The sequence below is a fragment of the Notechis scutatus genome, chromosome 1 (genome assembly GCF_049901735.1).
Source record: "Notechis scutatus isolate UNSWTSFEM ecotype Mainland chromosome 1, rNotScu1.2, whole genome shotgun sequence".
Classification (NCBI taxonomy): domain Eukaryota; kingdom Metazoa; phylum Chordata; class Lepidosauria; order Squamata; family Elapidae; genus Notechis; species Notechis scutatus.
This window is the reverse complement of record NC_142009.1, coordinates 311,396,946-311,541,124: the sequence shown is the minus strand read 5'-3', so window position 1 is coordinate 311,541,124 and position 144,179 is coordinate 311,396,946. Positions and strand designations below refer to the sequence as shown.

At 39.1% G+C, this 144,179-nt stretch overlaps 1 protein-coding gene across 2 annotated transcripts; it reads left to right on the top strand.

The window, feature by feature from the left end:
- The first annotated feature begins 42,770 nt into the window (after positions 1–42,770).
- On the top strand, positions 42,771–142,020 carry JAG2 (jagged canonical Notch ligand 2). Of its 2 annotated transcripts, XM_026670123.2 has the most exons (26): positions 42,771–43,241; positions 44,014–44,334; positions 98,903–98,957; positions 100,187–100,441; positions 101,577–101,637; positions 104,689–104,819; positions 105,187–105,306; positions 107,408–107,521; positions 108,674–108,787; positions 110,069–110,182; positions 110,594–110,640; positions 112,097–112,270; positions 114,861–115,011; positions 115,792–115,956; positions 116,966–117,079; positions 118,260–118,373; positions 118,967–119,080; positions 119,764–119,880; positions 121,551–121,578; positions 124,420–124,505; positions 130,113–130,226; positions 130,392–130,507; positions 132,350–132,598; positions 135,296–135,427; positions 138,320–138,479; positions 139,682–142,020. In XM_026670123.2, exons 1-26 carry the CDS (start codon positions 43,161–43,163, stop codon positions 140,167–140,169), a joined length of 3,735 nt encoding a protein of 1,244 aa, XP_026525908.1. In that variant the 5' UTR covers positions 42,771–43,160; the 3' UTR covers positions 140,170–142,020. The 2 variants fall into 2 exon arrangements, with proteins under 2 accessions (XP_026525908.1, XP_026525909.1); XM_026670124.2 differs by lacking the exon at positions 110,069–110,182 and having other exon boundaries at positions 42,793–43,241.
- The last annotated feature ends 2,159 nt before the right edge of the window (positions 142,021–144,179 follow it).

Genomic DNA, 144,179 nt, shown 5'->3' with positions numbered 1-144,179 from the left:
CTGCATTGATCTACCCTGATGATCCATTTATCTATTTTCTTAGCTGTACACAGCAATCTTCAACCACAAAGTCCAAATGCACCAATACTCTTTCTATCCTGAATATCACATTCACCTTCCCTTGGAATCCGCAAAGTGTAGAAATTCCTCAAATGATGGTAAACTGGGGCTGGTGAAGTATTGCGTTGTAGAGTGAAGCACTACTTCAGGCATTCCAAGGTGGTTGCTTATAAAAGGCAAGTCAGTGCTAATTATTTCATTATGGTTAAACATTTATCGCCAGAAAAGTATCATTCTGGGATGGACTGCCTCAGATGTCAAAATAACTATTCTGGTACTGATGCATTGTGACTTGTGGTGGCTAGGTAGAGAGACCATTTCTTCCTTCAACTGTCGTGGCCCCACCCTCTAGAACAGCATTAACCTTAAAGATAAGGACTGCACCCTCCCTGCTAAGATTCCAGAAAACTCTTAAAACCTGGCTTAGTCACAGGCCTGGGCAGGGGTGGGATTCTACCAGTTCTCCGCTATTCGCTAGAACTGGTTGTTAACATTCTAAGCAGTTCAGAGAACCGGTTGTTAGAAGAAATTACTGGCCTAATCCTGTAAGGAAGGCAGAAAGGAAACATTCTGGTATTGCTTACAGAAACTGCCTCTCCATTAACCCTTATTACATTCTTGGCAGGACTAGACTTCCTGGCCCTGGAATGTCTCTGGAATTTTTTCCCCTCCTTTGCTGGTACTTTGCTTGTGTGGAGTGACCATTAAAAGTTACAATGGCACTGAAAAAAGTGATTTATGACCATTTTTCACACTTACGACTGTTGCGGCATCCCCAGTCATGAGAGGCCAGGTGAGGAGATGCATGCCTCGATGTGAGTGCTATTGAGTTGGCCATGCCGAGCCAATAACATGACCATCAAGCCATGCCCACCAACTAAGCCACGCCCACAGAACCGGTTGTTAAAAAATTTGAATCCCACCCCTGGGCCTGGGGCTGGTGTTGCATTGTTTTCTTTGTTTTATATTGTTTCTAAGATTATTTTAGTCTGGGCTATCAGTATACTGTTTGTAGTCTACCCAGAGTCCATTGCAGTTGTGCACCTATAATAAAAAATAAAATACATACATACATACATACACAAACATATATATATCTACATACATAACGGAGTACACCTTAGCTCTGACTATTCTTACTTAATCTGAAGGAGGCAAAATGATTTTCCCTTTCCGCTCCCCCCAAAAGAATAAATTTGTAGTGAAACACTAAGATTCTTCCATTAACTTAAAATATGGGATGCTCTAGAGAAGTGTGTCTCAACCCTGGCATCTTTAAGATGGGAGGACTTGAACTCCCAGAATTTCCCAGCCAGTTACTCCCTTCACTAGAGAATTCTGGGAGATGAAGTCCATACATTTTAAAGTTGTCAAGGTTGAGAAACACTGCTGCAGGGTATGTATGAATCTGCTCTTTTTTGTATTGCACAATCATTTCTCCACTGGGCACAGCTTCTCCGGGAACATTATGGCATAGTATTAAATGTGCCAATAAAAGCGGGCAAGCTACCAACTTCCTGGCACAGATCTACAGCAATAGCTTCACCTGTTACATTCCTGTCTACTTTACAATCAACAAAAAGCTTGTGGCATTGCCAGAAAGTGGCTAGAGTTCTTTATTTAGACGCCAGTCTCCTTTGCTCAACAATCACTTTGTTTTACCAGGACTCATTACAACTTTTGCACCATAAAGTAGGCTAATGAGGAGCTCTTTGTTTATCTAACTTAACGGCCAGTTTCTAGGAAGAAAAAGAATTCAGTTCATCTTTCGCACACATAAGCACACACAATATACAATCTGTGAACCTCTGTGCACCTGCTGTATTGGACAGCCTACATTTGTTTAAAACCAAGGTCATGAAATGAATTAGTTCTTTATAGCCAGTTTCTCAGAAAGTGTTTTGGAAGAAATACTCTGCCCAAAAAACCCCTACGAAGAATATATATACACAAGATTCTTTCTTGGGAACAGAAAGGGAAGCAGTATTATACAGCCATTGTGACTCACTGTGGTTTATAATTATATATTTTTTATGTAATATCTTTTTTTAAGCCATCCAAATTGCTGACCATAGTTAGGTCTTGTGGGACTTATCTAGCTTGACAGAGATTGAATTAAACACTTTATTTATTGTAAATAAACAATAAATGAGTAAACTTTATATGTTTTATCTAAAGGGTAGGAATTTTGTCTGACAACATGCTGAAGTAGTCGGAGGAGCACGGCGTGGTAGCCTAAGCTGGTGGTATTAGGCCGCATATATACAGAAGGTATGTTGTTCATGTACATTAGCTGTTGTCAGTGTGAGACAAACGCTGAAGAAAAAGAAGAAGAAGAAGAAGCTTTTGTCAATATGACAAATATGACAAAATTATTAGGATACTGCAGATGCTGCTCATACAATGTCCTTTCTAACATGTGCATGCATCTGCATAACACACATAGAAAGACACCATCTGGAGGTGATGTTCAAGAAAGACAAAATGGCAGCTGATGTAGCAAGTGAAACTCTGCCTCTTTTTATATGTAGCACATTAAAAAATGGGTGACACTTCAATCACACTGTCATGGTTGCCATCTGGACTTTTTTCACCATCCTCTGGACACCCCTCTGTACTGAACACACTAGCCAACTACTCGTTGTTTGCCAAGAGTCTTGTGTGAATTTAGCCTATGCACTTTGCCAATGATTTGTGCTTGTGGTTCAATCTGACAGGGTTGGTGCATTCTGGATCCTTTTGATTAAGCAATCTGCTGCTCGCCTTCTCTGTTATGGTACCTGCCCTCTAGAATGAGCTTCCCTGAAACATCCAGATGACTCTGGCTTCTTTCCCAAGACTTTAGATGAGGTTGGTCGAACGTCTGTTTTGGTTGATACACATGATATGTATGCCGTTGACTAGATTCTCTGTCTATTTAAAGAGGTGAGAGAGAGAAAGAGAAAGATTGAAAACAAAAAGGAGGGATAGCATTTGGTTATTTTGTTTTTAATGTTATAAGCTTTCCAGAGTTGATTGGAGCTGCATGGCATTTAAGTTGTATAAGTAAATAAACCACAACATTGGGTTATTTGAATAAATGATGACTAATAGCCATTCTTTCATTCATTCTATTTATATCCTGCTAAACCAAAAGACATGAAGTAAGAATGTTTTCCTCAATGTGCAAACATTTCCTACATCTGTCACTATAATACCCATCGGAGGGAATCCTTTTGGAATTTAGCCCATTTTTATTCTAATCATCTTCACTAATCTAAAGTCAAACTTGACCACTATATTTCTCATTCCTGACTTCGGGTCTATTATGAACAAGTTAAAGAACAATAATCAATATATTCTACACTGTTCTTCTTAATCTTATAACCAGTTCCTGTTTCATAGAAAAGTCAGAATTCTATCCGCTACATTCATTCAGAAGACTTGGTTGAAGTTGCATGTCAGCAATCTTTTGAAAATCTTGTCTCTGTTCACACCATATGATGAGGCATACAAATATGGTTTGTTTGGCTTTGACCTATTCCATAACTCAGCCACTGTGACTTGCAAACCTCGACTAATGACTCAGCATGCCGGGTGAACTCAGTTGCTCATTCAATAAACTATGATTACACAAACTATGGCTCATTGCAATACGTGAAAGCAGGTTTCAAGTTGAAAATAATTCTTATCTACATGCTAATTGAAAACTATCCTAATCAAAAAAGTATTTCCTACTGCATAGATCCTTCTTAGCACAGTTTGTACCTTGAGATCAGAAATGGCTAATCTGCATTTCATGAGCTGCATATACTCCCCATGGCTATCAAGTTGGCCAGCTTCTATTAGTTCTATTAGGTGCTTCCTAAATCCCTTTTCAGGAAATTCTTTCCCCCCGCCCCCAGCCTTATTGGCAGCATTGCATTGATTAAGGACAGAACTTGAGTCTAGGTGGCTCTATCGAGACAGCAATTATTGCACTATGTATCCATTATACAGTATTTCGATTTCAAAGGGCTTTCAAGAATATTTGATCTGCACATTATGCTGGCGGTGCTTTATATTTCTGTTCTGCTTTTTTAATGCATTTAAACATTACAAAAACCAAAGCCAGTACCAAGAAAGGGGTTGCATTTTTCAGAGAGCGCACTGCAGAACTGACATTGCATGCCGTGAGAAACTGTGTGTAACAGAGCCTCAGGCAAGAATGCTTAGCTGTACTATTTTAGTTTCCTCATCTGTTGCATCACACCTGACCAAGTATTTTATTTCATAGCTGCCATTGTTCATCAGCAACTGAAAGTTACACTGTAAATTTGTTTTTCTCTCATTTCTATTCTCTGGAAAACTCGTACAAAAGGCATGTTTCGGCATCTCTCTATCTCTCATTTTAAACAAAAAAACATTTCATTGAGTGAACTGAAATTCTGGAGAATCTCGAGCCTTCAAAGTTGCCAACCTTAAGCTAGGCAGGACAAGCCAAGTACGACCCACAACCTGTTTCATACAAACTTCACCCCAAGAAGTTCTTAGCGGTTTGTATTTTGTGGAACCAACCCAACATGAATGAAATTAATGATGGGAGGTATAAGGTAAGCAGTAAATATTCTGCTTATTTTTAATAAATATATTTTAATTTATACATCACAGAAGTTGTCAAATTTTGTGATAAAATAATTACCTACTGTCAGTTGTGTCGGCAAAGTGCAGCGCAGAGCCAGAGTGAATTTGATGGTGTTTCTGCTTTGCCTGTGCTGGCCTGATCAAGTTTTCTTTTTAAAAAATGCAACTCCATCTCCCATTTGTTCAGAATCCCTTGAGTGTCCTACTCCACAATTTAAGAACTTCAGGTTTGCTCAATTATGGTTTATTAAATGAATCATGTTTGGCTGGCTCCAAACTAAAGTCATGATTTATAAGCCCCAAAGGCTGGGTTCACAGGTTGTGTTTAAGCTGCAAAAGGGTATCTTCACTTTGCAGCTTAACATGTTTATGTTCTTAGCATAAAGAAACTGCCTAGATTCCTATTTCCATTTTCATAGACTTCTTATCTAACCAGAATCCAAAGACCTGAATTTTAGATGCTTTTAAATGTAAAATCATTTATATGCAGACTTTTAAACCCATGGTACTGTATTCGTTCTTCAAAGACAGTTTTGATGAGAAGAGCTTTTATCTGAAGCTCAGTCTGGAGGTCTACTTGCACTTCCTTGCACCAATGTTTTCAAAGGTCAATATATTTGTTTTGTAGAATTTAACATTCAAATGGCTTGGTAATTTAATTTGCACTGCAAATGAGATACAGTTTGGGAATGCTTTAAAAACTGAAAATACATTAAATGTCACCAATTTACATATTGTTTTTGTAAGGGGAGGTAGTCACTAAATAGAACTAACGCCTTTAACTTACGTAGAACTTTTGCAGCTCCATCAGACTTCTGTTTTTAGGTACCCCTCTTTCTTATCTTCCAGAGAGAGGAAACCCCTCCCACACTAATCTCTGCCATCACATTTTGAGGTTTCTATGCATGATTTTTTCCCCCCTGACCTGAGCCTGTATTTGGGACTCTATTCATAGGCAACATCCATTCAAAATCCTGGCAAAATTATTATCAAAACCTAAATAAAAAATAAAAAAGTACACCATTTTAAAAACTTCAACAATAATCACAATCTAGTCTTTTTTTAAAACTTTTAAAAGGACATGAAAGAAACGTCTAAGGAAACGGTCAGCAATACAATGGGATTTTCTACTTAGCCACAGTAAGAAGCAAAGAATAATAGAGATTTCATTGATTTCCTTCTCTCCACCACCACCCCTCCATTTACTGTAAGGTAAATTGGAGGAAGGCTGTGTAACAGGAAACTTAATGCTCTTCATAGGAGCTATATTTAGGCAGACTCACTGACCTGATACTGCAGAGTAAAATAAACATGCTGATGGAGATGGTTACTCTTTTGGGACTCTCAGCTTCATCATCATCATGGCCCTCAACGGCTAAACAAATTATTCTGCAGCATCCATATAATTGTTGTTATAAAAAGAGAGTCATGAAGCACATAGTGCAGCTATATCAACAGACACTTTAGACATCAGAAAACCCTTGTAATGAATGCTAAATTTAATTAATATATTATTATCTAAGAAAGATAGCACACTGCAAGATCAAGCCACTCATAATTATAATTTAAGGTGCATTCTTCTAAAGTTATATTTGATGCATAAACAAACTTCAGGTACTTTTGACACGGCTTCCTATTTAGAAACTGTAAATTATAAACTATTTACAAACTGTAAAATGTAAATGGTCATTTTCTTGAAATATCTAAACACTGAACACTAAGAAACATTTCAGTTGTTATCTGCGGAAACCTATCAATGTTAAAGCTAGCTATTGAGTAATCTAATGTGTGATATACTGTATATTATGTGTATGTGAGAACATAAATGTAATAAAATGTGCAGATATGGGTCAATACCAAGTCTGTTCTAAACACATAACTGAATTGAAATGGAGCACACATTTTATTTTAGCAGTTTGACTCACAGGCCTTACCTATTCAGATCCTGTATATTTTTACCCAAGCATAGGAACTTGGGGTGTGGAAATGAACAACAGAGTCTATAGCATTCCAGGCTTTAATGAAATACTTAACCGTGTGTAGTCTCTCATATTTCCAACAGCCATCCAGAGAAAGACTTTTACACACCAGTCAGAATAATTAGTTACCCTTTCATCAGATTCAACATTTGCCTCCTGAGCGACCATGATACCTTTTATCCTGTTAGAACTGTTGGTGTTCATGGAGAAGGTAAGATGGGATGACTTTAACGTGTGAGTCGAATTGCCTATTCCAGGCGTCCATACCTAAAGTAAAATTCACAGAAGGCTGGTGAGCTAACTCAACAGGGCTCACAAAAAAAATGAAAATTCTATTGAGTCTGTGTGTACCTATAGAATCCTGGAACACTGCTGATTTGAAAGCCATTCAGAGAACAGTTTCCTTAGTTGCTTTTAACAGAAAGATACATACATGTGTCACTTCAGCATGTACCTTGTCTTTTCCCAAGGATGCCTGCAGATTGTGGCTGTACCCAAAAAATCAAGCTGGCCCACAATTATGGCACCTTTTTACATGTGTCCTAATGCATGATTGTAGTGGACATCTTTATTTTTGTAAGCCCCAAGGATACCCCTCCCCCCTACTGTGGGAAAGTTTTACCGGTAGATAGAAGAAAATTGGGCTTTCTTTGTTTTGCTATCTTATCTCACTTAGCTCTTATAGTGCTATACTTATTTCCCAATTTCCTATAGTTCTATTCCAATTTCTATTGTAATCTACTTCACTTTTACACTTATTGTCTGTTATCAGTTTTTATCTTTCACTTCTCCTATTATCTTTCTCTTTGTCATTTTCCCTTCCATTTTTGCAGTCAACTCGTTCCTGCAACCACCAACTGGCCTTTATCAGTAGCTTAGCCTGCCTGCCTAATGTTTCAGCTATGGGGCAGAGAAGAGATCATGGCCCTTTCCTTCTCTCACCCCAATCCTAATTAATGCCAGCCTCCCCTGCCATAATTGCCTTTTGTTAATGGCAACCACTGAAATCTTACCATCCTTTGGCTTGCGTCCACTGTCTTTGATCATATGCAGGTACTTCTCCTACCTCTAATGATGGGTTTGTCGAGATGGATGTGGAATAATATCCATCTAGGAGGGTGGAGGAGACAAAAATTGCCCAAATCTGGGCTGTTGGCACTTTCTTGCTTCTCCAGTCCATCATGTGGATTGTCTCTGGCCAGCAGCTCATATTAGCTAAGGCTACTGCTCCACCATGTCTCTGCTTGCTGGCTCCACAACTGCTCCATGGCTGACAATGCTCTCTACACTGGACTCCTCTGGCTTCGCCACCACTCCCTATCCCTAAACTCTGCCACAGTGTAGTGGCACTGTGTCTCTTCTGCCATAGCTGTGCATATTTGTTCTTTGGCATCTTCACTGATACATTCTTCCCTCCCCCATCTAATAGTCACTCCCACCAAAAGCAAGATAATCATGTTCCTGTTTATAAAGGCCAGTTCCTTCCCTTCAAGAAAATGAAGGCATACATGCAATATGATTGTGCAATATGGGATGCCTGAACCCTTAGAAAAGTGTGATTGGCACATTCATTATTCTTTCCTTACCTGCTTTCAGAGCTCTAAAGCCTTCTGATGATAGGTAATCATTTTTTGTATGCTGTAGCACTCAGCACTGACCTCTCAATGATCTCTGCTGATTCCAGGAAGACTCATGCAAGAAATCCACTGGGAGAAGCAAAAGTTTTCTGCCGTTTTTCCTACAGGATTCTAACAGCAGACACAGCACCGAGATCATCGCGGCTGAAGCTAAAAGTCCATTTCCTGTGTTGTGCAGTCGGCACAGGAAGGGTCAAGCAGAGAGCTATTGTCTCTGTGTCGCCATACATGTTTGGTGCAAAAGATGACTTTCTGGAATGCAGCAAATTTTATGCATAAAGGGGAAAAAGTGGAAACTAACCTGCATAACAGCCCTCTCCCCCAAGTAAAAAGTTGGAAACTGTATACAGTGGTGATGGTATTAGCAACATTAGATTACATAGCAAGAACTCTAGGGTGTTTTTTTTTTAGGCAATTTATTTGAAATTGCTAGCGGTAGCTGTCTTTGTCCCCCCTCCCCCCCCCATAGCTTTCCTTTTCTGTCTCTCCTCCCTCCCACTGCCACTTTTTTTTCCTGAGCCATACTCTTTTTTTTCTACCCAAGCAAACCAGGAAACTATTAACAGTGAAACTATTTAACTGTCCATCTCTGAATGACAGTTGCTCCCCAGGTCTTAAAGAGCAGCTTTCCTCTGTTGCATGAAATCTCTTGAGAAGGGAGGAAGCTAATGTCAGAGATGGAAACATGGACCTGTCCAAAACTCATGCTGCTCTGCCACAGAGCTGGCCTTGTTTTCATTGTCAAGCTTCTGAATGTTATAAGCACATCGTTCACAATCTGCACACATATCTCATTTATTGCAAAATTCTGCAGATCCAATTGACATTATAGTTTGGGCTGTAGTCCTGTTTGAGCTTTGTGTTTTGTCTGAGATTTGAATCATGCTAAAATGCTTGACGTAGCTTACTGGTCAGTAAGGTTGTTTTTGCTCAGTGTTAAACAGTATGCGTGGTTGCCATGCAAGCATGGACAATAGCATAAGGTAAAGGTACCCCTCGCACATACGTGCTAGTTGTTTCCGGCTGTAAGGGGCGGTGCTCATCTCCATTACAAAGCCGAAGAGCCATCGCTATCCGAAGACATCTCCGTGGTCATGTGGCCAGCATGACTAAATGCTGAAGGTACACGGAACACTGTTACCTTCCCACCAAGTGGCCCCTATTTCTCTACTTGCATTTTTACATGCTTTTGAACTGCTAGATTGGCAGAAGCTGGGACAAGTAATGGGAGCTCACTCCATCTTAGCCACTGAGCCACTGCGTCCCTTTGGCCAATAGCATAGACACGTATTAAAATCCATAATGACACAGTAACAACAAATGTGACTTGATACCATCATACTAATGGCACCTTAATGTATTTGTGTTATGACATCTGATGCAAGTACATAAGCTGTCATTTAAGTGCACATGTATTGTTATTTCCCTCTCCTCATGGACACTCATGGCCAATAAGGATGTGGGCATCAGGCTCAGAACTTACAGGTGTGGTTCTGCTCTCCCTCTTGCATATTCAGTCACGCAGGAAGCGAGCTGGCTCTTTCTTTCAGTATCTGTTGCCTACAATCTTTTCATGCTCTAAAAGTAATCATATGTGATTTGAATTCATATATGAATTATACTCACAAGTCAAAACATAGTATATAAAAACACCTTTAACCGGTACTTAAAAAGCAGCAAGGATGTTGACTCTGGATTAAACCAAATTCATCTGCAAACTGCAGGAAACGGTGGAAAAACTGCAGCTCATGCTATGTTAATCATTTAAGAACTAAACAACTCAAGAAAGAGTTAATGTCCCATTTTCTTCTTGATGAAATGAACCAGCTTGTAGAAAAAGGGAGGTAGAAAGCATGAACCTTCTGTTTAAAATTATAGTTATAAGCAAAGGGTACATCAAGCAGGCCATATTAGGCAAACTGCAATCTTTTCTTGTAAAAAGTCTGGAGAAAAGTAGCTCTGCTGACCCCATTTGTAATCAGTCCACTCATATATTTGGGATAAGGAAAACAACTACAGATGTCAGGAGAAGAGAATACCCCATCCTTCTGGGTCCCCCAAGGGGTGTGGAGAGGGACCAGCATGGCATACCACTTTTGCTAGTTTCAAGAGATTTAAATCTTTTTTAAATCAAATGCACGAGTTGCTTTTTAGCTATAGCCTCCACATGCCCAAACTGACACTTCGGCTTTTTAGTACAAAACAATACTTTCATCATTTCTGACAGCAACAAAAAACCTAATTCAGCAATGAGCTCCTTGGTGATACACTGGAAAATAAAAACAGTTTGAACTGGGGTTGATGAACAGTCAGCAGTTCTCCCAGTAAGGGTTTTTTTAAAAAAGAAAAAAGAAAAGAAAAAAACATCTTCTTTATGGTCTTGCCATTTTTAATCATGGTGTGAAATTGTGACGGAAAATTGAATTTCAATTTCAGTTATAGAGTGATGACATAAAAGTTTTAAACATATCATTTAATTGGTGCACATTGGTTTATTTTTTAATTTATATGTATTACTTTATTTTACATCCCACTTTTCTTTCAGGAACTCAAGATGTTTCACAAAGCACCATCAAGTGAGGAAGGTTGAGTTGGAACATGATAACTTACTACCAAAGCTTGTTGCTCCATGTTTGCTCCAATTCTTAATGTAGTTTGAATGCAATGATACTAACAGCTACCAAATGACTTCAGTCATATTTTGTAGAGGTTAAATAAGGTCCCATATTTTTCCAGGCTGCTCAAGATATGGTTTAGGCATTGCCTAGAGCAAGAACATGAAATAACCCATCCTGGCCTTTATGTTAGCTCTTTTCTTCCTAAAACACTGCCTAATAATAAGCCCATCATAATCATAAAGTTTAAAGAACTAAGGATGTTGGCTTCAAGAGTTTAGGCCATTGTTGGTTGTCTTTGGCTGACAAGCTGAGCTGAAATACTCAGCATGCCAGCCCTTTGGGCTATAGCCAAGATCAAAGAAACAGCTGCCTGCTGAATCAGCATCTGTTATCTAAAACACGCTGCCTGTGTTTCATTGCTACATCTATTCAACGAGCGTCCTTCTAAGTTTTGTTCTGCTTATGGCTTGACTAGAACAGACAGCAGTGATGGTTTACACACATTACAGATTTCTAATTTGAAGGAGTGGGACACATGGGTATTTTCTTACCGCACGTATACTTTGCATTGCATGTTTCAGAAAGTTATCACCTTTCATAGATTGCCCAGCACTTGTTTACCATACAAGATACATCGTCAGTAATGACCGGCAACACAATCTAATTTCACATCAAAGCATGCTTGCTGCAGAAATTCTGCTATACGAGTAAGCAATATAATATGATTGCAAAACATTATAGTAAACTGCATTTCTGGGCCCCCTAGAAATGCTTCTAATTTTTGCCATACTAGTTAAACCACAGATCATATATCTCAAGTTCTGTATTTCGTTCTGGACAACGGATATAAAGAAATTGAATCAGAGCATAACAAATTTTATAGAAATTGATTGAGTAAATAAGGAATGTTTTTGCTTGTAAAAGAATACTTTTGTAATATTTGAAGGGCTATTGGGTTTACACATTATGCTAAGATTGTTTTGGGGCCCAAATTAAGTTAAATGTGGGATATTTGAAAAACAATTTTTAAATAAAAACGGGGTAGTGGTTAAAGCATCAGGCTAGAAACTGGAAGACCATGAGTTCACAGAGTCATAAAGCCAGTGTGTGACCTTGGGCCAGTCACTTACTCCCAAGCCTTAGGAAGGAGGCAACGACAAACCACTTCTGAAAAGCTTTGCCAAGAAAACTACAATGACTTCTTCCAGGCAGTCTTTGAGAATCAGACACAATTGAATTGAGGAAGATTGCTCACTTACATTTATAACATCAATAATCTTCTCAATAATCCCCATCAACCAACTCATGCTCTTCTTGGAAGTATTTGCCTGCCAACTTCTACAGGCCCGAGACCATCATTTTCCCATGTTTAAGAAAGAAGAATAATTGTGCTCACATGTGGGTGAGTCAACTGCGCATGTTCACTTATTGTTTAGAAAACCAGCATTTGTGTAGAGACATATTTAACTTCTTGTTTCAGCCCACCTGCTAGCAATCCTCTATGCCTCTCCTGCTATGCATTATGAATGTGTGGTTGTTTCATGGAGATAAACAATTGTCTGCTGCCTGTTCTTCATCTATCCAAAGTTCACTCTCAAGCATATCGTTCTTTAGCCAGCCCGAAATGTACAAATAGCACATTAAAAAGTGACAACATAAACAAAAAGAAAGAAGTCTTCCCCACTAAGATGTGAAAAAAACATAAATTATCAGCCCTTTAAACAAATGGTAAAGACTGTCCATATTAGGCTTTAGAGCCTAATGTATGTATGTACACGGCCCTTGTAAAACCCGGTCTATTCCACGGACTCCTGATTTGTATATTTTTACTGTTTTTGTGCAGATTCAAGAGCCTGCAGCTAGAGTTTCACTGATATGCCTGCCTTCAGGGGAAAACTCTAGCTATACTTGTATCTGTTGATGTTATAATCCAGACCGATTCCTAGAAAGACAGTTGCAAAGAGATGCTTTATATCTGGATTTCCTAGGAAACAAAAGCATTCAGCTTGCATCCATTCCTATCAATTCCCTAATTTAAAAGTGCCGTTCTTAACTGAGACTTCTCCCACAGATACAAATTTTTACTATTTTAATATTTTTCAATTACTTTTATTTCCTGCTTTCTCTCTGGAAGTTCACAGTAGTGTACAAGTCCCATCTAGATATTTGTCAGCTTTGTTTAATTTCAGGAGTCTTCTTTCTGTTTTTGGAGATCTCTCAACATCATGTTGTTAGGTGAGGATTTGGGAGTTTGTCTGGTTGAGTTTTTGTTCTTGTGAAGCCATCTTCAGAATTGGATTTGTTCACTCTATGATACCTGCTATCTGGAAAGCTTACAGTGTAGTAATTTAATAGATTCCTGTGGGTAACTATTATAATTTTTCTTCAAACATCTCATTCGGAAGAGACTACTATGGTGCTCCTTATCTTTGGTACTTCAAACAATTTTGGAAACATATAAATATATATTCAATCTATACTTGGGATAAGCAGTGGGGGCATTTTGGGGAAGAAAATTGGTTAGCAAAAGGAAATGGCTATTATATTTCATTTGGCAAGAGCATTTTTTCTGCTTTTAAATCTCTGCTACTACTCTATATTTACGGAAGAAAAGAATGTGTGCAATTCTGACATGAGATTACAGGACAGTCTTCACCTTTAAATGCAATATCTATTTTTTCTCACTGTAGTATCCTGGAAATAATAGGAATATCAAACTGGGATTTTGTTGATTATTTGCCAATTGTCTTACATTTTTCAGTTTCAATCACTTTCCCAGATTAAGCTTCCCTAGGCAGTTTCGGTTATCCAGTTCTATAGAAGGTAACTATTTGCACAATTCTGGCAGAGTCTATCTTTCTCCTCTTGGGAACTATTTCTACCTGGTGTGTGTTTGATTATACTGTCCATATTAGAATCTGTAGGGTGCTGCATGGTTAACTTGAGCTTTTTTTTTTTTTGCTAGATTGAAAAAAAATGATGCATGTTTGGCAAAATGGAATAAAGAAGATGATATCTGAAAACAGTATGTAAAATGGCAGAATGGAGGGTGAAGAGACCACTGGAATAACCTTCAATAAGCTACTGGTGATTGCTCAGAACAGGTGAAGGGAGTGAAAGTTTGTCTACATAGTTGCAAATTGTTAAGTCCAGCTCTCTGACACTAACTAACTAAAGCTGCATGAATAGAGTGGAACTTCCACTTATCGCATAAACAGCAATTGTTTGTGAAAGTGTCTTTGCCATGACAGATTTGTCTCTACAAAAGTGGCAGTGACAAATGCAAATGAGGGCTAATTAATGTTTTCCAGCAATCATACTGGCAATGATAGACTGGTATTCATGTCATTTCATTGCTGGTGACAGTACTGCTAATGGAACTAAGTACAGATGGGTGGCATGCTTCGCAGAACCAGAAGATAACCATGAAAAAGCATTTATCAGATTGAGAATCAGATTCCCAGGGTGCTGAGAAACAAATGCAAAGTACATGCTGGGGTGGGATAGTAGTGTTTGAGTTTGATTAGGGAGAAAAAAAATCAGAACAGGGAGTTCTAGCTAACAGAATTTATGACACGAGGCCACTTGGCTATGTGAAACACCTTTACTGATCAAGCAGAATTCCCGTATGAAAAGATTCTGCCAAAACAGAACACCTGCTCCAGGAGAAAGGGACATATTATTGGCTTTTCCTGTGTTCTCTTCAGTCTGTTATGTTGCTTTGTTGCCACCTAAATCATTGTATGATTGTGTCATATTGGAGAATTCACTTTAATTCATACTTAGGGATGGAAGATTCAAGCAGATTTTTCAAAAAAAAGTATTTAAAAAATCAGGTTTTTGTTTGTGAGTCTGTTACATGTATTTCCACATCATTTTATATATGTAAAAAAATGTATTTATTACACATGTAAATCTTGAGCAGATGTCTTAATTCTCAATCCCTATCAGTTTCATTGGTCTGGTCCATTCAATTTTTACATCAGTTTGTAAGCCTCTTATGTATAACTCTTGAGCAAAAAAAATGCCACCACATTTTTTAGAAGTCCAGGGTGCAAGTTGTGGGCAGTTTGCTCAAAAGATAGTTATACAGTAATTGCAACAAAACATGTACATTTGTATTCAGCAAAACACAAAATGGTGGATTATGTTTCTGTTGATCTGATAATTGTATTCATAAAATACACCTCTTCAGGATAAGTTCCCCTGGAGCTAGGGAGTGGAAGGGCTGCGTCTGGAATTAGAATAAACACCTTGCTTTCTTTTAAACTTGACAATAGAGATCATCCCTTAAGTGCTATTCAGTGATATTTGAAGGTTGTGTTTCTCAACCTTGGCAACTTAAAGATGTGTAGACTTCAACTCCCAGAATTCTTCTCCCAGCATGCCTGCCATACTTGCCAGGGTGAAAAAAAAAAAACCATTGTTCTAAGGCATTTAAAGTCATCAACAGTTATAGGATTGATTTCTATTCTCTCTAAGTCGCACACTTTCCTAAGGATATCATTATTCTACCAAGGATATAGTATGTATTTGTAATCAATAAAACTGGATAGTCTGATCTAGATTAGAAGCTTATTTTATACTTTTATTATCTACATGGACTGCCAACATTATCAGAAACAGAACCTGTGAGCATTTGTATGCCAAGCAGAGGCTGTGTTATTGCAGAACAAATACTTTCCACAATAGAAATGCCTTCCACAATATTAACAGACTCACCAAGCTAGTCCTACCAACAATATGATTCAATCAGAGAATTAACAATATGGGATCCAGCTCATTAAGCAGGTTGACTGTGACATTGATATTCCCTTACTTTATACAGTTATAGGAAGGTTCAGACTTTTCCATGCTTGGTTTTTTTTTCTAATAAGCTTCACTATCTCTCCAACAATTGTTTCTGTCACTGTACTGGATCCTTGATATTGTATGCATAGAAAATGCAAAAGGCACTTCATGAAGGAGATTGAAAGAGTACTTTTTATAGAGTTGTAATAATCACTGTAATAAGTTTTTATTGATTAGCCCTTGAGCCATATCAAAGTGCAAAGTTCCAGCAACAATTTGTTACTAAAATTTAATAAAAGCAATTCAAAATGAAATTTGATAAAATACTATTTAAAATGGAACTTGATAAAATACAATTTAAAATGGAATCTAGACAAAATACAATTTAAGATGAAATAGTCAATAAAATACAATCCAAAATAAAATTGTAATAATGTACAATAATTTAAGATATAGATAAAATATAATAACATTATACACTGCTCAAAAAAATAAAGGGAACACAAAAATAAGACATCCTAGATCTGAATGAATGAAATATTCTTATTAAATACTTTGTTCATCACATAGTTGAATGTGCTGACAACAAAATCACACAAAAATTATCAATGGAAATCAAATTTAGCAACCCATGGAGGTTTGGATTTGGAGTTACACTCAAAATTAAAGTGGAAAAAAACACTACAACTGATCCAACTTTGATGTAATGTCCTTAAAACAAGTCAAAATGAGGCTCAGTAGTGTGTGTGGCCTCCACGTGCCTGTATGACCTCCCTACAATGCCTGGGCATGCTCCTGATGAGGTGGCGGATGGTCTCCTGAGGGATCTCCTCCCACACCTGGACTAAAGCATCCCCCAACTCCTGGACAGTCTGTGGTGCAACGTGGCGTTGGTGGATGGAGCGAGACATGATGTCCCAGATGTGCTCAATTGGATTCAGGTCTGGGGAACGGGCGGGTCAGTCCATAGCATCAATGCCTTCATCTTGCAGGAACTACTGACACACTCCAGCCACATGAGGTCTAGCATTGTCATGCATTAGGAGGAACCCAGGGTCAACCACACCAACATATAGTCTCACAAGGGGTCAGAGGATCTCATCTTGGTACCTAATGGCAGTCAGGCTACCTCTGACGAGCACATGGAGGGCTGTGTGGCCCCCTAAAGAAATGCCACCCCACACCATTACTGATCCACTGCCAAACCGGTCATGCTGGAGGATGTTGCAGGCAGCAGAACATTCTTCATGGCGTCTCCAGACCCTGTCACGTCTGTCCCATGTGCTCAGTGTGAACCTGCTTTCATCTGTGAAGAGTACAGGGTGCCAGTGGTGAATTTTCCAATCTTGGTGTTCTCTGGCAAATGTCAAACGTCCTGCACAGTGTTGGGCTGTAAGCACAACCCCCACCTGTGGACGTCGGGCCCTCATACCACCCTCATGGAGTCTGTTTCTGACCATTTGAGCAGCCACATGCACATTTATGGCCCGCTGGAGGTCATTTTGCAGGGCTCTGGCAGTGCTCCTCCTGTCCCTCCTTGCACAAAGGTGGAGATAGCGGTCCTGATGCTGGGTTGTTGCCCTCCTATGGCCTCCTCCACGTCTCCTGATGTACTGGCCTGTCTCCTGGTAGCGCCTCCATGCTCTGGATACTACGCTGACAGACACAGCAAACCTTCTTGCCACAGCTCACATTGATGTGCCATCCTGGATAAGCTGCACTACCTGAGCCACTTGTGTGGGTTGTAGACTCCATCTCATGCTACCACTAGAGTGAAAGCACCACCAGCATTCAAAAGTGACCAAACCATCATCCAGAAAGCATAGGAACTGAGAAGTGGTCTGTGGTCACCACCTGCAGAACCACTCCTTTATTGGGGATGTCTTGCTAACTGCCTATGCTTTCCACCTGTTGTCTATTCCATTTGCACAACAGCATGTGAAATTGATTGTCAATCAGTGTTGCTGCCTAAGTGGACAGTTTGATTTCACAGAAGTGTGATTGACTTGGAGTTACATTGTGTTGTTTAAGTGTTCCGTTTATTTTTTTGAGCAGTGTATTTCAGAGTCGCCCTTGCAATCTACCCCAATCAATCCCACATATGCAGATCTCTACCGAATCATTTTGTTTAAATACTGTGCTACTTTAAATGTTATTTTCAAGTTCTGGCCGGACATAAGATAAGTTATTTTGATATGGGTATCCCAATGGGTCATTCGTCTAATATATAGACCAAGATACCTGTCTCTCATCCTCTTATACAGGCAACAGTCAAATAGGATGTGAGCCAGGTCCTCTACCTCTGCCGCTCCATAAATGCAGAGACGGTCATTGTACAGTATTGCATGAAATCTCCCGTGTCTAACCATTGTGTCAAGCTGTTCAAATCTCGTTCCCGTGAATATCTCCTTTTATAGAGTTATTTTTTTAGAGAATTTTTTTTCCCTGAAATAACCTGAATAGAGCATTACTCATGGCCTACGAATTATTAGCCCATGATCAAAACAAGGTTACCAAGGAGCAGAATGCTATTAAAATGGAAACTACCGCCAGTGTAATTTTGTTACAGAGGATGGTTGCAGTTAATAGCCTTTTAGAAGTAGGACTGTTTACATCCTTTCTCTTGATGAGAATATTCGCAGATATCATGTTAAATGCAAATGGCTGCTTCTAATGGGTTCGATCTTGACATCAAGCCATTTCATAAGTGCCATCTTTGAGGTGCTGAAAGGTGACAGCACTTTTTAATTGTACCTCTGTATTCATAGGCTCCTTGTGCTGGAGAACTATGGATAGAAAGAAATATGAAGGACCACATTTACTGAATATATCTAATATCAGATCAATAAACTGCATATTGAAACAAAAAAGAACCACTCAAGCAAATATGAAAGCCTGATCTTAATGCAACTTATTGCATTTGGGAAAAATAATATTAATAAAAAAGCAGCAATCTTGCCTCTTAAACAAGGTCCTCACCAATTTATCTCATTCTTCCTGAAAGATATAGTTTCTCCTTAAGCCATGCAATGTTCTCAGCCTACAAACCAAGGCAATCAAGGGGAGGGGGGGGGGCAAGATAAATCAAAATCAAGGTGTGCCCATAACCATGCATTTGAAACTTACTTCTTTTTTAACATATGTGACACAGACATTTAGTCATGTCCCCACCCCGATGTTTTTGACACCCCTCCCCCTCTTACGAACACCTCTGCACTTAAACCACTGTCTATTTCCACTCTTTCCACAGTCTCCTCCTTTCCAGGAATTTATGTGTTGAGACTTTTTGAAAAAAAATGGAATCATCCTTTGCCTGAGAATGCCTTTTGATCTTGGGACGTTTTCTTTTCCTTCAGGGAATCCTGCTGCCAGTGCTTTGTTCCTAGGAAGGTAACATTTTGATTTCAGTGCACCAGCAGTGGTGGTGTCAGGACCTGTATGGTCCAAGACTAAACAAAATTGTTGAGACAGGGTCCTTGTGTTCAGCAGCTTAAAAGAGCAGAAAGCAAAAGATTGGATCAAAGGTGAGCAGTTTACACCAGGGATCCCCAACCTTTTCGACGCCGCGGCCCGGTTCCGGCGTCAGCTGGGCGCCGCGGCCCGGTTCGGCGTCAGCTGGCGCCGCCATCTTTTTGACGAAAATCACTTCCGGTGGCGTCACGGAAGTGATTTTCGTCAAATAAGCGGCGCCAGCGCTGGTGAGCTTTTCGGGTAGAAATGGCATTCTACCCGAAAAGCTCACCAACGCTGGCGCCGCATCATCTTTTTGACGAAAAATTGCTTTTTTACCAAAAAAGATGGCAGCGCCCAGCAACCAGCGGCCCGGTAAGGCTTGTTCGCGGCCCGGTACCGGTCCGCGGACCGGCGGTTGGGGACCCCTGGTTTACACCACACAAAAGCTCTTCTTTCCTATGTGGAGACACCAAAGCTGTCTAATTTAGACTGAGCTGATTCTTACTGCTTCCTTGAGTTACCTAAACCCTCTTCTTCTACTGTAATGATAGAGGGTCTGTTGTGGTCTTGAGCAGCAAACCTTGTCAGATAGTCCTTGCCTCTTAAGCTACCTTGCAGTAGTCTTGGCTTTGCTGCTACATTGCTTGACCATTCCTTGGACAAACTAGTTTTTAAGCATAGCTTAAGGATGATAGCTATTTTGACTTTTCTCATCTGTCTGTTGCAACCTCTTTCTATGTCTTAGCAGTTGGGCTGGCTCGCTAGGCAGCAAGTCTCCCACTGCATTCTTCACCAAGCAGCCATTTGAGGTTCTACTTCAAATGACCAATTTTTCAAAGATGTGTGGAATAGTGATCAGCAGGGATATTAATTATTCTGACATCTGCTGGAAATTTAATTCTGCCAAGTGTCCGAGGTTTCAACAAATTCTTGTCTTCTCTCACTCACAACTTCTGTGGGATCTGGTATTCTGAATTTAATCCTTTCCAAGGAATATTTTGTTGAAAAAGTGAAAATAATTTATTCCTTGGGAAAAAAAGTTATTGTATTATCCTTGAATTTGTAATATCCAGAAGAGGAGAGGAACAATCAGACTTGCATACTGGACTTCAGAAGAGATTTTCATGAACTCCATGTGAAAATAAATTGGATCCAATGATTTGGAATCTTGAAGGATAGGAAAGATTATAAAGTAGGCACAACCACAAACAATTGTCATGAAAAAGGAAATCGGAAAAGTCTAATGAGACTGGTGTGTACAGATGAGCATTCATCTAAAATACTGATGTTTGAAAAAGGACATATACAGGAAATGGAAGACTATCATAACCAAAGAAGAATACAAAATAATCTTCAAAAATTTCATAGATTCCACCAGAAAAGGTAAACCTCAGGATGAATCGAAGTCTGAGACATAGTACCAAAAATAACAAAAAAAATATTGTTTTGATATATCGAAAACAAAAGGAAAGCCAAAAGAAATGTAATCCATTGTAGAAGAAGATGGTAAAACAGCAAAAGATGATGGTGAAAAGGCAGGTTATCTCCCTGTTAGCTCATATTTTACATCAGAAAGGAAATGGAAACCTGACTAATCATTGTTGTGCAACTTGGGAAAGGAGAGAAATGCCACTTACAATAAAAGAGAATTAAGAAAGAATTTAACTAATTAAATAAATCCAGATCTTCAAAGTTAGATGGATTGTATCCCAGGATACTGAAAGATCTACCACAGATGATCCCAGAACTATTCCCAGCATTCCTGAAGAATTCCTGCAGGACTGGTGAGATCCGCAAAATATTGGACACGAATAAATACTACTGGTATTTCTGTCTTCAGATTCAGGGGAAAAACAGCGTACCTGAGAAACTACTATCACCATGATGTCTATATCAGTGGTGGGATTCAAAAACTTTTACCACTGGTTCGGTGGGCATGGCTTGGTGGATGCACATACTTTGCATGCATGTGTGCACCAAATGCACACTTTCCGCAGGCACAGAGGTGTTTGCGCAGGCGTAGAGGTGTTCCAACTCACCTCCTGCAAGCCTGCACTCTCCCGGTCGTTTCTGCTGTACCATGCAAAGCAGCTGCACTACAAAAGCAGAGGATAAAGGTGAGTATGGGAGCCCAGGTGGGTGGGTGGGCCCAACAGCAAAGCAGTGGAGAGAACCAGTTCGGTCTCCGCTGTTCATCGCCGCTACCGGCTTGGCAGAACCGGGCCGAATTGGTAGAATACTACCACTGGTCTATTTTGAGAAAGATCATCAGCATGTTTGTGAATACTCAGATAGGCATGCTACAGTTAATACCGTGTTTCTCCAACAATACGGACTCCACCAATAGCATGATTTCTAGGCATGAGGTGAAATTAAGCCCCGCCCCCAAAATTTAGGCCCATTTAAACCATGCGTTTCCCCGCCATTTCTCACATCGTTCATTAGAACTACACGAGGTGAAGAGAAATGGGGGGGAAGGGTGGGGGGGATGGGGAGAAAACTTGCCTTTAGGAGTGCCCTGCAGGTAGCCTAGGCTAGAATACCCCAATAGCCGATAGAAGCTCCCTGAAGGCAGAGTCCCCAGCCGCTTCAGGACGTGGCGTGGCTATTCATGTCCCCTCACCTTTAGGGCAGTCTCTTTCGGGCGACGGAAGCTCCCCAAGTGCAGTCACCAGCCACTTCGATCGGCTGGTAGAAGCGGCCTCAGGGCGAGCACACACACACACTCCCCTCGCGCCAAGGCTGCTTCTACCGGCCAATCGAAGTGGCTGTTGACTGCATTTGGGGAGCTTCTATTGCCCGAAAGAGACTGCCTAAAGGCAAGTGGACATGGGCACCCTGAAGCGGCTGGGGACTCTGCCTTCGGGGAGCTTTCGTCGGCCGATAGAAGCGGCCTCGCGGCGAGGTACGTGCGTATGGGCTGCTCTAAGTGGGGGAAGAAATTAAGTCACCCCGAAAAGACTGCCTAGCCGTTTTTTCAGAAGTCAAAAAAAAAAAAAAAGGCCCGGCCTTATTTTGTGAGAAACACGGTAAGAGTCAACATGGATTTGTAGAAATACATTATGCTAGACTAGTTTTATTGTTTCTTTGACAGTTATTAATTTAATTAAAAGAATGCCATAGACATAGTGTATCTGGACCTCAGCAAAACTTTCAACATAATACTTCATAATATTCTCCTTCATAGAATGGTAGAATACAGCTCCAATTTAACTTGGAAGTAAATAGTTGGTGGAATGCCACATGGCTCTGTCCTAGGCCTTGTAGTGCTCAGCATATTTATAATCAATGCCTTTGATGAAGGAATATTTATGGAGTTTGCAAATTAAATGAAGTTGTCAGTCAGTGGAACAGGCTGTCACAAAATATAATGAATCCTTCTTCACTAATTGATCCATTATGTGATTTTTAACTCCTAGTGATCACAGGAATTTTCTCCATGGTGAACTATCCCTAACCTTATCCTTCAGATCTTCCAACAGTGCACTCATTGTCACTGTAAATGAGTCCATCCATCTTGCTCTTCTCTTTCATTCCACCTTCCCAGCATTAGGGACTTCACTAGGGCAGGGGTCTCCAACCTTGGCAACTTTAAGACTTGTGGACTTCAACTCCCAGAATTAACTCTGGGAGTTGAAGTCAACAAGTCTTAAAGTTGCCAAGGTTGGAGACTCCTGCACTGGAGGACTTCTTCACCAAAGGTCTCCTTCACTCCTCATCTACTCCTTCAGTAGTAGATCCTGCACATTATAGTGGATTGGACTGTAGGTGTGGCTAAAAAAAGATTGTTGTTTTGCTGTAACCCATATTCCTGTACATTCTAGTTTCTTCTTGGAATTATTTATAAAGCTACAGCCACAAAAATAGATTGCCGGCGGGGCAATGCTGCAAGAAGGAATGCTTCTATTCAGGACTCCAACATCTCTTTCATTCCACCACCTCTTTCCCAAAGCTTAGCCAAGATTCCACACACATAATGTCGGAAGTATTTTTCGTCAGATTCTCCTAAAGCATGATTGTTGCCAATCCTACCAACATCAAAATACAGTTTTTGTACTGCTTTAATTGGACTTTTCTCACTTTCACTTCTGGGAATGTTTAAAAATAGAAAATGATTTCTTCTAACTTTGCAATGATCCTATCACCTTTATTCTACCTTTTTATAAGCAATGATAATAGAAAGCCCCAGGTGAATTGTGGAAAGGGAATTTTTTTATCTCGTGCCCTTGAGTGATGCAGATCCAAATTTTTGCCATTCAGGATATATATGCCCATTTATTTCAGATTCATAATAATGTTTATTCATTAGTTGCTAAGGACTCAGGTATATGTATATGCATATGTATTAATACACACACACGTGTATAGGTGTGATACACACACACACACACACACTTTTATGTCATTAGCTGTCATTTGCTTGTGCTGCCCAGCCATTGCCTTACTTGATAGGCTGGTAATAAATCAGCACTCCTGTTGACTGCCCTTGTTCCCAGGCTTCAACCACTTCTCTGGCTGTTTTTGTACCTGCTCATCCAACAATCTTAGTCACTGCAAAGTTGAATGTGTGTGCTTGTTTATTGCAGTATGAGGCAACCAATGAGTTCAGGTCTCCTCATCTGACTGCTCATTTGTGTTCCTGCAACCTGGTGGTTAGCTTCCTTCCTGTCTGTCCTACATAGTCACAGGGGAAACCCATGCAGGGGTATGAGTTAGATTACATTGGAAGTATCTGCCATCTCCAAGCAATCTTTACAAAGCATAATTTGTCCTTGCATTGTAGCCTCTGGGTGGTGCACAGTGCTCATTTGCAGATCTGGGAAACTGTATTTTACAGCTTCCAAATTTTTTTTGACGTATGTCAGGGTGCGCCATGTGGTTGGTCTTGTACCTTGTTTCTTCCTTTCTCTCCCCACTATGTTGCACAGATGTGACAAATGATTGTGAGTACCCATTCTGCTTGTTCATGTAGGTACCTTCTGCCAGCTGTTTGGCTTGCTGGGTACTACAGAGGGTTCTCACCCTACCATATAGTGTTCTGGTGCAACTCTTTTTATGTGACAGTGGATGGTTACTGTTGAAATTCAGAATGCATGGGGTGTTGGTGGCCTTGTGATAAATTATGATTTCTAGATTTCCATCCTCTTGTCTGTTGAAAGTACATCTAAAAATGGTAATTGCCTAGCTGTTTCTTCCTCTACTGTAAACTGTATGTGGAGGAAGATGGAGTTCGATATGGTATGAATCTTTAAGTGCACTCTAGATTCTTTATCAGTAGAAAAGAAGGAAAAGGCAAAACAGTGAGCAGGCTGCTGTCAAAATAAAATGGGAAGTTTGATATTCTCTGTTCATAAGGAGTATAATTATTACAGAATGGTAAAAAGGAACAAATCAAAATTATTTCAACCTTGAAGGTGTCAGTATACTGCATCTAGCTCCTATGTGGCGAGATGCAGCCACCATTTCTAGATAGATGATCCTAACTTGCACAGATGTGTATGATTGTGGTTGAAACAAAACTGGACATTGGCTGTGCTGTCTGCACCATTGCCAAAGAATGATGCATATGGCACCAGTTTAATTAAGACTGTTAACCTAGTCTCTATCTCCTCCTCCTCCTCCTCCTCCTCCTCCTCATCATCATCATCATATTCCCGCAAGTACAGGGTCCGTTTAATTTACAACTCTCATCCCTTAAGTAATTCAGGGTAGAATCTCTACCTCCTCTGCCTTACTAAAAACATTATGCAAAAATTGTGGTTGACTAAAGCCATGATGAGTGGTGAAGGTCAGAATCTAAAGGTCCATCCAATGATAATCTAATGATAGGAAATTGTGACTTGGAATGAAACATAAGCTAAATGTAATAAGCATGATCTGACAACCGAAAGACAGAAAAATATATTATGCAGCTATTAAATTACATTAAAATAAGGATATATATGAAGGTAGGTGATCAAATCATCAAGAGTAGAAATGATGACTGCACGCAAACGTAAAAGTTTTTATATAATTATGAATTACTAATTGATGGTGTGCCATATTTACTTTTAAGAACCAAAATGCCCTTGCATCTCTAGGTGCATAAAAATAACAGAGAACGTGTTTCTCCAGTGCTCACACTATACTTGCACTGGTATCAATTTTTCTATTAGCATCAGCTAGGACAATTTTACTTCATGCTCTTGGGTTCAGATACTAAATCTGCTCCAACATACAATGTTGCCAGGTTCTCTGCAGCAGCACTCAACATTCTCAGATGATAACTTCTGGCTTGTATTTCATGGTCAACATTATAAACGAAAGTCAATGGGCACTTAATATATACTATATTAGGGTACTCTGTAACCTAATAGATATAGTCTTTCACATGCTAAAGTTTTATGATTCCCAGTATCTTTCCCACGTACCTACCACTCCAGTTTTAAAATCATGTTCATAAACAAAATTCCTTAGGTTTTTTTCCAGCTGTTTATCCATCAGTAACAAAGGGATTGTCTCTGATTTCGATTGAATATTATTGTATATTTTTAAAATCTCTTCTGAATTAATGTAAGTATTTGAATCCATTTTTAAAGCTTTTTTAATGTCTAGCAAGCATGATAAAACATCACCTCTTGTTGTTCACATTGTCAGCATATATTTGAGATACTTTTCAGACTGTTTTTCTGGTGATGAATACCAATGGTACATAATTTTATAAAACTTCTCTAAGATTGCAATCCAATGTGAATTTCAGTCCTTCCTTCTACATAGACTCCCATGTGTATATTATACCCAAAGTTGTTTGCCCATTTTATCATATTTTCACTTGTTAGACATTTGTTTCAACATTGCATTTTGAATTCCATCTTATTTTGCTCAAAACCAAAAATCCTTTTATCTAATTTGAATCTTTCTAATAGTTGCACATAGGAAAACCACTGACATGTGCTATATATCAGAGGTGGTATTCAGCAGATTCTGACCATTTCTGGAGAACCGGTAGCGGAAATTTTGAGTAGTTCAGAGAACCGGCAAATACTATCTCTGACTGGAAATTTTACAGTATCCTTCCCCTGCCACACTCACCAAGCCATGTCCACAGAACCGGTAGTAAAAAAAATTTGAATCCCACTGCTATATCCTTCTGATATCAGATCTCTTTTTATTTGATTTTAAAATTTTCTTGGAAGAATTCCAACACACCGCCATATGTTAACCTTTTATGCTTAATTATCTTCTATAATATGCTTCTTGTAGTGACAGACATAAAGGTATTTTCTGAGATATCCTACATTTATATCTATCCCATACTCTCTATATGGTATGTGTAGTAAAATTATCTTTGAAATCTACATTAATCTGAACTTTAAATAAGTAGCCATGCCAACCAAATCTTAAAGCAAGCCCTTCTAATTCTAATAACCTTCTGTTTCCCAGCATCACTCATTGCTTCATTCAAACTAAGTAAGCTGCAAAATACAATTTCAAATCAGGTAGACCCAAGCCTCCTCTTTTTTAATCTTACAATACCTTGTACAGTTGGCAACATTCTGAAATAATGCAATCCGGGCAGGAGGGATTATTTTGCTGGATGATGTGGATGAATAAATGGGAGCAAGAAGACAAAAGTGCAAAAAAGTGGGGGTCATTCAGAAATCCAAGAATGAATGAGAACAGCTTGGTGAATATTTGTTTTAGAAAATAATCTGTTGGTTCCAAATATGTGGTTTTCATAAACATAGTAAAAAATAAGTATGAATCTAAAAGCACAAATTGATTTGGGTATTTTTATGATGAAGGACTGAAGAAATTGGCAAAGGACACAAGGGTGATAAGTGCTTTGAATTTGGACAGACCATTTTTGGTAGGGCAAGGTAGAAAGAACATGTGGAATTTGTTTGGTACAAAGTGAAAAGCAATTCATTGTATAGCACCATAGAAGTGGGTGGAGTTATACTAATGGGAAGTACGAAAAACAGTGCTTGGTGGAATGAGAATGTGAAAGAGCATTTGTAAGTGAGGAAAATTACATGTAAGAAAATGATTTCTGCAAAATACTATGAGAGAAATATTACATTATGCATATAAATGGAAAATTGAAAAAGTTGTAGAATGCTCAAATAGAGTAAAGAATAGTTAAGATTAAAAGAGGCAGAGAAAATTCAGAGCAATTTCAGTGGAAAGAAAGAAACTATTTTGGAAGCATATGAAGAGAATTAATGCACCTCCAGCAGTTATGTATTCAAATTTAAAAGTGATGTGATTTAAAAGAAATGTTATCCAGAAGTAGGATTCAAGCTAGAGACTGACAGAAACCTATAGAATGTCTCTTTATTTGCAAATATACAAATATACAGTACATACTGTTGTACTGTCTGTGAAGGTCTAGCTGTAGTAGCTTTATCTTTGTTATTCTTTAGTTGGGCCTCACGCTGTTGTACTGTCTCTAAAGTTCTGGTAGCTCTCTTGTGCAGCATCACAAGTCAGAGATATCTCCCTTGTGGAGTACTGTGAAGCCATTACCATGGCAACTCCACTGTGCTGTACATTAGAAGCCGTTCTAAGGCACACACCACCACCACCCCGAGGGTATTAAGGGTATCTTACCCCTACAGTATTTTTTTCCAGAGGGTAAGTCATCTGTCTACCATGTTTGGTGGAAATTGCTCAAAGCGTTCCATAACTCTGGAATATATACACACAAACACACACACACTTTTTATATATAGATTATATTATATTAATAGAATCTTACAAAATCTGAAGGCATAAACTTCCCTGCCTGAACCATTAAAGTAGGTCCTTCCTGTTACTTTTTCTCTGACTATTAAGCTATTTTATTTATTTATTTATTTATTTGATTTGCCAATTGTTTACAAGATAATAAGTATAAGTGTATACATAGTTGTGAATACATGAAATGGGTACATATAAGAAAAATAAAAGAATAAGAGAAACAATAGGACAGGGACGGTAGGCACGATGGTGCGCTTATGCACGCCCCCTACAGACCTCTTAGGAAAGGGGTGAGGTCAATAGTAGACAGTCTAAGGTTAAAGTTTTTGGGGTTTGGGGAAGAGACTACAGAGTCGGGTAGAGTATTCCAGACATTGACCACTCTATTGCTGAAGTCGTATTTCCTGCAATCAAGTTTGGTGCGGTTTACTTTGAGTTTGTATCTATTGTGTGCTCTTGTGTTGTTATGGTTGAAGCTGAAGTATTCATTGACAGGTAGGACATTGCAATGTATGATTTTATATACCATGCTTAAGTCAGACCGAAGACGGCGTAATTCAAGGTTTTCTAGTTTTAGAATTTCAGGTCTGGTGGCATAAGGTATTCTACAACGAGTAGAAGAGTGGAGAACTCTTCTTGTGAAATATTTCTGGACTTTCTCAATTGTGCTAATATCAGATACGTAATGAGGGTTCCAGACTGATGAACTGTATTCGAGTATTGGTCTAGCAAATGTTTTGTATGCTCTGGTTAGTAGTGTGATATTACCAGAGAAAAACTACGTAGGATTAGGTTAACAACTCTTAATGCCTTTTTGGCTATGTAGTTGCAGTGGGCTCTAGCACTTAGATCATTAGAGGTGAGTATTCCAAGGTCCTTTACAGAGCTTGGGTCATCAACAAGATCTTGACTATTCAGCTTGTATTTTATTTTCTGATTTTTTTTGCCAATATATAAGACAGAGCATTTATTTGTTGAGATTTGAAGTTGCCATTTGTTTGACCATTCAGATACATAGTCAAGATCTTTTTGTAGGGTAGCAGTATTGTCTGTGGTATTGAACAGCTTTACATCATCAGCGAAGAGAACGCAATTGCTCTTAATATGATCACAGAGGTCGTTTATGTAGAGTATGAAGAGAGTTGGTCCTAGAACACTGCCCTGGGGGACACCACTATTGACAGGTACTGGATTTGATAGGACGCTCCCGATTTTGACCATTTGTTGTCTGTTTGACAGGAATGCTTCTATCCAGTTATTCAGTTGTCCAGAGATACCATAGGATTTTATTTTTAGGAGTAGTTTGTCGTGTACCACTGAATCAAAGGCTTTACAGAAGTCTATATAGATTGCGTCTATTGCTTTGCCCTGGTCGAGTTGTGTCGTCCATATGTTTTTGCAGTGTAAGAGTTGCAGATTACAGGATAGTTTTTTTCTGAAACCAAATTGTTTATTGGAGAGTAGGTTGTTTGTCTCTAAGTGGAGGATGATGGATTGGTTAATAATTGATTCCATGACTTTACAGGTGACGCAGCATAAGGAGATTGGCCTGTAATTTTCAACTAGGCTTGGGTCTCCCTTTTTGAAGATGGGGATGACTGTGGCTTGTGACCATAGGTTAGGCAAGGAGCTGGTCCTGAAAGATTTTTCAAAGATTATGCTTAGAGGTTTGGCTATGGCAGTGGATAGCTTTCTTAAGAAGTAGGCACATATTCCATCCGGTCCAATAGATAGAGATGGTTTTAGATTGCGTAGTGATTTTTTCGACATTGTCTTCTGTGAAATCGATATGTATTAGATCATTGTTGTTATCTGTGGTACGGCTAGGAAATACTGGGCATGATCCATTGCTGTTTACAAATACTGAGCCGAAGAATGTGTTAAAGATGTTGGCTTTAATGGTGTCGTCGTTGCAGTCTTTACCATCAGGTCCTATCAAGGGAGGGATGGACCTTGAGTCTTTTAGTTTGTTGTTTACAAAATTGTAAAAAGCACGGGTGGAATTGGTGCTTAGAAGGTTTTCCTCTTGTTTAATGTGATAATTGGTGCATTCGGTCTTTATCTGGTGGCATAAATTTTTGTATCAGTTTTTGAAATTGCCAACGTGACCAGATTTGTTTTTCCGCCAGAGTGATCTCTTTTTGGATTGAAGTTTCCTTATTGATATGGGTAATCTGCTTTTTTGTTTTGTTTTGGGAGTTGTTGTTGGAACATATAGTTTGATGACTCTTTTGACTTCAAGTAAAAATATGTTGTAATGGTCTTCAACGGTATTGCATCCAGTGAATAGAGATTGCCAATCAAGGGATGAGAGATCGTTGTCTATAAGATCATAGTTGCCTTTTTTGAAGTTACAATAGGGGATTACATCATTGTGGTGATTTTTGTGTGGACGTATGTTGAGACAAAAGTCAATCATATTGTGGTCACTACTGGAAAAGGGTTCTTTAGTTTGTATTCCGTAAATTAAGTTCAAACTGTTGCAGAAGATGAGATCGAGGCAGTTGTTTAGTCTAGTGTTGTTGATTACTAGTTGTTCCAGTCCCAGATTTGTAATAGCATTGTAGAAGGTTGTGTGTATGATTTCAGTTGTACAATCATTTAGGGTCCAGTCAATATGAGGTAGATTGAAATCACCAAGAAGGATAAAAGGGTATGGGCAGGATGCAGCCCATGTTAGTAATGTATTTAGCTTGTTTACATGTTCGATGTCATAATCAGGTGCTCTGTAACATAGTAAGAATCGAATTGTGATATTTGAGGATAGTTCACAGATGATGGTTTCAGGAAGGGCAAGCTCCTGGGTAACTTGGATATTTTTTAGATGTAAGGATTTTTTATAGAATATAGCAACACCACCTCCTCGACGATTTTCACGATCTGATCGGTAAACATGATAGTCTCTTACTGTGGTAATGGAGTCGGGAGAGATGCATTGAGCCATGTTTCACAGACAAATATAATGTCAAGTTAGCCATATTTAGGAGGAAGAGAAGTTCAGGTATTTTATTCACGAGGCTTCTTGCATTGAGTAGTTTGCATTTAAGGCCGGCAGTAGTTGGAATTGAGGTAGTTGGGGGCGTGCGTGCCTAGTCTTGGGTGATGGTGGATGGGTTGAGGTAGGGTTGTGGTTGAGGGTAAAAGCTGAGTATTGGGTTGCGTGGCTTACTTTTGATACAGTCAGCATGGTAGTCAATGTACAGGTCCTTCTCTCCATTGTCTAGACGGTTTTTGAGTTCGATGCGGAGTACACGGGAGCGGGCACGTTGCTGTATGGTTAGGTCAGGGTGGCAACGGAGGTTCTTATGGTTGGTGTTGGTTTTGGCGAGTGAGTTTATAGTATAAATGAATTTACGTTTGCTTGATTCATTTTTGCAAATTACCCTGCACAAGCGTGGGGCCACAGAGCCATCTCTATTTTTGAGCTCTCGGTCGATGCGGGAAATGTCAAGTATTTCATCAGCGGAGATGGTTGATGCTTGATAATCTCTGATGATGTTTCGGGCAGTTGTGATGTCATCATTGACATTGATTGATATTTTGGACATATTCTGTATGTTAGCTCATTTAAAGTATGTTGATTCAAAAGTCGTTGTTCTATGATGCACTGTTTTGTCCAATTGACGCTTACAACCATATTTGGAGACTACACACATAAACACAGGGCCACATGTGGCATTTTGTAACAGAGGATCTAACCATACCATTGAGAAAAAAAGTCAATTAAAAATGAAATAACTATTACCACCAAACAAATATTAATAAACCTTTTCTATAGTTTGTCTGATTCCTTCAAGGTCATCTAGGTCAGTGGCCATCACTGTGGCTTGTGGCTATAAATTCTGTAACATTATTTAGCAAGCACAGATTTTTCATGTGTTATGAATTTTCCTCCAATTTAATCAATGGAGTTCTTGCAGGGAGAGCACTAAGAATGCCAGGGTTTTAGGCTAAATTGGGAAATAGAAAAAAAGAGAGAACACAACAGCATATGATATATATAATATTGCTAAGAAAACACTATAGAAGTGTCTATGTACTGTAGTTACTTTGAGGTGAGAGCAATTTGAAGATCTTTACTTTTACCTTATTTTAGAAAAAGAAAATTTGCTTTCATGGGACTCTTCCTTAAAAGTTCCAAAGTAGCACTTTATCTCAGTGATATAACAACTGTTGTGAGTCTCTTTAAGCACCTATGAAAATTTATTGGAGAATGAAACATTGCAGTAAATTGCAGCTGCATACACAGAGACTGACAGATGCTTGCCATCGAGAGCAAAGTAGTTCTGTTTCTGGATGGAAGCTCAATATCCAAGTACAGCTTGCCTTTGGCAAAAACCCCGAGGCACTCTGGAAATTAACCTCATATGAATCACTGAATGGTTCCCTCTACTGCAAGTTATTATGTTTTCATCTTGGGTTTCTGCCAGAGATTTACAATGCTTTTTCAGTATACTTAGTGTTTGGCAGGTGAAGCAATCTCTTTCTTGCTATCAGCAGACTGTTTCTTCCATGGTGCTGCACACTGTTAATCATTTCTCTTACTACATGCTGACATTTCCCCAGCATTCTAGCCTTGTACAAACACTTCTGCATTGCTATCAATCTTGTGGGGATAGCTTAACATAATAGATCAGACACAGAATACCACAATTTCAGACAATTTTTCAGGTGCAAGTTCACTTAGATCAAAGCAGTTCACTCACAGGTAAAGAGTTGCATCCATACTAATAATTTCAGCTTCATATTCTATTGGTTTGCAAAATGGATATGCATCATCTTTGCATATAACCACATGCCTGCATTTCATGATTAACAGAAATTCATGTGGGAAGTTTGTAAAACTTAAGATGTTTTCTCTCTATTCCATGGTCCTTATTCATTTTTCTTTGGTTATAGGTTTTGCAGATAATTGCCGGGTTCATCTACTGTGCTATATATAAAGCCAATAACTTTAGTTTAAATGTTTTTTATTAAACCATATTTTGAACAAGCCATAATGACCTGGTTTGTATGTACTATTGAACCACAATAGGTGGAATCTTTCAACATGAAATTTAAAAAAAATAACAGCAATGTATCTGAATGAGGTCACTCTATAATTCTCAAATAAAGACTGGTATCATATATCACACTAAATCAACCAATTAATCAGTTTAACAAACCATAATAGCACAATAGATGTTAACCCAGCCAGTAGGAACTTATGTAGACAGGTAAATTAAGCATCTTGCAAAGTTAAGGCAGAAGAGACTTGAGTCATCAGCATTCTTCACAGATAAAAGGTAGCAATAATTTGAGGGCATTAGTTGTAATATGATAGTAGCACAGTTACAGCAATAGCAGCAAAACTAGTCAGTGCAAAGGTGATCTTAAAGTATAAGGCAAGCTGATGAGGGAAAAGATTTATCCCTTGGGCAGATATCTAGATTTAAAGTCATGTAAACCAGTGTAGCTAAGTAACAGCACTTGGAATTATGTTCAGAAGCAGATCAGAAGGCAATATCATCTAGAACAAGCAAAAGATTATGCCAAATGGTAATGTGATGACACCAAACACAAAAATACACAATTATGTAATATTGCCCTGACATCTGATAACAAACAAGCGTATAAATCTCATAATTTCATTGATGACTTCCCTATACACATGCTGTTGTTTGCCCCACTTGCACTTCCCTGTGGGGAACATCTCCTCATACCGTGTAATTCCTTAAGCACTAGCCAGATGTGCTACAATAACCAAAAGCACTTTAGCAATATACTGATCATACACTGAATTATTTCCAGTTTTTTAAAGTAATCTTCAAGGGTGGCCCCAAACAGAACGTGTTGTGACAGTTTAATCAAAAAGTTGAAGAAAATGTAAAACTGACTTCAAAAGAGTTCGAGCTATTCAAAGAAATTTGGTACAGCTCTACAGTCAAGCGGGCCCTCCAGTGACCAGTTAGATCAGTTCTCCAGGCTGTGAACCTAGATTTTGGCCAAGAGTGCCATAACCCTAAGAAGCTTTTTTATGGACAACATATATATATATATATATATATATATATTCATCTCTGCCATTGACCAGGGGACTGAAGGCCACTTAGTTTGCCCTTCTTTACTCTTAGAAAAAGTGAGCCATCCCAGATGGGTTTTTGATTGCAGCAGGATACAAATATGTTTAAATAAATAAATGAAGGGGGAGACCAACCCAACTTCATACAATGGCCCAAACAGCAGCAGTTGCCTGCCAGAAATTATGTGCCATCAAATCATTTTAACTTCTAGTGATGATTTTCTCCATTGCAATCTATCCCTAAGCTGATCTGTCTGATCGTCCGCACACACATCACTACTGACCTCTGTAAATGAATCTGCTATTAGTCAACCTTGCTTTCTTTCCTTTTCATCTTTCTCAACATTACAGCCTCCTCCAGAGATTTAGGTCTTGCATTTTGTGCCCAAAGGAGGATTTGAGTTTGGCCATTTGTGTCTCAAAGGTTGATTTGTTCAATTATCCATTTGTTTGGTTGCTTGGCTGTCCTAGGTATTCTCAGGAATCTTCTCCAACACCAAAGTTCAAAAACACCAGAAATACTTGGCTGTAAATGTGTATGTCCTGGATAAGTAAAATTAAGAGGCTATCCTTTGGATAATCAGGTAGATGACTAAGGTGATGCATTCAGATGTATATCAGAATGCATAGATAGAAGATGCAAGAAGGGGAAGAAAAAGGGGAGCGAAGAGAGGGAGGGAGGGAGGGAGGGAGAGAGAGAGAGAGAGAGAGAGAGAGAGAGAGAGAGAGAGCACCAAAAGGATACCATATTCTTTGATAGTTGCTTCTTTACAGGAATTGGATGTAGGCACAATCTGAACAGAAGTATTCTGACACAATAACTTGCTTTCATCCTGGATCTGTATGTTTGATGACAAAGCTGTCCAATATTTTTAGTGTGGCCATTTTCCATGGCTATGTATCTATCTTAAGTTACAGTCAATAACTAATCAAGGAATCATCAATGTTTAATTTTTTTATCTCTTTATTCTCTCCTGCACTCATCTAGTGATCTAAGGTTGCACTACTCCTTTGAACAACCACTGGAGTAATGATATTGAAAAAAGTATGCAGAGGAGATCAACAAAGATGGAGAGAAGCTGGGAAGTTAAATGCTGCGAAGAACAGTTAAGCCTAAAGAAAAGACTAAAAGGAAGAGGTGATTACAGTCCTCCAATACTTGAAATGCAGGGGGAAATATGTGGATTTATTCTCAACAGTGGCAAGAGCAGAACAAGAATCAATGGGTAGAAACTTTACCAAGAGACCCAAACTTGAAATAAGCTGTGAAACCACCTGTTTCCTGAAACTGTGGGTGCTTTAATATTGGAGGTTTTCAAACAAAGGTTGTTCAGACATTTTGTCTGAAGATGGCTGTCTTGGCCAGGGGATTGAACCAGAAAACTTCCAAGGTCCCTTCCAAGCCTACGGTTCCATGGTCTGTAGTGAAAAGGGCACGATGCAGAAAGACATACATCCCACATCTGCTACAGGAGGAAAGAGGGTATTAATGCTAGCAACCCACAGTTTATATTTGCAATCATGAACATATAGCCAAGACTGGAAATCATACATATCATTCAAGAGACTAATTGTTTTCTGTCAGTTAACTGCACTGGATTTGTAGATAATGGACCCACATAAACCCAATGAATGAAAAGGGAATAGCATGAATTTCTTGCCACAAAGCTTCTTTTGATATGAGGTTCACTGGACATGGCCGATGGACCTACTCACTGATACATTATTTCTTCATGTGAAGTACACTGCAAAGAGAAAACAGGCAACATTAAATGTCAGGACCAGTGTTTTTTTTTTCTTTTTACTCACTCAAATATTTCCCAATGGCCATAGTACAATATCTAATTATATTATTCTTCGAGACCACAGGTATAATACAGAAAGTGGTAGTGAAGCAATGACCATTCCATTATTTGAAGTCTTACATCGATGTCCATAGCACTTTCCAATTACAGAAAATCCCTTCGGTTTGTAGAATAAGAGAAATCAAGATTCAGATGTTTCCCGGGTCCCTAGAGGCATTCAGAGCCTTCTATTTTGATAGGATGGCAGTGAGGAACAGAACCTGCCAAAGTCAGTAATAAGAAGACCATGACCTCCCATCATAAATGTTAGCTCTGCATCAGGCTTAAGACTAGTGTAGAATTCCATCACTACAATTAATTACCTGGGGTGGTATCTATCCCCACTCTAATAGCATGCAGGCCAGCAAGTACGCAGCCCACCTCCAGGCCATTTATTAAGCATACTACATTTATTGAACTTCTACAACCTGTTCAACTTCTCACTGACTGGTGGTATACAGGAAACTCAACTTGATAAAACTGTTGCGGTATTCTACACATAACAGCCTCAGTTCTGAATAAAGATTTTGAGCTCTAATAGACTTTTGAACTGACCGAGAGGTTTATGAAGTATCTAATGGCATCAATCCTTGACATGTTATTTCTGGGCATATGCCAGCTAAAGCTCCTGTATGAATGGTATTTGACCTGTTGGCATCTACAAATGAGATGACAGGTCCTTAGAGAAGAGGGATGACCACGAATGATAACACCTCCAAATCTTTTTTTTTCTCCCTACCAGCCATGGATGGCATAGATGCTAGGGAATCCATTCCACCCTGGCACAAGAAGAGGCAATGAAATGATAGGATAGACAAGTACTGTACACTCCTTAGCTAAGATTTTATTAATGGGTATAAGGTGGTATTTGGAGGAACAAATGATATGCAATGTTCAGGAATTTTTGCGACATTCTTTGCTATTTGGGAAGGCTGAAAAGTAAGGCTGGGCCTGGAAGAAGATGAGGAATAAGTGTTGCAGGTAGGCAGTGTTTGGAAGACATGAACTCCTGGCTACCTGATAGTTGCAGTGAAGAAAGGGATAAAGAAAGTGTTTAATGAAACACTTTCTGCTCAATAGTAGTTAAGATGCAGTTAGTTAACTAGCAAAGAAATTTACTAAAAACACACCATCATTTCAAAGTATTGACTGCCTCCCAATTAATCACAGGAACAGAAAATGTAGCAATACTGATTACAACACAGCTTGTTATGTTAGAGAAACTAAATCATTGATTTGGTTTACAAGCTACACTACATGCAATGTATGAATGCAGCCATTGTGATTTCTAAACCAATCTAACCTATTGTTTACTGTTGTAAACCCAACTATTTTGTCTTGTGCTCTGGTTGCTCTACAGTTCTCATACCTCTTTTGCCTTTTACTTAATTAGCAAACCATGGTTAAAAGTACATCTTAGTGAACTCTGATCCTGGCTCTCCTCTCACCTTTCCCCAACCCACTTTGACAGGGATGGTTCCTAGACCATCCAAAGTGAGGATCCACAACTATACAAGTAGGCCCATCACTGCTTGAAGATAAAAGACAGGAGTCATAAGGGGTAATGGGACAGATGAAGTGCAGCAGAAGCAGCTGAAATGGGGTGAGCAGCTGGCCAGCTGGCTCCCATTTAGCAGCTGCTCTTGTGTCAGCTGAAGGAGGTACTGTAGCTCAGCTATATGCTGACCATGAATAGCAGAAGAGTGGTGTGCCGGTTGGCAGCTGAGGAATCAGGCTGGATTTCTGAAAAGGGGGGCAGGGGGCTTGCTTTATGAAATGTTTCCAAGCCCAGCAGGGTGATTACAGTCCATTGACTTCTTGGTTATTTGTTCCCAACAAGCCTCTCTAATAGAGCAGTAGGATGAAAGGGTTAATGATAAAGGGATAGTTTTTTGAGGCTTAGAAGCTGCTGAGTACACCATATAACTATGTGGATGCCCAGGCAGCTGACATCAATCAACTGATACCCTCAGCACTCACAGAACAGCTGGAAAAGAATGAATGTTTTGCTACAGGTGATTTGCAGTAATGATGTGATCATCAACTGCAAGAAGTTTGGGTTGCATTTTTTTTTCAGTGTTAGTTTTCTATTGCATCTATTATTTTTATAAATAGCTTAAGGCAGTGAACATACATAATACTCTTTCCTCCATTTTCCCACCACAACATCCCTGTGAGGTGAGATGGGCTAAGAGAGGGACTGGCCTAAAGCCAACCAGCTGGCTTTCATGGCTAAGGCAGAATGAGAATTCAGTTTCCTGGTTTCTAGCCACAAGATCAAATTGGGGTCATGCAGGTATTTGGCTTGTGGTAGCTACACAGGGGTTTACCTAGCAAAGCGTGAATTAGTGCAATTTGGGAATCCAGCCAGCCTTATACAAATAGAAATTTTCATACAACAACAAAAAAACTGAAACAAAAAGTATCAAGAATTTATAGTTTGGGAAGGCTTAAGATTTATAGAAATGCATGTTATCTCTGCCTTTTCTCCAATGTCAAAAAAATTGAGCACCCAATGGTCAGTCAGGGGAACTATTACATATTATACTGTATATTAAAGAAATATTATAGGGAAGAGGAAGGCAGGACAGGGAATAAGGTGAGTGGGAATTTATTGGCTTATAGAGCCTTTTCCAATCTGATTCCCTCCAGCTGTACTGCACAAACTCTCATAGCCCCTAGCCAACACAACTAATGGTATTTTGAAGGATATCATTGTTAGTTGGCTGGCACTCAGAACAATTTTGTTAAGATGAGATTTTTTGGTAGATCTCATTTTTCACATCAATTTAACATGGAGCATCTGTTTTATTGGTTGAGTTTATGTACCCTCCAAGCCAAAACTGAAGTATAGTAAGCATTTATGTGAAAAAGTGCCTTAAGTATCAGCCCAAACATTAGTTTAGATTCATACAAGCTAAATCATAGTTTTACAGAAGTCTGGTTCACACAAATCAGTTTATAAACAACTAATCTTGATAAGTTATAGGCTAGGTTTATACAACATGCTAGATTAAATTATGATTAAATGGCTTATGGCTCAGTATCTTGTAGTCAATGGTAATTTCCTTAGTAGCAATTTATAACATCTTCTAGAGCAGGGGCCACCAAACTCATAATTTTAAATCCCACAGACCACTAACTGGTTCTGTGGGCATGGCCTAATTTGTGGGTGTGGCTTGGTAGTCATGTGACTGGGTGGGCATGGCTTGCATGTAAATATTATAAATATTTATATAAATATTTATTTTTTAATAAAAAGAGCAACTTTTACCCAAAATCAGGCAAAGTAGGCAGGTAGATTGAGTTGCTCACAGAATCACAGATTCATTCAGAAATCTATGTGCCATCGGCTAGCTCAGTCTGTCACATAAAATTTGCATGTAAGCAAACTCATAAAATTTGCTAGCAAGCAAACTCACAAAATTAACTCACAACACACCATGTATGTAAATATTGATTTTTTTTTAAATAAAAAAGAGCAACTTTTACCCAAAATCAGGCAAAGCAGGCAGGCAGATTGAGTTGCTCACAGAATCACAGATTCATTCAGTGATCTATCTATCTGCCATCAGCTAGCTCAGTCTCTCAAATTTGCTTGCTGTGAGTTGCACTGAATAATAGAACCTTCAGTCTGAAGGGAGGCTTAAAAGCAGAGCCGAAGATCTAAAGACTAGCTAGAAAGCAAGAAATCCAACCATTTCCTGCTTCCTAGCTAATCTAAATCTCCTGGCACAGCAGAACAGCTGATGGTCGGAAAAAGGAAAAATATCATTTTAGCAGGCAAGTTTGCTGGGTAAGGAGTGGGCGGGGAGGATTCCCGTGGGCCATGTGGGCTGCGCAGCTTTGTGTTTCTGCGCAGCTTGGATTAATTGCTTTGAGGGGGTGCTCTGGGGGGTGAGATTTCTCTGTGACCCACCAAAATTTTATCACGGCCCACCGGTTGGCGACCACTGTTCTAGAGCAGGGATGTCAAACTTACGGTCCTGATGAGTTGTGCACTGGCCACGCCCACCCCCAGTTTAGCAAAGGGGGGAAGTCATGATACCTTATGATGCAAGTTTGACACCCGTCAATGAAGACAGGCATGTGTATTACTTCAGTGATAGCTATATAATGCAATGAAGAAACTTTAAGGCCCATCATGGAAATGGCCATAGTAGGACTTGGTTTTGATTTTACTTGTTAAATTGTCTCATTCTGGTGCCTCTCAAATCGGTTCAGATTGGGATACTGGAATTGGAGACCAAAACCATATGGAAGATGCCACTTGGACAAGGCTTTTATAAATGCATTCAGTAAATGGAATTTCATTTCATCTCTTTCTGACAACAGAATCATTAGCTGTGTTAAGCCTGGATTCCCCAACGGGTGTTAAGGAAAACAAACTAAACAGAACGTGCAGCGAAGTCAGATAGGAAGACAGGTAAATGTGTGAGATAAGTTTTCTAGTTAACACGCAGTAAAAATACAGATACGCTTGTGCTATCAAAAATATAGTTTATTCCATTTAAGAATTATAGCATAGTCAAAATAAACGGTCCATTAGTCATATATCATTTCAGTCAAGTCTTGTCGGGGATACTCTATTTGCAAAGTGCAAAGTCCGTGTTGAATAGCCAATGTCAGTACACTTACAATAAATCAGTCCAATCTTTATCTTCTCTCCGTTGAGAAAATCAACACTCCTTTTTCTCTCCCCGTTCCAGCAAGAACGCAATCATCAATCCATCCAGTAATTAGGGATCTTCAAGCCAGAGAGAGCGAGCTGCTATTGCCTCGCTTCTTATATAGTGCTTTTTACAACCACACCCTTAATTACATTCTTGTAGTTAAAGTTACACACACTTTAACTAACAAACCATGATACCATATTTATTATTTTTACCCAAACCAGTTAGGGTAAACAATGTTATCCCTAACAAGCTGCTTTTTATTGCTCAGTTAGCCACAAATGCAACTAATCCTACATGGTGATGCCCTTGAAAAGTATCCAGAAGCTTCAATTGGTTCAAAATGCAGCACACCTTGAAGCTCACCTGTGTTCTCTCTCCTGAAAGAGCTGCATTGGCTCCAAATTTGCCAGATCCAATACAAGGTGCTGGTTGCCACCTTTAAAGCCCTACATGGCTTTAAGGTTATTTGAAGCACTGCTTTTCCTAGTCACATTTACCCAATCCATTAGAGGAGGAGACAGGAAATGCCACAGGTGCCCTCTCCTAAGGAGATACACCTAGCATAGGAGTGTCAACCTGGCGGTCTGCAGGCTGGATGTGCCACGCACAGGCCACGGCCATCCCAGCTCCATGAAGGGAAAAAACATTGCAAAATGCCCCATGATGGCAACATGATGCTGCAAGTTTGACACCCATGATCTAGCATGACCAAGAAGAAAGGCCTTCTCCAGGGTGGCCCCTCCCTATGGAATATCATCCTCACAGATATAAGATTGGCTCCCACTTTTACATTCTTTTGCAAGGTCCCGAAGGCCTAATTTGTCAATGGGCCTTTATCTTTGTAAGCTGCCTGCAGTCACTGAGAGTGAGTTGGGGGACCATATACATTTTTAAAAAATGTACATGCTCAACAATATAACTAAGCCATAACCATAGTTCACAAATATTTGATTCACACAAATGTCAAACCCAAAGTACATTAAGACTTAATATATTTGTTGTATAAATCCAATATTATACTCTTATTAACACATGCATTTAAATTAGCTTGTGTAAACCCTGCTAATTGTGGCTTAGGTAAGAAATCCAGTCATAGACTAGATTCAGTATGCAAACCCAGTTTAGTTTGTTCACTAAACCATGATAGGCTACATTTACACATGCTGTGCTATTATAACCACTAGCAATTAACCATTAACCAAGAACTCATTATAAACTGCAGCTGCTGGCTGCTGGATGGCATTATACAACAACAAAGCAAACCATTTATGGCTTGGCATAATTTTTGAACCAATCTTGAGCTCTACAGAGAAAAGAACCAAGGCTAGAACAAGGATCTTCATGAAATGGTCAGACTGGATGAATCACATGGTAAGAACCAAAACTTGCAAAAAGTGCTAGGCTAAAATGGTATTGGTTAGTTTCTGGTTGTGTTGTACAAGTTCAAGCAGTATGGTTTATGATTTTGTAATTTCAGACTGGCTTCCATAAATCATAGCCTAGCATGTTGAGCAAAAAGTCTCATTGGCATTTATTCATTATTCCTCCTGAATGATAAGACAGATTTAACTCAACCAATCTGGTGCCTACTATAGGTGAAGGGTTAAATTTCTCAATATGTCCTCCCAGCTAACACAGGCATTGTAATTTAGACTTGTAATTTAGGAATACTGTCTTTGATTTCCATTATTTTGGTTCCTGCTCTCATAACTAACTGAAAAGAAACATCATTCTCCTTATCGATGGAACATTTATCCGTAAAGGAGCATCACAAAACTTCTTTTACGGGCCTTCATGTTTCAGTTCCAAACGCTAGCAGTAAACTGCCTGAGCATATTTTTCTCCGATTCCTTTGGATACAGTAGGATCGAAGAGTGGGGCATGGTTTCCGGGATGGGGGAAATCGAAAAAGCACTCAAAATTAGATTAATTCAGAGAAATTTATCTCCGAACGCGCACAGACAAGTATAACTGTAAGCAGCCATCCCAAGGCACACCACGCTTGCTGAGCACAAGAGATACCACTCCTTTACTGGCACCGAAGGGAAGTCTAGCACACGTTACGGGGCAAGAAGGCACACGTCCCTTCCTACCCCCACAGCGCCGCGCACGTACTGGGCAGGGCCTTGCCCACGCGCAAGAAACCGCTTGCGCAACTCCCCGCCGCAGGGCCCTCGCCGGGCGGGAGATAAATGACAGGTTGGAAAAACCTCCGACGGCTGCGCACGCTCCAGCGTTTTTCATTTCGCTTCCCCCCCCCCGCTCTTGAAGGAGTCGCGTGGCCACACCCGTCCGCTGCTGCTCTGGGCCCTTCCCCCTCATTAATATGAAGGCAGAGGCGCTGCTGACTAATGGGCGATGAAGCTGTCACTCTGGCACCTACTTGTTGGGTGTTCGCACAGCAGAGGCGCACAGAGGAACGAGCGGAGTTGCGAGGGACGGCCGCCGCCGCCGCTAGACCGTTCCCTTTTTCTGTTGCGGAGTGCTCGAATCTAGGTGGATCCCGGCTGGCGAGCGCTGCCTTGCGCCTCCCGCGGGTCCCAGGCAGTTAGGCTAAGCATCGGGGGAGGGCGGGTGATCAAGGCTCGGGAGAGTTTTCAGGTTGCACCCAGCGAAAGCCTTCCTGCCGCCGATGCGCCGAGCAGCGGCTGGTCGATGGCTTGTCGAGTCCTTGCCTGTCTTCCCTGATCCAAAGGCGTTCAGCTCGGAGCAGCAGGCATGCTGGATTGTGGCGGGCGGCACTGGGCTCTTTTTGCTTCGGCGCTCAGGCTGTGGCTGCTCCTAACTTTATGGACGCAGGTAAAAGAACTGCCTGCGGTTCGGCAGGTTTGGCTTGCGGGTGGTGGTAATTGTTCCAAAAGGGGAGAGCGGGGAGGGTAGCCTGGGGCGGAAAACGATCGGGGACGACTTTTGTGTCGTTTGGTTTACCTTGCCACTTAAACCCGGTGATGAGATTTGAGTACCTTGTCGCTCCTTCCTTTTGAAAGAAAAGGGGGACGGGGGGACGGAGATATACATTCTGTTTTGTGAAACTAACAAAAAAGAAACCCGATTTTGCTTCGGGGGGGAGATTGGAAAGCTTACGGCGTCACTGATGTCTCTCTGCAAAGCTCCCTTAACAACTCAGTGCTTCCAACTGTATTTTTGCTTTGGAAGAACGCGGAGGCAAACTTGCACGTTTGCGCGGAGCACCCTCGGCGTTGTTTTTAATCCATTTCCCCAACGCGTTGATTTTAAAAAGCAATTAACACGGTTTGCATCGCTTCCAATTACTTTTCGGCTGGCATCAAATAATTTCGAAGTGCCTATTTTAGCTGCCAATGGAGCATTTCTGCAGGTCTTTTGCGCGGCTTGCAACCAGCCTTCCTATTACTGCGATAAGCCGGAATTGCGGCACTGTGTTTCCTCTCTCCGATGCCTCTTTTAATAGGGCGTTTATAGTTTTTAATAGTTTTATCAGAAGAAGGTTGGGAACTCTGGAGTGGCCGCTTGTAAATCTCCATGCACTCCCCCCCCCTTTCCCAGACACTACAGTTAATGAGGTTCTCCCTTTTTGCTTCTTTATTTTTAGGTCTCCCAGTCCACGGGCTATTTCGAGCTGCAGATTAACTCGGTAAAGAATGTAAACGGCGAATTGTTGAATGGGGAATGTTGTGATGGCATGAAACCCCCAACGAACGTGGACTGTACTCGGGATGAGTGCGATACTTACGTAAAAGTCTGTTTGAAGGAATATCAGGCTAAAATCACGCCTATTGGGACATGCAGCTTCGGCTCCGGATCTACTCCTGTTCTTGGTGGAAATACTTTTTATCTGAACAGCCGAAATTTTCATCAGGGTAAAAACCACGACATGGGGAGGATTGTAATACCTTTTCAGTTTGCTTGGCCGGTAAGTCGTCCTTCCCCCTTCCCTGATCTATTTCTCTCTTAAGCAGTCGTGGTTCTGTAAGCTGTGTTTTTTAAGTAGCTGTTAAATGGGCCGACTTGCCGCCGCGTTTGATTCTTACTTTGTGGGTAACTGCAGAACTATAACTTGAGTTGGGTTTTTCTTACGCCCTTTCTGGTTTGTGGAGAATAGTGTGGCTAACGGGCGCCTTTCTTTTCCTTCTTGCTCTTTCCCTCAGCACGCGGAAGGAGGAGGGGGGGTAACTAAGTTGAGATTGGGGGGGAAAAGCAGCATCGCAATCTCTCCTGTTTAATTATAAAACTGCAAGTTTTCCCTCTTAATACCCACGAAATCCAGCCACACGCTTTTGTAGGGTGGATATGCGCGGGGTAGTTTCCAAGAGCCAGTTGATGGGTACAATAAAACCGTACGAGTGAAAGAGGGGATTACTTTGAAAAATGGAAAACGGCGCACCTAGAGGCATCTCATAGGGGCGTGTCTACGCTTGGTGGGAGCAGCTGCCAGGAGCGGGGGAGGCGAGAAGTAGAAGCCCGGTGGGCGATAGCGTCTTTTCGCATGTCCAGGTGCGAGTAGTTGACCTCTGCGCCAAACTTGTTAGTTATTGCTCTGGATTCCCCCATAGATGAAGATACTTAAGGCTTGCATATTCTCGGATTCTCCATCTTCTCTCTCTGGAGAAAAGTGCAGCTGCCTCCGTTAATATATATTTGTATTACATACACCTCCAGTTTCCTGAACGCTTGTTGGATTTGCAAAAGCGTCTTTCCAGCAGAGGGCGCGTGTAACTAGCTAGTTTTCCGCGTGGCTGCGCCTTGGGTTTTTTTTTTTTTAACCTTTATGTTTTTCTTTTTTTTAAAATAAATACTTAAACGTGTATCACAGGGCGTGTGCGCAAAAGAAGAGAATTGTGCCGGCGGGGCGTGGAAGGAGGCGGTGGCTGCCGCCACCGCTGCAAAGCAAGCAGCTGCTCTTAGCCCCGAGCTACGGGAAAGCGCGAGGCGCGTGCTGTTGCTCGTGAAAGGCGCGAGCGGCTTGGCTCCTGGGACTAGACCTGGCGGGGAGGGAGGAGGCGTGGCGAGAAGACTCACCCTCCTGGCGCGCGCCTCAACAGCGACCGTTGGACTAAGAGCGTTTAAGGGCGAAGCGTGTAGGAGCCTGGCTGCTTTTTTTCGTCTCCTCGGGCTTAATGGGGGAGGGAACAGCTGGAAACCCGATCCTGGTTTTCCAGAGCATTCCTCTTTCTCGCCTTCGTGATGTTTCTTAATTCCAACTCTCCTCACTATTAGGAAATCCGTAACTGGTCCAGTCGATTTTTAATGTGTACCAGAATTTAATTCGTGGTATAAAGTCTGTTGAGTACGTGTGAAGTGTGGTACATTCACTGCAAAAGGGTAAGAAACCAAAAGCTCAAGAGAGGGAGAAATTTATAATTTGTTTAGGGATTTATTTCTCACTTCAACTTCTAGTTATAAAAAAACTTTTTGCATTCCCTCTTCCTCTTCCATTTTTTTTTCTTTTTCTGTTTATCATGACATAATTGACTGGATTCACTTGTTAAGCTGAGTGGTGGCTTTAAAATTCACTTTTGACTTTCATCATGGTAGGATGGAGTAGTACAAGTTAATCTTTACCATGGTTCCAAACCACAGTGGGTGGACTTACACATATTAAAACATATATTATACATATTACACTTACACATATTTAAAAAAATTCCGTTCAGCTGAAGAATGATTTGGGCTTGCAGTGTATGTGTAGAGCACATACTGATTTTGATATAATCTCAATGGGTAGAATATAAAACTACCAATTGTGGAGTTGTCCCTGTGAGTTTTTACAGTACTTCCAAAGCATGCAAATCAAATGCACAACAACTGTTTTTACCCTCACAGCAGCTGCATTTGATTTCTGCTCATGAGTGTTTGTATGACTATATAATGTACTTTAATCTTTGGCTGTTTACCAAAGTATGGTTAGATGTATGATTGTTTGCAAAACAATACAGTATGCACCACAGGGAACAAATGGGAAGGGATGAGAAGATCCTTAGAGTGCTTAACAAAAAAAAGTCTTCAAAAGAATTAGTAGGTTGGTTAACAAAAGGTAACTGGTGGAATGGATTTCTCTAATTTTTTGTTTACTAAAAGGGAAATATATTTTCTAAACTCAGATGCTGAATTCTACCAATACAGCAGGTGTATATGAATAATTGTCATTTGTACTTTTTAAATAGTTTCTATTGGTACCTATGTAGGAATGGGTACAGTCTTGAAATAATAGATAGCAATAGAAAACAAAACAAAGATTCTAGAGGTATCAAATACAGTACAATCCATCCTGTTTTCAATTTTAAATGGAGTTTGTTTAGCAAGTTGTAGTGCCTTGTGGCGATCACTTTGATAGCTGACTACTTGTTGCATTCACTATCAAATCTATTTTGTTGCTATTAGAAGTTAGCAATTCATATTTTCATAGATTTTTAACATTAAATTGGAACAGTAAAACAGTACTTTGAGAATGCTCTCTATGGAATATACCGTAATTGTGTAATTGTCTTCATTGATGAGGTGCAACTCTTACATTCTACCATGCAAGTTGTTACGAATTTTAGAAAACTTCCTTGGTCTAAAGGCTAGGCAGTTTTTATTGGCAACTGGTCATTTTTGCAAGTAGTTTCTAATACTAAATACTTTTGGTTTTTAATGAATGGGTCTATTTTTAGCTTATCTTGATATTTAAGATCTAAATATTATACATGTTTAATTGAAAGAATAGAGACTAATCAGTCATTGCTCAGTATATTGTGCCTTTATACATATTTGGATGCCAAAACAGTCTTCTGACTAAACTGGCTTAGTTTTTAGTCACATTTTGAAAAAGTCATATTTTATCTTAAACACTTAATTTTGGCGAAAGCACTTCATGTATTCTTTAATGACAATATATGTTGCAATGTATTGCTTTGCTTCCCAGATCTGACTAAGCATCGTTTCAACCTGTTGACTTTGCAGTATTAATTATATGTAATTTTTCTTAAATAATAGCTAGGCACAACTGTTCAAGAATGAAAATTAAAATATTTCATTCTTAATCTCCATAATATATATCACTACTTACAGAAGTGTGTGACAAGGAGTCTTTATAGGATTCTTTGAAATCACTCTTCAAAAATAATGGTACAGCAGACCAAATCTGCTGACTTGGGGGTATGGTAGTAAGTGAAGAAAGATGAGAAGCATCCATACTTGTCTGAAGGGTAAAAGATATGTTTTAACAAAACCATATTAATCAAGCCACAATGCCACAGGATAAACAGTCTGCAAATTGTCAAATTAACCTGAGGAAAGGCAGTGGAAATGAAAACATGAATCTTTCACTGTGCAAAGTAAGATGAGAAAATGCTTCCTGTAGTACTGAAGATAAGACTTTTCTATGCAACTTTCCACAACTTTTCCTGATAAAATATTGTGAATTATTGTCTTTTATGGTGATTAACATAAATTTAACCTTAGATTTGTTCTTTCCTACCAATGAGTATTAAAATGTAAATGGCCTATTAATCTTTTTCATATGCATAATATTGCAATTAAGAAAATGGATCAGACACAGCATAATTATCTTGGGATTATTCAGTTAAGCATACATCTTCAATCATATGTCTGTAGTTTAAATTCTCACCTTATTTAAGAAAGTCTGACTAGACTTAAATTTCTCACTTAAGGTGATGCTGAGTTTTCATCAACTAATAGTATTTTCACATGGGTGAATATTTGCATTTGTTAGGATATGTGTAGAATGCAGTAGAGATATCTATCCTGTAATGTAATTCATCATAGTTTTTTTTAAACTCTGTTAATTGCTGCAAAAAGTGGGAAAAACACAATTATTTTGGTAGATGGGTGACTATAAATTTGTTAAATGAAACATTTTCTTGAAATCTATAATACACATGAGATATTTTACTATTACAGCTATGTATGAAGGAGTTACAATTTTTTTTGTTTTGGCATGACATTCATATGTATATAGCTTGTCATAATATATGTAATGTTTTTAGTAAGATGGAAATAAGAACTAGGATAGAAAGAATGTTGATGTTTGATGTTGGAGAAGACTGTTGAGAATAGTATGGACAACCAAGAAAACAAATGGGTTATTGAAGAAATCAATTCAGAATTCTCACTTGAGACATACATGACCACGTTCAAATTTTTCTACTTTGGACACATTGTGGAAGGAGAGTAGAGAAGAAGGCAACCTACAGCAAGGTGAATGGACTCAGTTACAATAGTGATGGGGGCATGATTGAAATACACGAAGAATCAGATGATGTACAAATTAGAATGGAAAAAAATGGTTAAAAAAGAGCAGCACCAACTTGATAGCACATTTTCAACTTTCTAGACTAATAACTTTACTTTTACTGCAACTGTGATAATGTTGCTGTAGTTTTGAAAGAAATATTTTTACCTGTATTTTGCGGATTATTTTGCAGCCATTTTTATAGAAATAAAATCTGATCAAATTGTTGCTCAATACAAGTTATTGACAAATTTGGTTTTCTCCTTGGTGGTACAACTGGAATTAGAATTTTGATTTGCACTACTAAACCAGTTATTTGCAACCAACTTTGTATATGAAGATGAAAGAATCTTAGTATTTTCAGAGTGCTATGTTTATTAGTAAGAAGACTGTGTAAGTAAGTAAGAAGAATGATAATATATTAAGTATTGTATTGGGCCATAGTTCAAATACAATTAAAACAACCTATCTGTTTACATAGTTTTAATTACTGTACTTAATTGCTTGTTTTTAAATGATGATTTCGCTTATGATTTGCTTTTCTTCCCATGTTTTTAAAAAACTATTTTTTATTAAAGCAAATTCAAGTTTCAATTCTGCATAGGACTGATAGTGTAAACTAATAGAATATTAGAATAGAATGGGTAAAAAACAAATCTTGGAAAGTGGTCAGGATGGTGAACAATTATGAAGATTAATATATAGTTAAGCAATATTTGTAAAATATTGGTCTTATTAAGACATTTGAAATGAAACATGGGTGTATGTTATGTGAAGTTTAACTATCTCTAGCAAATTAGTAATTTTTTAAAATATACCAATTAAGTTAATTTCTACATAAACTAAATATTATTTTGAAACCATTCCAGAGAATGTCTGAATGTGTCTGAAACTAACTCAATAACATATCATGGCAATGAGTCCTGTACATTTGCACTCTTAGGAGATAGCTCACCCCAGCCTCCCAAAATTGTATCTATCACTACTCACAATTAAAGAGTATGTTATATTTGTTTGGTTACATTGAAGCTCTCATCTTGCTCAAAAAGTGGTTCTTAATTGAAGTAGTAACTCTATGCACTGTTTATTTTGTGAGATGGGGAGGATATCTACCTTTACTGGGTAGATGGTGAAAGGCTGCTGTTCAGGAACTAAATATACCAACTAAACCCTAAATTCTTAAAAGGAATCATGAAGTCAGGCATGAGAGAGGATTTGTGAGTCAGGTTAAGACTTGGTCAGTTGTCTAGCTTGTTTACTGTAAATGATGTCTTCAAAACAGATTTGCTTTAAAGACTATTATTTCATATGAATTAACAAATATCCTTTTATTAGGACTGCCTTGTATCCTTGTAAAGTTTTGATAAACCAAAAAATTAAGGTCATTGAGGAAGTGGAAGTGACTATTTCTCTTAAAAGATGAAGTTGCCTGGCCTTACTATGGTTGCTACAGATATTACAGGAATACTTGTAATAACTTTTTAAGGCTTAAAAAGTATAGAGTATTGTAATCAAACTAATTTGTTAAAATGATTTTTATTTCAGTTCATGAAACAGCAAAATAGAAGCAATACTATTACTATTAATACTATTTAATACTATTTAATAGTATTAATACTATTTTTTCCTCTTACGAAAACGTTTAAGTTACATATTTGATGTAACAATTCAGCTGATAATATGGAAATTTTAAGATAGAATGGATAGTTTCTGTCTTTTAGTATCAATCTTCAACAGTAAAGGAACAAACTGTCACGAAATATGCCGCAGACTGTCGCTTCTAGCAGCCATTAAGGCTCTGGGTAAGATATTCAAATGACATGTTGTGACCGTACCAATGGAAATAAGAATCATAGAATCATGGTATTAACTATGAAACTATGGAAGTGAGACTTGGATTTTGAAAAAACAGAATTGTAAATGTGTTGATGCCTTTGAACTTTGGTGTTGGAGAAACTCATGAGGATTCATAGCCAAGAAAACAGACATTTAACAACTCCATCCAGAGTTCTCACTCTGGGAAAAATGACATGGCTCAAATTATCCTACTTTGGACACATGCCAAGATAATGGAGCTTGAATGCTGAATAAGGTAGAAGGAAAGAGAAGAGGACAACCATCAAAAACATAGATTGCTTTAGTTATAGTGGTGAAGAATGTACCATTGGAAGACCTGAAGGATCAGGTTAGAGGAGATTAACACGGAGGCTACTTGAAGTTGAAAACAACTTAATGGCACATAATAAATAATGAAAAATCTGGTTTTAATTGCCTACTTCACTCTTTCTGTTTATAAAAATGTGTTACTGTGAAAGGAAACCAGAGGTTATTTATATCCTTTTCCATTCCCATTCACTCTAGCATGGGTTCTGTAAAAGAGTAGGGAAAGTAGCAATGTTCTATTGATGTCTACAGAACATTCAATTTAACTAGGAGATATTGTGTTTAAGAAATCAATGTATATTAGTTTATGATGGTTGGGATTATTTTTTAAAAATTTTTAAAATTATGTAATCTTGGATTTTGATGTGTACTATATTATGTTTATGTTAATTCATGGGCTACTTTGCCTAATTTAGGTGCATGCTTATACACATACTTTGCCACTATAGCAAGGCTATTGTCTTAATGTAGGGGCCACGGCCATTATCAGACCATAACCTATTTGGAATTGGGCCGCACAAGTGACTAGCCAGATGCGTGTGCTCAAGTTGCACGATTGGCAGGCCAGCAGGCACTCATGCAAGTCAAGCTGTGGGCCAGTCCACTACTCATGTAAGATAGCTGCAGGTGCATCCACGAGTACGTGCCGGCCCATAGCTCATGTTCTCTTCCCCCCAGCCTGGCCACTAAACTGCAAAAGGTGGGGGCTGCTGTTTGAACCAAGGTTCAAATATTTGAACCAAAGTTAAATTAAGAGTCACTTTGTACAAATTGGGATCATTTTTGAATGCTATAAATGGTATATAAAATATTAAGTGTTCTGTAATTCTCTTTTGATTTAATAAATATTTGCAAAACAAAGCAAATTTAAAACAGGATTTTATTTTCAAGGAATTTTAAAGTACTTTGTGCCATATATTTTCTTGACCTATAGATTTTATATCTATTATGTAGAAATATATAAATACATTATACAAGCCTTTGCTAAGATTCTGAGGATTCCTGCTTAGTTTGTGTCTGCAGGCATTAGGTTGTTTTTTCTATGCAATCATTATGGTTCCTAGTTAAAAGAGGCTGTAGTCTAGATTTTGAATCACCAATGGTTCTCCCAATATGACTGCATTTATGAAAACTTTAATTGTGTTAATACTTTTTGAATAAAATACTGCTTATATCTCTTGGTCACCAGTCATTGGAGCTCCCCCCCCCCCCAAGTTATATATGGCTGAGTTATTGTTACTTTTTAAAGGTTTTTTTATTTAGATTTATATTGAATCTTTCATTCAACAACTCAAGTAGGTTTACATAGTATGCTTCCCTCCAGCAATAACTCTATGGGGTATAATGGACGAAGAGAAAGTGACTGGTGCAGTTACATAATGCTTAAAGTTGCACAGTACTGTTTTTACATGTAGAGGACTGGTATGCAAGTTGAGTTGCAGCTATAAAAGATCACTGAATGATCTGCATTCATATACAATGTATTCATATACATTTACTGTGTTTGCATTTATACCCAAACTATTGTTAATTCAGTAAAATAATAGATATATTTTAGTTCTACTTTGAAAATTTGGTAGCTTCTTCATGAAGGACACTTTGATATTGAAAGCATACCTCAGATACTTAGAATAATTCTATAGAAGTAAGTACTGATTGCAAAAATAAAATAGGAATATCTAACAATCTAGCATTTGATATATTAGTTTGCAGGATGAGGGAACTTAGATTTTGAGCCCATAACTCATCATATAAAAAGTATATGTGTGTATGTGTGTCACAGAAGACTGATCAAAATTGCAAATTTAGGTTTGCTTGATGAGGTTGCTAAGAAACTGAAGACTGGAGGAAGTGGATATATTATCTGGCCAGAAACAAAATTGTGCTCTCTGAAAGCTTTTCTTTAGATCAATTTCATGCATAAGGAAAGATATAATTTTGAACATTCTTAACTAGTTTTAAGTATCAATAGTAAATACAAAATTGTAGTCTAGTTCAGACATTGCATTACGTCATGATTTTTTAAAATGATAAACTATAAATGGCTGGGTGATACAACACAGGAAACCATAAAATATGTTTTATAAGCCAAAATTCTGGAAGCATACTAACCAAAAAACCAAAGAAACCACATTAGTAGTTGTATAGTTTTTGAATCTAATTCTTCCTTTTTACAGGTCCTAAAACTATAGCTTTTTTATATTTTAACCTCCCCTCTTATTACAGTTACATGAACTGAATCCACACGAACACACTAGTTAAAATAACAACATACATCAACCATTCTGTTTACAATAAATTTTAACATATTAACTGCTGTTAATTTCAAATTTATGTATTAAAATGTTAAAAAAACAAGTCATGACTAAAATTTCTATCAAAATACATACAATGTGTCCATCTTAATGTCTACTTAAGGCTCTTTGGAATAATTCTGTCTTCATTGTTATGTAAAGGAAGACTTTCCACAAATTGGTACCATTATAGAAAGGCATTACCTTCTTACCTCAGCCGGTCTAATCTCAGGAAAATGCCAGACGTTTAAGAACCTGTCCCTATTTGATTGCAATAGATGTGTCTGAAAAAAATGGAACCTGGAGAGGTTGATTTCAAATCACATAGAGCCTTTTTACACCTCAAAGGCCTACAAATGTAATGTTCAGTTATAACTGGAGATCCACAACTGGGGTACTTGCCAGAGCTGAATAAAAACACCTTGACCAGTTTCCACCTCCTTTCAACAAGAACCATAAAACCAGTAGGATCCCCAAATTACTGTTATGGCTTCCTGAAGAATGGTGCCTTCTGCTCAAGAAACAACGTGGAATTTTATTCCTCATTGGACAGGAAGTAATCACATCTTCCTTGAATTTAATTACAGCTTAATACTATCTAGATCTTAATAGCTTCTAGACACTGGAGCAAAACTTCCAATATCACCTGTATGCTCTGAGGTAGTAAACATGCTGATGATTCTCATTCAAATGATCAGATGAGCTTTTCCAGCGATTTAGTGCAAGGGACAGATATTAAGCTCTATGGCATTGATGGGGAACCTTTCTCCTCGAGCCGCTCGGAGCATCCAGAGACTGGGATGTGCTTCTGAGTCCTCTTCTTGCAGGCTGAGCTTTAGATGAGGAAACGCTCCGCCCCTCACGTGGTATCGCGCAGCGTCTCCCCAGTCTTTTGCTCAGCCTCGAAGAGTCAGGCTGTGTTTTTCAGAGAGCTCCTTGGCTGATCGTACCTTTCTTGCCTATTTCTTGCCTATTCCAACTTCGTCTTCATAAGGTTTGCCTTTCCTTCCTCCTCCTGCGCAAAGGGTCTGGACTTAAGGGAAAAATTCCCCGTCCTTGGGGCAAAGCTGCGGGCTCGCAGCGCGATAGCGACCCCCCCACCCCTTCAGATCGCTCGCTGCCTCCGCGTTGCCTTGTGGCACGCGTTTCCTTTACAGCTGGATTCCCCCCACCTTAAACACCGATCGGGAGGGTCATCGCCCTAGGGCCCTAGGCGCTGAGCTGACCAGCAAAGCCCTCCCTTCCGTCCCGAAGGCGTCCCGACGGTTCAGCTTATGCGGCGCCATTTTGGCTCCGCATCGTGGTCGGGCGCCATTTTGAAATTCTTAGCTGCGGTGAATTGGAGCCCCAGGCCTTGGGTCAAAGCTTAGCTGCCCATTTCTTCCACCTGGCTCGCTCTTTTATTACTTGTTGGCCTCCCGCAGCCCGCTTTTTCGGGCGAAGTTGCAGCCCCCCCCGGTTTTATTTTTCTTGTCTGAGGCCTGCTGCCAGAGGCTCTTTCTTACCATAGGCCTCAGGTGTTTATTTGACTGATTGGTCTGTACTGAGATATACGAAGTTCTCCCTGTTACGGATACTTTAAAAAAAAAAAAAAAAAAAAGAAATCTATATATATATATATATATATACTTAATACAAATACAAAAGGAATATATTAAAAAAATAATAATAATAATAATAATAATAATAATAATAATAATAATTAATAATAATAATAATAATTTTGTTTTGTACAATAATATTTTTTCGTAAATATATACGGATAACCTGTATATACATTTGGTACAAAAGCATAATAAAGATAAAAAGCTATCAAAAGGAAAAGGAAGAATTACAAATTAGAGTATCTATTTTTCTGTACATACTATATTTCTTAGATACCTTACTGTTATCTCTGTACACAAAAAATTCCAAAAGGGGAGAGGCCAGCTTCACCTTCACCCGGCCTCATCCAGGCCTGATCTGGGCGAGCCAACCGCCTTTGCTAGTATTTGTATCTAACATGGCAGACGACAATCCTTCTAAACGTCCTTCTTTGAAGGCTAAGGCAAAGTCCCACTACTTGCGCAGGCAGGACAAGGAACCTAAGGGCTCTAGACAGGACAAGGAACCTTCCAAGGCCGCCCAACGTGACGCCTTAAGGCGCCACAAAGCGCTGGAAAAGGAGTTTGACCGGCGTTCAAGGGAGTCCCGCCGAGCCGTCAATACCTCCTCCTCCAAACCCTTCTACCTCTGCTCAATCTCTCCCCTCAGACCCCTCTTCCCTACCTAGGCGCAGTTCGCTTCAGGGTCTCCCGACCCCGGACCTCCGACCAGACGGACCCCCGAAGCCACCTTTACACCCACAGCCGCGGGTCTGCGCCACGATGAACCCTCTACCTCCGAGGTTCCACCTCACATCAGGGCTTGGATGGAATCAGCCATCCGCCAGGGCATAGCAGAGGGACTACAACACATGACCAGATCAGGCTTCTCTCCGCGAGCCTCTGAGCACGACTCGATATCAATCAGATCCCTTCCACAACCGGTCCCCCAGTTGATCAGGTACTCTCTCAGAGGGACAGCCCTCCTCCGATTGGGGCCCAGGTGGAGGAGGAAGGGGACTTTGGGGACTTCAGGGAAGAGGAAGAGGATTCCCGGATGGGATCCTCCCGCTACAGTGAACCCCTCTTAGAGGCTGACATCATGGAGGGGAGATGTCGGAGGACGAGGACCCTTCCCCCGACCAACCCTCCTTTGGGGGCTGTTCAAACCGCATATGTTCAAGTCCCTCCTCCTTAAGGCCAAGAATGTCTCTGGCCTTCTTCCCCAGTCCACTGCAGAAACCCCCTATCCCAGAGGGCCCGGAAGACTCCATTTTCACCCAACCAGTGGTGGAAGCTGAGGTCATCCCATCCCCTCCCATCTTCGTAGATCTGGTAGCGAAGCAACTTACCTCCTCAGGGACCCCTCCCACTCCCTCTAGCCAAGACAAGAGATTCTTTAATCTCGATTCGGCTCTGTCTAACCTTCTGAATATTCCGGAGGTCGATGACCCCATTGTGGGTCTAGCCTCCTCCTCTACTCCCTAGTGAGGCCCTAGAGGCCTTGAAACCTGAGGACAGGCGGGCGGAGCAGGCGCTACGCAGGGCTCACCTATCTGACGCCTGGGCCATTAAATCAGCTACGGCCGCCTCTTTTTCACGAGGTCCTCTATCCGCTGGCTACGCCAGCTCAAGGACCACATCCCTGCTTCCAATCTCAGAGCTCACCAGGATATAGCGAAGTTAGTGGCTGCAGCCGAGTTCTCGGCTGACGCCACTTACCAGTCGGTAAAATTTTCTTCCAGGGCCATCACGTCGCACGTCACGGCTAGACGCATGCTATGGCTCAAACACTGGCAGGCGGACGTAAAGAATAAGGTCAAGCTGGCCACCGCTCCCATTACGGGAGATAAACTGTTTGGCCCAGCTTTGGAACCACTGCTGGTCGAGGGCCGCAGTAAGAGAAAGTATCTGCCCTCCCTTTTTCGAAGATCGGAGGCCAGGGGCCCTCAGCCCTTTCGGAGGAGCTTTCCACGCCCTTCTACCAACCCCCTTCCCGCCCAGATACCCCAGACCCCTTCCTTCCGATCCCAGGACCGCACGGACCCGGGCGACAGATCCAGACGCGGTGGCGGCTACAAGAGACCCTTTCGGGATCGGGAGGAAGGCCCTACCGCAGAAGGTAGAGCCCCTTCCTCCCCCCATTGGCGGCCGCCTCAGCCACTTCGCCGCCCAATGGGACCTATCCACATCCGATGCATGGGTTAGGGACACAATCAGGTTTGGCCTCGCCCTGGAGTTCAGGTCCGCTCCCTGATTGTTTCTTCCCATCCCCTCCTCAAGGGATCCCTCCAACGTGCACTAATGGATGCTGCCATCCATCATCTTCTTGACATCCAGGCCATTCAACCTGTCCCTCCGGATCAGAGAGGAAAGGGGTTTTACTCCCATCTCTTTGTGGTGCCCAAACACTCTGGGGGTTGGAGAGCCATCCTGGACTTGAAACGGCTCAACCGTTACCTTATCCAGCGTAGATTCAAAATGCACACTTTGCAATCAATTCTTTTAGGCACCAGGCGGGAGACTGGTTATCTTCCATAGATCTTTCGGAGGCATACCTCCATATTCCAATCAGGCCTTCCCATTACAAATTCCTCAGGTTCTGTCACAATAGCCTTCATTATCAATACGTGGCCCTTCCCTTTGACTGGCCTCGGCCCCCGGACCTTCACCAAGGTCCTGGCGGCCCTGGCGGCTCATCTCAGGAGCGCTCCCGTCCGCCTCCACTGCTACTTGGACGATATCCTTATTCTATCCCCGTCCAAATCCCAGGCAGTCAGGGATACCAGGGTCACCCTCTCCTCCTTACAGGCACACGGGTTTCTAGTCAATTGGCAAAAGAGCCAACTTACCCTTCCACCCGAATCAACCACTTGGGTGCCATAATTGATTCGGTTTCTCAAAGAGTTTTCCTCTCCCAGGAAAGGTTCCTTAGCATTCAAGCCCTGGTCAAACAGATCAGGCGTTCAAGGAGGGTGGCCTTACTGGACCTCTCTAAATTGTTGGGCAAAATGGTGTCATGCATCTCTATTATTCCCTGGGCCCGTCTTCACAGCAGATCCCTCCAGTGGTTCCTGCTCCCGCTCCAACGATCCGGAAGAAGCAACTCGAAGGCCAGAGTCAGGGTCCCTCCAAGGGTCCTCACGTCTCTTCTATGGTGGACCAATCCCGCCATCAACAGAGGCCACCTCTTCGCGGAACCTCAACGACTCACCGTCACCACGGACGCAAGCCTGTCCGGTTGGGGCGCCATCTCGACTCGCTCTCGGCACAGGGCAGATGGTCGCCGTCCGAGCAGAGGTGCAGCATCAATTGGCTAGAGCTTCACGCTGTCCATCTGGCCCTGCGCAGTTTTCCTCAGATCCGCAAACATCACGTCCTCGTTCTCACGGACAACGCCACGGCCAAGGCCCATATCAACAGGCAAGGCGGCACCCAGTCCATCCAGCTAATGAGGGAAGCCAGCGCCTTTGCCGCTGGGCAGAATCCAACCTCCTATCACTAAAAGCCGAACACATCTCCGGAGTAGACAATACTCAGGCGGACTGGCTGAGCAGGGCCACGGTGGACCAGGCAGAATGGCGCTCCATCCATCCCTATTCGAGGAAGCGTCCAGAATATTCGGCCTTCCGGTGGTGGATCTCTTCGCCTCCCCATCCAACACTCAGCTTCCACGGTTCTTCTCCCGGTATCCATCTCACCGGTCGGAGAATCACAACGCTCTGCGCTGCCCATGGCCCCCAGGGCTCCTATATGCCTTCCCTCCGCTCCCGTTAGTTCCCAGAGTAATACAGAAACTTCTTCAGGAGAGGGCAGACCTTCTCCTGGTGGCTCCCTATTGGCCCAGGCGACCGTGGTTTGCGGATCTCCGCAATTTATCGGTAGCGCCCCATGGAGGATCCCCGGACAGGGTCTCCCTCTCTCAGGGGCCCTTCTGCATCCGGAGCCTCAATGGCTCCAGTTAGCCGTCTGGAGGTTGAGCGGATCCGCCTGACTGGTGAGAATCTCTCGAGTCAAGTCATCGACACTATTTTACGCCAGGCGACCTTCCACTACACGAATTTATGATGCCACTTGGAAGGGGTTCTGCAAGTGGTGTAGCGGGTCTCAGGTTGATCCCCTCTCCCTCTGTGGCTCAGATCCTAGATTTTCTTCAGGAAGGCCTTCGTAAGGGGCTCGCTCCTAACACCCTGAGACGACAAGTTTCTGCCCTCTCAACCGTGGTCACCTGTGATAACTACGGTTCCCTTTCTCATCACCCCGAATTAGATCTTTCCTTAGGGGTGCCACCAACCTGTGCCCTCCCACTGTTCACAGGTTCCCCACATGGGACCTCAACAAGGTCCTCGCTTTCTCTCACACGCCCCTCGTTCGAACCTTTGAGGGATTCATCCCTTCAGTTTCTCACCTTTAAGGTAGTTTTTCTAGTAGCTATTACTTCTGCTCGTCGAGTTTCGGAAATAGCAGCTTTGTCAGTTAGGAGCGATCTATGTGTGTTTCACGCTGATCGGGTGGTCCTTCGTCCTGACCCCACATTCCTACCCAAAGTTAACTCTCCCTTCCATAGGTCACAGGAACTGGTTCTACCAAATTTTTGCCCTAGGCCCTCCAGGGGCAGGGAGGTCCTCTGGCACACCCTAGATGTTAGAAGGGCCTTGCGTATATATTAAGCGCACTCAATCCATGCGAAGGTCGGAATCCCTCTTCCTATCCTTTCAACCCAGGTCTTTGGGGCTTAAGGTTTCTCCTTCCACCATCAGTCGCTGGATCAGGGCTAACATTGCAAGGTGTTACCTTTCCCACTCTCTGCCCGCCTCCGGGTGGAATAACCGCCCATTCCACCAGAAGTGCAGCCACCTCGGCGGCCTGGGCCACACAAGCCCCCATCGCTGACATTTGTCGGGCAGCCACCTGGTCCTCTCCGACCCCGTTTATCAGACATTATAAAATAGATACGTACGCCTCAGCGGAGGCCTCTTTTGGCCGACGGGTCTTACAGAGGGTCATCAGTGATCCGGAGGGGCCTTCGGGCCAGACGGAGTCCCACCCGTAGGACAGCCCAGCTTTGGTATGTCCCAGTCTCTGGATGCTCCGAGCGGCTCGAGGGAGAATGGGCGTTGGTTCTTACCTGATACGCCCTTCTCGGCGAGCCGCGAGGAGCATCCAGCCCCACCCTAATTTCTCCGTCTGGTGGGGACTCTTGCTTCAGCCAAGGAGCCAATAGTAGGTTAGAAAGAATTAATAACCTCTCTTCTCGTTATCGCAAAAAACTGGGGAGACGCTGCGCGATACCACGTGAGGGGCGGAGCGTTTCCTCATCTAAAGCTCAGCCTGCAAGAAGAGGACTCAGAAGCACATCCCAGTCTCTGGATGCTCCTCGCGGCTCGCCGAGAAGGGGCGTATCAGGTAAGAACCAACGCCCATTTTGTTGTGGTGTGCTGAAAGAGCACATGCGATAGCACGTATGCGCTCGTGCCAGCACTTACAATGCAATGCACCCCACATGTGCACGCAATACCCCTGCCCCACCTCCTTACCTGCACTGCATATGTGCGCACCTCCCAGCTGATTTTCGGCCTGCTTGAGGCTGTTTTCGCCTTCCTGGGGGCTTGTGAGAAGCCTCTGCAGCCTCAGGAAGCTGAAAACGGGCCTGTTTCGGCACTTCGGGTATTTCCAGAAGGCCCATTTTTCTGCCTACCGAGGCTGCAGAGGCTTCCCTCGAGCTTCCGGGAGGGTGAAAATGGTCTCTCCTGGGCTCCAGAGGTCCTCCATAGGCTGAAAATGGGCACTTCTAGTGTATCTGTATCTGTAGTGTATTAGTATTAAACAAATGGGCAGAAAATCAGTTGTGAGGCACGCACATGTGGAGTGCAGGTAAGTTTGGCTGGGGCTCGCGTGCCCGCACAAATGGCTCTGCGTGCCATTTGTGGCACACATGTCATAGGTTTGCCATCACGGCCCTATGATATTTCATAAATTTATAGCCACAAGATTGTCTTCTATGACCACTGACTGAAACTTCCCCCTAAGGATCCAATATTATAATGCATTTCCTTCATCAATTCTTGTAGGCAGTCAAGAGAAATACCAAGGTTAGTGATTTGGAATACTGCTGAGAAGTCCAGAAGGAATTAAGAAGGGGAATAGGTTTGTAAGAAAGAGTTTCAAATTGAGAGCTATATGCATATGCTGCAAGGTAATATTGCATTGATAATACATTGTACCTCTTAAAAAGAATATTTAACTTCATTCAATACTGCCTCTATATTATTATTCTATAAAATGTTTCCCATGTTGCTAAGCTTTGGGGAGAGTGACAACTTGGAAAGTGAAATGGGTGGAAAGATTCAGTTGCTCTTTCCACCTTGTAGGTTTATTTCATGTGTTTTTGTGGAGATTGGGAAGCCTGTGGAGAATTCGAAGTACAGGCTTCAGATGAGTATAATTCATGTTTGCTCTGTATGCAGGTGGGAACTTTCTGACTTTACTGGAGTTAGTTTCAAATTAATGTAATTGCAATAGATTAGTCCTAAATGCAATATTACTCCAATTATGTCTGATTTAGTCTAGGTGAAGAAAAACTGGATCCCTTTCATGTTATTATTTGCTAGCAGTCTTCCAACAGATCTCATTTCCACTTTCTGAGAGAATGGCGTGATCTTGGCAAACTAGAGTGTGAGGACTTTGCTATCTGGATGTGGAGATGGTAGGCAGCAGTGAAAAAAAATGTTTGGTTTGAGTGTTGAAAGATAGCAACACCAAATACCTTAAAACCATTTTGAATGTTTCTTTGTATGGCAGAAGAAAACTCAGTGGGGATTATTAAAACAAATTCTCACTCCTTTTCCTTTGATCTCAGGTCCACAAAATGTATTTTAATTACAATAAGAACTAGCATAACTAAACTTAAAGAAAAGAATGGAAAGAAAGAAGCAAAAGTTCAAGAAAAGAGAAAAGGAAAATAAATATATAAAGAAGTTGTAGGAGATGATGACACTGAGCCCAAAGACAGGCTCAATCAATCTCAAGTTCCTTCATGCCCACAAGAGATCTAAGTCCAACCTATTTTGAATTCTATTGACTCTTATCTACTGCCACTTTGCTTTGACTGTTAATAGTTCAGATCCTTGTAGAGAGCATAAGCTTGCAATAAACCTTTATATTCATTTGAACTGCCTGAACTTTCCTGATTTTCCCATGCTTGACAAAAGCAACTTCCAACCTTCCAATAAGTATTGTACAAACAAATTTAATAATTCATCACCTCCTTTAAGATCCCTGTCAGGTGTGAAAGATTAGGTCCAGTCTTCTTTGTTGGGAAGATTCCTATGCGTAGGCATAATTAGGAATAAATTAATTATTTTCGAGTGTGAACTTGCTCTTTTACATCTGACACTCAGTGCCATTAAACTTAACCTGTGTACCACTTCTGTTTAGAGATATGGTAAATAAGATGTTTATATGTAGATATAAAATGCTTTGAAGCCTCCATATAGTATGACCATGTTCTTCTCTATTTCAAATCAACCAGCATAAATTTGGCATAATTCAGCATGATTCTGAAATCACACTTGTAAATGCTCTAGTTAGATTTGAAGTCCATTAGAGCAGTGGTCACCAACCAGTAGGCCGCGGCCCACTGGTGGGCCATGGAAAATTTTTGGTGGGCCGCAGAAGAAATGGCCCCCAAAAGCAATTAATCTGGGCCATGGAATTCTTGCGCCTCCCGGCTCTCCGAGGGATCCCGGAGTCAGGCCCCTGAGATGCACGCGCCAACTAGCTCCTACACCCGGCGGCGGCAACAGCAGTCCCCTCCCCCAGCGCCCACTGTCAGTTCTTCCCCATTAGTTCTCTAGCTTTGAATTGCTCTCAGCTCTCTCTTTCCTCCCCCCCCCACATGCAGGAAGGAAAGGAAAGGGAGACAGAGCCGTGCACAGCTCTCCCCTCTTCCAGCCCTTGGTGCCTCCCAACATCGAAGCCTCGGAAACGCAGGCAAAGCCGCCGCAGTGGTAGCATCCTGAGTTGCCTTAGCATGTTCAGTTAGTTAAGAATCGCGCTACCCAGAGAAGGAAGTGGTGCTGGAGGAGGAGGAGGAGGAGGCAGTAGTGGAGAAGCAAGCAATTCAGGGTTCTACCGCTGTGGCGGCTTTGCGTTTCTGAGGCTTTGATGCTGGGAGAGGCAGCAAGGGCTGGAAGAGGGGAGAGCTGTGCACGGTTCCGTCTCCCTTTCCTTTCCTGCCTGCAGGTGGGAAGGGGGGGAGGAAAGAAAGAGAGCCGGGAGCAATTCAAAGCTAGAAAACTAATGGAGAGAGCTGACAGCGGGCGCTGGGGGAGGGGACTGTTGTTGCCGCTGCCGCCGTGTATAGGAGCGTGCATCTCAGGGACCTGACCTGGGAGGTGCGAGAACTGCAAGTGGGAGCATTTGATGTTTTCAAAGAACAACTGGAATGCAGTAGATTGGCGTTTTGTAGGTCTCAATAAAAGAGTGAGCTTTGTTTTGTCTCCTTTCCTCTCTGGTAATGCGAGAGATGCTTTTTCTCTCCGCCCTACCCCCAAATAATGACTGGCTGTGGCTGGGTTTGGCAGCAAAGTGCTAAAGTGAGCGAAGTGCCCCCAGGGACACCTTTCCTTGCCTGTCTCCAGGTGACACTGGAAAAGCCCCTTCCCAGCTTTTCCTCGGCTGCAGATCTGAGCCTCTCAATCCTCCACCTGGGATCTGAAAGGAGCTCCCACTTTCTCCCCCTCCCCTCCCCCAATTAATCATTAAGAGCGGCAGTCCTTCTGCAGGCAGATGCCTGCTGAGAAGCCCTGGAGTGGCAGCCAAGGGGTGCTGCCCCCCAAGGAGAGCAAAGCCCCCTTTCTGCCTCTGCTTCTCCCAGCGGCAGTTGCCACGAGCCCCTCAGGTCAGACACACACACACACACCCCGCCCGCTCTTCTGTCTCTTTGGAAGATGCCAGGTGGGGGGAGGCTTCCAGCCCGCAACGTTTTATTTTGTTATCATTAAGTATTTACATTTTTGTTATAATTAAATAAGTGTGTGTGTATATATATGTATGTGTGTGTGTGTGTGTGTATCATGTATGTGTGTGTGTATATATATATGTATATGTTTTCTTAAGTTTTCGCGGGTACTTACATGTATGGCATTCAGCTTTGTTCGGGTATTTTCCCACATCATAGTAGTGGTGCTTTTAAAGTTGTAGCAACGTTTCAGCAGAATCTCATCTGCCATCATCAGGCTTTTGTATAGTGTTTTGTATAGTGTTTTGTACAGACGAACACTATACAAAAGCCTGATGATGGCAGATGAGATTCTGCTGAAACATTGCTACAACTTTAAAAGCACCACTACTATGACGTGGGAAAATACCCGAACAAAGCTGAATGCCATATATGTATATGTGCGTATATATATAAATAAAATTTATATTTAACATAAAAAATTATATTAAATATATTAGCTTTTTTTAAAAAACCATATTAGTGGTCCTCGGGATTTAAAAGTATGAATTTGGTGGTCCCTGAGATCCAAAAGGTTGGCGACCCCTGCATTAGATGATGTGAAATCAATTATAATAAGTCAGGATTTCTAAACAGGATTCTGAAAACAAAAGTCCTGTTTTCAATATTAGTTGTATACTTACTTCCATACATCTAATAAAAAGATTCTCCTGTACCTTACATAGACAATTTTGCCTGTAATTCATTAGTGAGGCATTACCAGATATTTTGTGGCAACCATTGAGCAAGAACCAGGGTTAGGATTTATGTGACCACTAATAGTGACCACTATTTATGAAATAGATGTCTTGTTCAGCTGCTAAAACAACAAAAAGGAGTTATTTTGATCTTGGTTCTCTTTATTAGAGATACCCGATTGTCAGATTGCTGCTTCCCTGCTCTAGTAAATCTGAAATCATTAGCTCCCTACTCAGTATTTGTAGCTGAATATCTCTGTGACCATAATCAAGGATTACTTTTGCTTAAATTGGTATAACCAAATTAATCTGAGTGATATTTGAGCGTAACCAAAGTGTTAAGGACTATGTTTTTTCTATTGAAGATTGTTTTTTGTTTTAATCTTATATATGAATTGGGAAGCACTTTATGAGTTATCCATCTCTCTTCTCAAGGCAAAAATAGAAAGTATCCTTAATATCTCCTATTTGAAAACTTCCAAAGGGAAGGGGAAAGTTTTTCTTTCTGAAAAACTTGGGGTTTTGATTTTATCTTGAATTCCTCCCAAGTTTGCTTTCCATATGACACAGAAGCTGACTGTTAAGGAGTGATCTAAACATTGTGAATAGGCTATTGTTTAAGAATTTATGATGTTGATTGGAAACTAATAGTTAACTGTATGGCTAGATAGAAGGTGATTATTTATTGCTGCTTGTCTACCAGTCTGTCTGGGAAGTTTACTGCTGTTTTTGAAAATCCACTTTGAGGAAGTTAAAGTTCATGTAGGTAAACCGTATAGATTATGTATTTATATTGTGCTATATTCTGCAAACAGGTAATAGCAATTGTTGATTTACATTCAGTAAATATAAAGATTACTAGAACCCTGACTTGTCAAGCTTTGCATTTACTATTCACATGCAGTCTGGTGTGAGATTCAAATGTGTTTAAATCATCAAAAATTGTTAACTTGAGCTTTTTTTAAAAAAAGATACATGATTTTGTGATATTTTAAATAATATTTAGGATTATAGAATTGTCAGATAATGATAAGGACAAGGCATTTTATAGCTATTGAGTTGTTTATTAAAAACAATAAAGGCAGAGATTAAATAGTGAAAGCAAAGACAGTTTGGAGAAATAGAATAGTTTGGAAAAGTATGGAAAATAAACTAAACTTTAGCTTACTACCTTACCTTTGGTTTTATAACTTGTCTCCAGTTGATTTAGCTTACTGTTTCTTCCTTTTGTGCACCCAAATAACAATAAAAACCCCAAAGGGGTTAAGATCACAGGTGTGTATATAGGAAAAAGGATAGATAGATAGATAGATAGATAGATAGATAGATAGATAGATAGATAGATAGATAGATAGATAGATCTTTGGTTATTCGGGTTTTCTCCCGCGTAAGATTGGAAGTATCTAGGCAACGTTTCGATGAAGTCTCATTCATCATCTTCAGGCTTGTGTCTTCAGCTCTGTGCTTCTCAGAGTGAAAACTATTTCACTCTGAGAAGCACAGAGCTGAAGACACAAGCCTGAAGATGATGAATGAGACTTCATCGAAACGTTGCCTAGATACTTCCAATCTTACGCGGAGAAAACCCGAATAACCAAAGATCCACATACAAATACCCGCGAGAACCTCAGAAAACAAATATATATATACACACACACACACACGCACACACACACAAAAAACAGCAAAAAGTCAGGCTCCCAGTTTCTAGGCCAGCACCTTAATCATTACTACAAACTTTTTATCTTATAAAATCATTTTATAAAATATAAAAGTCTTAATGGCTTTTTATATCAAAGCCATTAAGAGAAATCTCATAGAGAAGATATCAGTAAATTTAAGAAAAATTAGACATAAGTCATTTTTGGGGGACATTTAATCATAGCATGTCTTCCTTGAGCTAACAAAAATTCTGGGGCAGCTGAAGGTTGCATCTGCTGAAGTAGGCTTGAGTTGGCTAGATGCAATCTTTATTGGTATTTTATCAATGCAGTTATCTTTAGAAAAGAGGAACAATGGTAGTTAAATCAAAACAAATCAAATTTATAGTCTTGCAGTCAAAATTCCTGATGATAGGATGCTTGTTCAGATACAGAAAAATGTAAGTTATCAAGACCATTATTTAACTGATGGAAAGCTCTTTAATCTTTGTATTATAAGCTCTTTGGCAATTGTAACCAAATACAGTATTTATTTCTTTTGTCCTTTTGTTGGCTTCCACACTATTGGTATGTAATTAAGATGAACATAAATGTTGACAAAAAGAACCACTATGGTACACAGTCATAGGTGTTTGAAGATTTTGTTTTGTTTCTGAACATATCACTAAAATTTCATCCTGAAAATCATATGTATCTGACATACATGACTTTTGTTGATTTAATTGCAATTTTAAAATGTGGATTCTTATGATGTTGAGCTACTTAGGCCCTGATGCAGCAATGTATCCTCAAGCCATTGCATTTCCACCACTATGCTTTTCAGTTGGTATCAGGTTCTCCTGGTAATATGTTTTCTTTGTTTTTTGCTAAGCATGTATTCTGGTATTGTGGCCAGATCTTTGTCTCATATATCTAGAGCAGGGTTGTTTCTTGGAGGGCGGATCAGCATTGTAGATGTCCTCCATGGGCCGATGGGTGGGTGGAGATGGGATGGATGCCCTTCTGCAGCACCCTGCCAGCCAAAATGGGGCACAGGAGGCTACAGGTGGCTCCCACACACCCATTTTCGGCCTGGATGCCTGTAGGCCATTTTGACAGGCAGAGGCACCAGACCCAGTCCTTTGCTATTTGCAGGCCAGCCCCATGAGCCGGATTTAAGCACCTTGCGGGCCGGATTGGCTCACCAGCCTTGAGTTTGACACCCCTGAGTCAAATCCTATTTTTTAGTCTTTGCCTAGATGTTATAAGCAAACTTAGATCTTGCTTGATGTTCTTTTTGGACAGCTAAGGTCTCCATACCTTCAATATAGGAATAATTTGTGCAGATTCTTTCCAGTGTAAACACACACATTTTGAAATCAGTAGTGGTGAGTTCTACCCATAGGTTATGTGATGAAATTCTGGTTTTCTAGAGACTTCTTCCATCTTTCATTCTGCTCTTCAGTGGAACTTCTAGGAATGTCCAGACCTGTGGAGGTTGTAGTTGTTTGAAATCATGTCTAATTTTAGATGATTTTTCAGAGAGTGAAAGATGTCCAAATTGTTGGACATCTATTACCTTTATTAAGATCTCAGACAGCTCTTTTGATCTAGGTTTGAGGAGCTGACACACTTCAAAAATAGAGCAAATCAAGCTATAAATGCGAGAGATTTAAATTAAAAAGGTTCTTTCCTGATTCTCTCTAATGATATTTTAGTAATGTGCACCTGATCTGATAATTTTATGAATTTGTAGTGCTAAATGTAGGTAATGTATTTATTCTTCTTACATGCAAAATTTGCTCTTATGTTTAAGTTATATAATGGATTATAAAATGTAAACAGTGTATGATATTTGTTGTATTATGCAAGTAATCCTCAACTTACATTCACAATTAAGCCCCAAATTTATGTTAAGTTAGTAAACACGATTGTTAAATAAATGTGGTTTCCCCATTGATTTTGCTTGTCAGAAGGTTGCAAAAAGTTATCACATGACCCATACGACATTGCAAATAGCATAAATATGAGTCAGTTCCAAGTTTCTGAATTTTGATCACATGATCATAGGAATGTGGCAATGGTTGTAAGTGAAAAACTATCTTAAGTCACTTTTCATTGCCACTGTAACTTTGATCAGTCACTAAATGAACTGTTGTAAGTTGAGGACTACCTGTATATGCAAGTGAGATGGATGACATATACATTTAATCAATAATGTCCCTTTATTAATAATGTTGAAATGAAGATCATATGCACTCACACAGAGACACTCTGGGCATGCTCATATGCATGCAATTCAATTAGGTATGTACTTATCGTTTCAAATGATTATATTTGTATTGCTCTTCCTCAAATAGGAACAAATTACCATTTGATGTAATATATAAACTTCCCATTCCATACAAGATTTCTAAAAAAAAACCTTTCCTTACTGTTTTTAAATTTACTGTAGAACCCTCCATATTTTTAATTTAATGTGAACGTCAGAATGAGTCTTGTTTTGATATAATATTTCATCTCACCTCTGGTGATTAAATCATTATTTATTGGGTTATTTTAATTTATTGGTGTGCATATTTTTTATTTGACTGTTAACTGCTTTAAATATCATTTCTGGCAGAAGGTATGATGTGAAATATATAGTTAATCTTTTCATCTTTGTAAATTTTTAAAATTTGTAAAATTCTTTCAGGATTTCAACTGGTTCTGATTTAAGAGGAATAGGTAGTCCTGGTTTAGCAGTCATATTTGGGACAATGTTGGTTGATTGTCCACTGAGTCGAAGGGAGAATCCAGGATGGGTTGTCTCTAGTCTCCTAGCTCTGCAGACTGAGGTGAAAAACTGAGGATACCCCCCGGTAACGGTCCCCAGTTCTTCACTCGGTCTCAGCTCGATCAGACCACCCTTACAGGGCTCTGAATAGTTGATATTGTTGAAGGAATTGTTGGAAGTTTAGAAGAATATTTCTACTCCCTGGATATTTGGTTTTTCGTTGTCATTAGGAGAGAGGTTTGACAGCTATCCGCCTCGCCAGTTTAGCCGGTTTTTTTGTTTTTAACACCTTTTTATTTTGCTTTTATTTTTGGCTTGTTCATTTTGCTGGTTACTGTTTTTTTTTTGTTGTTGTTGTTGACTTCTGGGCAGATTGAGGGCAGAGGGTGCCCATGAGAGCCTGTGTGGCCCAGGCTTGGGCTGGAGTCAGCTCTGATAATTAGGTCTGTCTCCAAAGCTGTTTCCCCTTTTATTTTATAGCCTCGGCTGCTGCGAGGCACTTCACACTGCCTCTTGCGTGGGTGTCTATTTCCGACCGTTCGGGACAATCCTGCAGTTTGCTCTAAGTTTTTCCTGGCTGGGGGTTGTCTGCCACCTGGATATTAGATCCAGACCCCCTTAACAGTGACCAGAGCACCGCGGCAGCTGCAAGACGCTTAAGTCTGCCTGGAGTTAATTGTGGCGCAGCCAGCACTTTCATCTCACAGGTTGCTGATCAGTCAGGGCTTGTTGTAGTTTTAAAAGGTCAACTTTTTTTCTTTAATTTTTGAACTGCCTGATCAGTTAAGCCCAGGTCTGCTGGCTTAAAGGCAACAGCTAGAATTAGAGCCAGGGCCCTAGCCCCTAAAAGACCTTCTAGGGTAGAGGAAAGACAGGCGAGGCGCAGACAGAAGGCCTTGATAAAGAATTTGACAAGGCTGTGAGGGAATCCAAGATGGCTGACAGCAGGGCCATCTCTCCTCTGATTCCCCATGATAGCAGGCAGCAAGGCCCATTGGCAGATAGACAGTATTTGACTGCCTGGTCACTTGGTGGCTCAAGTATCCAAGATTTGCAGGGAAACCTCCAAATTAGGGCAGAGGTTGCTCATACTGTTTCTGAACAATCAGAAAGGATTATGGCTGCTGGACCAGGAGGCCAATCCTCCAGCAGAACCAGAGCTGCGTCTGAGGCCACTTTTACGTCTACAGCGGCGGGATTGTGACCTGAGGAAGCCCAGATGCAAGAGATGCCAGTCTTCATGAGAGCATGGATCTCCCAAGTAATTTGACAAGAATTTCAAGCAGAAGTCAACCAGCAGCGCCAGTTGCCTTGTTTGGATGTTACAGAGGCATTCCTCAAGGGCATTGGCAATCTTCAGGAGAGCAGCTGATCTACCACAGAGATCGTTCTACATCTCCATCAGGAAGGAGCCAGTCTTATGTTTCCGAAATGGACCTCCCACCGGAAAGGAACTTTTCGGAAGATGAGTCTGAGGTAGCAGGCACCCCCCCCCATTTAAGGACCTTTTCCAGACATCTCTTTTTAAGACTCTGCTGGTTAAGGCTAAGAGCACGGCCATCTAAAGAAGGACACGGTCACCTGAGATCTTCCCCCAGAGGGAGAGGATCAGGAAGATTATTTATTCACTGAGAAAACATTAGTGGTGGACATTGTGCTTGTGTCCCAGATATTTTTGGATGTGATTAAAAGACAGTGGGACTCCCCTGGGGTGTACACTCGCCCTAGTGGGTCAGAGTCGACCCTATTTAATGTGGACCAAGACCTTTTAGACATTATTGAAGTGCCAAAGGTAGATGGTCCAATGGTGGCCCTAGCATCCTCATCAGTCATCCCACCTCTTTGGTGCAGGTGGCCCCAGGGACTATTGTATGCCTTTCCCCCCTTCTCCTGATTCTGGGGACAATCAGAAAGGTACTGTTGGAGAGGGTGGAGGTTTTGTTGTTAGCCCCTTACTGGCTCTGGCAACCTTGGTTTGCCAACCTGGTAGGCTTGTTGGTCGTCAGACCTTGGAGAATTCCCCCGCACAGAGTCTCACTCAGCCAGGGTCCAATCGAGCAACTAGAGCCAGCATGGTTCCGGTTGACCGTCTGGCGCTTGAGCGGGGGCTCCTAAAACGGGAGAAGTTTTCCAGAAAGGTCATCCAGACAATCCAGGTGGCCAAATGACCTTCCATGACCAGGATATACGATGCCATGTGGAAGATTTTCTGTGGTTGGTGTACCAGCCACCAATTGGAACCCAGTGCTGTGTCTGTTGAAAATGTGTTAGAGTTCCTGCAGGATGGTTTGGACAGAGGTCTCTCCCCCAATACCTTAAAGAGACAGGTGGCCGCTTTGGCCTCGGAGCTTTCATTCAAGGACTCAACCACTCTTGCCCAACACTCCAGGGTTAGAGCCTTCCTTCGGGGAGCCACAAATTTAAAGCCACCATTACCCCACCTGGGACTTGCCAAAGGTCCTACAGGCACTGACCTCTTCTCCATTTGAATTTTTACCTGAAGCCAGCCTGCGCCTGCTCACGTGCAAGGTGCCATTCCTAGTGGCCATTACATCGGCCAGGCATATCTCAGAGTTGGTGGCCTTATCAGTCAGAAAGGACCTTTGTGTGTTTCATGCAGACAGGGTGGTTCTATGGTTGGACCCTACCTTTCTGCCCAAGGTAAACTCCTTATTCCATCATTCACAGGGGTTGATTTTGCCTGACTTTTGTCCAAAGCCTAGCCATGCACTGGAGATAAAATGGCACACCTTGGAAGCCTCCTGAGAAGATTGTAAATTGCATTCATATGGCTACAGGATGCTGCAACCATTATGGATACATGACAAGTGACCACAGGGATACTATGGTAATCATACCATTATGGATACATGCCAATCATAAGTGCAAGGACCAGTCATAAGTCACCTCTTTGAATGTAAATTTGAATGGTTGTAAATCATGGACTGACTACATATAATAGTTGCTATGCTATGTTTCTGAACTGATGCTTTTCTGTATAGGGTCTATGAAGATTTCAAGAATCATAGATGCCAAAATAGGTCTTCTCATAGATCCCACAAGAAAAGGAATCTTTATTTTTAAACATCAGTACTTTTAATTCAGTTATTAAAGAATGAAGTACAGTTTGAATATAAGCCTGTTAACAGATCAATATCAGTTGACTTGAACACTACTTGAACACTACACTACTAACTAGAGCATACAAAACATTTGCAAGACCAATACTTGAATACAGCTCATCAGTCTGAAACCCACATTACATATCTGTTATTAACATAGTAGAGAAAGTCCAGAAATATTTCAAAAGAAGAGTTCTCCGCTCCTCTATTCATTGCAGAATACCTTATGCCACCAGACTTGAAATTCTAGACCTAGAAAACTAGAACTACACCACCTTTAGTCCAATCTAAGTATAGTATATAAAATACATTGCAATGTACTACTTGTCAATGAATACTTCAGCTTCAACCATAACAATACAAGAGCACACAATAGATACAAACTCAAGGTTAACTGCACCAAACTTGATTGCAGGAAATACGACTTCAGCAACAGAGTGGTCAATGTCTGGAATACTCTACCTGACTCTGAGGTTTCTCCCCCAAACCCCAAAAACTTTAACCTTAGACTGTCTACTATTGACCTCACCCCTTTCCTAAGAGGTCTGTAGGGGGCATGCATAAGTGCACCAATGTGCCTACTGTCCCTGTCCTATTGTTTATTTTATTTTTTGTTTTATTTTTCTTATATGTATCCATTTCATGTATTCATAACTATGTTTATTTTTATACCTGTTATCTTATAATCGCTTGACAAAACAAACAAATAAATAAATAAATAAAATGCTTCAGAGATGCTGTGTATGTTCTCCAGAGTGGTGTTGATAGGATCCAGACATGGGATGACTCTGGTCTGCTTGCTCTTTAGACTGAGTTGTTTAAACTGAGGACATGCCTCCTGCTCATCAACAGTCCCCAGTTTTCGACTCAGTCTACAGCTCTATGGATGTGTTTTTTTGCATCACTCTGATTTCCTCAGGAAATTGGAATCAGATTGTAAATGGTGGAATTTGATTTCTTAAGGATAACAGACAGATTCTCTTCACCTCTGCACAGCTGTGCTTCAACGTGGTTTCCCTCACCACAATTTTGGCCGCTTGACAGCGATCGGGCGGGGGACACCATTTTCAGCGGATTGACAACGCTCGAAGACAGTTGGAGTGCCTGCCTTGCTGTCTGCCCTGGAAGGGAGTACAGCTTTGGAAAGGCATAATCGACAAATTCAGAAGGCTCTCTGGGCTGCTTGTCCTTTAGGGAGAGCAGTCCCAGAGCAACAAGCTCACAGAGCTTTGTCTTTCTGAGGATCAGCTGGGCAAGTGGTTTTCAAGCAGAGTGCAAACACTGAAGGTTTGAAGTCACTGTTTTTGGTGCGATTGCCCTGCATCATAGGGGGCATTAGAGGCGCGGCTTCAGAAGCCCTCTTACTGGACAGCATCAGAAGCTCTCTGGCTGCCTGCCCTGTAAGGAGCGCAGTTCCAGAGTGGCTAGACTGGGACCTTTTACCTTTTGTTAACAGTTAAAAGCAGCAGAGGCCTGTTCCCAAGCCTAGAGACAGGTCAGTGGACCCCAGTTTAATCCAGGATTTATTTCTGGACCCTATCATAGGATAGCATAGAGCTTTGGGATTTGTGAGAAGCAGGTCTGTTTAAAAAAAAACCTGCTTCATGGGGGGGGGGGGGTTAATAGCAATATGGCGGATTCAAATAACAGATTGGCCGCCTCTCAATCTACTGACATGTCTCAGGTTGCTAGCGTAGGTCTTAGGGAATCCAGAAGAGCCTCTACAAAGTCTGGGAGATCAGCCAAGGAGGTGGCAGCCAAGGTTAAGATTAAGGCTCTCTCCACAAAGAAAGTCTCCAAAGCTGAAGAAAAGGCAGAACGTAGACTTCAGAAGGCCTTGGAGAAGCAGGTCACAAAAAAGGCCAAAGAAGCAGAGAAGCTCAGACAGCTTAGTTCCCTAAGGGAGGAATATGATGATTAAATCGTCCTTTTAGGGCAGCCTTTAGATCTTTCCACCCTGGTGGGTCAGAGGGGCAGGGCAGAGACCTACAGTTGGCCACCAGGAGGCACAGAGGAGCTAGGTATAGTCCAATCTTTGCACCTATGATGGGCCTTATTAGACAGTCTCCATTTCAATCACCATGTCATCAAGGCAGGGTTTCCCGGCATGAGAACGGGTCCTCTCCCCGAGGCTTCCTTTACTCTCACTGCAGCAGGGTTCCACCAAGGGAGGGAATTTGGCCCAGATATGCCAAATGAGGTGCAAAGATTGATTTCTGAGGCAGTTAAACAAGGTTATGCGGTGGGCATTCAGCAGTACTGCCAACCTGTACCTGTATTGCCATGGCCGCCTCTTGCCCACAGGTAGGGGATTCCAAGCCAGGCTCAGAGAGATTTTTCAGAGTTCAAGGGCCCCTGTTCACAGGTCTCTTCTGAACAAAGTCAATGGGAGAACTCTGTAGAGAAGGGTGAGATTGACTTGTCCAAGGATGATAAGAGAGCCCCCAACAAGCCCATTTTTAAAGGGCTTTTTCAGCCTCACATGTTTAAGTCTCTACTTTTTAAAGCCAAAAGTACTACTCGACTGGATTTGGATACCGCCTTACCAGATGCTTCTCTGGGCATATCTGAGCCCAGTGGAGCTTCTGTTTGCCAAACTGACGGAGAAGGTGGAAGTGATTCCGTCTCCAAAAGTCTTCTTTAATATGGTTTAGTGCCAGTTGGACTTACCAGGCACTTACCCAAGTGCCACATCTTTTGACAAGAAATTTTATAATGTGGCCATACCTCTTGCAGACACCCTACAGCTCCCTGGGGTAGACGAACTGGTACTGGTGCTTGCATCATCCTCAGCTACCCTTAATGACGCCGATGACATACTTAAAGTGGACAAATCCAAGCTGGCCCTATGCAAGACACACCAGGCTGTGGCATGGGCTGTGAAGACTGCTACAGCAGCGTCGTTTTTCACCAGAAAATGCCAGATGCATGAGTGGGTGCCTACCAGTGACATCAGAACTCACCAGCATTTCAATAAGGTGATTGCAGCTGCAGAGTATACAGCTGATGCTATGTTTAAATCTGTGAAGTTCACTTCCCGGGCCATCGCATCGGCAGTGATCTGTCGACACCTCCTGTGGCTCAAGTATTGGCAGGCTGACACCAAGCGATGATGGAAGTTGGTGTCAGCTCCATATAAACGTGGCAAGCTGTTTGGGAGGCCCCTGGAGCCAGTCCTGGTGGAAGCCAGAGACAGGTGGAAAATCCTGCCTTCCATTTCAAGGAGAGTTGATAGCATTTTCTCACCATCCTTTCGTCGGCCCTTTCCTGCTCCTTACTACAGGTTGAATTTTCAATGCACTCAATGGTTATTCAGCCAAAGGCAGGAATGTCAGGCAGTGCAGAGCTTCCAAGACAAGAATAAGCCCCAACAAAATAAGCGGCCCTTTCAAAGGACAGGCAACAGTTCCTTCTGCTGTTTCAAGTGACTACCATATCAAAACTTCCATTGGTGGCAGACTAAGCCTTTTTGCAGACCAATGGGAGCAGACAGCAACGGACGCTTGGGTACGAAACATGATGAGGTCCGGCCTCTCCCTAGAATTCCGATCCACTCCCCTGGGGTTCTTTATCTGTTGCCTCATTTCAAATGATGCAATAAGCAAAGCCTTATGGAGGCCGCTATTCAGCATTTACTGTCTATTCAAGCCATAGAGGCAGATCCGGAAGACCAGCAGGGGCACAGATTTTATTCAATACTATTTGTAATTCCAAAGACCTCGGGGGGTGGAGGGGTGGAGAACAATTCTCAATCTCAAAGGACTGAATTCTTACATGATATACCAAAAATTCAAAATGCGCACTCTGCAGTCCATTCTAGAAAGTGTCAGGGAGGGAGATTTTTTGACATCCATCAACCTCACAGAACTGTACCTGCACATACTGATTCAGCCAGCTTACCATTGGTTCCTGAGATTCTGCTATGTGGGCAGGCATCTTCAATACAGAGCCCTCCTGTTTGGCCTGGTGTCGGCACCCAGAACCTTCACCAAGATTCTAGCAGCGTTGAGTGTCCATCTCAGGACCATTCTGTTCTGTATACAATGCCACCTGTATGATATTATAATCCAGTCGTCATCGGACAGGAGGAGAACCTACAAATTACCGTGCAGGCATTGCAGGCTCACAGTTTCTTGATCAACACCAGCAAGAGTCACTTAACACCAACCACTTGTCTATTACACCTGGGGGCCATTATAGACACCGCAACCAGGATGGTCTGCCTCTCACCAGAGCAACTGACTGACATCAAGGGCCTGGCATGTCAAATATGGTCAAAGTAGTATCCTTAGCTCTCTCAACTCCTGGGCAAGGTGAATGCAAGGGACTTGCAGTGGTTCCTGCTCCCATATCAGAGATCAGGATGGAGCAATTCACCAACAAGGGTAGGGGTACCACCAAAAGTTTTAACATCTTTACTTTGGTGGACATCCCCAGTGATGTCCAGGGGTGTTTTTTCAGAGAGCAGGGTCATCTGATGATTACTTCGGACACCACCCTATCGGGCTGGGGGGCTCATTTTCAAGACCAAGTGGCCCAAGGCAGGTGGTGAGACATAGACTTAAAACACAACATAAATAGGTTGGAGCTCCGAGCAGCCCACCTAGCTCTCAGGGAGTTCAAGGACCGGATTATGGAATAGCATGTTCTCACAGACAATGTGGCCACTAAGGCCCACATCAACCAGCACGAAGTACCCACTCCAAGCCCCTCATGAAGGAGGCAGAACGGCTATGTCATTGGGCGGAAAAGAACCTGGGTTCCATCAAGGCAGAGCACATCTTGGGAGTGAAGAATGTGAGGGCAGATTGGCTGAGTAGGTCCACAGTAGACCATTCCGAGTGGTGCCTGCATCCAGCTCTGTTTAAGGAGATATCGGACTAATTCGGTCTTCCGATTTTGGATTTTTTTGCATCTTTTTTGAACAGCCTTTTCAAACAACTGTACCTTTTGAACCTTTGAGAACTGTCTGCCTACGGTTTCTAATGTACAAGGTGGTTGTGATGGCCTGGGGTGTGGCACAAAGGCAACACAGTCAAATAAGCAAGAGTCCCTTTAGTGCCTCCAACTTTGCCCCCTATGTCCAGGTTACCTTCGGCTGGAGAAAAAACACTCCCAAGAATAGTCTTTAAGTGGAGGAAATTCAGTCCAAAAACAAAGTACATACAAACTGTAAATAAAAATCCACACAAACCATGCTGCAGTAATTAACTTGACAGGGCAGGATAAGGAATTGCAGACTTGGAAGCCCAGCAAAACATACACAGTTGGGAAGACACTAGGAACCCAGATAAGCCTCGACAATACCAGATAATTCATGATTTGCTCCCAACAACTTTGCTGTGTGCAGGTTCCCTTTTTAAACACTGTGTTCCCAGCTGCAGCTAATGAAAGGAATCAGGGCCCTTTCCTCCCCCGTAAGCCATGCAACTCAGGTTGCGCCCTTCTCCGTTCCTCCCTGCGTGCCCTAGGATGAAGAGGGGGTGGACCTGGGTCTTCCTCTGAATTACTTCTCCCTTGCTCTACTTCTCCCCTGCTCTGCCCAGCCAGCCTTTGCCCTTCCCCAGTTTCTTCCATAGCCAATGGAGCCACACACCCACTCCCTGTCAGCTGCTCATCCTCCCCCTCCGAATCAGATTCTGACAGGGGCATGACAGTGGTTTTCCTCATGGCCATTACATTGGCCAGGAGGGTATCGGAACTGGCAGCTCTGTCAGTTAGGGAGGACCTCTGTGGTTTTGCTGTAATTAAGCTAATTATAAGCAGTCATTAAATACAGCATGACATAATCATGACCTGAGACTTAGTGCCAGGTTTTCTATTGGCTTTGCTCGTCAGAGAGCAATCGCTAAAGCAAGCAATAGTTAACAAAGGACTACCTGTATTTGTATGTGGCAAAAGTATGTGAATTTTTGTTTTCAGTAACTGGTTGCTGGGCACCAACTGCACCTAAACATTTCTGATAACTGTTGACTGATAACTGTTGATTAGAACTACACACTGTTTTGAAGGAATTTCAGCCCATTCTTCTTGAAAGCACAACTTTAGCTCCTTGCATGAACTGTCTGCTTCAGGTCCTTCACAACAGCTGAATCAGTTCACCCAGAGGGGTTCCTTAGATGAGGATAAACTTAATATGAATAACTCTGGATGGCGGCGGTGGGGGGGGCACTTTGCATCATGGGACCTTCGCTGCTGTCATTTTCCCTTCTGACCTCACTGCGGCTTATGCTGCATTCGGATTGCTGCCACCAGCAGCTGGACACACTCCACTGCTGATGAGAACCCCCTGCCCTTCCGCAGGGGCATCGCTTTGCTTGACGGCGGCTGCATTGACAACGTCCTGCAAGTCGATGAGTCATTCGGGCTTCGGTGGATGGATGCGGCGGCGCCCTGCTTTGCTTCCCATCATAGAGCTTCAGGTCATGGTCTCGTCAGAGTCTGTCCCTCCCACCTGCATTCTTCAAGCAGACTGTCTTGGCTCATTCAGCTGTACAGTCTGGCACTCTCCTCTTGCTCCATCTGCCCAAACACCCCCACCATGGACCTTTCCCCCCTCTTTAAGCTTGGCGGGGGAGGGACAGCATTGGAGACTCAGGACCAGACACAGACCCGCTCATAAGACAGCCAACTTTGGTATGTCCTATGCCTGGATTCTATTGCCAACACACTGGAGAAGAGGCATTGAGCTTACCTGATATGCCCTTTCTCAGGGGTGGCGATAGAATCCAGACCCACCTGTTAGACCGTCTAGTCCAGAGTCGGGGTGTGAATATAGTTAAGCAGAGGTCAAACAATTGAACTACTATGGCATCGTCAAAACTGTGGAACGTTGGCAAGTGGCATGTCCTCAGTTTTTGAATTCAGTCTAAGAGCAGTGTGACAGGAGTCATCCCCATGCCTGGATTCTTTCGTGACCCCCTGAGAAAGGACGTATCAGGTAAGACCAATGCCCCTACCTCTGCCAGAGCCCTTCAAGTACTGGAAGACTGCTATCATGTCACTACTAGTCCTTCTCTTCATTAGACTAGACTCACTTAGTTCTCTCAACTGTTCATCATACAATTTAGCTTGCAGACCTCTTATCTTTGTTGTCCTTCTCTATGTTCTTTCTAGGACTTCAGCTTTATTTTGTACCATGGTGACTAGAACTGAATGTGATATTCCAAGTGTGTTTTTTAAAAAACCCATGTTGGCTTCTAGTAATTGCCTTGTTCATTCCTAGATGTTCACAAATATGCTGCTTGGTTATCTTTTCTAGAATTTTTCCAGGAATTGATGTCAGGCTGGTTTGTCTGTAGTTTCCGGGAATCCACGTTTTATCCTTTTTGAAGATTGGAACCACATCAGCTCTTTCCCAAACTTCTGGTAATTCCCTTGTATTCCAGGATCTTTGAAAGATTTGGCACCTGCCAGTTCCTTCTGAACTCTGGGGTGTAATTCATCTGGTCCTGGCAATTTGTACTTGTCCAGAATGGATGGATGTTTTCTTATCATATTCTTGCCTATTTTGACTTGCATTCGTATTCTGTCTTCTACAATGATGCTTTTGATAGAGGCTGGATCATTATTTTTTCAGAGATTCAGTAGATTAATGCTAAATTAAGCTCTGCAGTTAGGTCCTAGTGAGACATCTATATACAACCAGTCTGATATATCCACAAACGAAAAGTAGCCATCTGGTCAAATATTTAATGATATAAATGTATAAATGATTTCCGAATGGCTAGTATTATGTACAGTATCTGCCTTTAGCTTGAATAAAATGATACACAGTAGAGTATCTTTTCATTACATTATCTTACTTACACATTGAAGGAACTAAAGAACTGTGGTAATAATTTAAGCTTCAGGGAGAGTTTGTAAAGACCAGAAGACATAAAATTAATGTCATTAGAATATTCCATTGTTTTAGAAGTCAAGGAACATATGTGCTGTTTTGGAAGGAAGTTTATATAAATACACCTTTAATTAAAAATAATTAGCATTGTAGCTTCCGGTTTGAAGTCTCTTCGGCGACAGACAGAAATCCGCGATCGTGTGCGGTTTCGGTCTGGACTTGCCGCTGGAGCGCCCTGAGGCGGCTGGTTTCAGGGCTAAGCCACCCCATAGAGGTGGTGAAGAGGGGGGAGACCGCCAGCAGGGTTGAGGAGAGCCGCATCTCTCCTCCTCAGCTGGCCATTACTCCCTTTCCCGAAGGCGGTTGCAGCGGTGGTCAGAAATGGCCACCACAAAGAAGAACTCGACCGGAAAAGAATGTGCAGGAGGAAGATAAGTGAAAGTTTTGGCTGACCGGGTTAAATTGTGAAAGCAACAACTAAGGTACCCTGGAATTTAAACTTACAAAAAAATAACATCGCTCCCAAAGAAGAGTCGGAAGCAGCGAAGGAAAGTGAAAAGGGAAAGGTTTGGCTTTTTTCCCCTTCTCTCCTTCCCTATACTGACAACTAAGAGACTTAAATAAGAAATCGGAAAAATCCGCTTTGACATCAATAGGCAATTAAGCTGAAAATAAAATAAAATGCCAAAGGGATAATAAAGATTTCTGGACATTAAAAAAAATTTTTTTTCATAAGCAGGAAGGGAGAGAAAAAAATAAGGGCAGGATCTGGAAGAGGGAGGAGACTGCCTGGAATTAAAAAGAATCTACAGTAAAACTTCAACAAGATTTCTAAAAGATACATTTTAACAAACTTTATAACTAAACAGTAACCCCAAGAAGAGAAAGTGAAAAAAAAAGAGCAAAAAGAAACAGCTTGCATGTATTTGGATTATTTGGTGATCTTTGGATCCTTGGTTATTACATTTGAATGACTAAAATTAATTGGGTGGTTGTTTAAAAATTTATACAATGGCACCACTTCTGGATGTATTGAAAATGGAACTTAAAAAGTACAAAGAAGATGCACAAGAAGGGAAGGGTTCTTTTGGCTTCGTTTTTCAATTAGAAATGGAGATTTGGAACTATGAGAAACAACAAGAAATGTCTGCAAAACAAGAAGACTGGGACAAAGAAGAAGCCATCTTTAATGAACAAGTAATTTTATGTGGGGAAGAAAAAGGAAAGGGGGGAAAGAGAATGGAGAATTTAAGATTTAAAAAAAGAACCAAAGAAAAGAAAAATAATTCAAAAAATAAGTATAATACTGGAAAGCAACAGAAAAGGGGAATACAGAAGAGAGAAATAGAGGTAGAGAGACAAGGGTAAAGGGAGAGAGAAGAAGAGAGGGAAGAAAGAAAGGAAAAGAAGTTACAAAGGACTGGAGCAAGATATAGAGAAACAGGACCTATTTAGAGATAATGGGTGAAAATCTAACTGAAAAAGGGATTCTGTAAAGGTACATAAGATTGTATTGTTATATTAGTAATAGAAATAACTTGGAAACAATGTATGATTAAAATGAGGGATAAAATAGTGTAATTTAGTGAAATGTTTGTGAATAAAATAAGTGAAATAAAATAAATGAGAAAATTGAATTAAGAAGGAACGGGAACATTTTAATTAGTTAATGTTTTATAAAATATAAGTGAAGGGGGGGGGAATTAATTATGGAAAGCTTATAATTGTTCCCATAGAAGTATGATATTTAATTGAAAAGTAATGTTAAAGATGTTAAGACTTTAATGAATATTAATATTAATGATAGAATTGAATTGGAATAGAATGTGTTGTTTTAATTACATACATTTATATTTTTTTAATTTTTTTAAGAATATAGTGTATATTTTAAGAATGTACCAAGCAGAATCTGAATGGAAGTTATGTATTATATTGAATGTTATAACTTTAGGGTATATATTAAAGCCTAAATAAGAGTTAAATGGATAAACTTAAAAGATATAAAGGCGTCATACTCCAATCAGTAACTACAGGAGAAATTTTGTTTAATGAGACAAGATAATAGATAATTGAAACAGGACAGACAAAAAATACAAATATAATTATTTGAATTGAAATGAGATAATTAAAATAAAATTGAGAAAATTAAAAGAGGGGAGAAGCTTATGCAGAAAATGTAAAATAGTAATAAGATATGGAATAGAATATAAAAATGAGCATGAACTTGAATTTGTGTCTACGAAGAAATGTAACCTGAGATTACGCTACTTTCAAAAAAGATGTTTTATTTGTATTTTTTTTCTTTTTGTGAAAACTCAAATAAAATTTACAAAAAAAATAATAATTAGCATTGTAAAGATTTGGTGTCTTGGTCTGTGAAGTGTTCTATTATTTTATATAAGCAGTGAAGCTTTGTTTAAGAAAACAAATAAGAAATGGGTAGACTATATGTGACTTCGTTTGTTTTGTATTGCAATCCTCAGAACATTTCTAAATTCCATTGGTGAAATTTGGCAATGCAATTTTTATGCCTCTTTTTACAGCAAGTAAATTAATTGCATTGAACCCTAAAGGCTTGACATTTAGAAACAACAACAACAACCCTAGTCCGTCCTTTTGAATGGCATTACATCGTTATTACCATCTGCAGTTCTCTAAATATTCTAAATATTTATTTAGAAGGAAAATAGCTAGGTCTCTGTGATTCGCACATGTAACGACACCAAGCCCATTCAGAACTTGTAAACTTGTTCAGCCGCCCTCTAGTATAAACAGTACAGCTAAACAGCTCTTACACTGTAACAGTGTAGGTTTTTGCATTATACTTGTTTTCAAGCCATGTTTGGGGGCATTTTTTTTTTTAATATTTATTTGATTTGTCAATCACTTACAAGATACAGGTATAAGAATAAACATAGTTTTGAATACATGAGATAGATACTTATAAGAAAAATAAAAAGAAACATTAGGACAGGGACAGTAGGCACGATTGGTGCACTTGCTTATGCATGCCCCCTACAGGCCTCTTAGGAAGGGGATGAGGTCAATAGTAGACAGTCTAAGGTTAAAGTTTTTGGGGTTTGGGGAAGAAACCACAGTCAGGTAGAGTATTCCAAACATTGACCACTCTGTTGCTGAAGTCGTATTTTCTGCAGTCAAGTTTGGTGTGATTAACCTTGAGTTTGTATCTATTGTGTGCTCTTCTTGTATTGTTATGGTTGAAGCTGAAGGTAGGACATTGCAATGTATGATTTTATATACTACCGTGTTTCTCCAACAATACGGCCTCCACCAATAGGAAGACCCAGCATGTTTTCTAGGCATAAAATCAAATTAAGCCCCTCCCCCCAAATTTAGGCCTAGTTTAAAACATGCAAAATAGGGGGAAGGGTGGGGGGACTTGCCATTTGGAGTGCCGTTGGAGCTACCACCGCCATTTGGAGTGCCCTTGGAGCTGCTGCCGCCGTTTGGAGCTGCCTCTGCCGTTTGGAGCCGCCGCCGCCATTTGGAGCTGCCTCTGCCATTTGGAGCCGCCGCCGCCGTTTGGAGCTGCCTCTGCCGTTTGGAGCTGCTGCCGCCGTTTGGAGCCGCCGCCGCCGTTTGAAGCTGCCGCTCGCGTTTGGAGCACTACCGCTGTTTGGAGCACCACCGCCACTCCAAACACGGCGGCAGCTCCAAACACGGAAGCAGCAGCTCCAAACGTGACGGCGGCACTCCAAACGGCGCCGGCGGCTCCAACGGCAGAGGCAGCTCCAAACACGGAAGCGGAGCCACCCGCCGCCATTTGGAGCTGCCGCCGCTGTTTGGAGTACCATTGGAGCTGCCTCTGCCGTTTGGAGCTGCCGCTTCCGCGTTTGGAGCACTACCGCTGTTTGGAGCACCACCGCCACTCCAAACACGGCGGCAGCTCCAAACGCGGAAGTGGCAGCTCCAAACGACGGCGGCAGCTCCAAACGGCGGCGGCGGCTCCGCTTCCGTGTTTGGAGCTGCCTCTGCCGTTTGGAGTGCCGCCGTCACGTTTGGAGCTGCTGCTTCCGTGTTTGGAGCTGCCGCCGTGTTTGGAGTGGCGGTGGTGCTCCAAACAGCGATAGTGCTCCAAACGCGGAAGCGGCAGCTTCAAACGGCGGCGGTGGCTCCAAACGGCGGCAGCAGCTCCAAACGGCAGAGGCAGCTCCAATGGTACTCCAAACAGCGGCGGCAGCTCCAAATGGCGGCGGTGGCTCCGCTTCCGTGTTTGGAGCTGCCTCTGCCGCTTGGAGCCGCCGCCGCGTTGAGTGCCGCCGTCACGTTTGGAGCTGCCGCTCCGTGTTTGGAGTGGCGGTGGTGCTTCAAACAGCGGTAGTGCTCCAAACGCGGAAGCGGCAGCTTCAAACGGCGGCGGCGGCTCCAAACGGCAGAGGCAGCTCCAAACGGCAGAGGCAGCTCCAAACGGCGGCAGCAGCTCCAACGGCACTCCAAACGGCAGTGGAATGGGCAGAAGGGAAAGCAACAGAGGCAGGTGCCAAAGGTCTTGGGTCTGCAGCAAAGGTGTTTGGTGGGAGTAGGGAGCTCTCTGCGCTTCGCCATGATCGCCCCTTAGGAGCAGCTGGTGGCGAGGCTGCCCGCGGGGGGCTCTAGATGAGGATGAAAGGGGGGAAATTAAGTTACCCCCCGAAAAGACGGCCTAGCCGTTTTTTCGGGGCTCAAAAAAAAATAAGGCCCGGCCTTATTATGTGAGAAACACGGTATATTTAGATCGGACCAGAGGCAGCCTAGTTCTAGGTTTTCTAGGTCTAGAGTTTCAAGTCTGGTGGCATAAGGTATTCTGCAGTGAGTAGAGGAGCGGAGAACTCTTCTTGTGAAATATTTCTGGACTTTTTCAATTGTGTTAATATTAGATACATGATATGGGTTCCAGACTGATGAGCTGTATTCAAGTATAGGTCTAGCAAATGTTTTGTATGCTCTAGTTAGTAGTGTGAGAAGAAGCTACGTAGGATTAGGTTAACAACTCTTAATGCCTTTTTGGCTATGTAGTTACAGTGGGCTCTAGCACTTAGATCATTAGAGATGAGTACTCCAAGGTCCTTGACAAGAGTTTGGATCCTCAACAAGGTCTTGATTATTTAGCTTGTATTTTACTTTCTGATTTTTTTTTTTTTTTTTTTGCCAATATGTAAGACAAAGCATTTGTTGAGATTTGAAGTTGCCATTTGTTTGACCATTCTGATACATAGCCAAGGTCTTTTTGGAGGGTAATGGTATTGTCTGTGGTGTTGAATAGCTTTATGTCATCAGCGAAGAGAATACAGTTGCTCTTAATATGATCACAGAGGTCATTTATGTAGAGTATGAAGAGAGTTGGTCCTAAAACACTGCCTTGGGGAACACCACTGTTGACAGGTACAGAATTTGATAAGACGCTCCCAATTTTGACCATTTGTTGTCTGAGAGGATATCCAGTTATGTAGGTGTCCAGAGATATCATAAGATTTTAGTTTTAGTAGTAGTTTGTCGCGTACCACTGAATCAAAGGCTTTACAGAAGTCTATGTAGATTGCGTCTATTGCTTTGCCCTGATCGAGTTGTGTAGTCCATATGTTTTTGCAGTGTAAGAGTGTGGATTACAGGATAGTTTTTTTCTGAAACCAAATTGTTTATTAGAGAGTAGGTTGTTTGTCTCTAAGTGGAGGATGATGGATTGGTTAATAATTGATTCCATGACTTTACAGGTGACGCAGCATAAGGAGATTTGTCTGTAATTTTCAACTAGGCTGGGGTCTCCCTTTTTGAAGATGGGGATGACTGTGGTTTGTGACCATAGTTTTGGCAAGGAGATGGTCCTGAAAGATTTTTCAAAGATTATGCTTAGAGGTTCGGCTACAGCAGTGGATAGCTTTTTAAAAAAGTAGGCACATATTCCGTCTGGTCCAATGGATAGGGATGGTTTTAGATTGCACAGTGCTTTTTCAACAATGTCTTCTGTAAAATTGATATGTATTAGATCATTGTAGTTGTCTGTGGTTCGACTAGGAAGTACTGAGCTTGATCCATTGCTGTTTACAAATACTGAGCCAAAGAATGTGTTAAAAGAGGTTTGCTTTGATGGTGTCGTCCTTGCAGTCTTTGCCATTAGGTCCTTTCAGGGGTGGGATGGACCTTGATTCTTTTAGTTTGTTGTTTACAAACTAAAAAAAAAAGCATGCTCCTAAACAAACTATAATGCCATTATAAGCTTCCCACTACATCCAGTGGTTCTTCATCTCTTGGGTAGAGTGATCAAACATTCTTTCTGCAGGGAGTCCTCAAATTTCTATTGTGTCATAATTGGCACTGAGGAATTGTCGTCTAAAAGACATGCCTCACCTAGTTCCAACCAGGAGCAGGATACAGGCCTTCTTACCTCCAACAGCCTCATTAGTCATTGTCTTGCTAATGAAATGGTAGTTTACTTATATTCTACAAGGCAAATAACAAAGGTTTGGACAGAAGCCAAGAGAACTTGGAGAAAGGTAATAAATTAAGAAGAGGAAAAAAAGGAGAAGAGATAAACAGTATGTAGACAACAGAAATTATTGGCCCCTCGCATTACATTCTGTCTAAGCATTCAGACAACTTGCATATTATTTTTTCATGAAATGCTATTGTTAATTTTTTTTATTGTTTATAAACAGCAGTACTTTGGAATAAATGAAAGACAAACTATTCCTTACCTCCACGATAAAATACCATGCTCTCAGGAAAAAAGTTAATAATACAAAAGGGAACATGAGGTTAAGAATTGTTGCATCTTATTATTTAAGGATAGTAAAATTATCAGTAATATTTATCTCCAAGCAAACTTGTGCTACTTTTGACAAAACAATTATTTACTCAGTTCTTGAAAAGGGCAGAAGTGCAGAAAAAAGCCCCAGGCAACTGTGCTGGCTTAAAACTAGGACTCTTATAATCAGGTCCTTCTAAAATGAAGGTCTGACTGGGGTGTGAATAGAGGCCATCCCTAGGGTATGAGAACAGCCTTGGCAGCATGCGCAAAAGGTGGAATGAAGAACGCCCAAGTACAGCAGTGGCATTTGATGGTGGTTGCAGGGGCAGCTGGCGGCAGCTGGTAGACAGACATAAATATAGGTGGGTCTGAATTTTGTTTATGCGATAGCAGGAATGATGTAAGAGCCAGAACTTCAAATACAATTCATAAGTCCCTTCATTCAGTATCATATCGTAATTTCAAACAATCACTGAACAAATGGATGTTAAGCAAGGACTGCCTGCATTGTCAATGGAGATGGCGATTCAAAGGGGCATTGCGGCTGGAGTTCAGCAATCCATCAGGACCAGACACTTCTCAGCCGCTTCAGATGCGGGATCCCTGTCCGCTCGATCCTTTGCACATATGGGACAACATCAAACTCAGGTATTCCCCAATATTCCTAACATACCAGCCCAGGGTCTTCGGGAGGAGGTGGAATTTGAGGATCAATGTTCCCATGGAGGTGGGGTCGATCCATCAGATGGACTTGGGGTTGTCAGAGGCTGACCCACTAGAACGAGGAATGTCAGACGACGAAGGCCTCATTCTGACCAACCTACCTTTTCTGGCTTTTTTTGCCTGCACCTCTTTAAATCCTTACTGTTCAAGGCAAAGAACACCGCTAAACTAGGCACATCAAACCCTCATCCATTGTCAGCAGGGTCTCAGGACGAATTCGAGGATCTAATATTCTCACAACCGGCTAATGAGGCGGAAACTATTCCTGTCCCTCGTATGTTTGCTGAATTAGTACAAAATCAATGGGCATCAGCAGCATCATACCCAGCCCCAACAGGGTATGATAAACGATGTCATAATTTGGCACCAGAGTTTTCAAATTTTCTCAAAACGCCGGAGGTGGATGAGCCCATTGTGGCACTGGCCTCTTCTTCAACCTTTCCCAACAAGGCCGAGGAAGCACTGAGACTGGAAGAAAAGAGAGCAGAGTTGGCACTCCATAGGGCACACGTTTCTGATGCCTGGGCCATTAGGGCAGCTACAGTGGCGTCCTTTTTTACACGGTCCTCCCTACGATGGCTCTTCCATTTGAGGGATATATTGCCGGCGTCAAATGTCAGAGCCCACCAGGACATAGCTAAAATTATTGCAGCAGCAGAATTCGCCACCGATGCCACATTTAATGCAGTCAAATTCTCGTCTAGGGCCATAGCATCTCACGTATCAGCATGGAGACTGCTATAGCTCAGGCATTGGCAGGCGGATACCAAGCATAAATGCAAGTTGGCATCAGCCCCAATATCGGACAATATGGGACAGCTCCACCTCTGATGCATGGGTCAAGGACACTGTTAGGTTTGGTTTGACGCTAGAGTTTCAATCCTCCCCCCCGAACTTTTTCATTAGTGGCCCTAGGTCCACGGACCCCATGCAGGAAGCTATCAATCATTTTCTACATATTTGGGCCGTTAGAGAGGTCCCATCTGAACAGCGGGGTCAAGGCTGTTACTCTCTATTGTTTGTGGTCCCAAAGAGTTCGGGGGGCTGGAGGGCAATTCTGGACCTCAAACGTCTGAACAGATCATTGGTTTATTGAAAATTCAAGATGACTACTCTCCAGTCCATTCTGCTCAGCATCAGAGAGAACGATGTCCTGACCTCTATAGATCTCACAGAGGCTTATCTACATATACCAATTAGACCTGCTCACTACAAATATCTTAGATTTTGCTATTGTGATCGGCACTACGAATATATTGCCCTACCATTCGGTCTGGCTTCAGCCCCTAGGACTTTTACCAAGGTCGTAGCGGCTTTGGCTGCCTCACTCAGGAACAAATCTATTCACTTATAATGTTATCTGGATGATATTTTAATTTTGTTGTCTTCCAGACAACAAGCAAAATTGGATACCAAGATTACTCTGGAGACCCTTCAGGATTATGGCTTTTCCATAAATTGGGATAAAAGCCATTTGATCCCCTCAACTAGGTTAGTTCATTTAGGGGCAGTGATAGATACCGTGGAGGGCAAGGTCTTTCTCTCTCAGGACAGGTTAAACAGTATCCAGTCTTTGGCCAGAGAGATCAGAGCCTTAAAGAGGGTTTCCCTGGCAGTGCTGTCTCAACTGTTAGGGAAACTGATTTCTTGTATTTCCATTGTGCCTTGGGCTCGATTCCATTCTAGAGAGCTGCAATGGTTCCTGCTACCTTTCCAGCGATCCGGAAGAGCCACTTCCAACGTCCGGATAAAGGTACCGCACAATGTTCTCCGATTGCTCCGCTGGTGGTCGGAAAAAATGATAAACAAGGGGTGTCCTTTCAAGGAACCTTACAGGGCAACAATCACAATCGATGCCAGCCTGGTAGGATGGGGAGCTCACTCCCAATCCCACACTGCACAGGGAATTTGGACTATTTCCAAACAATCACAAAGCATCAACCTGTTGGAGCTGTGAGCAGTTCACCTGGCCTTACGAAGTTTTCTACCCCTTTTCCAATCACGCCATGTTCTGGTCTTAACAGACAATATCACAACCAAGGCCCACGTAAACAGACAGGGGGGATACCCATTCCAAGCTTCTGATGCTGGAGACGGCCAAGTTGTTCCAAGTGGGCCGAGGCCAATGTTTTCGCTCAAGGCAGAACACATAGCAGGGGCCTTAAACACACAAGCAGACTGGCTCAGCAGGGCCACGATAGATCAGGCAGAGTGGCACCTACACCCGTCTGTCTTCCAGGAAGCAGTGCGGAGGTTTGGGCAACCGGTGATTGATCTATTTGCCTCTCCTCTCAACGCCCAATTGCCCCAGTATATTTCAAGGTACCCAACTCAGGGGGCGGAGGCTGTCAACGCTTTGCGGTGTCAGTGGCCTCCCGGACTTCTATATGTGTTTCCTCCACTCCCGGTAATACCCAGGTTGATCCAGAAGTTATTGGAGGAACGAGCGGAATTGATATTGGTCGCCCCTTACTGGCCCAGGTGAACGTGGTTCGCAGACTTACAGGACCTGTCGAGAGAACAACCTTGGAAAATTCCACCATCAAAGGTTTCCCTCTTTCAAGGGCCGATACTTCACCCGAACCCACAATGGCTCAGTCTAGCCGTATGGAGGTTGAGCGGAGCAGTTTAAGGGCCCAACAGATTTCAGAGGATGCTATTGCCACCATTCAAGCATCCAGACAGTCCTCAACAAATCGTATATACGAGGCCACGTGGTCCGTTTTCTGTCGCTGGTGCCAGGGGTCTAAGATCGACCATAACTGCCCCATCAATAGGACAATTATTGGACTTTTTACAGGAGGTGTTGACCAAGGACCTATCTCCAAATACTTTACGCAGACAGGTGGCGGCTTTAGCCTCAGTGATAGCCTGGGGTGACCTCCATTCCATAGCATACCATCCACATGTCCGCAGCTTTCTTAAGGGTGCTGCAAACTTACGACCTCCTGTAATTCACCGCTATCCCACCTGGGACCTCAACAAGGTGTTAACTGCACTTACAACTGGCCCGTTCGAGCCTTTAAGAACCGCTAGTCTTAAATTCCTGACATATAAGGTGGCCTTCCTACTTGCAATCACATCAGCAAGGAGGATTTCCGAATTGGCGGCATTGTCAATGAGAAAGGACCTATGCGTGTTTCATGCGGACAGAGTGATTCTCCGATTGGATCCATCGTTCACTCCTAAAGTAAATTCAGCCTTCCACAGAGCTCAGGAGCTGCTGGATCTTTTGGTTTACTTGGGTTATTTTGGAGACTTTTAGTTGGTTTGTGTGCTACGGTGATGCTATGTGTTACAATAGTCTATTGATGGTTCTGAAATATTTTTGATGTATGGCAACGTTACCCTTTTCAGAGCTTGTGTTGGTTGTGCTATATTGGGTTCACCAGTTAGGCACTTTTTGACAAAGTTCCATGGATATCCATTTTGGTGGAAATGTGGAAAATGTTGTATAGATGCTCTGTTTCCTTTTTCTACTGTTCAGGTTGCTGCAGTGTGTTTGTGCTCTCTAAATTGTGTTCTTACATAGCTTCTCTTGTGGGAGATTGGGTTGTTACCTTGGTAGTGAATCACTTGGTTGGTGTGATGATTTTATGATAAACTTGTGTTTCTAATTGCCACCACTGCCTTTGTTGTTGAGGATATCCAGAAAGGATTAGCATGTTAGCTGTTTTCTTTTTCCCTAGTAAATTTTATTCCTTTGAAGATGTTGATAGTTTTGTGTCTGTTCTATCGATGGTCCATTTTTATTATGACAAAAGTGTCACATATACACTTTGGATCTATATTTTGGGTTGTATATATGTATTAAGAGTCCTGTTGATTCCAGGCATTGCATTATGGTCTCAATGGCAAGGACACCTGGATGCAATTGTCTTGATCCAATACAAATAGCAATAACACTTAGACTTGTATACCACTTCACATTGCTTTACAGCCCTCTCTAAGTGGTTTACAAAGTCATCAGATTGCCCCTAACAATCTGGGTCCTCATTTTACCAACCTCGGAAGGATGGAAGGTTGAGTCAATCTTGAGCCAGTCAGGAACAGTGAGTTATATAGCAGTGAGATAGATAGATAGATAGACAGACAGACAGACAGACAGACAGACAGACAGATAATCATGTTTCCCCGAAAATAAGACACTATCTTATATTTTTCTATTTATATTTTTTGCCACCAAAAAAGACACCAGGTCTTGTTTTGGGGGGAAATCATCCACTGACTAACCTCACTTGTGCACGTTGCCCCCCGGCCTCCTTTTCGCTGTCAGAGGCCTTTGGGAACTATTTCTTCTGTGGCTGACAAGGCTTTTCTGAAGGCCTCTGCAGCCGATAACAGAGCTCCAGATTGATCTGGGGTTCTGTTATCAGTTACAGAGGCCTTTAGGAAAGCCTTGCTGGCTGTAGAAGAAATGGGCTGATAAGGCAGGTGTTGGGGTGTGCAAGGCCATGTTACAACTGTCCAAAGGTAAGTAGTAGGGCAGCTCCACCCCCCTAGTTTAATGTTTACCCGTGCACTCTGGAGTGGGTGGGATCTTAATTAGGGCTTATTTTGGGGATAGGGCTTATATAGGTATGTGTAAAAATCAAGCTAGGACTTACTTTCAGGGTAGGTTGTATATTCGAGGAAACAGTATATATTGATCATCCTCAACTGGTATACTTTTTGAGGCCATATATAGACTATGTGGTACTGCAGAATTTGAGGACTACTGTTCTAAACTTTAACATTCTCACTATTCTTTTTTCAAATATTTCATTACTTCCATTCAAGTACTGTATAACTTTTTAAATCTTTCCTTGCTGCTGATCTTCTTTTATATGTATTTGTTACATAATTCATTTCCTATTCATTTTCTCTGTATGACCAAATAACCTCACAGTTGTATTGGTCATTCATTTTGTATTCAGTCCACATTCAGTCAGCACCTCAGTCATTCTCTCTTTTCTTATCACTCATATTCCTTAAGTTTCCCCTTCCCCACTGCTTTCAACTATAGTCAGCTCCCTTGATCCTATTGTGGATTAAAATTTGCATTTGGTCTTGCTATGTCTACTTGGGAAGAAAGTTATCTTCACATACATTATTCATTTGTTTGCTTTAATGCACAGAAATGAAAAAAAATGTGTTATACATGTGAAATACTCCATTGTAAACACAATATTAATCATATAGTAATAGTGATCAGTCTTTCCATTGTGTCAATAGAGATGTCAGTTGATGAGCAGAGTCAACATAGATAAAATCATAAAGTTGGAAGTGAGCTTATATATCATCTATTTGCCGCATCTATTAGAAAAACTCTGGCAGTTGAGCATCCAGATGCTCGTTGAAGACTTCTAGGGAAGAAGTCACCATACCATGTAAGCCTGTTATGCATACACATACAGTCTGGAATTTTCTTCTCATGTGTACCTAAACCTCCATCCTTACAGTTTTAATGCATTGGTTGTAATGCTATCTTCTGGCTAATAGAGAATTGGTTCCCTCCCTATTCTGTCTGAAAGTTCTTCAGACATTTCTCTCAGTCAATTTTCCTGTGGATCCTTTAATTGTTTCTGATGGATCTTAGTTTCCATTTTCTTCACTATCTTTCTCATAACTTACTCCTGTTTTGTTACTGTTTTTTTTAATTGAACACACAGGTACAAATAGGGCTTAATCAGGACACATAATAGAACAAACTTCTCATATGATCTGCTAATGCATCTCAAGATAGCTTTCTTTTTGAACCTGGATCCAACTGATGGTTCATATTTAATTTATAGTGAACAAGATGCCAGGTCACTTTAGAATAGCAGAGTTGGGACATTTGGGAGTTCCGGTTTGTCAGGCTTCGGAGGCTGCAGGAATTCGCGTTTGTGTGCGATCCCTGCCGCGCTCGCTGCCGGAGTGCCTTCGATCCAGTTGGATTGGGAGGCTATAGTTATCCTGTAGGGATAACTGAAGAGAGGGGAGATCCAGGCAGGGGTCTGGGGGCATCGCAACCCCCTTCCCCAGCCAGCTTAACTCCCTTTTCCAAAGGCGGTGGAGCGGCAGTCAGCAATGGCCGCCACAAAGAACCTCTCAGCCGGACAAGTTTTGTGCAGGAGGAAGTTGAGGAGGTGAAAGCTTTTGGCTGAACCGGGACGACAAGCAACATCTGAATACCCTGGAACTTTGGCTCTTTAAGTGATACATTGTTTCCCAAGAAGATCGTAAAGCTGCGGTTGAAAGTGAAAGGGAAAGCTTTTTTTTTTCTCCTCACTTTCCTTCCCTATGGAGACAGCAGATGGAAATCGGAAATACCCGCTTTGGCAGCAGAAGGTACTAATTTTGAAAATTAAAGCCAAGGGGACATTAGATTTCTAAACACTGACATTTAAAAATTAAAATCTTTTTGCTATAAGTGGGAAGGAAGAGAGGTAAATGATTTATACCAAGATTTGTTGAAGGAGACTGCTTGGAGCTTATAAGATCAGAGATTAAATTGCAATAAAACTTCCAAAAATTACCTTGGAATTGTATAATTGAATTCTACCCCAGGAAGAGAAAGTATTAAAAGAAGAAAGTGCTAAATGAAACAGTTTGTGCTGATTTTGATTGCTTGATGACTTTGGGACTTTTGTAAACTATCTTTTGAAAGACTAAAAAAAATTTGGATTGTTTAAAAAAAATTCACAATGGTATCTGTTGAAGAATTGAAAATGGAATTTGAAAAGTTAAAAGAAGAGGAAGAAGAAGGCAAGGGCTCTTTTGGATCTATTTTTCGCTTCTTAGAAATGGCGATTTCTACTTATCAGGAAATGCAACAACAAGAAGGTCGGGATGAAGAAGAAGCCATCTTTAATGGACATATAATTTTAATTGAGGAAGAAAAGGGTAAAAAGGAAAAGAAAATGGAGAATTTGAGTTCTAAAAAAACAACCAAGAAAGGGAAAAATAAGGTGAAAAATCGATATAATGTCAGAAAGCAACAGAAAAGAGGAATACAACAGAGAGGGGGAGACTAAAGGGCTGGAGATTGAGAGAGGGGTGGGTGGGTAAAAAGACTAGATTTGACAAGGAAGGAAGGGAAAAAGTGAAGTTATAAAGGCTTAAAACAAGATGTTAAAAAACAGGTTTTTTTTCAGAGACAAAGGGTAAAATATAATCTAAAAAGAGATTCTGCAAAAGTACATAAGATTATATTGTAGTATTTGTATTTGAAATAGAGTTAGAAAATTGGAATAATATATGTGTTAATAGAACATTGTAGGGAATGTGTAAAATGTCTAAGAATTAACTAATAGAGTTTAATTAATTTGTTATGGAACATTGTTTTTACCATACTATAAGCTCATTATGTTTTTTATTTTAAAATGTTATGTAGAATGTACTAAGCAGAATCAGAATGGAAATTATGTATTATTTTAAGTGTTAAATTTGGGGGAAAGATAGAAAGGTGTCATACTTCAACCAGTGATTACAGGAAAAAGTTTGTATTAAAGAGAAAAGACAAATAGATAATTGAAAAAGAACGGACAAAAGATACAAGTATAATGATTTAAATTGAGATTAAATAAATAAAATAGAATTAAGAGAGTGAAAAGAGGGGAGAAGACATATGGAAAATATAGAATGTTAAATAAGATATGAAATAGTATATAAGGTGAGCATGAATTTGATTTATGTCTGTACAAAAAGTTGTAACCCGGGGTTAAGCCGCTTTCTAAAAAGAAGTTTTATGTCTTTATGTTATGTATTTTGTTTGTTTATGTTTGTTTATTGAGAATTAATAATGTTGGATAAGAACATATGAAACAGTAATAATATGAAATATAGTAATATGAAATAGATGAAAGTATAAGTTTAATGAATAAAATTGAACAGAAGTAAAGGAAGAAACAGTGAGAAGTTGGAAAAAGAGTAATAAGATATGAAGTTGAATACATAAGATGCATATTAAATTGTTGTTTGTATGGAAATGTGATAATTTAGAATTATGTTGTACTTAAATAAGATGTTTTATTTGTTTTGTTAAGCAGTTCTTAGAAAAGATGTTCTATGTTCTTACGTTTTATGTTTTGTTTGTCTGTGTATTGTCTTTGAAAATTAATAAAATTTGTTTAAAAAAAAAATAGCAGAGTTGGAAGGACCTTGAAGGTTTTCTAATCCAACCCCTTCTCAAACAGGAGACCCTATACCCGTGATGGCAAACCTATGGCACACGTGCCACAGGTGGCACGCAGAGCCATTTGTACGGGCATGAGAGTCCCAGCCAAACTTCTCTCACTGCGCATGCACGCGCCTCTCAGCTGATTTTTTTGCCTCCCAGAGGCTCGAGGGAAACCTCTGCAGCTTTTGGAGGCTGAAAAATAGGCCCATATCATCAATTCCTGTATTTCTGGAAAGTGACGAAACGGGCCTGTTTTTCGGCCTCCAAAAGCTGCAGAGGCTTCCCTTGAGCCTCTGGGAGGCCGAAAAAGGCCTCAAATGGGCCAAAAATCAGCTGGGAGGCAGTGCAGGTAAGGGGAGGACGGCGGGGGATATCGCGCGCCCATGCGCAGGGGACGTGGGGGTGGCGCGCACATTGCCTTCTGCATAGGAGACTAAAAAGGTTAGCCACCACTGCCCTATACCATTTGAGACAAGTGCTTGTCCAATCTCTTCTTTAAAACATCCAGTGATAGAGCACCCACAAATTCTGAAGGCAAGCTGTTCCACTGATTAATTGGTCTAATTCAGGAAATTTCTCCTTATTTCTAGGTTGATTAGCTTCCTGCTATTGCTTATTGTTTTGCCTTCATGTGCTTTGGAGAATATGCTGATTGCCTCTTGTTTATGACAACACCTTAGATATTGGGACACTGCTATCGAGTCACCTTTAGTCCTTCTTTTCACCATTACATTTCACCTGCAACCATTCTTCATATGTTTTAGCCTCCAGTCCCCTAATCATCTTTTGCTCTTCTCTGTTCTCTTTCTAGAATCACAACATCTTTTTTTATATTGTGGCAACAAAAACTGGGTGTAATATTCCAAGTGTGATCTTACCAAGGCGTTTTTTTAAAAGTCATACTAGCACTTTCTGTGATCTTGATTCTTGCCCTCTGTTAATACAGCCTAGGACTGTGTTAGATTTTTGATGGCTGCACACTCACATTTAAGTGATTGTCCACTAGGACTCCAAGATCCTTTTCACAGTTACTAGTGCCATCTATTCTCTACTGTCCATTTGGTTTTTCTTCCCTAAGCATAGATCCCTATTTTCCTTACTTAATTTCATTTTGTTGGATAGGGTTCAAGTCTGTCATGATCATTCCGGATCTTGAACCTATCTTCTGGAGTGTAGGCTATTCCTGCAGCTTGGTATCATCCGTAAATGTACTACTGCAAGCTAGTAGTAATTTTTCAGCTAGTGTGTTAGCTGTCCCTCCCAGTTTCATAATATCTGCAATCTTTATAAGTATCCTTCAACTCCCTTATCTAAGCCATTGATAAAAATATTCAATGGAATGGAGCCTAGGCATAGGCAGTACCCAGTAGCATCACTCAAATCCCTCCAAGTCTATTTGGAAAGTTTAATCAGCGCTCTTTCAGTACAGTTGTTCTGCCAACTATGAATCTTCATTATCATTGAAAGTGTGACATCCAGAGAAGGAGGAACTAAGAAAAATAGGGCCCGCATACAATGATTCAGAAGAGTGAATTTTGATTAATTTCCCCAAGTGAATGTAGCGTGGATGTAATTGACTACATATTCTTTAGGAGAGATGTGCAGGAATAATAGGAGCTTCTGCAAAGAGCATTCTAGAGCATAACATGCAACTATCAACAAGCAATACATTATTTATATTTCCATGTGCATTCAAAACATTCTACAGCAGATGATTTCCAGTTCATACTTTCTGACCTACACTTCTCTATATTAATTTCTTAAATACACATTCATTCATTCATTTGTGATTTCAATTTAATCTCTTACATTTTAGGTCAGAATATTCCATCTTCTGTAGTCCTCAGATGATCTCATAGATACTGACTTTGGGTGTTCAGCTTGGTCAGTTGGGACTTCTATATAAAGTTTTATAAACATAATAGATGAATAGGCGAGATGGAATCCTTATTTATATCGAATTGAGGTAGTATTCAGTCTGGTTAAATTTTCACACATTTTATATTTGCCACAAAGCCAATCAAAATCTAGTTTTATCCCAAGTCTGCTCAGATTATTCCTACAAACTAGGATGTTTTAATTAGGGATGATTTTCAACCAACAGAAAGAATTGAATGTAGACTATGGCATACTTTAATCTTTTATTTCTCTGATTTCAAAACAGGAAAAAAAGATTTCTAAACCTGAGCCTGAAATCTACCCCAATTTACTTAATCAAGTCATCTCATTGACTTTGACAATATTTCTTTAAAGTATGGTCTACATATTCTAAAGAAGGAGTTGCCAACCTTTTGGACCTCAGGGACCACCAAACTCATACTTTTAAATCCTGAGGACCACTAACATGAATTTTTTAAAAAAGATAATATATTTAATATATATTTTTCATTTTTATATTAAATATAAATGTACTATTTTATATATATATCTCACTACCCCTCTGGCCCCCGACAAGCCTCCTTGTTCCTGCTGAGCATGTGAGCACTTCTGGCAAGGAGGAAGAGGGGGTCAAGCCTCCCCCCCTTGCAACATCTTCACCTGAGGGCAGCTGCTTCCTGCGGCTCAGGAGGTCCATGCTCTTCCCGCTGCTGCTCAGCCTCCTCGATGCACGGAGGCAGCAGCCACGACACAAGTTTTCTAGGGAGACCGCAGGATTGCCCTACCTCCCTGCCTCAGCATGCTGCGGCCCACAAAATTTTATCATGGTCCATCAGTGGTCCGCGGCCTACCGGTTGGCGACCACTGTTCTAAAGAATATGTAGTGTTGGTTTTCTTTTTTCTCTGTTTTTTTTTCCTGGATCATTTTCTCTTCTTAAGTCATCAATATTGTAGACAAATTAAAATATTGAAGAGTTTATATTTGAGTTTGATAAACTTTAAATGAGTTATGTTCCTATGGGATTACTTCTCAGAACAGAAATTGTGCCCTCATGCACACCATTGAAAGTCCAAGTTTGCTATTTATTGTAAATCCAATTAATAAGAATACAATACTTGAGACAGGCAGAATTGGCTTTATTTGCTTTGTGGTTATCATTCAAATAGCAGCTGCTTAATAATGTTCTTTTTAATATTTATGTCACCCAGAATTGCTAATGAGTTGGGTGATCTAAATTATAAATATAAGAATCAATCAATACAACAATCAAGTCAATAAAGCCAGAAAAAATTTACTTTACAATTACTTTAAAATTTAAAATTACTTTTATAATTATTTAAAAAAAAAAAAAACAATTACACAGGTACAATCCTGGGGAATTTTTCTTAAATAGTACTTTTGCTAGTAGTGATTGGATTTTTGAATATCTGCCACCAGATATTTCTTGGCTAAGTCTTGTAAATTTGCTTTGCAGCAGGTCAAATCACTGCATAAATGAATTAAATATTTCTGGAAGAAACAAGCTATTGTTTTGGGATACATAGTGGTAGTGTTAAATCTGATTTATGTTGTGTGTCACTTTCAGAGGATTCTGATATTGATTTAGCCTCTCCAGTAACTGATTTGTATGCTTTGTTTCAGAGGTCATTCACATTAATAATAGAAGCCTGGGACTGGGATAATGAAACAAAAGCAGGTGAGTATATTCTTAAAGAATTTGAACTCTCAGAGCTGACAGTTGTGAGGAAATAGACATCTTGTAGGAAACATTTTGAATTTATAGCTTGGCAGATAAAATTAAAACAAAGATTTGTTTATATGTTCCTTCTGTACACCGAACATTAAATTGGGAATACTGGTTAAGATGAAGATTAAGAGACATAGTCAGTCTAACCCGTATTTTGTATTCTCAGATATATATATATACAGGTAGATTCTGAAATATGTGCAAAAAGTATATGAAAAATATATACTCAACTAATTCTGGCAGTACTCTTCTGAGCTATTTAAATATTGATATCATCACATCTGAATCATTAATCTGTAGTAATAGAGTTATTATAATATTTGACCTTATGTTTTGTATATATTTATAAAGGCACATGTAAGCTTACATATACTGTTCATGGTATTATTGGCTAATCATTTCTTTTAGTATCTTAGATATTTGAAAACAGAAATACGCTAACTTGTCTTTGGGTTTCGAGTAAAAAAATCTAAATACATTTCTTCCCAGGAAATAAAAATATAATAGCTGACATCAAGGATCTCAAACTCAAAATAATACTCCAAATAAATCTCTGGAAGCTTTGAGGTAACTTGAAGAAGCATTGAGGAAACTTGAGGAAATATTTCATAATGCAGTAGAAATCTTTTTGCTCAAGATTCCTCCTCCCCCAGGCCTTTACATTGGTAATTTCTATATAAGAAGCAATGGGAATTCAATGCAAGTACTGAACTCTATAGTCTTTTGTTTTAAACAACAACATAAATTCTACTATCTTCCCAATTTATAGAAAAATATGAGATGAAAGGTAAAAAACTAGTGCAACAAGAGAATGTTGAACCACAATTTTACCTTTCTGTTTTGGGGTATGCAGGAATCTTGTTCTGTATTTCATTAGCCACTGGTTACTTCTTTCAGTTTATTTGTTTTTCGTGTGTAACCTTCTTCTGGTTAGGAATCCCTTTCTAACCAGCAGCAGTTTCCCTACACTCTTAACCACATGACTTCCTTCATTCTTCAGATAATTTGCTTTCTAAAACAAGTGGAAACCTAGAAATGCTTTACTGTACATTCTTAAATGGGTGTGCTAATCAACATTTTCTGGACACATTTTGTCCTTTTGCAACTATAGTGCTCTCCTTTGCTAACATGCTCTATATTAAAATGTTTATTTAAATTCTTCATGTTTCAATTTTTAGATGAAAAATTATTAATTGACAGAGTATCATCTGCGGGTATGATCAATCCAGAGGATAGATGGACAACACTACAGTTGAATGGCCATGTTGCTCATTTTGAAGCACAAATAAGAGTGAAGTGTGATGAAAACTATTATGGACCACAGTGCAATAAATTTTGTGGCCCGCGTGATGACTTTGTGGGCCATTACACATGCGACCAAAATGGAAATAAGGCTTGTATGGAAGGCTGGATAGGAGATGAATGTAAACAAGGTACTGTATTTCTCATGTATTATAATGCAACAGTTATATTGAATTGTGACATGTTTTTATGGCAAAAGAGGAGAAGTGGCCACACTAAGGATTTTGACTACTCCCTAAGCCTATTTTTGTAGCTATTAGATATACTCATGACAAATGTAGTAGCAAACTATCCATTTTAAGTGGTGCTATTTTCTTCGTTTTATTTATACACACATGTATGTTAACACCCCCCTATCCCCAGCCGACTGTATTAAGTCTCTGGCATTCATAAGTTCATATCATCAAGCCATCTACTGCAGCATTTGAAGATCAAAATAAATAAATAGTTATTCTTCTCCAGCATAGAATACCAGTGCACTATTATTATGTTGATGCCATAGCTGAATAAAGTAGTCAGGACCTTTAAAGCAGGGTCTCCAACCTTGGCAACTTTAAGACTTGTGGACTTTAACTCCCAGAATTCCTCAGCCAGCTTTGCTGACTGAAAAATTGCCAAGGTTGGAGACCCCTGCTTTAAACCATATGTTGTCTATTCCAGTTAACACTTGACTCTAAGGTTTGGAATCTATTCTAAATAGGAAAAAGACAGGAGCTACAAGCAAAATAATGTCCATCATTGAATAATGCCTCCTCTAAAATAACTAATATTATTTTATTAGATATACTGTATTGAATCAGCAAGTCTTTAAAAAGCACATAATCACAAAACGTTTCAACCATAGAAGCTCTTGAACCAACTGCCTACTTCAGTGAAGCTAATTATTTTATTAAAATGTAGACCTTAATCTGCATCCATTCCAAAATTAGAATGTTGGCAGAGCATCTGAGATATTATATTTATATATTGTAAGAATAGCCTTTGGACAGGATACTTTTATAATGCTTTATGTTTCCTCTTTGTATCTTTTTGTGTTTCCTGAAATAGATATTTTTAGACAGGAAAAATCACAAAAAAATCTATTTGGTTTTTTTATTCAGGAGGTTATGGATATGATCATTGTAATTGATAGTTTTAGCTAAAACTTCCACTTTTTCTTAAAACTATCCTTCAAGAAAAAAATCAGTGCATAAAATGATTTAATTACAGTAATCACTTTTTCTAAAGAGTTGATTCTAACTGATGTTTAATTCTTTCTTTTCACAGCTGTATGTAAGCAAGGATGTAATTTAATCCGTGGAGGATGCAGCGTACCTGGGGACTGCAAGTAAGCTTGCTTATTTACTTACTTACTGTGAGTAGCACAGAACTCCCCAATATGTAATTCAAATTCAAATCATACAATGTTAAAAATAACTAGAAACATTCCTGTGGAATCAGGAATAAAAACATTAACAACTTTGAATAATCCAATCTGATGACTGAAAGACAATTATAGCAAACCAGCTTTCCTGGCTTGATAGAACAACCAAGTTTTCACCAGTTTGCTAGAAGCCAGAGGGAAGGGGCAAATTACACAATTGGGCAGAAGGTGCTGTTCCAAAGGAGTTGGATGGCAACTTAAATGGGCTGCTTCTATTGCCCTTTAACAATTTCTAATTGAGGGAAATACAACAAGCCTACCCAACTCGATTTTAACAGGCAGGGCAAAGGTGGTCCCTTAGACATCCAAACTCCATAGATATCTTACAAGGATATACCTAAGGACTTCGCAGCCATTCTGTGAATTGCATCTGGAAGCTAGCTAGCAACAAAGTACAGTTCTTAGAATAAAATGCTTATGTGGCTATTTTCAGATGCACCTATCACTAACTGAATGCTTCGTTTTAGTTCAGCTGTAACTTCCACATTCTTTGGAGGTACAGCCCCATGTCAAATGCATTACAACAGCCAAATGAATAAGTAACAGGCTTACAATGAGCAATGGCTGTTGTTCCAAGAGAATTTACTGTTGATTGCATACAAGATGGAGTTTGCAAATGCCCTCTTGACCATAGCTGTGCCTGCTTCCCTCAACTGCAAACCAGCTCTTCCTGAGGCAGTACAACTAATTAATAATGAATCTCACTGAAAACATCTTCCTTGGATTGACTCTCTACCTGATCCCAGACAACCTCCCAGCACCTGAGCAACATTTCAGAAGCATCAACTACTCAGTGTGGGGTCAAAATACAACATTGAATATCATCTGTCTACCAATGTAACGTTACCCCATGCTATTGGAAGATCTCACTCAATAATGTCATTTAGATGCTGAATAGAAGTGGGAGAGCATCAAGCCCTGCAGGACTCTCCATTAAGTCTATGAATCAATCTCCTTCACCACCCCCACCTCAGAATTGTGACTTCATGAAGGTGGAGAAACATAGCCATTGTAACCTTTGAAGGTGGTTCAGAAGGATATTGTGTTCTGTGGTACTGAAAGCTACTTTCTCCAGGATTCTCTATAATTGCAGTTCAGGTGCTTTTTCCATAATCTTCTCCCAAAGGGAGGGTTGGAGAGTATAATTGTTCAGCATATCTTGATCAAATAGTAGATTCTTGGGAAATGACTCATTATCACCTCTTTCAAAAAGAGGTAATACTCCTGTCAGTATGAAGTTTATGTCGATATATGTATTAGATTTACATTCTGTCTTTTGTTCTGAAGCAGTGTATATGATTCACTTATTTTTCACCTAAACAATTCTCTTGTGAGGTGGATTGGATTAAGAAAAAAGGATTGGCCCCAAGTTACTTAGTGAGTCTCCCTGGCTAAGGACACTGGATCTTGTTGTGTTATTTAACTCTTTAACTGCCAGACCATTGCTTATATGCATTTTTATGGGCATATAGTAATTTTGTGGGGAAGATGCTTAATTGCTAAACACATAGCTGAATTTGAGAAATTGTTTATATTTTTGAAATGATACTTTTTACAAAAATGTATTGCAAGCAATTAGCAATAAATTTGGCACATATTTTTATATTTTTAAATATATTGTTGTCAATTGTATAAATTAAAATAGTTTTATTTACCATCTGTCTGTTCAAATAGAACATTTAGGGCAGGCTTCAGATAAAATAAAATGAAATAAAACTTAGAGTAACATAGAAAACAGAACTCATGACCATCGTAGTTCTCACTGCCCTCTTGTATTCAAGTGCAGTGTTTCATTTACATACATAGAACAAGCAAATTCATGCACCTAGAGCTAAAAACTAAGTATTTCCAGGTAATCTTGATATTTTTACCTTTTTTGTGTGAATCTCAAGTTACAACCTACTTAATAGTAATCACTAGCATAAACTTTTTTTCTTGCATATTTTTATTTTGAATTCAATAGCTTTGCTATTTGATATTATAATGTGATTAAAAAACAAGGCTTTTGGCAACTGCTGTTTAGCTTGTTATCCAATGAATGTGGGGAACTTGAATGAAAACTGAATGAACAAGAAATGAATCTTCTTTCCCTTGAGATAGCTATATAGTGCAGTATGAACTATCTTTATAATCTACATGATGTGGAATCCAAAAAAATAAATTCTTTATACATTTACTTGGTTCCTGCAGAAATTTAGGAAGTGTGCTATAATCAAACTTATATGGACAGGTAGATCATTTGAATGTCAGTAAAAACACAGTAATTTTGCTTCTATTGTTTAATTAAAAATACTGTTTCCTGATGAATCTAAATGCCTCCATTTTATAGTCTGGTATAAACTAATATATTCTTTTTATCAGCGATATATTACTTTCGATGTGTATGTAGCATTGGACCCAATATTATAAAAATGATACAAATTAGTTAATAATTTATAGTTTTATATATTTATTGGTGTTGTGCTTCCTATAGTTTTATCCTTTTTAACATTGTAAGCCGCTGAGAGTTAACCTGTAGTAAGATAGGCAGCCAGTAAATTTATTTAATAAACAATATAATTGACAGTGGACATTATGAACCTCTTGTCTGATGGGGAGCTTTCAAAGATTGGAAATAGAAAGGGAAATGAGTTGCCTTCAGGAATGCTGAAATTATAAATCAGGCAGGCTGTTAGCAACCCAAAATATTTTTAATTTATATTAGAAGGGCCTTTGATACTAAAAAAAACCCTGCATATATGTAGTTTTGTAACTTCTCACTGACATATGTCATTATGTCAGGTATAGTAAGAGATACTTACATTTTAAGATAACAACAATCCATGTGGCTAGATGCTTCATTGTTGTTAAAGACTGCTTACACAACATGATTGAATGCAAATTTGCAGCTTAAAATTGTATGAATATTGTAGTTAATCAACATATTGCTAACATTTAATATGCACTTATGTCTAGGTGTAATTATGGTTGGCAGGGGCAATTCTGCGATGAATGTGTCCCCTACCCAGGCTGTGCTCATGGGAGTTGCAGCAACTCATGGGAATGCAGATGTGAAATCAACTGGGGTGGCCTGCTCTGCAACAAAGGTATCAAACTTCTGCTTGTAAAAAATATTTTAAAACTTCAAGGTTAACAAAAATCTAATAGCACTTGTTTCTGTAAAGATGTTTACTTAAGAGCATTCAGCAGAATCTGGTTTGCATCAGGTAGTTTCCCTGTAACATTCTATAGTTCTATAGCTTGATGGATTTTTCTATATTTGCCGTCATAAATGCCACAAAAATGATAGTATATGCAATAACTTACATGAAATCAGATGCACTAAAGGCGAATATAGATATGGGTATGTATGTTAGAGCTAAAAAAGCATTTTAACATTATATTTGAAAAGACCTTCGTGCGAAATGTTGTACCTTATGTGCTATATAACTTTAATCCTTCCTTTCTGTCTAGATTTAAACTACTGTGGAAATCATCATCCATGTGTGAATGGGGGAACCTGCATGAATACAGAACCAGATGAATATAGCTGTGCATGCCAAGATGGTTACTCTGGAAAGAACTGTGAAATTGGTACATACATTTTCTACTCCAGAAATTTTATTAATAAGTGACAGTCTTGGAAAAATTTGGCAAGTCCTGTTTCCTGTCTGCATTAGGAATAAATGAATTTCTGTTCTCTTCACTGTCTTTTATGAAAGCATTAATCTATACTTCAAGAATTTATAGATAACTTAGCACATACTTGCAAGCTAGAATTGGCTTTTTACGAATGACATTTATGCCTTAGATCAGGGGTCGCCAGCCTTTTGGACCTTAGGGACCACCAAACTCATAATTTTAAATCCCAGGGACCACTAACTGGTTCTGTGGACGTGGCCTAATTTGTGGGTGTAGCTTGGTGGTCATGTGACTGGCTGGGCATGGCTTGTATGTAAATATTATAAATATTTATATAAATATTGAATTTTTTTATTAAAAAAGAGCAACTTTTACCCAAAATCAGGCAAAGCAGGGAGGCAGATTGAGTTGCTCACAGTATCACAGATTCATTCTGCCATTGGCTAGCTCAGTCTGTCACATAAAAATTGCTAGCAAGCAAACTCACAAAATTAACTCACAACACACCATATATGTAAATATAGAATTTTTTATTTAAAAAAAAAAGAGAGCAACTTTTACCCAAAATCAGGCAAAGCCGGCAGGCAGATTGAGTTGCTCACAGAATCATTCAGTGATCTATCTATCTGCCATTGGCTAGCTCAGTCTCTCAAATTTGCTTGCCATGAGTCTGCACTGAATAATAGTACCTTCAGTCCTAAGGGAGGTTCAGTTGTGCTTTAAAGCAGAGCCAATGATCTAAAGACTAGCTAGAAAGCAAGAAATCCAACCATTTCCTGCTTACTAGCCAATCTAAATCTCCTGGCATAGCAGAACAGATGATGGTCAGAAAAAGGAAAAATAGCAATTTAGCAGGCAAGTTTGCCGGGTAAGGAGTGAGTGGGCGGGGAGCGTTCCTGCGGGCCATGTGGGCGGTGCAGCCTTGTGTTTCTGTGCAGCCTGGATTAATTGCTTGGGGGGGGTGCTCTGGGGGTGAGATTTCTGTGCGGCCCACCAAAATCTTCTCACGGCCCACCGGTTGGTGACCGTTGCCTTAGATAATCCCCCAAACTATAAAATAATGATAGGGAATACACTAAAGCTATAATAGAGAAATGTTGGAAGTATGTTCATCTTAAGAATATATACAGTATGAAAACAATAGGAAAATATTTATTGTTTATTATTAAACTTTTATGTCATCCTTCTCAGCAAGGCAACTCTAGGCATCTTACAGTCGTATCATTAAAATACAATATAAAACCTTAAAACAGTACAAACTGTACATATAATTCAGTTAAAATTCAATTAAAATTCAATTAATCAAGTTTGGAAGAAGGGAGCAAAGTTCGTGGAAGGGGAGTAATAATTATGGTCTCTCCAATCAATTAACCACTTCCAGGATGCCACTCCCCCATTGAGGCTCTAGGCCAGCTGGCAGAGCCAGGTCTTCAAGCCCATTCAGAAGGCCAGAAGGAATGGAGATCTCACCTTGGGAGAGGCAGGATGTTACACACAGTAGGAACCATGGCAGAAAAGTTTCTTCTAAACCCCACCAGCCAAAATTTCTTTACTTATGGGGTCTGCAGAATGCCTTTTCTGCCAGTGCAGGTGGGCTGGGCTAATCCCAGTGGACCTATGCCAGAAAGGCTTTAAAAGTGATAATCAACACCTTGAGTTAGATCCAGAAGCAAACTGGCAATTTACAGAATATTCATGAACATACATGAAATTTTTAAGCAGTCCTGTTGAACATGTAAATGATTAAGAAACAAAGTGAGGTAGAAAAATAAGAAACAGAGAGAAAATGAAATTGGCAGATATAGGATCACACTAAATCAGGGGTGTCAAACGCAGGTGTAAATCAGCCTGCGAGCCAGATGCGTCACGTGCAGGCCACGCCCATCCCAGCTCCGCAAATGGGGAAAATGTCATGAAACATCACATGATGGCAATGTGATGCGGCGAGCTTGACACCTGTGCCCTAAATGTATAAAATTTAATGGTGACTTCTTACAGAGAAAGTATAAATAGGGTTTCAGTCTGGATTTTAAAACTTTTTTTTTCTCATTAGCTGAGCATGCTTGTGTCTCAAATCCTTGTGCTAATGGTGGAATTTGCCATGAAATTTCATCTGGGTTTAAATGCCAGTGTCCTAAAGGATGGAGTGGACCAACATGTGCAATTGGTAGGTACTGTCTGAGTCATAATATTTGTACCTTGTTGATGAAAAACTCATTTCGGTGCTCAAAAATTTCTTGCAACTCAATTGCCATTCTCTTAGAGATATCTTGAAGGAAGTGCCTGTTTCTGTAGTTCACACATATCATTTTCTTTTAGATTCTTCCAATTAAAACTAAGTAAAATTCCACCCAGAAATTTAATGGCCTTAAAATTATGGTATGTGGCTACAATACAGTGCGTAAGAATGGTAGCAATCTATCCAAGAGAGAGAGAATGAGAGAGAAGTGATTTTAGGATTGATAGGAAGGATTCTTATCAGAAAATACTGTAATGCTCAACATACAGCCAGGAGTGGGATTCAACCGGTGTTACTACTGGTTTGGTGACTAAGTTTTACACTGTGCATGCATGTAAAACAACCTTAGGCTGTGCCGCCCAGACAGCTGAAAAGCGCTGCGCGCAAGTGCATGGCATTTGAAAAGCCTCTTTTTCCCTGTTTTTTCAACCTCAGCTGTGCTGCGCAAAGCAGCTGAGGTTGAAAAAGCAGGAAATAAAGGACAGGTAAAACGGCAGGCAGGTGGGCCAAACCAACAGCAAACACAGAACCAGTTCAGTGTCTGCTGCTCTTCAGAGCTACTGGCTCTATAGAACCGAGCAGAACCAGTAGCACCCCACCCCTGCATACAGCCATTTTCTGAATTAGTTAATTTCTTTTCCCAATGGCAGTATATGAAGTTGCATTATACAGTCCTTAACAAAATTCTAAATATGCCCATAAGTTCAAAAAGTTTGGATGCAATATATTTTTTTTAAAAAAATGTGTGTAATAAAATAGTTTATCAGAGAATGAGTAGTAATGATGAAGGGGAGAACCACAATAGATAAAACAAAGATGCAAAATGTGTGGAACTCCGCACATGCATGAACAGGCCAGTATTTTCCCTTTTCTGATTTGATTGAGATGCTTGTTTTTAAACTTATGTTAACCCTGTTTTAGGATTTGAACCTCTTTTTATTTTTATTTTTTACTTTATTGCCAGTTTTGACAATTGTAGATAGTTCTAAAATTACATGTCAAATTAAATTACCATCTTTCTGTACTTGAAAGATATTTTATAGTTCTAAAGTTATCTCGGACAACTGTTTCCTTCCGCAGATATTGATGAATGTGCATCTAATCCTTGTGCTAGTGGTGGTACTTGTGTTGATCGCATTAATGGGTTTGAATGTATATGTCCACAGCAGTGGATTGGGGCAACCTGCCATCTTGGTAAGTCTTAACATTTAGAAGTATCTCAAATTATTACTTCAAAAATATTTTTAAAAGATTTTATTGTCATCTTTGCTGAATTATTATTTCGCTACTGCTCATATCACTTTATGAAACAGGTTGTTAAAACATTACTATCTTTTGAATGCAGGAGCCATATACTGTACTACATTTAATCAAAATTCATCTGTAGCATTCCTTCCTGCTATAGATAATTATCTTTGGCAAAACAATAGTGGTTAAATTAGGCATGTGTAAATGTTTAAGCTACTGTGTTTCACTGCAGAAAGTTTTTTGTTCCTGCTGTGTGGCCATTCAGTTTTCCTTATTGCTTCATTTGCTTGACTCATTTCATGATTGTGGTGTGTGCATGCTGCAGGATTACTCAGAAACATGGAGCTTTCTGTACATATGTTTGGGCAGATTCTTTTTGAATGCATAGTTCAGCCTGGAGTTAACAAAAAAAAAAAAAAAACCAACCCCACAATTATTGTTTTGCCAGGGAAATAGGTAATAGCATTAGAGGAGAATCAGATCTTAATCTGATCTTAATGCCCCAGATATTATAATCAATTTTCTGTTGAGCAAGTGATTGAATAGTTGCATAAGAAGTAGAATAGATGCTGATATCTAACCTTTCTTTAAAAAGGCTGCATAGCCATACATTTATTTTATTTATTTATTTATTTATTTATTTATTTATTTATTTATTTATTTATTTATTTATTTATTTATTTGATTTGCCAATTGTTTACAAGACAATAAGTATAAATGTATACATAGTTGTGAATACATGAAATGGTTACATATAAGAAAAATAAAGAATAAGAGAAACAATAGGACAGGGACGGTAGGCACGTTGGTGCGCTTATGCACGCCCCCTACAGACCTCTTAGGAAAGGGGTCATTATCCCAGGTGTCCACATTTGTTGGCTATTCTGCATCTAATCCACAATTAAGTTGTTAATTGAAAATTTCCTAATGCAGCTTCCAGAAGGGTGATGTGCTTTGGTTTGATTTAGTTTGTTTTTTGAAAAAGTTGGAAGTAATCTTTCAGATAATTTTTATTACAGTTATTTCCCTGGATTTTATTTAAACAGTCACTGAGGCTTTCCTAGGGCAAAGAATGCAGCATCATATTGCAAATATCAGCAAACAGTATCAAAGTAGCGAATGAAATGTAGCTGATATTTGGAAAGCACGGAAGCTTTGCTTTGGTGCAAGGGCAGTCTTTTTCTGGGTTTGTTCTTCACTCTCTGCTTTTCTTCTCTTCTTTCACAGATGCTAATGAGTGTGAAGGGAAACCCTGTCTTAATGCTCATTCTTGCAAAAATCTTATTGGTGGATATTATTGTGACTGCATTCCAGGATGGAAAGGAGTAAATTGTCATATCAGTCAGTATTTAATATTTAGTGTATACACTTGAGCCTAAGGGTCTCTTATTTATGGACTAAAAGCTGACTATCTTAAATTAATGCTTATGGATCATTTCCAAACCTAACTTTTCTACAAGTCTTTACCGTGACACTTTTTATCACATACTTCCTTGCATCTAAAGCCTTAGCTTTTGATTTGTGGAATGAACTAACTGAAAGTTTCTGAGAAATTATTCACATGGGACAATTTGTTTTAAACATTGCTTTGCTTTATGATTTGGACTCCTTCAAATTTGCATCACTTATAAAATTCTTATTTCCTTTCCTCTGGAAAACATCAGTTTGACTATTTGAAATCAACAAATATCATTAATTATCCTTCAGTCTATTATTTCCATTATTTTAATTATTTTCCTATTTTATCCCTAGATGTTAATTATTGTCATGGGCAGTGCCAAAATGGAGGGACTTGCAAGGTAATTTTTGTGTTATTTTATGATTCTTTTGAGCAACCTTTAAAATTTATTAGGACGATCATAATTGGATCCTGACAGCATTTGTCTTAACTTCACCCTTTTAATTCTTTATATCTTTGTAGACAGATAGCACTGTACCAATTGTTCATGTATGGACAATACAGTATAAAGTTCAAGATTCAAATGGATAGTTGGCAGCCTTTCAAGAATATACTTTCAGTAATGTACAGGTAGTCCTTGAATTGTGACAGTAATTGGGAACTGAATTTCCATCACTAAGTGAAATCACAGTCTCTATTGCTATTGATTACTGAATCCCATCAGTTATTGAGAGAGGACCACCCAGTCACAAACTGATGGTGCAGTAGGACACAGGTTGTAAGTCCCTTCGATAAGTACCATCATCGTTTCAAACAGTTGTTGAACAAATATTTGTTAAGCAAGGGCTACCTGTATCAGATAAGCAGCCATGGGAGTCATATAAATAAATAAATTCATCCAGTGAAATCAAGGAGATAAAAGGATACTTTAAATCCAAGTTTTTGATAATGTGGACTAGGTATACCAAAAGTAGTAGTATAGGATACTGTCTGACTCTTAATTGCCCCTTTTTATAAATAAGAGGATTATTTACAGTTTGAGGATTACATTATCCTCACAATGTAAATAAGACCATAAGGAAGAGTTCTGAAGTACTTCAGAAAAGATTTATTCAGGTATGTATTCCTAATGTTTATGACACTACAAAGTAGAAATGCAAATAAAGATTTAAAAACTGTTAAAAAGGAAACTCAGTTCAAATCCATAAGTGAACATTAAGAGGTTAACTGGGAATAATCTTACTAAAATATTCATTAGATAGTGTTAGAGCAAACTGACTATGAAGCATTTGTATACTAATTCTAAAAATTCAGATGCAAAATTATTGGGCAACTTAACTTCCTTCTGTGCCTTTTGTGTGGCATAGTCTCTATGATAAAGTAAAACAGAAATATTCAGATGGGCACCTTTTTTTCTAAAAAAAAACCTAACCATTGTTTTAAAATAATAAACAAGCCTAATACTCGAAACAATGAATCTGAAGTATAAAGGAAGCCATTAAATTACTTTTTTCTAGATATCAAACTTTAATGGCATTGAATTGCTTAGCACACTCATCCCAAACAATTTTCTTGTGGGTTTAATAGTTTCTTCTTTAAACAGATGTGTTTTATCAGCTTTGTTTTTAAAAACAAAGGCAGAACTTTACTTTCATAGTCAAGTAGACATTAGAGTATTTTAATCCATGGGGCCCCTTTTAAAGTTATAGGAGAATCAGCCCAGAGGATCCATTGTCCCAGTCATTCTTTTTAGTAAACTTGTGGAATTTTTTTAAAATTGTAATCTTTTTCCATTAAGACTTTTCTGGTATCTTCTATAAATGATTGTATATATTTTTTTCAATTTGTTCATGTAGGATGAAGTGAATGGCTATCATTGCATATGTCCTCCTGCTTTCATAGGCAAGAACTGTGAAAAAAAAGTTGATGACTGCATGAGCAACCCATGTCAGAATACAGGTCACTGTACTAACCTCGTCAATGGATTCCATTGTCTTTGCCCTCATGGTTTCTCAGGAGAATTCTGTGAGGTGAAGGATACTTTAGACTTGTTAGAATACTTGGATGGTCTGAATTCTAAAGCAACTTGAGTGCTTGTTGTTATGGATGAATGGAACAGTTCATTTACTGCCCCAGAGGAACGGCAAATTTGGTGCAAAAAAGTCTTGCCATTTAAGCATAGTGGGACACATAAAAGAAAGAGCCCATTAAGAGTTCACCATCACTATTTTTATTTTTATTTTCTTTCTCCTTTTTGTTTTGTTTTCTTTTTTCTTTTTGGATACAACAGAAAGCTGTCCTTTCATTTCCCTCAAATTCTTCTAGACCCCAATTAAGTGATTTTGCTTCATAGCATATGTCACCTACAGCATAGAAATTAATTATTGTTATAATTGAGGAAAGGAAGTACTTGGAAGAACACTTCTTCAGGATACTCTCAAGCTGTCATCTTTCCCTCCCGAGAGCACTATTTTTTAAGTAGTAGAATATTTGGAATATACAACAATAAATGTGAATATTGATTCTTTCTTTCTTTCCCTCTCCTCTTGCCTTTCCTTCCTCCCCTTCCTTTTTTCTTTTTCATACTTTCTACCACCACTGTTACAGACTACAAATCAAATTATGAATCCAGTGTTTAATGGGCATTATTGAAGTGCAGATTTGTACATCAGTGCTCATTGTATTTCACTCCAGTACAATCAGGAATAGAGTTATTGATTGGAAGTATTGATCTAAATTCTATTGCCGGGGAGGGGGTCATAATCTGCTTCAAAATTGAACAGGCTAATGAACTGCTAGGACCAGTCTCTTGTCTGGGAAAGGAATTGTTTCATGCAAAAATCTGGGCATCTAATACCATTACGCCAGTCACTCTGTTTCAATTAATATATTGGTACATAGCAGGCCAAGGTATTTTTTTTCTGAGAAAATACTATAGTACTCATTCGGTGTAGGAGGAAAGAGGAATTGTTGTGTATTGTCTTATAACTGGATAATGTACATTCTAATATGGCTATGCTGCTATGTGTTCTAGATTGGTTTCCTTTTTGTTGAGGAATTGAGTCTGCTTTTATTGACATAAATGAGAAATGATGCTAGATTATTTCTCTTTATATTGCTTTTGGCTGGTTTGTAGCATTAGTACTAAAATAACACCTGGCTTATTAAGAACTGTAGAAGAAGTCACCTTCATTTTTAGAGACCATTTTTTCAGGTATGCCTAAACAACTAGTATCTATCTCAGTTTGGAAGACATTGTGCCATACAGCTAAGCTTGATCCAAGTTCCCACATCTTTTAGTGGAAAAAACATATCTCCATTATCCAGCTATTTAACTGTTTTAATGCTATAATATGGTTTTGTTGTGTTTTATGTGTTTGATTAACAGGTAACATTTGTGAAAAAGCAAATAGATGCTTATTTAAAACACTTGTAGATGACATTAAGATTACAATTCCTTAGAATGATTTATAAGTGTAATTCTATAATTTTTGTAGTTGGCAGGATTTTTAAAATTTGCCACTTTCATCATGAGAGTAACAAATCAAGATGCTTTAAATATATACATAATGTAATTAAACAAACTTTTGCTTCTCATTTACAACAAGGATAAATAACATATTTCTACCCCAATGCTAGATGAACTGTCAATTGAGTAACAGGGCTTGTCCATTTCTCATGAACAAAATAAATTTCAAATTTATATCTGTTTGGCAGAAAGTAATTAAAATGGTTAGCTTGGAAATCAAATATTTTCAAAGAACCACCACCCCCTATAATATTCTCTACACCTTTTTCACCCCCCAGAATCTCAAAGCAGTTTGAAAACAATTGTTTCTACAAAAAATAATCCTAGCAGTTCTTTTGAGGAGACAGATTGAAAAGCAATCAAGCTACCTTTCTCCTTGGAAAACTTGCTAGCTGCCACATCAGAAATAGGATGTAAATGAATTTCTGCAAATGGCCCCACAAACTCCACAGAGCTTCAGATTTTATAAAAACAAATTAGCTTTGTAGTGGTTTCAAATGCATAGCAGTCAAGCCATACATAAATCAGCTCAGCTACCAAATACATCTTAAGTGTGAGATGCATTTTAGCTGAAATTCTATAAGAAGCCTTTCAGATAAGAATTAGGGTCTACTTATCTATGTTTTAGAATTTAGGCTTAGTTTGATGCATAAAAAAAAGGTGTATCAGAGATTATATGTTAGAGAAATAGATTAATAACATTAATCTATTGAACTGAAATTCTTAGCAAAAGTAGTGCATTCAATCAGTGTGCTTTAATCATTAATAAACTGGATTAGGATTGAAAAGATACAGGTTCAAGACTGCCTTTAGCCATGAAAATATGCTCCAACATTTTGGATCGCTCATTCACACTCTGCCAAACTTAATCCACAAGTTTATTATGCCAATACAATGAAGGGAGATCCCCATTTAAATCACTTTGAGTTCCAGTTGTCAGGATATTTACCTAGAGATTGAATACTTGATATAAATTAGAATTTAATTTCAGTCATATACCACTTATGTCCATAACTAAACTGTAAAAATTAGAGTAACTATCTTGTGGAATATTGTTGCAAAACTAACAATGCAGTTTAAATCTTTTGTAGATTGATATAGATCTCTGTAAACCTAACCCTTGCCAAAATGGAGCTCAGTGTTATGATCTGAGAGAAGACTATTATTGTGCTTGCTCTGATGATTACGATGGAAAGAACTGCTCTCACCTCAAGGATCACTGTAAAAATAACTCTTGTAAAGGTACTTGTTTTGTCCTGTGAAATGTTGATTGTGTAGCCAAATGTACAAAATCTTACAATAATAGGATTCTTTCAGGAAAAATCATGTTCAGTGATTTTTCTTAATTAGTATTACAGATTTTAACAATATGAAGGACAAACTTAAATCCATGTAAATTTGATTTTTTTAAATAAAATCAATAGAGGAAGAAAGGGAAATAATAAGCCTTAGTCCTTCCACAGAAAGTAAATATACTGTACAAGCTGAACATGAATTATTTTACTTATCCATAGAGGATCTGTAGATCATTTTTTCTTAGATAAAATTGAGGTAACTTGTTCTTACCTTTTTTGCATTATCAGACTTGCTTCCTAGCAGTATATTGAATTCTGTTTTGAGTGTCAGTGAAACAGACAATAGTAGTGAATCACATTCTCTGTTTTTTGCTAGCCTCAGAGAACTGGGAACTATTTAGAGCAGATTTAAAAGCTCATACATAGAGGAAATTCTAATACAGTTCCAAGTTCCTTCATATGACAATGGTTAGCCAATTACTATTTTATAAGAGCATTATGTGTCATATACTAAGTACTAGCAAATAATATTTAGAATCTTATCTGCTCTCTAATCCATGCAAGGATGTGTCACAAAGAGACTTTTTTGTTGGTTTTCTGCTAAATATTAGTGCAACTTAAATATGAAGACAATGAAATATTTTGTGTCAGAATTAAGAAACCACAGGTTTATGATGGCCTTCTCTCCTAGAGAGTAGCTTATATGCATAATTTCTCTTATTTTTAGTAATAGACAGCTGCACAATAGAAGTCTTCACAAATGCTACTCAGAATGGCATTCGTTTAATCTCGTCCAGTGTATGTGGGCCTCATGGACGCTGCATCAGTCAACCAGGAGGAAATTTTACATGTGCCTGTGAAAAAGGCTTTACTGGAGCATACTGTCATGAAAGTATGTAAAAAATATTATTAAAAAACATTGCTCAAGTACTTGGGCTTAATTTATAAAACATTATTTCTTAACTGTTTAAAGTGATTCATAATAGGATTTAGAGGATTTAAGTTGAAGACTTGATCATGAATGACTATTTCTATGAATAGGGAGATGGGCAGGTGTCTCTGCACAAATAGCTCACTCTTGTTCTTTCTCAGTGATACCAAGGTTTTGTTCAAAAAAGCACTATGTAGTGAAATGTACATTGCATGGATATAGGATATAGATGAATAGGCACAGAAAATTGTAGATCTATACTACTCTGTATATAAGATCTCCAATGTTTATAAATAGATCAGAATCTTCTGGTTGATTTTTGGCCAGAATTTCCAGCTTGTCTTGGCTTTACAGCAGCAATGATAAAATCCCTGCTGAGTGAAGAGAGCTCAGAGTGAAATAAGAAACAGAGCAGCTTGGTATCTGGTTTCCTGGCCCACGACCTGCTATTTTATACTTGGCCACCTATGATAAATAAGTTTTGTAGTAAAACTTTTAAGAGACAAAAATAGCATTTATAATCTGATTCTTGTTCTGTAACAAACTAACATTTTTCAGATTATTAAAAAACCCACAAAGTAATAAAGATTTCACAAAGCAAGAGCCCACTTATATAGCATCTTAAACGTAGCTAGTTTTTAGACTGTTTAAATAAACATTGTTACATGATAGCTTTTTGACTAAAAGAAAAAGAAATCAAGTCAGACTTATCTCATTGGAGTAGAAAAGCAAAACTCAACACATTGATCTCAGTTAAGCACCAGATTAATTTAGAAAGGATCTTTTGGGGTACAATATTATTTGAAACTAATGGAACATTTGTTCCTCACATTAATTTCATGTTTGTTTTATGCCTATTAATTTTGAGCGATTGTTGAAGAATTTTGTTTAAGGTGTTTCTGTTTCTTCCAAACAGTCACTATAAAACAAACGGATAGTAATCTAGTATTTTTGTATTATTGTACTTTAGATATTGATGACTGTCTTGAAAAACCCTGCAAGAATGGTGGAACTTGCATAGACGAAGTCAATGATTTCAGATGTTTCTGTCGGAATGGCTGGGAAGGAAAATTGTGTGACATTAGTGAGTATAGCTGAATATTAATATATTTAAGTTAGCCATTGAAATCTTTTCATCTCTTGTAATATTTAGGGATTTTATTTATGATAGTAAAAAAAGAAATTTGGGTTTGTATTCTTAATTCTCAAGCACATGTCAAGATATGTTATAACTAGTTTAGTTTATATTTAAAGATGCAGAAGAACAACTGGGGGAAGAAATATAAAGAAGGATTTAAAGGCTATAAAAATTAGATAAGAATGTGCATTTTTAAGAAGAAAAACCATTCCTCTATTATATGATTATATATCCTAAAAATAATCATGTATCAAACATGCTTTAAAACATTTATTAAAGTTAAAGATCAATAAGTCAACCAAAATAAAAAAAATTATCAAACAAAGCTGACAAGAATTTCTAGTTAATCTGAGACAGTCAATCTTATGTTGAAAACCAGTCAGACAGAGTTTGATATTTTAAAATCTCACACTAAGCAAAACTTGAATTTTGGATGGTTATATGTTCTTGTTCTGATTAGTTTGTGCAGGGGTGGGATTCTACCAGTTCAGCCCTGTTCGGGCGAACTGATAGTTACAAGCGATGATTTGGCCCCGCCCATCCACCCCTGCCCTATTGTGCAAAGCGCGCGCTCATCAAACCAGTTGTTACACCGTTTGAATCACACCCCTGAGTTTGTGACTAATATACTTGTCTCAAGTCAACAATTCTCAAAATAGAAATTTCAAATAAATTTTGCATCAATAAAAATGATAGCATTTTGTTGCGAATCTTCACTCAGTCTTTTTTATAATAGGCTGTTTATTTTGTGAACTTTTGTTGTATAGAGTAATTGGCTTTGAATTACCATGTGAATAGTGAGGACTTGAAACTGGTCCTTTTTCGCTCTCATCCAGTATCTTTACACTGATTCTCCACTGAGCTAAGTAATAAAGTATTTCAGTTTGGTTTTAACTTAATATACTGTACAAATCCAGCAGTTGTTATTTGTTCAGTGCAGTTTAATTAACAGAATTTGGACTTGCATCATACAGATTAAGTTGTGACCCACATTAATTTACTCAAAGTTATCCAGGGATCTATAGCATTAATGAGATTAGATTAAGTTTCATTTAATGGATTGTTCTTTATTTATGAAGATTCTTTTCACAAATATTTTTTGTTCAATTCTTTATGAATTTTGCAGATTTTAATGACTGCTCACCAAATCCATGTCACAACGGAGGCCAGTGCATTGATTTAGAGAATGACTTCTATTGTGCATGCAAAAATGGCTGGAAGGGGAAAACATGCCATTCAAGTAAGTGTGTTGTAGGTAGTTTGCTGCTTAAAATATTCAAAAGTTGAAAATTTTTAAGAATTGCAAAAAAATTGTGATAAAAAAGTAATCTACAATTAAGTCTAACAAATGAAACAATCTGAATATAGGGAAGAGTATAATAAAATACCAAATTATAAATTATAGCTTCTGTCTAGTCATCATTTAAAATTAAAATTTATAAAATAATGCCATTTGAAATGATTTTCACAGATTATTTTATTTAGAAAGGACAATGCAGCGTAATAGTGCTTCACATCAGATAAACACAAAATGGTGCTTCATATGGTAGGAGCACTTGACTAGCACCTCTCTGCAGCTCCTTAAAACAGTTCCGTATTTTCCTGGGATTATGCAGCTGCCATACATAGCTACAGCATCATCCCAAGAAGAGAGGTGTTCTTTTCTTTGAATGTGTGAAGCACTGCACCCCTGAAATAGAAAGTTAAATTGAATTCTAATAGGTCTAATAGTGTACATAATCCCATGTAACAAAAAATATCCCTACCTTCTATAACAATAAATTCTATAGTATATTTGATAGGCTGCTTTAATTTGTTTCTGTATTATTTTAGGTAAGTACCAGTGTGATGCAAATACTTGTACAAATGGAGGAACATGTTACGATGATGGTGACACTTTTCGATGCTCTTGTCCTCCAGAATGGAAAGGAAGCACTTGCAATATTGGTAAGTGTTTAATCTTATATTGTCTCTAAATCAAGAGAATGATTTGGGTGAGAAGCTAATATAAGTCATCTGTTCTTTCTGTGATCTAGAAAAAGTCTTGTTATGTAGAACAGTGTACTAGTGTTGATTATATTTGAGGGTGCTGTTTTGACATAAAAATGAAGGGGGGGGGAGCGGAAATTGAGCTGGTTATCCTCCATTAAGGTAGAATTGAATAATCAGTCGTAAGGATACCAATCCTTTTTTATGGCTCCAAAGCTCTTTTAATTGTCATTATTCCAAATGAAAGGTATTATTTCTTACTATTTTGAGGCAGGAAATGTATAAAAATCCGGCTCCATCTTGTCTTAATTATTTTATTTTATTTGCTTCATTATTTTCTAATTGAAGTTTTTCATATTTTTATGCTTTCATCCTCCCAGAATTGGATGGGTGCCAAATATATAAATATAGAGGGAGGGAGGGAGGGAGGGAGGGAAGGAAGGAAGGAAGGAAGGAGAAAAAGAAAGAAAAGTTCTAAAATAGGGTCTATCAGTTTTTAAAAACAAACGCAACACACACAGAGAGATTAGATTAAAATGATTGTAACAATGTAGATTCTTATTTGGCATGTCAGTTTATATTATGAACGAAAGTCCCTATGATTAGAAAAAAAACCTTTTTTTAAAAAAAATCTATTATAGCTAAGAACAGCAGCTGTATTCCTAATCCTTGTTTGAATGGTGGAACTTGTGTTGGCAGTGGAGATTCCTTTTCTTGCATTTGTAAAGAAGGTTGGGAAGGACGCACATGTACCCAGAGTAAGTGTAAATATTGTTTGTATTAATGTTCTTAGTCTTGTAACTTACTCAAGATAATTTATTATGATGGATGTTAAAGAGTGGAGTTTTGTACTAAAAGTTTTTTACATATTGAATTAAACATTTTATCAAAAAAGCTTAGTTGAATATTATATTTGAGTATTTTATTAGCATTCTGATACCTCGTACTGAGGTTTTTTAGGAGTGGTTGAGCTTCAGTTTTTGACTCAAGACAAAACTTGCTTAAAATTTTATATCTTGGTCTAAATCTTCTAATTTTGCATTGAAATTATTTTAATAAACTGTTGATTATGGTTTTTTTTGTAAAGTAGGAACAGTGATGATTGTTAGCATTATTCAATGTAAATGGTAGATAAGAGAGTTGACTTCGTTATGAATTATATTGTACTGTGGTTCTTCATTGTGGCTTCATTGGCATAACATTTTGTTATGCTAATTGGTGCAAAGATAAAGGTACCATAATCTCTGCCAGTTATTTATTGGAAAGCAACAAGAGAATATTCCTACCTTAATGGTATGAATAGTCTGATGTACACTTAGATCTGCTTCCCCAAGTCAACACTTTCTCATTTTGTCATATCTCATCATTTCTATCTACTATGTTGAATAAACATGCTGGGCAGGGCTCATAAGCAAAGGGAACATTTGAAGAATCCCAGTTGTGGAAGAACTGATTAAAAACCTCTAGAAGTCATCTCAAATACTTTTGTGGCCAGTGTTCTAAGGTCAAAAACAAACTTGGATTTCTTGTAAAAAAAAATTGTATGTACTGTATCTATAAAGTAGGGCTAGAAAATCTACTTTGAGGGTTGAAATCTTTATTTATTAATAATATTAAAATGTTTAACTTCTAAAACTACTTTTTTCTAAATTCTGATACTGAAAACAAGTCCAACTAGAGGCAAAGAATGAGGCTTGGGAAGAAATGAGTTTTACATAAGCTTACAAATATTGGCCTGAGACTGAGCAGACCCAGACTCAAGTCCCTCTTTAACTATGAAACTAACTTGGACCAGTAACAAACTCTTAAGCCAACATCCTTCGCCTCTTGTAATGAAGATAACAGATAATCAGAGTTGAAAGGGACCTTGTAGGTCATCTAGTCCAACCCCCCCTGCCCAAGCAGGAGATCCTACACCATTTCTGACAAATGGCAGTCCAATCTCTTCTTGAAAGTTTCAAGTGATGACGCTCCCACAACTTCCAAGGGCAAGCTGTTCCATTGGTTGATTGTTCTCACTGTAAGAAAGTTTCACCTTATTTCTAGGTTAAAGGAAGAGAGAATCAACTTATAGTCCCCAGAGAAAAATTGGAATATAAATCTAGCAAACAAGGGTTTTAACTCCCATCATCCAGTTTTATGTTTCAATATGAAAAAGAGTTTCCTGTTTACATATTTAACAATGCACTGGTGTTATTTCATCAGAACACTTTCTTGTAGCTTACTGTGACTACATATAAAAACAAATTGGCCTATAGGCATAGAATTGCCATTACTATCATAGGTTGTTGGGAGGAAATTTTTTGTACATACTGTACAAAAACTTTTGTACATGCACAAAAATTAGATGGAATTGCTTAGATATGGTCTACATTTAATACCATTTATAGACTTCAGATGAGTAATTATTTCACTTTTCTCTTTTTAGATATTAATGATTGCAATCCACACCCATGGTGAGTATTCAGTGATCATTCTTTTTTAAAATACCCTAATACAGCAATAAAAATTAATGATCTTGATTTAAAATCTTCTCATCCATCTTAAGCAATTGTGCTGAGGTTACCAAATGAACTTTCCTATACTTATTTACTAAGTGATTGCTACTTCTAAGAAATCTGTTTTATCAGATTGGTAGCTGCAAATTTTTTGTGAAGGCAAATTAGCTCAAAAGACAATCCGATTTAAAATAGAATTATTTGGATCTAGTTATTCGATGCCCAGATTTAGAATAGGAGAGGAAGTAGGAAAAAGGTAATTGTTGTTCCTACCTCTGGAATATGATCCCTTGAAACTTGGGCTTGACTTCCCTTTTCCCCCAGTCACTTAACCTTTCTGTTGAATATGAAATCTTTAAGGCACTCTTCATTCCAGATTTTAATTATCAGTTTATTTTAGTACTTATTTAATTATTATTTTAAGCTTGCATTTCTAACTTTGCAATTTTTATTTTTTAATTTTATTAGCTACCGTACTTTGTGTACCTATCCACAACAGAACATGCTATAAATTAAAGAAAGATCACAATCTTAGTAGTGATAAATATTGATATAATACCAGTGCAGATTTTTATAATATATATAGTCTGCGACTTATGACCATAATATTTTGTAGTAATTGTTAAGTGAAGCTGTGGCTATTAAGCAATTCCATTTTCCCCAATGGGCATTTTTTACCGGAAACCAGAAGTAGTCACTGGAAACTGGCAAAAAAAAACAGCTGTCTCTGGGCTACTGCAAATAGCCATAAAGGTGGGCCAATTGCCAAGTGCCAAAAATTCAATCATATGACCATGGGGATAGTGTGCGACAGTCATAACTTCAAAAACATAAATAACTATTGGAAAATAGTTAAATGACCAGTCATGTTGCAAACTACCTGTATCTGTGAAAACCTAACGTAGTATTTCACTCCCTCAGACACTGATAATTCCAGATATTTATTTATTTATTTATTTATTTTTATTTATTTGATTTGTCAATTGTTTACAAGATAATAAGTACAAGTGTATACATAGTTGTGAATATATGAAATGGGTACATATAAGAAAAATAAAAGAATAAGAGAAACAATAGGACAGGGACGGTAGGCACGTTGGTGCGCTTATGCACGCAGCTTCCAATTATATTTGGAATGCAATTATATTATTAATATATTATTATATTATTTGTTAAAGTTATCAGGGAATTGTAATTCAATGTAATTGGAAGTAATCAAGTTAGGGAGGTTATTCTAAATTGTTCCAAAAATTCTTATATCCATTTTGATCTAACCATTGATTTAGAATCCAAAAAGGATCTATAGTCATTTAAATAAATTTTATTTTCTCTATTTGAAGCTATAGGTTACATTTGTATAACTCAGTGAAGCAATAGCTTGCTTATACATGACGAGAAAGCAAGCAAGATTTTTCATGTCTAAATTTTCTACAATTAAAAAACAAGCTTATGTATTTCACACAGTGTAAAAGACTAGAGTAGGTACTCTTGCTGCAAATAACATAAAAAGCAAATAACTGCTGTAAATAACATAAAAAGATTGTGAATCTTGATTCATTAGCTTTTAAGGCAAGAAGCGCAGGCCATTGTTTATACCTTTTATATAATATTGGTTTTGAAGAGAGATATAAGTGCAAGCATGTGAGTGTAAATATTCCTAGGCATGGGTTTATCATGTGTTCAATTTTTCATTCAATTTGTATTCTACCTTTTGGAACATTCATCCTTCTATGGCCACTTACAAAGGAACTGATAAAATTGTAAATAATTGTATATATAAATGAGGGCAGTACATTTGCTTTTTCTACTATCACACAGTATTAAGCTTACTCTGAAAAAAGTGTTCTGTTTGATAAGTCTCTTTGGATTTCATGTTTATTTATAATAATTTGGGGGGGGGGGGGTGTATAATAATGTACTTATCATAGTTCTACCTCAGTATTAGCTTGCCTCTTTGCAAATTTCCTTTTTAACTTTCTGGTTTTCTCCATCAGCATTAAATGCTTAAATGTACAATTGAACATTTTCTTCCAGCTTTATCTACATAGCTTTACATGCAGATTTTTGAGAAAATATTTCTTACTTGCATCTTCGTTATTAGAGTTCCCCAATGTCCCGTTATGGGTCAGTACTCTTGATTGTGTGCCATTAAGTCATTGTCAACCCTAACCCTAACCACAAAAATGAACAGTTTTTAAAAGGCTTTTTCATACCTTTCTCAGTTCCTTGAGGTTACAGAATTTACTAAATTGTGCAAGTTAATATAATTGCATTCAAAACATTCTGTTTGTTAAGTCATTAAATTTTAAAACTTCATATCCTTCTTTGAAGTAATCTAAATCATGTGACTGGATTAGTTACCATTGAATTATATAGTCACATTGCTAAAATGTCTTTTACATTTGAAATAATAAAAAATCTATATTCCTATAAAATGTAATGTAGTTGCCTATTTTTTTCCTCCACTTTAATAGAATTTAGGGAGTTTAAATCAAAGTTGTTATTACCCATTATTAACATTCTTTATATGCGCCTATGTCCTTTGCTCAGTGTGATTGAAGATTTAATTAACTAAGTTTAAATTAACAAATTAAGAAAACACAAATGTTTTATTAAATAGGCATACATTGTACATCAACTATACTACTTGAATTTTGCAATGTTGACTAATAATACAGTGACTGTGGATAGAAATAAATTTGAATTTCAGCACATTATTTTATACAAGAACTAATGTTCTCTCAACTTGAAAAACTGTTGACAGCCTTCATTGCGATGATAGATTTATCATTTTTACAGTTACAATGGAGGCATCTGTGTTGATGGTGTGAATTGGTTTCGTTGTGAATGTGCACCTGGGTTTGCTGGTCCTGACTGCAGAATTAGTAAGTATCTGTATAGGAAAAGAACTGAAAAATTCACACTTGTCATATCTTACCCTTACCCAGACATTAAGTCAGCTATATCTCAAATAATGAAGCAGAAACCAATTGAATTATTCATTGATGCTGATGTTTATCTTACAAAATGGTGTTCCCTTAGTTATTAGATAGAATCCTTTTATAAATAACCTTTGATAAATTATAATATATATTTTATAAATGCAATTGTAAATAAAGTGGTTTAAATTGTATTTATCTGCTATTTCTAAACAAATGTATGATACTAGTATATCCATTCAGAAACTTTAAAAGATAATTTCTATTTATTTATTTATTTATTTATTTATTTATTTATTTATTTTGATTTGCCAATTGTTTACAAGATAATAAGTATAAGTGTATACATAGTTGTGAATACATGAAATGGGTACATATAAGAAAAATAAAAGAATAAGAGAAACAATAGGACAGGGACGGTAGGCATGTTGGTGCGCTTATGCACGCCCCCTACAGACCTCTTAGGAAAGGGGTGAGGTCAATAGTAGACAGTCTAAGGTTAAAGTTTTTGGGGTTTGGGGAAGAGACTACAGAGTCGGGTAGAGTATTCCAGACATTGACCACTCTATTGCTGAAGTCGTATTTCCTGCAATCAAGTTTGGTGCGGTTTACTTTGAATTTGTATCTATTGTGTGCTCTTGTGTTGTTATGGTTGAAGCTGAAGTATTCATTGACAGGTAGGACATTGCAATGTATGATTTTATATACCATGCTTAAGTCAGACTGAAGACGGCGTAATTCAAGGTTTTCTAGTTCTAGAATTTCAAGTCTGGTGGCATAAGATATTCTACAACGAGTAGAAGAGTGGAGAACTCTTCTTGTGAAATATTTCTGGACTTTCTCAATTGTGCTAATATCAGATACGTAATGTGGGTTCCAGACTGATGAACTGTATTCGAGTATTGGTCTAGCAAATGTTTTGTATGCTCTGGTTAGTAGTGTGATATTACCAGAGAAAAAGCTACGTAGGATTAGGTTAACAACTCTTAATGCCTTTTTGGCTATGTAGTTGCAGTGGGCTCTAGCACTTAGATCATTAGAGGTGAGCATTCCAAGGTCCTTTACAGAGCTTGGGTCATCAACAAGATCTTGACTTTTCAGCTTGTATTTTATTTTCTGATTTTTTTTGCCAATATGTAAGACAGAGCATTTATTTGTTGAGATTTGAAGTTGCCATTTGTTTGACCATTCAGATACATAGTCAAGATCTTTTTGTAGGGTAGCAGTATTGTCTGTGGTATTGAACAGCTTTACATCATCAGCGAAGAGAACGCAATTGCTCTTAATATGATCACAGAGGTCGTTTATGTAGAGTATGAAGAGAGTTGGTCCTAGAACACTGCCCTGGGGGACACCACTATTGACAGGTACTGGATTTGATAGGACGCTCCCGATTTTGACCATTTGTTGTCTGTTTGACAGGAATGCTTCTATCCAGTTATTCAGTTGTCCAGAGATACCATAGGATTTTATTTTTAGGAGTAGTTTGTCGTGTACCACTGAATCAAAGGCTTTTTTATATTCAACTCAAGTATATCTTGTAGTATATTTGTTTATTATTACTGTAGATTTCTCTATATATTTCTTCACTATGGTATTTATGATTTATACATGGGTTATGAACCTCTGCAAAGACCATTCAGAATATTTCAGAATTAAGATGGTCAGAACCTTTTCCTGTTCTTAATTTAAATTCTGTTTCTTTTAAATTATTTTTCAACTTCCATAGTAATGGCCATATGTTATTTGCAGTTCAAATCTTTCCATTTTTTTTTTTTTTACTAATTACAATTTTCTCTCAGCTGTCCTTTCTGTGTTTATATTGGGATACACACCTCTTAAAAAGTTTCTCCCCTGTTTTGGGACCAAAAGCTCCAGATAGCTTCTACTCTAAAAACTTGTTTATGGCCTTACTAAGGTCTTGAGAAGCCCTGATCTTTTAGTATCACACCAATCATGAAATATTACTTTAAATTGCTACACTGTATTTTACATCAAATATGACTAGTAGCACTTATCATTTTACTTGTCATTTCTTGCCAGCATACTATATTAACTACAGAAGAGAATATATGTAGCTCAGGTTAGAACTGTGGAATCCTTGGTGCTCTATTACAGACATTTCATTATCTGACTATGGTTGTCCCAAAGGTACTTTTCAAAAAGTAACTGGACTTCCTTGATTGTTTTTTTCTTGAAATTTCTTGAAAATGTTTCACTTCTGATCCAAGAATTGAATAAACTTCTTGGATGAGTAGTGAAAAGTTTTCAAGGAAAAACAACAAAGCCCAGTTGCCTTTTGAACAGCACCTTTGGGATTAACTGACTAGGTGTAACACCTTCAGTGCTAGAAGGAAGTGAGTTGTTGTATCTGTTTTTATACAATAGCTTTCCTTGTCAACATTGGTGGAGGTATTGTTTTCTTCTTGGCAGTTTCTTTTTGTTTACTGCATGATTGTTAGCCTGAATGGTTGTTTCTTGATTTGGGTTTACTGCTTGTTTGTTTAGTTGTTAATCCCTGTTTATCTGTGTGTTGAGGAGGTATCAGGTCTTTTTGTTTTTTATTTTACTTACTTATATTTTACATTTCTGAACTGCCCATCTCCCTCAAAGAGGGGTTGTGGGCCGTGTACAATAAAGCATCAAAATATAAAATATATAAAAATTAAAATGTTAGAATCTTAGAATTTTTTTTAATTAAAAGTTATAAATGTTTTCAAGAAGGTAAGAATAATTACAACCTGTTAAATTAGTAAGACAAAGAGAGAGCTCTTAATTGCACCAACAAACTCCACAACTGTGTACTCCTTTGGGATCCCCACTCAAGGTAGCAGATCTCTGATTTACAGCAGAGTTCCCCAACTTTTCTGGGTTGGCAGCCCGGAGGCGGAGGGGCAGGTGCCTTTACGCGCACATGCTAGCGCAAGTGGGAGGGGATACACATGAGCATTGGCCAGACACTCACACAGCCTGGTGGCCAGCAGGTCGCAATCAAATAGTGGCCCTGCATGTTGGGAACCCTTGATTTACAGAATCTGCCACCACCAAGTAATCTAGAATTTTGAGTTCTAAGAAGTTCTAGATGACCTGGTGGTGGCATCTGGTCCAGCCCATGTTAGATTCAAGGAAACATCACACTTATGCACAAGGTATAGAATCCAAGTTTCCATCCATGATACCCGTCTCCCAAAGGTGGGGAAGCTCTCTGGGATTTAAGAGGTTGATTGGGTTTTCCTCTTAAGCACCTTTCTCTCCATTTTGTCATCATAGAAGATTCTTAATGTTAAAAACAAAATTCAGCTTTTTGGGATTAGAAAGACAGAAAGTGTAGTAGGCAAGAAGAAGGCCTATTTTATGGCCAAGCATTATTTCTTTGAAAGTAGTGTTATTTTTTATTCATTTTCTGAAATGTAAAAGAAACCTGGCAAATGTATTAAATGCAAAAGTATATTGGTATGAAGTGCAACAATTTGAAACTGCTTGCCATTTTCAATTAGAGCTAATGGTGGTCTTGAGTGCTTTTTGTTTTGCCTGAATGGTTCAAATGTATATGGAAACTGCAATGGCAAAGGTCTATTTAATCTTAAAGGGGGGTTGTGTTCTTGATAGAATTCAGAAACCTGCATCTGGCAAATATCATTCATCCCTCATCATTAACCTGATTTGTGAGCTTATCAGAATACTTCTTTTAATAGAGCAGTTCAAGTATCTCACAGAATCTTTTGCTCTCCTTTTGTTCTCCTTGAAGTAATTAATTAAGTACTCTAACATCTATGAATCAGAGACACCATTATAAAGAATAGTTGTTTGATATAATGGGTTCTTTCATTATTTATGAATACAAATAATATATCCTATTAGGTATCAGTTGGTATCACAATTATTTCACTTTCAGATCCATAGTTTCGTAACTGAAGAGGAAATAGTGGGTAGAATATCTTAGAGCAGAGATGAATAACAATTATTTTCTTGGAAATCATGTTTCCTCCTACCGTGTCAGGGACTAACATGGATGTGGCGAGTAACATAATAAATTGGAGTAGATAAAGCTAATAATTTTGGGCTCCTTTCTTTTTTTATATAGATTGGGGTGGTTGCCTCTTAACCTATTACCAGCAAACATGTTTTATTTTTGTTTTAAACTTAAGCTTTCTAATGCATAAGATACTTGTTTTGTCCCAAATCAGACAAAACTAATTCCTAGGATTTTTAGTCCCATTTACTCTAGACTCCCTATGAGGCACAAATGATAGACTGTGTTTGGAGATACCTAGGCCAAGGCTTACTAAATTAAAAAGTACAGACAGAAATCTTAATTCCAGATGGATACAAACGGGGTTCTATGTATTCTATATTTATGCATTCACAGATCACCAACTTCTATGACTATAATTAAAGTTTGATCCCATTTGGAGAGAGATTATATTTTGAACAGAATGCTCTTTTTCTGGAATGCTCAGCAATATTACTGCATTATATAAGAATTTCTGGCAACCTGTTTTTATTTGTGTTTGAACAAAAAGTCTCTGAACTTTCTTTACAGCTAAAAATAATTCTGACTTTTCTTAATTAGGCTTTTAAGTCCCAGAGTCTGAGTAAATATTACTCACTTGAGACAGTACTAATAATTTATAAATGTATATATTCCAATATTTACAAATAATTAAGATCAGTTAACTTTAAAAGCACAGCAAGAATGAGTATAGTTGCATTCAAAAACTGAATAGGGAATTAGAGAAGTTTTTTAAGAGTTTGAAATTAATTAAGATTAGAGAAAATTCAATGACAATCTGATGCTAAAAAGTGTCTAGGTAAGAGGAGCTGAATAAACAATGAGAGATGTTGTAAAATTTATACTTGGAAGCAATGTGTGTTGGCACACAACATTCTTATTCTTATATTCAAATTTTGAAATAGCACAGTACAGATTTCTGAAAATTTAGTGATTGGTAAATACTGTTCTGTTTCTCACTCTCTCACACTTTAATTATCTCTCTTTTTGTACCTAAAAGTACTGGTTTCAAAAGAAAGCAGGTTAGGGTTCTCAGAGATTCATTCTTTGCCACAATTGAAACCCTACTGATTTTCTTAGGAGTTGGATTTTCACTACTTTGTAATACTTACAAATAGTTGGCTTCCATGTGGAGGAGGTTGTTAACTAAGTAAAACCAACTTTCACATTTTCTGTCTTAGTAAGATAGTCTCAAAGAAAATGGATGCCTGCTGAGAAATTTACCTGAGAAAGAAATTTTATAATGGTGAAAGAAGATAAATGATGGGAGGAAAAAAATATAAAGAGGCATTTTAAAAAATAAAAGTTTCTTAGCATCAGACCTCTATATATAGTGGATTGTGGCACCCATCTTCTTCAGGCACTATAACTAACAGTCATGCTGGCTCAATCTAATTCAATGCATCTCAAAGCCATAAGTTTTGAAAACAGCTGCTAATACAATATCTGAATACATTCTAGTAAAAGTTGCTAATATCAGTAACCACTCATGCATTGAGCACTTGTTTTTTCTAAATCCCTTGAATTTTTCTTTTCTTTAGATATTGATGAATGCCAATCCTCTCCTTGTGCATATGGTGCTACTTGCATTGATGAAATAAATGGTTACAGGTGTACTTGTCCTGCTGGGCGAGCTGGAACAAGATGCCAAGAAGGTAATTTAAAGCTGTAAACTAAAATAAGAAATTAGATATTGAAGTTTACAACTTGCATATCAGTGATTGCCAGACATGATCTACAAATTGAACTTGGCATTTTCTTCCTATGTTAAAGTTACCCGTTCTTAAATTGTTGCCTTCCCTTCCCTTCTTTCTCCTTAGTTATAGGTTCTGGAAAATCTTGCTGGTTTAAAGGAAAGTCCTTTCCTCACAGGAGTAGATGGGATCAAGAATGCAACAGTTGCCATTGTCTGGATGGCCACATTGATTGTACCAAGGTAAATTTGCAGTGAATTCTTCTCCCACTTTAAACAGTGACAAATGAATTTATTGATCCTTATGGCAACCTTCCTCAGAATGTTTTTAAAGTGAGAACTCTTTCAATGGGCAGAGATTTTTGGCTAGGGCCGATGAAACAATACTTTAAAACTGAGGTCTTAAATTCATGGCTCTTGGACCACAGTGCAAGCCTCTAAACCATATTCTGTCACTAGCAACATTGTTTAGGAAAAAGCAAGCTACTGTATATGGGTTATGCATCTCCTTATTGCAAGGACTAAACTACTTCTTACCTGTCAATTTCAGTGGGTGTTGCAAGTAAAATGGAAGCAAGCTAGATGGACATAGACAAAATAATTTCAGCTTGCCACCCAAACAGCAAAAATATGTGATTGCCAGAAGTATAGCAGCAGCTTACTTGGCCCTGCGGATCCTCCCTCATGCTGAGATGAAATGGTTTTGTACCTGAACAGGGTTGGTAGAAGGATTGCTACATTTGTAAGACTACATCAAGGTGCTATCATAGCTAGGGCTAAGGCAGGCAAATAAGGAAGAGCAGGCTGCAGCCCTACCTCAAATGTGAAAATAGGAATATGCCCTGTCTGGGTACAGAACCACACTTTCATCCCATCTGTTTGGGTCCTTAAATCATAATACTGTAGTTCTATTGATTGTGTTATATGTTTAATAATTGTATTATTCAAAGCTTAAAGAGAAAACTAACAAACTATAAAACTATAAAAACTAACACAGACGAATACAGAAAAGAAAGAGAGGGATAGAAAGAAAAAAGAGGAAGGAAAAAAGACCTTCCAATTTCCTTTGTAGCAAATATAAGAATGCCTACAAAGGTATCTCTTGCTTTATGATTACAAAAAATACCACAACTATTTTTTTCTAATCATCAAATTAGTCATAACTGAATTTCTTAGTTTCCTGCACAAAATTCTATTAGGGGTTTCCAGTCAGCCATAAATGTACACACTGTGTTTTCTCTGATCAAAGAAGTCAGTCTAGCCATGTCTTCAAGTTCCATCATTTTCACTAATCATTCCTTTATTGTGGGTAATGTCAGATCTTTCTACTTTTGAGCATATGGTAATCTCACTGTGGTTGTCATATATAAAAACAAAATTCCAAGTCTTTTTTCTAGCTGTTGGATCACAAAAGAAAAGCTTCTGGTTTCATCATATAGGTAGTCCTAGTTTAACAAGTATCATTCATCCATCATTCAGAGTTACAATGGCACTGAAAAAGTGGTACTTGTGATCAGCTATCCCAGCACCCCTGCGATCATGTAGTCATGAAGCCAGCAGGCAAAGTTGCAGGTGACTTTGGCAAATCACTTGCACTCTCCCCCAACTGGCAGCAGCCACCTCCAGCCTTGCCTCACCATCCACCTATACACTCCTTGCCCAGCAACAACCCCACTGTATTCATGCCACACTGACTACTGACACATCTTCCCCTGCCCAGCAACAGCCAGCCCCACCACACTCAACCTGCACTTTGTCAGCCACCCACACACTTTCACTTGCCCAGCAGCAACCATACCATACTTCACCACCGCTCGTGCACCTTCCTTTCCCCTGCCCAGCAGTAGCTACCCCAACTGTGTTAGAGCCATATGTCACCAGCCCACCTATGCACCATTTCAATTGCAATTACCATTATTAACTGAGGATTGCATGTAGATAAGAAACAAGAAAAAGGTATGAGTATAACCCTAAAAAAACTTGCTTGAATGACATGGACAGACAGTGATAGGAATTAATTGTAAATCTCCTTTAGCGTTTCCTTTTATAGTCCATTGAAATCAATAAGTATGTATTAAATTCTAGGTATGGTGTGGAAGGAAATCTTGCTTGCTTACAAAACATGGGGACCGTTCTAGTTACCAATGTCCTAGAGGCCAAGAATGCCAAGAAAATTCATACATCAAATGCTTCCAACCACCTTGCACTGACTGGGGAGAATGCAGTGAATCAGAACCTCTACCTGTTAACATCAAGTGCTTCCCTAATTCAGGCCACTTGGACAACAGTTGTGCAAGAATTACTCTGATTTTTAACAGAGATAAAGTACCCCAGGTAAGATATTTAAGTTTTGTTAGATTTTGCGAGTGTTTCACACAGCGTTTTATTTTATAATTGATCATATTGCTAGCAAAATTCTAATAGTTATTAATTGGTATATATTACTTTCATCATTTCTGTTTACAGTCCTCTGCTTTGGAGGCAATGAGAGAGAAAGTTTTATTTTATTTTGAAGTCTGTTGGTATTGTGTACTGATCTTTTTCTTAGGAAAATGTTCCTGTTTGGTTATGTGGAATATTAATATAAATCAGCTCCCTTTATAAAATCATTTTTTCTAATTGTGAACGATTCCATGTGTCTTATTTAAGGTTGCCACCAGTTTTTAATATAAAAAATTATATGTGTGGAAAAATAGTAAATATATAATCAGTTCCAATTTTGCTTCTGCTGCAAGTATTGGGAAATTATTTATATAGTCTTCCTGGAATATATCAGGACTTCAAAATTTCCAAAAATCTACTGGGAATGACCTTACTTGCACATCTTTTCAAAAATTGCCTGCTATTTGGCCTTTTGTAGAATGAGCTTTTTGGCAGGATGGGTTCTATTTGGTCAGCTGGTGTAGCTTCCTTGTGCTACCATTCCATCTGTATAAGTTGGAAAGGAAATGCATCAATTTTGGAAGCAGGCCCAATTTTACAAAGATTTTGGATTCCACCCTCATCACACTTAATTTATTCTTTCATCACATTTTCCCATCCATGCCCACCATGGTCAATGAGTACATTTTGGGTGGAATTACTTTATAGATAATCCAATTTCTTAATAATTGAATTTCCTGTGATACTCAAGAGAGTAGAGGGCAAAACTCTGTGACAGGTGCATTTCTTGAAAATATTTTCTTTGTTGAATAATTGGAATCCTTTAGTGAGGAAAATACTGTGATTGAGAATTCTGGCATTTTTCATATATGCCGATTTTGATCAATTTAATCAACATCCTGATTCTGTGATAATGGAAACAACTTCCTGACTATCTTCCTATGCCATTTTTAATGTACCTACACATTGATATAAAGTCTTCCCACAGTCTTCTTTTCTTCAAATGCAACAGCCTAAATTTCTTCCTCTTGCCCTTATAGAGTATATGACATGTCTGTCACCATCCTCTGAACGTGTACTGACCCATCAGTATACTGGAAATGCAGTACCCCGTATTGTACTGTAAATAGTATTCTGGATTTGATCTCACCAATGCAGAATAGAAGAGAATAAGACCTTTATGTATCTGATAATAGTCTTTCTTCTAATGCAGCCTAAAACTTCCATTAGTTGCAGTTGGCTTGTTGCTGACCAACACACAAGTTTTTTTTTCCATTTTCAAGCCATGAATCCCTTCTTCTTATGCGTGTCCTATATTTTTTTCACTAATACTTAATATTCCTCAAAGCCATGAACTCACTTTTGAAATGCTGGAAGTGTTGCCTTTTCTGTGCTCACATGGATAAGTAAGAAGGATCAGTAAGTGTCAGGTCTAATGCACTCCCTTGCATTTTGGATTTGGGCATCTGGAAGATAGTATATGTGTCAGAAGGAATAGTCTAGAATCATCTCCTTTCTTTTATTCTTCTTGGTGATTGGTAGTAAAGATTCAGTCCACCTGAATCAGATGACAAAATTATAGCTTTTGTAGCTTGCTCTTGTTTTTAAAAGCATCTTCAAAGGAGGTTGAAAATGGTTACCAAGACTATTCTGTTTCATATTAATTTTCTTTGTGATAGCAACTTTGCCAGCTATCTTCATTCTCATTCTTTGTTGAAATTGAAGATTTCATATTACTGTGCTGTGTATGAGAAGTAGTGGCATTCACACTACAAGTAGTCCTCAACTTACGACCACAAGTGAGCCCAAAATTTATGTTGTTAAGTGAGAAATTTGTTAACTGAATTTGCTCCATTTTAGAATTTTTCTCTCCATATTTGTTAAGTGAATCTCTGCAGTTCTTAAATTAGTAACATGGTTGTTAAGTAAATCTGGCTTCCCCATTGACTTTGCTTGTCAGAAGGTTGCAAAAGGGGGGAATCATGTGGCCCTGGGACACTGCAACAATCATAAATGTGAGTCAGTTGTCAAGCATCTGAATTTTGATCACCTGACCATGGGAATGCTGCAATGGTCATAAATCACTTTTTTCCAGGCCATTGTATCTTTGAATGGTCACTAAATGAACTGTTGTAAGTTGAGGATTACCTGTATTATTTGGAAAGTATTTATTTTAAGGGAATTAGTTATAAGGATTATGCTCTGCCTCCAGTTCAGCAAACTTTACTTTCAGAATCTCCACCATCTACACTTCTTTATTTATAATTTGATCTGGTCTGATTTGATTTTCATCCCACTTTTATTAACAAGATGTGTTAATACAATGGTGAACACAATACTCCTTCCTCCTTTTTACCCCACAACAACCCTGTGAGGTGGATTGGTCTGAGAGAAGGTAACTAGCCCAAAATCACCCAGCCAGTTTTCTAGATTACATCTCACAATCTCCTGCTTTCTAGGCCCGCATCTTTAACCACTAATGTTTTGTTTTCTGGGAAAAGGGTACATCTTTTGCAGATGACTACCAGAACCTCATTTCTGGCCACTATGTCTCCTTTTTGTTACACAGATAGGGAAAATAGAATGCATTTGTCAAAATGTCATGCACTTTAATTTTTATTTCCTGTTGTTACATTTTTCTCCTCTCAGGGCACTACTGTTGAAAATGTATGCTCTGAAATAAGATATTTACCAGCAACTAGATCTGTTTCTGGTGAAAGAATATTGTTAGTGTTGTGTGACCTATCCTACTCCATCGAGAATGCAATGGAAGTTGCTGTTGTAAGTATTACATTTTTGTTAAATTAAAATGAATGTCCTTTCTGGGTAATGCCAGGCTGTATTTTGCTTTGTAGATATAGTAGAGTTACCCAAAATTTGGATAATAAGCTGATTATTATTATATGATATATATCATATTGTTATGAGTGAACCTGTCCAAGAAAAGGGCAGAATGTTGAACAAAGAAAGAATGTAAGTGTTGGTATGACCCAGAAGGAGAAAGGAACTCTTCAGTGAGAGAGAATCCCTCAGATTCATGTAAAGTGAATGTTCATTCAGTTATTGAAGGCAGATGTGTGACTTATGCAAATAGAAATTGAGTGTGATTCAGTTTAAGAGATGAAAGAAAATGCAGAGAATGTGTGGGTGTTAGATTTGCTTGCAGCATGACTCTTTGCTATTTTAATTATTTGTCCCCTGTTTTTAACTAATTTTGGTGCTAACCTGCTTTGTATACCTTTGTTCAAGGCCAAAAGATAGAAATGGAAGTATTTTTGCATTTATAAAAATTATTCTAGATTTCACCATAAAACAATTGGGAATATATTGTTAAGTAGACATGGGGAGATCCATTGTAACTTAGAATAGTCGTTAAGCAACCGGTCATAAGTCGAGCACTACTTGTAATAGATAGAATTGAATACCATAATTGGAATAATAAAATAACACAAAAAACTTAGTGTATCAAAACTTGGTCCTTTCATGGCTAAGACAATGGAAAAGCAAGGTTCTTATAATATCATAGGGTACTCATAAACCAGCTAGATGCTTCTCTGCTAAACTATGTTTCTATTTACTACTTGAGCAATATAGGAGAAGTTCGATTTGCTTTTAATTAATGAAATACAATGGCAGGCTGACCTTTCCACTGGGTTCCACTAGGTTAGTCAGTGTACAAGACTAGAGGGTAAGTGAAAATTCCAATGACACTTGAGAAGTTTCCTTTCCAAAAAGTATCTACTAAAAAAAAACATATTGCCATTTGTCCATTATTTTGGATAGTGTTCATCCAGTCTTCCCTTTTTAGAGAAAATTGTTCATAGGTTGGTTGTGCTGCAGCTTCAGAGCATAACCTTGAGGAAGTGGGTTATCTAGACCTCTTTCATGTTTCAGTCCCTAGTGTGGGACTGAGACAGCATTAATCATGCTGATGGATGATCTCTGGAGAAGCACTGCACATAGTCACTCATGCTTTGGTCACCTCCCATATGAATTACTGCAGTGTGATCTACATAGGGATGTCCTTGAAGAACATCCAGGCGTTGCAGTTGATCCAGAATTCAGCAGTATAAGCAATTAGTAATGTAAATATGGCCATGTTATATTTTCTCTTTGCAACTGCAGGAGCTTCCAATAGGCTTCTTAGTGCAATTCAGAATGCACTGTTTGGTCTATAAAGCTTTCATGGTATACAGCTGTGTTCTACCCTTTTCCAGTTGTCTCTGTCTGTCCCAAATCTGCCAGGAGAGATGTTCCAGGCCATATTGATAAGATAATAGCATTGTGTGCAACCCATGGAGCAGGGATGGGCTGCAAAAATTTTAGCAACTGGTTCTCTGCCTGGTTGCTGGGTGGGTGTGGTCTAGTCAGCCTCCTGCGCCATGGTGTTTTCACCCTCCCCTCTGGGAGGGCAAAAATGGCCTCCGGAAATGGGCCCATTTTTCGCCCTCCCCAAGCCTCCGCGCAGGCCCTGTACTTACCTGGCATCCGAAACAGGCTGCATGGGGGTGGGATTTGCGAGTTCACTGAACTGTGCAGAATCTTAGCTAGAGGATCACCTGAACCCGTGCAAACCCGCAGCAGCCCACCCTTACCATGAAGCATATTTTTTTCTGTTGAGCCAGCTCAACATATTAGGCTAGTCTTGACCCTGTTAGCCTTTTTGAAAGCTGTTGAGCCCTAGCTATTTTTCCAGACGTGTGGGTTGGGAAGTTAACTGAGCCCAGCTGGATTGGTTGCTGGTTTTCTCAGTTATATGTTGTCTATCCTTTCCTTTTTCTGCTTTTTATTTCATTTATTGTGCCTTTTAAAATTCTGTTAACTGACCAGAATAACATTTGCAAGATGGGAAGCTATATGAATCAGATTTATCTTTTCTGGATGAACTAAAGTGCCTTGAATACCAGAAAGGTAATAAGATTAGTTTGGTCTAGAAACTAGGAAAAGTGGTTTGAAGGCGCTGAAGACTGCTTGATGACATTGTTTTGGCTGAATATTGGTTGATCATTCTTAGCTAAGTTGCCCACCTCAAGCATGGTTGCATCTATGATAGTGTGAAGAAAGTTTGTGTTATATATGTATCAGATTATATCATTAATGCAACTATCTACTAGATAATACATCAAAAGCTTTTAAATGTTAATTCAGTTTAGCTTGCTGTGCAAATAAGAAATCTTCAATATGTAACCAATTGAGTCAGTGAGGCTACTATAGAAATTGACTGGTTGAATGAATGAATGAATGAATGAATATGATTATTAGTATAAGAATATACCTAAGTATAGTACTATACTTATAAGTATTATATCATTATAATACTTCCATATTATAACTGCCCACCTAGCAGTTCGAAAGAATGCAAATGCAAGTAAATTAATAAGTACTTCTTTGTTGGGAAGGTAACAGCCTTTGGTGTATAGCCATGCTGGCCATATGACGAAAATGTCTTCAAGCAACACCGGCTCCCTCGGGCAAAAAACACATAAGCACCACACCCTAGAGTTGGACACGACTGGAGAGGGAAACTTTTACCTTTTACCTTACTTTCATTTTGTCTTGAAACCAATCTTCATGCTATAGCAGCCAACTGGAATTCTCAAGAATTCCACCATCATCAATCTCAAGAAAGTAGCTACTTTTAAATTTAAGTTTTCTGTTGTCTTTTCTTTCTAGTCTTTCATCTTGCATCAGGATGAGACGGATAATAGTCTCATACAGAATGCTGCCAATACTATAGTAAATGCGATTACAAGGCGGCAAAACAGCACAGTTATGCTTGCAGTAACAGAAGTCAAAATAGAGACCATAGTAGTTGGGAATTCTTCTTCATCAGGTAAGATAAAAATATGCATTTGAGACAGAGTGCCTATCTCAGAATATACTGATTTCATAGTATAGGTACTACTTGTTTAGCAACTGCTTTGTTTAGCTACTGTTTGCAGTTACAATGGTAATGGAAAAGTAATTTTATGACTAACCCTTGCATTTACAACCTTTGCAGGTCAGTAAGGCAAAGGAAAATTGAAGTAACATTGTCAGCATAATCATGGTTTCACTTAGCAACCACTTCCCTTAACTGACTTGTCAGTTTCAATTGTGGTCATTAAATAAGGACTATCTGTACTTGCAAATTGTTTCTCATTAAAAACAAAAAACAAAAGTATTTACATAGAATGTAAAATAAAAATTGGCTATTGTGTTTAGTTTTTGTTTGGACATCTTTTAAGCACTGAGATTTGGTTTTGATTTTTTTTTATGTTCTATAGTGATGCTTATTTCCATCTTTCCTTTTTTATTGAAATGTGTTTACCCATATTCCTTCTGTACTTGCCAAAAGAAAGAAGGAATAAATTATAAATAGGAAATTGTCTAAGTACTAAAATAAATGCCTTTTCCACATGTTTAGCCAGATAACTTTCCACTTTAAATTTATTGGTTGTATTATGTTGTGGAAGTGAAGAATGCCCCCCTCCCCCAAATCATGATTATTTCACTCCTGTTCTGCAAGGAGCAGTGACAGGAAAAACATTCCAGCCACTCTTCTTGCGGGGAAAAGGGGGTTGGTTCAAAAAAATAATCCCAATATATTGCATTGAAAGACTGTTCTATGTTCAAATGTGTTTAAAATCGCTGTGTCATAAATGACTGACACAGGTATTTCAAATGACAAACAAATTAGATACATAGTGTAATACAGATTTCCATTTTCTTTTCTTTTTTTAAATAGCATCTTGACCATTAAGAAGTTCTATGTGCTCTTCTATTTTATACTGTATTTGTTCAGATAATGATAGATGTTTTGTGACTGTTGATAAATTGAAACACATTTAATGCCATCTCAAAGCAGTCCTTATTAAAAATTCAATATAAATATAATAGTTGCTTTCTATGTCCTGACTCGTTAGTTTTACAAAACAATTCTTTAATTGAATGGCTTCACTGCAAATGGCGTTTATGATGCCTTTTAAAGATTTCATTTGAACTCCATGTAGTTTCAGGATTCCCTTTCTAAGTTGTGTTTGGTTTGCTTTCTAGATTATCTGGTTCCAATCCTTTGTGCAGTTTTTAGTATTGTATGGATAACCTGCATAATAATTTGTGTGTGGTGGACACGAAAAAGAAGAAAAGAGAGAGAAAGAAATCGCCCATCCAGAGAAGAGGCTACAAATAATCAGTGGGCACCTCTAAATCCTATTTGGAATCCTATAGATAGACCTTACAGTCATAAAGGCATTCATTATGAACAGAAAAATTTTATATCTCCTCAAAAAAGAACTTACGATGGGGTAGAGGAGTACACAGAGTATGAGGAGGAGGAGGAGGAGGAAGAAGAAGAAGAAGAAAAAGAGGTTATGGAAATGGACAAATTCCTCTCTCAAAAACTCTCTAAACCTTTGACAACAAAGGTAGCAGTGGACTCATTAGAGAATAGTCCTGTTAAGAACACTCTTCAGACAACCAAAATGGACAACAGATCTGTAAAAAATGTGAACACAAAAAATCTTGAAGGTAGAAGAGACTAAATCTGTGTTTGGACCATGACTATATTACTTACGTTTAAAAAAAATGGAGAAATTGGCATCTCCATTGTGCATAAAGGACTTAACTGTCTGAAGTCAAATATTCATAGTTACTTTATTTTGAATAAAAAAATTAAAATAATAAAATAAAAACTTTGTTTCTTTTAGCCCTGTATAAATTATTCAATGACTGTCAGATGATAGAGTAATCTTTGATAGTTGCTATTTTTGTAAATTTTACTTAGAATACACTTGTAAGGCAGAGGAGAGAAGTTTGTATTTTCAATTCATAAGGTTTATCACAGAATGCTCAACACTGTTTACAAAACAGAGAGAGGGTTGTTCTGTTTTGTTTTGCTTTTTTTTACTTGTACAACAGTGACTTGGAATCCTCCTGGTTGAGGAAGTTGCTGAACTTAAGGAAGAAAACATGAAGTGTTCTTGTTAATATTTACTAAAAACTTCTCTCTACAAGTTTGTCCCCTTGAAAAAAAGATTGCCTTATTCTCTGAACAAAAGAAAATCTATAGAGATCTTTCAAACTGTGATTGGTTAGAAAAAGTGGCCTTTTTAATTTAATCTGTCAATTTGGTTTAATTACTTTAGAAATGCAGTATTGAAGCACATACCAAGTGCCTTGAAATATCATCTTTCTGTCTCAATAGCAACTGTCAAAGACTGCCATGCCCATCTAAGTTTACCACAAGAAGATATTTGTTTCTCTCGGACTGATACAGTTTATTTTCAGATTGTGCAAGTGCATTTTTGTAAATATGTATATATTTAAATGAATCACTTCTGTATATTTGAGTTAATAACTTAAAAATATTTTTGATCTTTTTAAATGTCATTCCTTTTTAATTTATGTCTCAGAAAGGGAAGTTTTATGGCAGTTTCTAAAAAAGATACAAAAACCTTATTTTGGTATTATGTTCATATTAGAAAATGATGTTACTATAATTAATGTTGGGAAACTGTTGGTCACTTTTTGTACTTTTTTTCAATGTATCGCAACCATTTCACATGTAAATAGATCCAAGGTGTTTCCTCGCATCTCAAGAACACAGAGTAAGTATCCTGTACAGCATAAAGATGACAGGACAATATTCTTTTTCTTGTGAATGTCTCTATTACATGTGGTATTGCTTTTTTGCATTTTTTAAAATACAGGCCTAATGAAGGGAACAATATTCTTCTCATTTCTTGTTTGTTATGCTTATTCATGCTAGAAAACATGTTGGCAAACATGCTGGATCTAGGTGGTGCAGCAGAAACCTGCCAATTATCAATTAGCTCTGGGATTCTTTCCTTTATCCCTGATAACTAGTGTTTCTTCGAGTTTGATGGGGTGATGCCACTGAATTGTGTTTCCTGCCTCTGTGTCACTTCACTAGCTGCTACTTGTGGAGGCAGGTAAACCCACAGCACAGCAGCATCATGTCATGTGTTTGGGGTCGCTAGATGCATGTGGAGAGAATAGAGGCCTGCTCTACTCAGCTTTACGTTGGTTGTAACATCTGGTTCCATCTTACACGATGGAAAATCTCAGGAGAAATTGTTATTCTTAATAGAAAGCTTATGCATCATTTGTGGGGGGTTTTTCTTTTTAAAAAAGGCTTTATTATTAAAGAAATGAGCTAAATCTTTTTAATTACTGATAAAACCCTATGTTAAGTGGGCTATCCTATAATTGCAAAGGATACAAATATTTCAATGTCTTGGCCATTTTGGAACCACTTTTTTATACATGAACGCAGAAATTGTTTTGCAGAAACTTCTGTGCAGTACATTTTGTTTGACATGTTCTTGTGTAGTTTTCAGACGAAAACTATTTATTAAAGCATTTTATAACAATGTCAGTAGTTGAAATTTTTGCCCTGACTCTGCTTAAGTGTTCAGAATGCTTTGGAATCTCTAATCACACCCTTCTTTCTACTCCCACAGCTGCAGTGTCTTTTTTCTATGCAACTTAAAAGAGTTTTCTCAAAATTCAATTTTGTTGCCATTGTAATTTTATTTTGTATTGCAATACTTCTGTCTTCCAAAGCCTAATGAAACTATTTCCCTCATTATAGATATAGATATATATAACATTTGAAACAGTGCTTTTCAGATGTCTTCCTTATCACCTGTGGTGTTTTAGGTTTGGAAGGACAAGGGGAAAAACGGAAGGAATCTGAGCCTTCATGTCAAATATAAATGAAGTTTTTTTCTTGAATGCAGAGGAAAGAAATTTTAGTAATCTGGATTCAGAACTTAAAAACAAAAAGAAAACTTATTACAAACTTCTTAGTTCAGAATTTTCCCAGCAATTATATCTTATTCTCCAGAATCATAAACTTATGTTGTCGATCTATCTTCCCCCCCTCCCCCAAAATCCAGTCCAAATTGTTTTCCCATTAGGTATAGTAAATCCATTCCCCAATCAACTTAGGTACATTGTCTTCCTTTTGGCCTTTTGTTGTTCTCTGTGTATGTTTATGTACTTTCATCAACCAGATTAATTAACCCTCAGGAGAGCAATAGACTTCAGTACTATTAATGAATCTTTGAAAACCTTTCTGCTTTGATTAGAAGGATTCTTATGTATTGTAGGCCTTCCCCTGGTTTTAATATTCCTGAAACTTTACCTCCTTGGGTAGATACAGGTTTGCTATGAAGCCTCCACCAGCTTTAAAGATAAATGCTATCAAAAACGGAATGAATAGTAATAACACAATTTCTACACCAATTGATTTTCAGTGCCCTAAATCTGCTAGATTCTTCACTTCCAGACTAGGACTCCAGAGCCATGTCTATATCAACAAATAAATTGCATAACAGCATGTTTTCTTAGAACCCAAAGAATTACTGTAGACATTTAGTGTTTGGATCCATTCAGATATTTCTCCCCTCACCAGACACCTGTGCCTCTTGTGTGCAATATAATACCTTTTTTTAAAAAAAGCTCATTTATTTATTAACCAAACTGTCTATCTCAGAAAAAGTTATTCTGGGTGGCATACAGCAATCTGATATATATAAACAGTGTAAAAATGTAAGACTCAGTATTAAAAGATAAATATTATTAAAAGTAAAATACACAGGCAAAAATAGAAAATGAAAGTATCTACCTCAGCAATGAAAACATCTGGACATATGTCCAGTTGCCGGGGAGTCACAGGTCTGGTGGTATAATCAGGACTTGAGGAATGTCAAAAGGGATGGAATTAATCTTAGTTCACAGAGAAGAATGTTCCATAAGAGAAGGCCTGTTGCCAAATGTACATCCCTAGCTGATGGTATACACAACATGCCCTGTCAGATCTAATAAGGTGTAATGCAATTGGGGAGAAATGGACCTCTGCCATGAAAAGGTTTAAAGGTTAAACCAGTACCTTGAAATGTACCCAGAAGCAAATTAGCAGCCATTGCAGCTTGCAGTAATACTATAAAGTACCCATAACCACCTGTGCCACTAAATTCTGTACCAGCAACCCCATGTGGAGCATATTACACTAGACCAAATTGGAGGTAATTGGGGCATGAGTGATTGTGAGTATGGCCTGCTGATCCAGTAATGTGTAACTGGCACACAAGGGTACAAAGACCCTCCTAGCCATGACTGCCACCTGCTCACTGAGCAGGAGATGTGCTCCCCAACTGCCCACCAGGTCTATGGCAATGCCACCCCGGGCAGCACCAAATATGGCATAGTTTTGGAAACCAGTGGGCCTGAAAATCCAAAGCCACTCAGTCTTGCCAGGATTCAGCTGAAGCCTGTTGTTCCCCATCCAGACCCTCACAGCCTCCAGTTACCAGGATAATACATTCACGCTTAAAGCTTATGTAGTTCCAGTTGTTTTCTGCTTCTCTCAGTTGAGAGGATTTATACTGTATAGGATGAAGGATTATGTAGCCAGCAGGATTTTTAAACTAATGGGGGGATGAACTTCACCTCAGAACTCGAGCATATCTTTTAAGGTTTCTGCTTAATAAAATCAAATGTGTCAGAGACCGTAGCGGGCTAAATT

Bases quoted from the DNA above. Each gene is read 5' to 3' on its own strand.
- JAG2 (XM_026670123.2), top strand. From the start codon at position 43,161: ATGCTGGATTGTGGCGGGCGGCACTGGGCTCTTTTTGCTTCGGCGCTC. The intron at 98,958-100,186 runs GTGAGTATATTC...TTCAATTTTTAG, and splicing joins GGATAATGAAACAAAAGCAG to ATGAAAAATTATTAATTGAC. The intron at 108,788-110,068 runs GTAAGTCTTAAC...CTTCTTTCACAG, and splicing joins TGGGGCAACCTGCCATCTTG to ATGCTAATGAGTGTGAAGGG.